Below are 122,599 nucleotides of genomic sequence, written 5' to 3' on the forward strand. Positions count from 1 at the left end.
GAAAGGATTATATTAAAGGTAAATATCCCAAATAAGAATGGAATATGACAATGGTGTATTGATTGAGTAACATGTGCATATGTACAAATGAGGAACGGGTAAATGTTTATTCCATGCTGAACGGAACAGAAAAGAAACACAAAGTTTCAGCTGTGGAGCCTTCTTTAGGTGTGAGTTGTGTACACAACTGAAGAAGGCTCCACAGCCGAAACATTGTGTTTCTTTTCCTTTTAGAATGGAATAAACCTTAACCTCTTTTTTTGCAGCCTATGCATGCTTCTTACTCAAACTCCATATTTACAAATAGCTGACTTTGGTGTAAGCCCGGAGTCATATTTCTCTTATACTGAAGTTTACTAAAGCAACGTTGTGGATTCTTACTGCTGCCACAGTACTAATTTAAAAACCTGTGCATTTACACACTGTAATTTAGCTCAGATTCAGGCAGAGTATTTAGGAACATATATAGGAAATTTGGAATTTACTATAGGCCTGAATTTGAAGACAAAGTGGAGCACTGTGCAGAAGGTTGTGTGAACTGCAGCAAATCCAGAATTGTATTTTTTTATCGAGCATAGAGCACTCTGCAAAGAGCTGGAAATAATATACAGTATATATTTCTTACATTAAAACACTTTAATTATCAAACTCAAACAGCTCCATGGGATTAAAGTAAAGAAGAAAACACAAAATATGTTTTCAGACTTTTTCAACTGTTAATATAATACAGAAGGAGAAACTGTAGCGCACGTAGAAAATATTTAACTGCTGAAAAAAAAGCTTTTATTTTTTGTATTAATAAAATATGAAAATACAGCCTTTTCCAGGATCATGTTCTTATTACATTAAATAGTATTGTAATATGATACAATCTAGTGTTGCATATGTTTTTGTAGCTTTGAATGCATTTTGAATTACCCAGCCTTCCCTGAAAAGTAAACACTAACTGACCACAAGATTAAATCACCATTTCGGACAAAAATAATAATAATGCATATTACGGAAAACTGGTCTAATTCAAGTAACATTAAGATAGTTTCTTTAGTAACAAAAGGAGTCATTAAAAGCTGAGGTGCAGTCACACCAGACCTCCGGGGTAAGAACTGAAGATCAGTGGTGTCACCATTCAAGGACAAAATACGTAGAGAAACGTCTGGTTCTCAAGGAAAAGTTCTTTTTCTTGGGAACTGTTTTCGTAAAGCTCTCTTTATCTCCTTGTTTCTGAAACTGTAAACAATAGGATTAACTAGAGGAGTCAGGAAACAGTTGACAATAGAGATTACCATTATGGCTCTTTGAGGAACATTTTGAAACTTTGCACTAATGTAAACACAGGAATGAGCTAGGTAGAAGGTAAGAACAACAATGAGGTGGGAAGAACAGGTGGAAAAGGCTTTAAGATGCCCATCAGAAGATCCAATTCTGAAAACTGACAAAATAATTTTGCTGTATGACCAAACTATGACTGTGAATGGGAAGTAGATTATTACAAGAGCAAGTCCAAGAGCTAGATCTAATAAAAATGTGGTGTCCATACAGGCCAGTCTCACCACAGGTGGGTAGTCACAAAACCAAAAAAACACTTGGTTGTTGCAGAAAGGTAACTGTGTTGCAAGAATCACGGCAACTGAAGCTCCACAAAATCCTAAAATCCAAGCTGTAACTGCCAGGAGAGCACACACCCCATTGGTAACAATAGTGCTATAGTGCAGAGGCTTGCATATAGCAACATAACGATCATAAGCCATGACAGTTAGAAGAAAGCTTTCAACTGACTGTAATGACAAATAGAAGTACATTTGTAAAAAACATCCTGAAATGGAAATGGCCATGTCATTCTTTATGCACACAGATATCATTTTGGGTATCACAGTAGTTGTGATGACTATGTCTATGAAAGATAAATTACTGAGCAAAATGTACATTGGTGTGTGTAGCCTGTGATCAGATACCACTAAAGTTAAAATTGTCAGGTTTCCCATGAGAACCAGCAAGTACACCACCAGCAGGATGATGGAGAGTTCTGTGTAGAACTCATTACGACCCAGCTCTCCTCCTAGGAGTAAAAACTCTGTGAGCTGGGAGACAGTTGTGTTTGAGTCTGCAAGCTGAGTCACATCTGGAGGAAGAACAAATAAACTCATATAAACAGTTGTCACCAAAATAATTTTCCATGTTCCAGAACTCAGATGTTTGCTTATGCATTGCTTATATATTGACATTAAATCTAACTAAAATAAGTTTTAACCTTATGAAGTACAGATTGAAATAATGATTAAAATTCAACAGAAAGTAATGGCATTTCATTGCCTATATATTGAAATTGAATCTAACTAAAATAGATTTAATGGGATGAAGTACAGATTGAAAAAATGACTATAACTTGTCAGACAAGACAGGCAAGGTCTAACCTTTTGCAGTGCCATTACTTTTTACCTATTTGTTAGAACATCTACTATTGTTTCTATTTCAGAAAACACTTCAATTTTAGAAAGGGGAAAATGTGTTCAATTTCAGTCAATTGTATCACATATATCATTAATGAAACATGTTATCGTGTTGGTAGCACTATATATTATCAAAACTACTTTAAAGCACATAAATTACATTACCTCAAAAGTCAAAATATTCAGGTTGAGATACAGTAGGAACAGATTTTAATTTTTTAAAATTAAAATAGCAACTATGAAATATAGAACAAAACAAAGAAGTCACTGTAAATTCGGAATGTGCCATTTCTTTGGTATAGAAAGAAAAACAATAATTACAAAATAATTGATAAGAATGAAACTATAGTAATTTGACTTGACTTACTTTGTATTTGGTCTAATGTGGTAGTGGGTGTTATCGCTGTCATGTTGTCTAAGTGAAACTTTCTCCTGCTGTTATTATAAATCACAACCCAGTAATTTGAATAATGCCTCCCATTGAAGCAGGTAATTGGGAGTTGTTAGGCAGCAAAGAAAGTAAGACTTTACTTTGGGGAGATTGAAAGCAGCTCATTATTGAAGACTCTGTCAGACTAATTATAAATCTTTCTGAAAGAAAAGATTGTTACTAAGTTCATGTTGATCTGACTTGTGAATTGTCAGATAACTAGGCCTCAGTCTAATGATGAATATTTCTAAGATGTTAGTACTTAAGAAGAAAATGAATCTTAAATGTATTCTGATATTGATTAGGGTTATTAGCACCACAGTTTACAAGTCCTATAAAATATAGAGGGCATTTTTTAATTGCATTGTTGCATATGCAGATACATTGGTATTAAACATTTAAGGTCCTTTCTGGTGCAAATAAGAAAGAATGACCCCAGCACACAAAAAAGGAAAAAATAAATAGAATTTGTTGAAAAAGAATGGAATTTAACTTTTTGATTTATCTCTTTGAAAAAGTGTCTAGATTTCCAATCTAATAATCCACACAGACAAGTAGACTTTGACTTTCGCAGTACACACTCCTCTTCTTAGTGTAACGCCCTCTGCACCCAGAGGGCATTCCTTCTCTGTCCTGTCTCTCATTTCCAGTTCTTTGCTGTCCTTCCGGTGTTTCTCTCTCTCTGGGTCTATATATTTCCGGGTCTTTCAGTCTGCCTTGGCTCAGCATTGACGTTCGGATGTCCTGAGACCCACCTAGCACCAGGTCGCCCCACGTCCTCTACCCGAGGGCATTGGTTTCTATACAGCATTCCCTGAACAGCTGAGCCTGGACTAACCCCCGTCTCGCTGCTACGCATAGGGTCTTTGCGCTCTCCTGTCATTTCACGGTTCGTCCTTTCCGACATCCGTGACACTTTGTACATTTAACTGTGACAAATGCAAGATAGACCTTTCTATCCTCCCCGATTCTCCTGTAGTTGATACACATTAATAAACAGTAAACAGGGAACTAAGCCTGTAGTATGGAATCTGAATGATGAGCTATAAGTGAAGCTTAAAAGCTGTAATAGTATTATGTAGTACAAATATTGAACAGTATGTAGGTCGCATTTTGGTTCTATGATTTCTTGCTTCCTTTTGACCAGTGAATATATACTGTATAACACAACAAACAGAAAAACAGAAATTGGGGAATCTTTTTTAACAATTAAAAAAAACATACTTTAGGGAAAGTCTTACTCTTGAAAACTCCAAATGAATGATCAAGCAGTAAATACAAAGGAAAGGCTATTGAAGTAATAATAGGATATAGAAATATTGTTATGGAGTAATAATGCTCCATAACACTATGCACTCAGCAGAAAGTACACAGTTTTGTGCTGGTGAAGATGAATTGTGTAATTAGTTCATATTGATTAATTAGGAATTGTAGACAATCTAAAATGGCACAGAATATCATGTAGGCTACATTTTGGTTGTAGGATTTATCGCTTCCTTTTGACCAGTGAATATATACTGTATAACACAACAAACAGACACAGAAAAACAGAAAACACAATCTCCTCAGAGATATTAAATGGAACTGAAATGCTGGCTTCTATCAGGAGTCAAGAATTTCATAAAGGAAAAAAGTCAGCCAGCTCTGCAGCACTATAATTCCAAGAAGGATTCCCGCGAATAAGAAATTCCAGAAAAAGAGACTCCAGCTAATTACCTTGTACAGTATAAGCGAAACACTATTTCAAGAATTTACAGTTTATGTTATCTATTTACCAGTTATTCCATCCAAATAAACATGAAAGCTTTGAAACAACTTTGAAGGCCCTGTGTATGTTTCTGACCAGGTGGCTTAACCCTTTAACTGTTCACCTGGAAGGCAGAAACATGTTCACTACAGGATGTCAGTATTTTGAAAAAATGAATTAGAGAAGCAAGAGAAATCCTTATTTTCTTGACTTTTACTCATTGAAAGGTCAGCTAAAGAATTTTCATGTTTGTTCTCTAAATTTGATTTTCATCAACGGCAGGTGAAAACAAAATTAAAGACAGAATGAATCGATACACATGTATCAAAGAGGTTTGTTGAAAAAAACAACCAATTCATTTTTTTATATTTTGAAGATGAGACCTTTATATATATTTTTTTAGAGTTGCATATTCTATTACGCATAATTCACTATCACATTATTCAGCTCTCGGTCTGTAATCTAGTTCTCTCTACATTCTCATGGAGTAACACAAGATGGAGCAGAAGTTAAAAAATATTCTATCTATCAGTCTCTCATGTGAAGAAGGCAAAGCGGACTTTAGATACCCTTACCTTCATCACGGCATGTGGCTCTGGGGAATAACAACTTCTAATTGGTTGAACAGTTTCACATGACCATGTGTAATAGACTTGTGTGTAAAGGAGTTTAATCACACTTGTAAAACACAACACAATAAATTTGTGATAAAGCATGCTAAATTTCTGACTGCCATATAAATTACAAAACCACCATTAAACAAGTAACTTTCTGCACATTTCTATAATTTTGGAGATGAAACTATTTAGAACTGGTACGGTTTGGGACCTTTCCAGTGAAGACTGTAGCCCATCCCAGAGAAGAAAGTCAGTGCACCAGCAGCAGATAATCCATCATTAGAAAGACATTTATTCCTATCAAGGTTCACAGCAATGCAGAGCCTACCCCAAGGTGACAGGTGACCTACATCCTAGAGGAGATACCATTCTGTCACAGGACACACACAAGCACACAGGGACAATTTAGACACATCTGTTAATCTAGCCAGCTTGGAAGGGGGTAGGAAAGTGGCTTTCCTACCAAAACCCTCTCAAAAAATTGCAGGCCTTAAAAAAATCTTTTTCAAATCAATGCAAAAATCACTGTTTGAAAATCACTGTCCAAAAACGTACTGATAGGTTAATTGTCTTCTGGGAAAATTGGCTCTAGATGTGAGTGTGTGAAAATCTGTTTGTGTGTCTGCTCTGTGATGGACTGGTGTCCTGTCCAAGGTGTAGCCTGCCTTGTGCTCAATGCTTGCTGGGATAGGATCTTGCCTTCTTGCAACCCTGAATTGGAAGAAGCAGTTAGAAAATGGATAGATGGATCAAATAAATAATAAACATACACAAATGTTGTACAGATGTCAATAAAGATATTAAAATTGCTTAAATAAAAGCATGTTATTACATAAGAAGCATACGCTAAAATGTAATCTCTTGAAAAAACACTCCTCTTCTTTTTTATTTCTTTACCTAGTCACAATGTTTTGTTGAGATATGGCCTGCTAGAGTTTCTTCATTTGCAGATCTAATACTAATTAACTCCAGAGTGAATACAACTCGTTTGTTCTATACTCATTAAATGTCCTCTGACTAATTATAAGTGAACAAGATAATAGCTCAAAGCAATTAACTACAGGAGAGTTTTGTTGAAATACATGGCTCAGCAGCACTTAGGAGCCTGATGCAACCCAGGGTGTATGTCTGAATGTTACTATGTGCATGACTATCACCAGGCCAGCCCTTTAATGAAGAAACCCTAGATGAACAAAACATCTTTTGTAAAACATATCTGATAACCACAGTATCCTATGCTCACATTTGCACTTTATTTTCAATTTCCCTACAGTATTATCACATTTATGAATTTATTCAATTTACTTTTTAATGAGTTTTTTTTCACGGTATGTTTCTATGATTTACAATTGTTTAACTGTAGTCAATGGACTTTTACCTCGGTAGACTAATGTAAACATTTGATATATCACATGCATGGAGCTATACATTTGAAAACAGGGACTATCGGGAAATCATTAAATGCCATTTTAGTTGAGTGGCTTCCAGCATATCCTCATGAAGTCATGCGGTAGGTCTAATTTGATGAATGAATATGCTGTTAATAACTGACCTATCAAGAAGGCCTTTATCAGTTGTTACGGTTTGTATGAGACTGTACAGTATAAGAATAATAGACCACAAAGAACAATTTGTTTCATTTGGATCTATGTGTTCTGTATCAAGGTAAAACGACATTAAATGTTTTTCATGGTGCAATACCAATTCCAGAAGGCTCAACCATGAATTGACAGTTACTGTATCTGTCATGTCATATGTAGCAAAGACCTGTAGGTAGGACAGTCCCTTTCAGGCCTTTCAGACCCATGGGGAATCTGGTGGAATTCTGGTGGAAGGGCCACCATTTTTTCTCAACCATCCGACACTGGAGGTGGAGATGATGTGGTCAGCATCAGACTCAGACTCGCCTATTACCCCCGGAAGGATTAGCCCCCAGTGCTCATTTGGAAATCAGGTTTAGGGGACCTGAGAGCCGTCTGGAAGGAATTAGAGCAAGCTACTGTACATTGTTTAGCCCTACCTGGGATTGACCCCGGGACTTTCCAGTCAGGAGCTAGACGCCCCTGCTGTCTGAACTACTGTACCACAGCTCTGCAAAGACCTGTAGCTGAGGTTTATCACAAGATATCTAGAGAAGAAGCCACAGCTCCCCTATTTGTCTAGATCTGTGAAAATCCATGTTTGTTCATACTGTATATTGGAGCTCTTTTAGTTTATTTAACAGAATTATCCTGTTGTGCATTTACACACTAATAGGCTACAAAGTCTTATTTGGTGAAACAGTAGTGCTGAAAAGCCTAAATGTTCATCTGCGTGTAGGTAAAAAGTTAAAATCTTGGTTCAAGAACACACATCAAAGTCATTAAAAATCTGATGGCGATATTTCATTGGCATTTTACTGTAGAGTTGAGGATTCATGTGAGATGTCAGTGCTGCTATTTGGGTTCAGAAGCCTGATAACTATACAGCATCATTTTTATCCACCAAAAGCATTGGCTCGATTTGCTTTAGATTATGGTTTGGTAATGAATAATACTTATAAAACAGTCTAAAAGATACAAATTGATGATTTAGTTAATTTTAAACTGTGCAAAGTAAAACAGCCATTTGTGGAAAACCTGTAAGAGATAAACCAGATTTAATATATCTCCTGAAATTGTCTTTTTTTCTGTTCCTTTCCATGGCAGGCTTCTCAATGTACTGTACAGTGTATCCCTGAATCTGTAATCCAGATTGACTCAGAAATGTATGTCCAATTTATGGCTGCATAAATTACCCTGACTCCTAGGAGTGTTATCAGAATCTTTGAGGATGGCTGCAGAAGTAAATGTCACTTAATAATAATGATAATAATAATACATGAAATCCTTTAAAAATGTTTGTTAATAAAATATTGTATTGTATTAGATGCATCTAAAGAACTAAACACGTCTGCTTGTTGTTTTCTCAAATAGTTACATATGTTGTATACATTTATTCAAATGGGGGAAAAATCATGTTTTTTCTAATCTTCATAATGTTAATGTAGGATTTGCAGACTATGCAGTGGCTGATATTTTTTTCTGGTAGTGGAAACTTAACTCACTAGGGTTTTTCCATCTGGAGCTAATTGCACCATGATATCTTAATTGACACATCTTTTGGGATCCCGTAATGAAAATAAATATGTTTTGTTTAACTTTGTTTTGAGTCCATATCTGTCACCGACACTGCACAGGTAAGCATCGCCGGCAGAGAAACCATATGAATAATCTGAAATTTAGTTAATGTTTCTTTACGACATTAATTATAGTTCCTCTGTTTCTGTAATAGGTGAAATCAGGAGTAGGCTTGAGATAGATAATGTGTAACTATAAAAAGTAACCCTTCAAAATGTATGGACAAAAAAATCATAATTGTTGATAATATGAAAATAAGACAATAAGATACTTTATTTCGCAAACGTATGATGAACATCGAGTTAATGTATACAAATTCTAAAATAAAATGATTTTTAAACTTTTTTTTGTAGTAATTAATCAATAGAAAAAGTCGTATTATTTTAAAATCCCCTTGACATCCCAAACGTGTCGTATTCAGATACACAGAAAACACAGCAAGTATAAAGTATAGTATAGAAAATAAGACAAACATAAACCTTAATTTTCCACTGTTTGATCCACTGTTTCGTTTTGCAGCTGCAGACGGACCTGGCCGTGAAGATGATTATGTCCAATCAAACAGTTACGAACATCTCAGAGTTCATAGTGAATGGCTTTTCAGGCATCCAGGACCAGCGATCACAGAATATCCTCTTTGCGTTCTTCCTGATAACCTACGTTTTAACACTTTTTGGAAACGTGTCAATATTAATTGTAATTAAGTTCGATAAATCTCTTCATACACCAATGTACACTCTTATTGGCACTTTAGCTTTTTTAGACTTATGTATTCCTTCAGTTACTGTACCCAAAATATTAACCAATTTAATCTTCCGCACCAAAAGTATTGAATTCGGAGCCTGCTTCACCCAAATGGTTTTTTATCTGGGTGTAGGATCAGCTGAATCCTTTCTATTAATGGTAATGGCTTATGACCGTTATGTGGCTGTATGCGATCCACTACATTACTCAACAATAATGAGTAACAGACACTTAATCAAATTATACATATTATGTTGGGTAGGCGGTATGATGGTGCCGATGTTACCATTGTATTTGGCAGTAAGATTACCGTTTTGTGGACCAAATGTTGTATTACATGCCTTTTGTGACTACTCTGCTGTGGTCAGGCTAGCCTGTGCAAATGTCACTTTAAATGCCATAGTTTCTATGACTATAGCTATGTCAGTGTTGTTAATTCCTTTAGCTTTCATATTTTTTTCCTATATCAAAATCATTATTTCCGTCATAAAGGTGGCCAGTTCGGAAGGGAGGAAAAAAGCCTTCTCTACTTGCGCCTCTCACCTTTTAGTAATTCTCGTTTTCTACCTTGTTGCAGTTTTTGTCTTTATTACCTACAGAATCCAGGGCTTTTCTGACGATGTTCGTATTATGGCTGCAGTACTACAGAACGTGATACCCCCTTTGGTGAACCCGATTATCTACTGCCTTAAAACCAGGGACATCAGGAAAAGCGTTCTGAAATTTATTCGAAAACAGGTTTCTGTAGAAACACTTTGACTGGATTTTAAATAATATTGTGCCCCGGAGTAAAATATTCCATTTCACTTCCCGAATTTTTTTTTAGTTTAAAAGGGGAAAAAGAAAAAGATGTACAGTATGTGGAAAAGTTGTTTTTGTCACATGAGAAAAAATCCCTGAAGGTTTTCTGGAGTTATAAAAAAAACGTACATTTAACATTGAAGTAAAAAGCTTTAAATATCAACCAATTAATTTCTGTTCTGAGTGTAAAATTAACCAACGTGAAATAAAATTATTTCTCTTTTCTCTTCTATGTATTCTGTGGTTAATATACATTACCAATCTATGTTTTAAATAATTGTAGCCTCAATACAGTGTACGAAGTGATTTCATGTGGAATATTTCCCCATTTACAGTGGTTATTATTGTAAAAAGCAAACAAAAACTTTAATTTTATCGTTTTTTCACACAAGCGATATCTTTACAAAAAACTGTAGCCTGTACAGTAAAATGTGAACATCTGGATTTTGAAAACGCATTATAAAGTGTATTTCCAGATTACCTGGCGTGTTTCTGTTGCCTGCTATGGGTGTATTTTTTTAGTTCTTGAGTTAAATTATTCCTTTAGATTACCTTTAAAAAGCAAAGTCATATTGGGTCTAGCAAGCTACAAATTAACTTAACCTCTAGACACAGTAGAGGTGGAATATACGTAGACATCCTTACTACTTGCTATTGTTATACAGAAAATACTATGCCGCCTTTCTTATTATAACAGATAATTCAGAAACCAGTTTATCGTGGGTATTTTAAATATCGGCATGCACACTGTGCTTTAGACGTGTTGAAAGTAGCATGTTGCATTCAGTGTTTGTCTGCAGTTATCAGAATAAAATACTATTAGAATTCACACTAAACAAAACGTATTGCACAGAGATGCTTGTAAGAATTGATTGTTGAATTCTTAACTGATCCAAGCGTACTGATGAAAGTCACTATGTACTGTGTGCATGTACAGTACTTTACATATGTCTGTTCTTGATCTGGACACTACAACAAAGCAATTTTGACAGTCTCGTTAACTTAGTTTAATGTGAGACTGTTTTAATAAAATGTAAATAAAAATCTCGTGTTAATTATTGCTAAATCTGTGCTCGGGAAAGAAGCGCTACTGCCAGGCAATAGCTGCGGAAAGCCCACACACAATACCTCCGGCCACAACCACTTCCTCCCACGGACAAGTGAATTTATAACATCGGCAAGGTCGTTTATAGTTGCTCCCTTTTTATTCTGTATAACCTTTATGCTTTACTGATTTATTTTGCTTAGCATTTTTCGTTATGTTCAAAGGGTCTTTACTAAATTCACAAATCTGGTCCAGTTTAGCATTACGAATGAAAAGCGATAAGAAAGAATAAAATGATTGCAAAACATACATATGTTTCAGCTCTTTATTCATGCTTTCAATTTTACCATTACACATATAAATATAAGTCACAACTCTTGAGTTTGGACTCTTCTCTCTTATTTAACAAAGATAAAACGTTATTTGCTATACTGACACTGGTGGTATAAGCTACTTTAGATTTAGAATGAAAATACAAAATGTAATTTGTATACTGACAGAATCATGATTGTTTGTGGGCTACAGTTTCTTTTTTCAGAACACCTACAGATTGACTCCACAGGATATTAGATATGACCCTTGTAATTAATAAGGACATAATGTTTTCTACTTCGAATCCTGCAGAACCCCAAACCATTAACAATGTGCCATTGTGTTCTTAAAATGTTTGTCAATGTATGATATTAGTTTGTCTCGTCCAGCAAAGTTCTTTCAATAATATCAAACAAAATCTAGCAGAGGCTCCTGTCGTTTATTTGTTTCTTTATATTTAAAAAAATATTAAAATGTATGGGGTAATACAATGTTTTTGTACACACCTCTGGTTGCCAGTATACTGTACCTCTATCCCAGGCAAGGAGAGAGTGCAGTGTCATATACACTCTGAAAGGGGCCCATATTGAAGGAATTTAGCTCATGTGACATAAACAGGACGTTCTGTTGTCCTCCTGTTTTCATTTTCAACACTAAGAGCACTTTAAGTGACTGTGGAAATCCTCTGTATAATGTGACCAGCCTACCTTCTACTCTGTTAGGATAGAGACAGATTTGGTGTGTTCTTGATGGTTCTGTTAAAGGCTACAATAAAACTGACTCCATTGTTTCTGACTTAAAATGAGACTAAGCTCATTGTTGGTGATTGTAGTCAAAGCATCAGCCTTCCATTTTTCCTTTTTTCTCCATTATGAAAATGATCTTAATTTTAATTGTTTGATCTACCAAAGCCGTACCCCTTGGTCCCCCTTTACAGTATATTCAGTTTATACAGAACCTGATCTGTACTCTCCACATATCAGTATGTTGATCTGGTTTGTGAATTGTCAGGTAACTGCTGTAGGCCTTAGTCTAATGATGAGTTTTTCTAATACGTTAGTACATAAGAAGAAAATCAGTCTTCAATGTGTGTTGATATTGATTAGGGTTATTAGAACCACACTTTACAAGTCCAATAAAATATAGAGGGCATTTTTAAATTGCATTGTTTAAATGCAGATACTTTCACATGAAAAATTAAAGGTCCTTTCTAGAGTAAATAAGAATAAAGTATCTGATTATTGTAAATCACTTAAACCAGCGTGCTAAATCTTATTTGTAATGTGATGGCTGGCAGATCTTTAACACAAATACAAGTGACAACCATAGTAAAGGTACTTATGGCTACCATAAATAAGAAATGATAATGAAACACATTATAAATATAATGTTATACAAGCGAAGAAAAACAACAGACACTGGAGAATCTTTAACAATTAAAAAAACATACTTTAGGGAAAGTCTTACTCTTGAAAAGTCCAAATGAATTATCAAGCAGTAAATACAAAGGAAAGGCTATTGAAGTAATAATAGGATATACAGTAATAATGCTCCATAACACTATGCACTCAGCAGAAAGTAAACAGTTTCGTGCTGGTGAAGATGAATTGTGTAATTAGTTCATATTGATTAATTAGGAATTGTAGACAATCTAAAATGGCACAGAATATCATGTAGGCTACATTTTGGTTGTAGGATTTATCGCTTCCTTATGACCAGTGAATATATACTGTATAACACAACAAACAGACACAGAAAAACAGAAAACACATTGAAACACAATCTCCTCAGAGATATTAAATAGAACTGAAAAGCTGGCTTCTATCAGGAGTCAGGAATTTCCTAAAGGAAAAATTATTGATGTCCTTCCCAGGAGTAACACTCACGAACACATACTGTACCAAAAACAGGACAAAGAAATCAACTTGGGTCACATATTAAAGGAATAGGCAAACACCCACCAAAACATCATAAAACAGGACGAGCCAGCCCTCAAAGAGCAGCAGGCAACAAGAAAAAACTAACTCTGTTACATATCAAAGGAAAGGACAAGAAGTAATTATACTGAGTATCAAAGAACAGGACAAGCACTCAGATTGTGAAACAAACGTCTGTCTGAACTTACAGTATATAAGCGTTGGGAAACCCTTGCAGTTTGTTTGTTCTGCAGGGAGATCCCAGCGCGCATTGCTGTCCTTATTGATCTCAATTAAACCGAATCTGCACAAGACTGTGTCCTTGCTCCTCTGATAAACAATTTCCCACAACAAGAGCTTTATGGTGGTTTTTAGAGTTGCATATTGTATTACTCATATTTCACTAGCAAATTATTTAGCTCTCGGTCTGAAATCTAGTTCTCTCTGCATTCTCTTTAGAGTAACACAAGGTGGAGCAGAAGTTAAAAAACAAGATCAGTCTATCAGTCTCTCACAGGAAGAAGGCAAAGTGGTCTTGCTTTGCCATTCTGCAGTTTAGACACCATTACCTTCATCACGGCATATGGCTCTGGAAAATAAAAACTTCTGATTGGTTAAACAGTATCACATGACCATGTGTAAACAGAGTGTGTAATAGAGTTGTATGCAAAGGAACATAATCACACTTACAAAACTGCACAACTCGGCATACTAACTTTCTGACTGCCATATAAAACAACCATTAAACAAGTAACTTTCCATTATTTTGGAGATGAAACTCCTCAGAACTGGTACGATTCGGAACCTTTCCAGTGAAGACTGTAGCCCATCCCAGAGAAGAAAGTCAGTGCACCAGCAGCATATAATCCATTATTAGAAAGATATTTATTCCTATCAAGATTCATGGCAATGCAGAGCCTACCCCAAGGTGACAGGTGGAACTACATCCTAGAGGAGATACCATCCTGTCACAGGACACACACAAGCACACAGGGAGAATTTAGACACATCTGATAATCTAGCCAGCTTGGAAGGTGGTAAGAAAGCTTCCCTAACAAAGCCCTCTAAAAAAATTGCAGGCCTTAAAAAAATAATGGTCAGAAAAGCAGTCTGCTGAGCTAATGGACTCCTGCACCGTAAAGCAGATCCTGATTCCTCAAGTTATTGGAATACCATGAAGTGCAGGAGTGGGAGGATATTACATCCAGTGTGATATAGTGCTCTCACATGCTGCACATTCCCTTTTTCTACTAATTGATATTCATTTTTGTTTGCTACTGGAATGGTTTATTTACACAGTAAATAATATAATAAGACATAAAATAATGGGTGGCACAGTGGTGAAGTGGTTAGCATTGCTGTATTCAATCCTGGACCCTGGGTGCTATCTGTGTGGAGTTCGTATGTCCTCCTTGGTTTCCTCCAGGTGCCCTGGTTTCTTCCCAGTGTTCAAAAACATCAATTCAAGGTGCTTTATTAGCATGACCGATGGATACAATCAGTGTAGCCAAAGCAAATAAAAATAATGAAATTCATATGGAACAAAACAAAAAATAAAAGTAAAATAAAATCTTCAGACATATTACAGACATTTACAACAGAGATATATCATACAATATTTACATATACTGTAGACAGATGGAGCATTATTGGGAGAGAGACTCACTGTTCCTCAGGCTGTGACAAGAGATCACATACTGGGCTGCCAGTTCAATTGAGTTCCCTCCTCCCTCTCCCAGTAGGATTGGGACTCGTTGTTCAAAAACATACTGACAGGTTAATTGGCTTCTGGGAAATTTGGCTCTGGGTGTGAGTGTGTGCGTGTTTGTATTTAGTGTGTCTGCCCTATGATGGACTGGTGTCCCGTCCAGGGTGTACCCTGCCTTGTTTGCTGGGATAGGCTCTAATGGATGAATATGGATGAATAAAATAAATAATACACATACACAGATATTGCAAACTCATTTAGATGACTCATTGATAATGATACTAAAATAGATTTTACTACTTAAGTAGCGCATTCAGCTAAAATGATGTATCTTCAAGAGGACTCTTCTCCTTCTTATTTCTTTATCTAGTCACTATGTTTTGTATTGCCTCCTGGAGTTTCTTTATTGCAGATCTAATTATAATTAGCTCCAAAGTGAATAGAACTTGTTTGCTCGGTACTCCTTAAACGTCCTCTGACTAATTATAAGTGAACAAGATTATAGCTCAAAGCAATTAACTACAGGAGAGTTTTGTTGAAATAACTGGCTCAACAGCACTTAGGGCCCTGATGCAACCCAGGGTGTATGACTGAATATTACTGTGTGTTTGACTATCACCAGGCCAGCCTTATAATGAAGAAACCCTAGATGCAAAAAGCATCTTTTGTAAAACATCTTTTGTAAAACTGTATATTTATTGTAATCCATGCACAAATTTGCATGGTATTTTCAGTTTCCTTACAGTATTATCACATTTATCAATTTACTCAGTTTACGTTATTGTTATTGTGATTTTCCTTGATTTCTTACAGTTTTTTTTTTCACAGTATGTTTCTATGCTTTACAGTTGTTTCACTGTACTCAGTGGGCTTCAACCTCAGTAAAACACCGTAAATATTTGATATATCACATGTATTGAGCTGTACATTTGAAATCAGGGGCTAAATGACAGAGGAGTTTCCAGCATTACAAACGTTTTGAAAACAATATTGCAAGAGTATCATTATAAGTGACCCTTCTGCAGCTCTTAATTCTGCTAGCACTCCTTAGGGTCAGGATACTTCATGTAGCTGTGAAGTGGAGATTGCATGGTGACACAGATCATGTTAAATTTTATTTTTAAAAGCCCATTTATCTTAAACTATACCTGAGTTCATCCGGATTACAGATTCACTGATATGAGTTAAGAAGCCTGTCATGGAAGGGGACAGAATGAAATTTCAGGAAATATATACAACCTGAATTTTCTCTTTCAGGTTTTCCACAACATGTTACAGATGACTGTGTTTTACATTATGCAGTTTTTCACTTGCTAAAAACATCAATTTGTATCTTTTAGACTTTTATCAGTAGTATTCATTACCAAACCATAATCTAAAAAAACTCATCAACCAAATGGTTTTGATGGATAAGAATGATGCTCTTTTATGGCTTTCTGGCCTTAGAAACCAAACAGCAGCACTAACATCTCACAAGAACACTCAATTCTCCAGTAAAATGACAATGAAACATCACCATCAATTTTTTGATTACTGAGTGTAACGGAACCAAGATTAAACTTTTTACCTACAAGCAGATGAACATTTATGCTTTACAACACTTCCCATTCTCCAAATAAGACTTTTTAACCGAATAGGCAATTAATTTAAGTGTGTACACACACAACAAGATAATTCTGTTAGATAAATTAAAAGGGCTCCAATATATGAACAAACACAGACATTCACAGATCTATACAAATGGGGGAACTGTGGGCTTCTTCTCTAGATATTTTGTGATAAACCTCAGGTATACTGTAGGTCTTTACTAAATAACTCTTCTATATCTGTCATTTCATGTTGAGCCATCTGGAATTGGTATTGCACCATGAAAAAGCATTTACTGTTTTACCTGCATACAGAACACATAGATCCAATTGAAAAAAAATGTTCCTTGTGGTCTATTATTCTAATATCATCTCATACAAACAGTAAGAATTGTCTAAGGCCTTCTTGATAGGTCAGTTATTAACAGCATATTCATTCAGCAAATAAGACCTACAGCATGACTTCAGGAGGTTATTACAATGCTACCTTGTATAAGATGTAACCAAACAACTAAATACATTTCCTTGCTGATTTGGACATACAGTATACATTTATTCAAAGGGGGTTAAAAAAGGTTTTTCTAATCTTTACAATGTTAACAGGATTTGCAGTGGCTGACTTTTTTTCTGGTAGACAGAAACTGAACTCTCTTGGGATTTTGATCTGGAGCTAATTGCACCATGATATCTTAATTGACACATCTTTTGGGATCCCATAATGAAAATAAATATGTTTTGTTTAACTTTGTTTTTGAGTCCAAATCTGTCACCGACACTGCACAGGTAAGCATCGCTGGCAGAGAGACCATATGAATAATCTAATTTGTTTTCATGCTTGTTTGCGACATTAATGACAGTTTCTCGGTTTTTGTAATACGTGAAATCAGGAGTAGGTTTGAGATAGATCATGTGTAGCTATAAACAGTAACCCCTTAATATGTATAGACAAAAAATAAAAATTATTTGCCGGTAATATGAAAAGACACGAAGATACTTTTTCATAAATGCATGAGGAAAATCGGGTTAATTAATGAATTCGTTGATTTTTAAAGTTTTGTGTAGAGATTAATCAATAGAAAACGTCGTTTTGTTTTAAAGTTCCTTTAAAGTTCCACAGCAAGTTTAAAATACAGAATAGAAAATAAGAGGAACTGCATTACTGTGTGTTCATCCACTGTTTAATTGCAGGAAAAAATTCGCTTTGCAGCTGCACACCTGGCCGTGAAGATGATTATCTCCAATCAAACAGTTACGAACATCTCAGAGTTCATAGTGAATGGCTTTTCAGGCATCCAGGACCAGCGATCACAGAATATCCTCTTTGCGTTCTTCCTGATAACCTACGTTCTAACACTTTTTGGCAACGTGTCAATATTAATTGTAATTAAGTTCGATAAATCTCTTCATACACCAATGTACACTCTTATTGGAGCCTTAGCTTTTTTAGACTTGTGTATTCCTTCGGTTACAGTACCCAAAATATTAACCAATTTAATCTTTCGCACCAAAAGTATTGAATTCGGAGCCTGTTTCACCCAAATGGTTTTTTATCTGGGTGTAGGTTCAACTGAATCCTTTCTATTAATGGTAATGGCTTATGACCGTTATGTGGCTGTATGCGATCCACTACATTACTCAACAATAATGAGTAACAGACACTTAATCAAATTACACATATTATGCTGGGTAGGCGGTATGATAATGCCGTTATTACCTTTGTATTTGGCAGTAAGATTACCGTTTTGCGGACCAAATGTTGTATTACACGCCTTTTGTGACTACTCTGCTGTGGTCAGGCTAGCCTGTGCAAATGTCACCTTAAATGCCATAGTTTCTATGACTTTGGCTATGTCAGTGTTGTTAATTCCTTTAGCTTTCATATTTTTTTCCTATATCAAAATAATTATTTCCGTCATAAAGGTGGCCAGTTCCGAAAGGAGGAAAAAAGCCTTCTCTACTTGCGCCTCTCACCTTTTAGTAATTCTCGTCTTCTACCTTGTTGCAGTTTTTGTCTTTATTACCTACAGAATCCAGGGCTTTTCTGACGATGTTCGTATTATGGCTGCAGTACTACAGAACGTGATACCCCCTTTGGTGAACCCGATTATCTACTGCCTTAAAACCAGGGACATCAGGAAAAGCGTTCTGAAATTTATTCGAAAACAGGTTTCTGTAGAAACACTTTGACTAGATTTTAAGTGATGTTTTGCCCTGTGAAATATTCTATTTCGTTTCCCCAAAATTTGTAACAGTTTAAAGGGAAAAAAAAACAAAAAAGGTGTATGTGCGGCAAAGCTTTTTGTCCTTTCGTGAAGTAAATAAGCTTTAAATGGCAACCGATTAATTTATGTTCTGAATATAAAAACAACCAACTGAAATGTTAATGTTTTTTTTCTCTTCTGTGTATGCTGTGGTTAATATAGATGTACAATGTATTTAAATAATAGTAGTATCAATACTTTATAAATAATAGTTTGGTGTGTGAAGTGATTTCACGTACTGTATTTATTATCGTAAAAAGCAAACTTTCATTTTATCACTTTTCATACAAGTGATATCTGTACAAAAGCTGTAGCCTTGTACAGGAAAATATGAACATTTGGATTTTGATTACAATACGGATTACATATTGTATTTCCAGATTACCTGATATGTGTCTGATGTCCACTATGGGTATATGTTTTAGTTCTCGAGTTAAATTATTTCTCCTGTTTTCAAGCACGAATCCCTTTAGATTACCTTTATAAAGCAAAGCCAGATTGGGTCTAGCAAGCTGGAAATTAACTTAACCTCTAGACACAGTATAACTGGAATATAGACATCTTCACTGCTTCCTATAATTCATAATACAGAATATACTATGTCATTCTCATTGTAAGAGATAATTTAGAAACCATTTTCTCGTGGGTATTTTAAATATCGGCATGCACACTGTGCATTAGATGTGTTAAAAGTACTGTAGCATATTGCTTTTCAAGCCCTCGCATTCAGTGTTTCTCTGCAAATTATCCGAATAAAATACCATTAGAATTCACACAAAACAAAACGTATTGCACAGATGCTTGTAAGAAATGATTGTTAAATTCTTAACTGATCCAAGTTTACTGATGTAAAAGTAAGATTCTCCGATAGTCTAAATACAAAATCATGCAAACACGCAGTAAAAATGTCGCCCAAGAAAAAAAAAACCCAGATACATCCAATCCATTTTTAACCGCTTCCTCCAGTTCGGGGTCGCAGGGGAGCCGGATCCTATCTCGGCAAGCAAAAGGCACAAGGCAGGGGACACTGTAGGTCCAGCTTTCACTGAAGCCAATTAACCAATCAGTATGTTTCTGGCCTGTGGGAAGAAACCCACACGAACAGGGGGTAACACATAAATTCCGCACAGACAGCACCCAGGTCTGGAATTAAACTCAGGGCTCTAGCGCTGCGAGGCAGCAAGAATCACCGTGCTACGATCTCGTACGACAAAGAAATGGATGTCTAAAATTGTAACTTTTATGTATGTTTTCAATAACTAAAAGTAAATTGAGTACTTCATGTGAAGGGAATCAAAATGATATAGATGTTTTTAACACTATTCGTGCTTTCTAAATAATTCAAGATCTATATTATTTTATTAAAGGAGGCCTTAAACATTTTTATGTAATATTTATAACTTTCTTATAATAAAGTTTTGTATGTTATTGTACCCTTTGAGTATAAAATCAAGCATAAACGTAGTTTAGAAATTAACAGAATATTACAGTATGTAACTAATTTTTACTTGTCCCAGGCGAACAGATGTGTTTCAGAGTTTTTTCCACAGATTATTGTGCTACTGATTTTTCTAATAGTTAACTGATTGTCAAAGATTATCCAGCAACAATAGTTGTCATATCAGTGTTAAATCAATTAAACCTGTCTTCGATTGTATGCTGAGAAAAATGGGATCAAATTATCAGGCGGGGCAGTTTTTAAGATTCGTTTTATTAGATTTATTTTATTTTAGGATAATAATATATTCATTTTCCAATGTCGTCATAATGTAAAACAATTGTCAGATATGAACTTTAACAAACTTTCAGTAAATCCAATTATAAACTATGTACTGTACGTATATACTGTATATATGTCTGTTTTTGGTCTGTACACTAAAGGAAAGCAATTTTGACACTTAAATAAATTATGAGAGCGTCTCGTTATCATAGTTTAATGTAAGGCTGTTTTTAATAAAATGTCCTGTAAATAAAAATCTCGAGTTAATTATTGCTAAATCTGCAGAAAGTCCACACACAATACCTCTGACCACAACTACTCCCTCCCACGGACAAGTAAATTTATAACATCGGCAAGATCGTTTATAGTTCATAGGTTTATTTTGATTTGCATTTCTCGTTATTTTAGCCTGCTTAGCAAATTCACAAATCTGGCCAAGTTTAGCGTTACGAACATTTTATTTTAACATATACAATGTACATATACAGAAGTGTTGAATCTTGTCTCTTTTTTTATCAAATATAAAACGTTATTTGGTACACTGACACTATGGTGGTATATACTACTTTAGATTTAGAATGAAAATACAATATGTAATTTGTATACTAAGAGAGTCATGATTTTTTATAGGCTACTTTATCGTTTTTAAGAACATCTACAGATTGACCCCGCGGGACATTAGAAGTGATAAAATGATTTCTAGTTAGAACACTTGCAAAAACATTTATTTCCGCCATTAAAAATGTTATTACGTTCCTAAAATGTTCGTCAAATGTAACATTTTGTCTCATCCAGCAAACATTTTGATTTTCTTTCAATAATACAAAACAAAATCCAACACAGGCTCCTGTCTTTTATTTGTTTCTTTAGATTAAAAAAAAGTATTTTAAACATTAAACGTATGGGATAATACTAACTTTTTAGCTGTATTTTAACTGTAAATGAAGTATTTGTAGAGCACATTTGAACAGAGCTGTGTAATCGAGTTGGAGATTGTTTCAATGAGATTTTTATGCATATAAATTTCCAATCTAATTAAAATCCTTTGTATTATAATACAAAATATTTGGATTCTGTGATATTTATTATGTCAAACCACTGGCTGTTGTAAATGCAGTTTTGTTTTTATACAAACGAGCAGTACCTGTGTGTTGCATACATGCAGGAGATTTGTTACCACTTCAACTACAGTTTTTTCAACTATAGTTTTAATTCTCTAAGTGTTAAAGGAACCTCTTGTTGCCAGCATGCCTCTTTCACCTCCACTCAAAGTGCTTTACAGGTAATAGGGACTCCCCTCCACCACCACCAATGTGCAGCATTGATGCAACTGCAGCCATAGTGCACCAGAATGCTATTAGTTATTAGTGGAGAGGAGAACAGAGTAATGAAGCCAAGTCATAGATGGGGATTATTAGGAGGCCACGATTGGGAAGGGCCAATGGAAACTTTGGCCAGGATACTGGGGTTACACCCCTACTCTTTTCGAGAAATTTTAATGGATGGTACCTTTTTAAAGCATAGTATCCCCATCACTGAGGCTTTAGGACTCACATAGACCGCAGGGTGAGCGCCCACTACCGGCCTCACTAACACCTCTTCAAGAAGCAACCTTAGTTTTTCCCAGGAGTCTACCATCCAGGTACTGGCCAGGCTCACACCTGCTTAGCTTCAGTGGGCTGCCAGTTGGGAATTGCAGGGTGATATGGCTGCTGGCTGGATATGATAAACATTTATAGTTCGGAAAGGGAGAATAAGCCATGTAAGGAATCTTGGGATATTTTATTGTAAATCCAATTAAAATAAAAGCCAGCAGCCATATCACCCTGCAACTCACAACAGGAAACCCACTGAAGCTAAGCAGGTGTGAGCCTGGTCAGTACCTGGATGGGAGACCTCCTGGGTAAAACTAAGGTTGCTGCTGGAAGAGGTGTTAGTGGGGTCAGCAGGGGGCGCTCACCCTGCGGTCCATGTGGGTCCTAATGCCCCTTGAATAGTGACGGGGACACTATACTGTAAAAAGGCGATGTCCTTTGGATGAGATGTAAAACTGAGGTCCTGACTCTCTGTTGACATTAAAAATCACAAGGTGTTTCTTGAAAAGAGTAGGGGTGTAACCCCAGTATCCTGGCCAAATTTCCCATTGGCCCTTACCAATCATGGCCTCCTAATAATCCCCATCTATGAATTGGCTTCATTACTGTGCTCTCCTCCCAACTAATAGCTGATGTGTGGTGAGTGTTCTGGCGCACTATGGCTGCCGTCACATCATCCAGGTGGATGCTGCACATTGGTGGTGGTGGGGAGTCCCCATTACCTGTAAAGCGCTTTGAGTGGTGTGTCCAGAAAAGCGCTATATAAGTGGAAGCAATTATTATTATTATAAATGTAGTGCATACTGTAGTTTATTGCTGAAGTGAAAACTACACTCTCCTACAGTTATAGTATATTCATAAAGTGTATATATTGTACAACCTAGGACAGCTAGTAAAATAAGCTGTATTTGGCTATGATGTAAACTTTGAACGATAAATCAGGAATATAATAATCCTGTCTATACGCATATGCTACGAACATTTAAGAGTTAAAAAATGTTATATAAAGAGCCTTAATGAATTAAAAGAAATGTTAGGCTGTTTAAGTTCAGACGGAGATATACAATTGTTCCCCTTGAGACTTGAGAAGTTACACTCTTTAATTGCAACAGAAAATAAATAAGCCCCTTTGGTAATTTCTTGAAGAGAAACAGCAATTACTGTATACTGATTGCATTCAAATTATGTACAAAAGGTGTATTTAAGACGTTTGTCTTCAATGTAGCCGGTTAATGAAATTCATCTTCCCACGCTGGTAAGAGCACCTCAGATTATTTTTTGTATAGGAATAGGAATAGAACCCAGCTTTAACTCTTTTTCGTTATTTTAACAATTATTAGAGCACTCTTTAAGAAAAGTATACAGATGTAAAACTAAAAATCATTTGCCCGTGGAGTACTTCGAATTGTAATTTTTGCTAATGATTTTCGATTAAGTTAAAAAATACAAATATAAGGAAATAAGTTAAGGCTTCTCAAAGTTTTAACTTAGCAAATAATTTTAGTTTTTTCGTTATTTATATGCAAAGATTCAGAAAATTTTAAATACTACATCGATGGTACATATTTTATGTATTTTGCAGAGTGAAATGTTATTTAACTACGAAAACAGAAAAGTAAGTCAAAACGGATATGTTTGACGTTCTTCGTGCAAATGTTTGCTCAATTAAGAATATTGTCAACAAGGATACCTTTTCGCTCTTGTATTTATTTTTTCAGTCAGAATTTGCTTTACTAAAGAAAATAACGCTTTGATGACATTATTCAATATTCAATATTGCTTTCTTGCTATTGATCTGGATAAAACTGAATACTTCAAATGAAATTATTTATTTTCCAAATTTAAATTTGAAAGATGTTGAACAAGAGTTGTTGTTTATGCGAAGTATAACGTATTTTCAACAACTGTTATCCTTAACTCGTTATCTACAGATTTTACAATATTTTTATAACCATTAACTCAATTGCCTTTATAAAGAAAGGGTGAAAAAAAAACAGGTTTTATAGATAAAACAACTTTATAAAATAGCTTTTTATACAGTAATCAGTGTGAATGTTGCTCTTGTTTAGAGAACACAAATTGTACCGTAAGGTTTTGTTATATATGCGTGGCTCAAATGAATTTCTAGTATTATGAAATATGGTTTATCAGATATTCTAACTTGTATTTCTTGTCTTTGTACAGGTGATGTTTTAATACCCAGCCATGAATTCTTCATTTATTCCTGTGTCCGAGTTTGTATTAGTTGGGATGCAAAGTCTACAAGACAAGCGAGTCATACTTTTTGTGGTGTTTCTTTTCGCATATGTAATCATTCTGATTGGGAACTTTATGATAATATTACTCGTGATCCGAGAACCCAAACTAAACACACCAATGTATTTTTTTATTCACAACCTATCGCTTGTGGACGTGGTGTATACAACCGTCACAATCCCAAACATGCTGTCCGGGTTTTTAACCGACTCCAAAAGCATTTCTGTGACGGCCTGTTACATCCAAATGTATTTTTTTCTTTCCATGTCTTCGACAGGACGCGGTTTACTGACTGTAATGGCATTCGACCGATATGTTGCCATCTGCAATCCTTTGAGGTACACAGCTATTATGACTGGTTCCTTTCGTGTCCTTCTCATTATTGCTGCTTGGTGTTTTGGGGCAACATTAACACTGCCATCAGTGATACTGGCTACAAGGCTGCCATTTTGTGGACCCAATAAAATATACCACTGCTTTTGTGACCATTCATCAGTAATAAAACTTGCCTGCACAGACACGCAGTTGAACAGCGTTATTGGTTTATCTGGCGCATTGTTCGTTTTGATTTCGACTTTTTTTCTCATTGCATTATCCTACATCAAGATCGTTATATCAGTTATGAAAATTGCGTCTCCAGAAGGTCGGCGGAAGGCTTTCTCAACTTGTTCTGCGCACCTCACGGTCGTCTGCATATCTTATATTTCTGCCGCTTTTGTCTACATTTCTTACCGTGTAGGAAACATTTCTCCTGAAGTGCGAATCATGGTGTCCGTTCTCTACTCGGTATTGACCCCTCTGCTTAATCCCATGATTTACAGTTTAAGAAATAAAGAGTTGAGAGATGCAATAAAAAGAGGTTTTCGAAAACGCAGGGTTATTTTGTCCGGAGAGAAAGACATAATACACGCCCTTACATGAAACTGCTCTCGGAATTCCTTTATACAATCGGTACTGTTTGTATTCACATCCTAACTGAACTGGAGCTGGTGGCTGTATTGTTCTAATAAGAAATAACTCACTCAATTTATTATTTTTTGTCAGACACATTTTAGTCTGGCGTTGCCGCTGAAGTCTTATGTACCTTTGTATGATTTTCTATTTGTATCTTTTTGGTTGAGTGGGGGTTCATGTCTATTAATTACCCTGAATTGAAAATGGTATGTTACTACAATAAAGTGTTCAAATACAACTGTCTAATTTTATTTTCGTTGTACCATTTTTATTCAGAAATAATCAACAATGATACAACAGAACCGCTCCATTGGTACAATTAAGAAAGTGATGATTTAATGATAATTTTATATTGGTGGACTATTAGGTGGAACTAGTGGTGTGGAGCACCCAGCCCTACAGAAGATGGCCTGAAGGCCAATGGATTTAATTGCACCCCCGATTTCGATCAATTTACTTTAATAATTATTTGGATACAAAGTTAAGTGATATCACTCATGTTTTCAGTCTTAATCAGTTTCTGGTTGAAAACACCTGCAAGTAACTGGTTGAAAAATGGCTGTTGGGGATAAAGAGCTGTCGACCTCTGTGTGGAACTCTTTCCACTGCAATGGACATTTTTAACCAGTGCTCCTGTATGGCGACAGGGAACACTGTGTTTTGGGAGGTAGTCTGCACTTCAGGGCTACCCAGTGCTAGTCCTCATGTACTTTAAAATGTGTAAGACGTTTATATAATGAAATGTCTAGTAATTTAAAAGCTGAAAACAAGAAACATATTCAAATTAAATGAAAGAGCTCAGCTACATTAATAATCAGCAGACAGTGGGTTCATTTTGATCATTTTGCAAAGATATCATATTTTCATTAATCCTTCATTTAAAAACGAGAACAAAGTTTAATTTATGTTGATGACCTGAAGAGTTCCCATTTAGGCACCAGGATATTTAGTGGATTAATTTGAGTGAAGGACTTTGCTCAGAGGTTTAACAATGGAATTCCACAGGGGTATTAAACCAGTGGTCTAGAATCCCTGCATTGTGCAACTCATCATTATTTAGCTGATCAACACTGAAATGCAAATATTGATATATGTTTTGACTAGCCTGGTAACAGTTCTGATGATTATACTGAATTTCATAAAACAGAGCACAGTGTAGTTTTGTAAGAATCTAAATAACTGGGATGACTGTGCAGATACTTTGGGTGATGTAAACAGTAATAACTGGGTAAAAGCACAAACTCAATTACTTATTTTAGTTGGAAATCATTATTTTTGAATGCTCTTTCAAATGTAAAATATCACCCTCATAACAAAATAGAGATGGGTAGTCTGGATTCTTACAGAAATCATTAGCAGAAAGGTTGTAAGAGGAATAATTTTAACACCTGGATGCATCATTGTTTTGCAACAATTTTATCTTTAACTTCAGCATCATTCTTTATAATCACCTTTATCACATTTTAAGTAATATCTGCTCCACAGCTCTGTGCTCATAATGTATTGGTTATTCTCATTACACTTGGGTTAATATTCTGTCATTCTCCTCACAAACTCTGCATTTATTTTTTCATGCTCTTATGATTCCAGTAAAATATGTTTACCATATTCTTATATAAACATATAAATAAGATAAACAGCCATTGGAATAACAGTTCTACAAGTTAAAAAAGTTTCAAATTGTAACATTTAATGGGTGTTGTTAACGTACTATATTCTAGTTAAAATTCTAGTTAAAACTAACAATTCTACAAAATGTAGAACATGCCTTCGGTCCCTCATTTTTTACCATTAGCCGAAGAATGTAAGAATGCAATATTTCCACTTTCAGTAAAAAGATGGTTGAAAGGAGATTTGTCTGAGGTTTTACATTTTTAAAGAGATAAATGAGACAGACATTTTAAAATAGGTTTGGAAGGTGGAATGTGAAGACAGAACTGCAAACTTGAGGAATGTCAGTTTTGCTGATTCTACAACTAAAACACACATAATAAACACCATTATGTCACCCTGCTAAAGTAAATAGTCTTAACCGTGCAGGTGTATATAATAGTTAATTGTTTACCTCTATTATTGTCCTTTGATGTATAACCACCCTGAAGTTGCGTACGTGTCCCTGTTTACCCCCTAGTGTACTGTATGTGTTAACCTTTTGTTGATTCTGTCTCTGTTGCCTATTGTGCGACCCCCCTGGGACTAACCCCCCAGATCAAGAACCTCAGATTTAGAGTACAGAAAAAAAGAAGCACTCAAAAGGGTGAAATTGTCTTTCATAACAGCAGATTCTTGTGTTTTTAAGGCCAAATACTTAATCCAAGCATTTCAAGAAGGCACCATTTCCAAAACCTTGCCAAATTAGTCTATTTTCTAACTGCTTCATCCTAGTTAGGGTCATGTGGATGCCGGAGCCTATTTCGGCAAGCAATGGGCGCAAAGCTAGGTACACCAGTCCATCGCAGGGCATACTGTATATAGAGATCGTTACCAGCACAGACCGCAATCAACACAGTTTACATACATGCATACTGGTAAATAAGTCACTTCTTAAAGGTAAAACGTGGTCATTACTTACCAAACTTTAAAAGTCTTACATAAACTTTGTGGGTGCTCACGCAAGGTAAAGCAAAGTCGTTTACAAACCTTAAAAATAATATACCTCTACAAACATGGTGGACTTTCTGGGAACTGCCCACAAACAAATATTTTTCTTTGCACTTGTGTACTTTAGTGGCTGTTATGGTTTTTCCCACAACTTACCCATAACTCCCCACACACTCCTTAGCAACGTGGGTGTGACCCACGGACTCACACAAGGTCCATTTTTCCCAAGTGACAGCTTTATGTGTTTTTGACTGTAGGAGGAAACCGAAGCACGGGGAGAACATACTGTATAAGCTCTTTGCAGCTTTGCAGCAGCAATGCTAACTACTGCGCCACTGTGCCACCATGCTAAATTCATTCACTTTGATTTTAATAGTGTTAAGGAGAACCCAGTTACAAAGAACCTAAATACAGAATGATATTGTAAGAAAGCAGTACACACTTCTGTCTGTTTAATACATGAAGAAGGCACGCTGAGGTTTCGATTGACCACATTCTGCCTGGAATTTTGCATCTAAAAAGCAATAGGAAATGTATCATACCAGAGTGATCTTGAATTTTCCAATTTATTTTTTAATAAGGGTTAACACAAATGGTGCATTTTTTACATTTGATTTATTATTCATATATGCAACACCTTTCAAAGGAATATTTGCACCAGTTTGTTTCTTAATTCATTAGAATTCAGGCCATAAGCAATGGGATTCACATTTGCTGGAACAACAACAAATAAAATATATGACAGTTTTCTGAAATCCGGGTAAAGAGGAAAACGATGCAGTATAACAGTTAGAAATCCAGAGCACAGCATGACCAGGTACAGAACTAAGTGAGTGGCACATGTTTGAAGTGCTTTGCTGTTGAGCTTCTTGTTTTTTGTATTGAAACAAACGAAAAGTATGTTGCAATAGGTGATGGAGATGCTTCCCATTGAGGATACATGCAATAAAACTGTGATGAATAATCCATAGATGTTATTGACTGTAATATCTTCACAAGACAACTTGAACAAGGATGCATTGTCACAATAAGCATTGTAAATAACTGATCTGCACCTGGACAGCTTCAGGGTCAGGGCAAACAGCACTATTATTAGACTCAGAGACACTCCCCAAGCACATGCAGATAACTTTGCCACTGTACTAGTGGTCATAATAGAATTGTACCTCAAGGGATGGCATATAGCCACATACCTGTCGAAAGCCATAACTATTAGTATCATGTGTGAAGCAGATCCAAAAATATGACTGCAAAAAGCTTGAACAACACATTCAATGTAAGAAATGTATCTTTTAGATGACAGAATGTCCAACATGAGCCTGGGCATCAGGGCAGTGGTTCCGATCAGATCATTCACAGGCAAGTTACAGAACAAGAGATACATAGGCTGGTGCAAACTTCTCTCAGTGGTGATGAGCACTAAGATCCCAATATTGAAAATAAGGATGAGAAGATAGTTGAATAATAGAAGAAGGAAAAGAGGGTACATGGATTGGTCAGTGACATTGAAGCCTTCCATTTCCAGGAGACACTGGCTGTTTGATGATACATTTTCCATTGTTTCTGTTATGGGACTGATAGCAAAAACAGAAGAGACAACATAGAGCAATCATGGTTGTATGCAGACTTAGTATTTTACAGGGATTTTAACCACACTTCCCTTTTTAGCAGCAGATCATTGAACATGAAAAATACAGGAAACTTAAACAACTCATATGCTTTTTAGCAGATTTTGTACATTCTAAAACAGAGGGACTCAATGTCAAAAACAATTGGTATAACTGGAAGGTATTATAGAATTAACACTACTACTCTAAATGTGGACAGTAAGACATCCAAGTTAACCATTAATCTTTAATTAATTAAGTTTTATCTTAACATTTTAGGTTTGTCAGGTTAGACTAGAACGTTTTATTCACGATAAGTGATACAGTTTAGAACTCTTTATTTATACAATGTAATCTTTTTGAAGTTGTTCGCATTAATATTTTATTTGTATGTGATCAAGATTTACTTTTGGAGAAATAATGAAATGAGTAAATGATGACCAAAATAATCTGTAAACACATATAGTATACATTTAAGAAATTCATGTGGTATCACTTTTACTATAGTTATCTATGCTTGGGCAAGAAATATTTTTGTTTTTGATTGATAAAATATGCACCTAACCATATCTGAACATACTGCACATTAAATTAAATGCACTACATTAATTACAGTACTGCTAAATACCCTGTATGTATATTTACACTGTATTTAATAGATTCTTAATGAGTCTACAAGTATGTATAGGAGAATAGATGTATAATGCATATGACTTAAAAATACAATTAAAAAAATTAAATCAGTTAAGATACTGTAGCTTTGATTGCCTTCAATTTCAAGATTTGTGGCTTTTGAGATTTAGAGTTTCTGTTGTTTTAGTTCTTTAAGTTATTGTCATATAAATTATTTCTGTACATTTACAAAATTCATTATGAGGAAAAAAAAAACTGCTCAATGATTTTTTTAGTTGCCTCTTAATTGTTTATGTGTATAAATGAAATAATCAAATACAGTACTATATTGATAAGCTACAACATAATCAAAAACTACAGTTTTATATCAATAAGCTACTATACAGTCTTGCTAGAATTGTAAGCTGCACCCTGCCTCAAGGCCCCCTTATCACCATAGACACTGCTTTTGACTTTTAAATACCTGGGATACACTATAGGTCCTGGAAAAGAAATCTCACACAACAAGAGAATAAAAGAGTTATTTTTAAAGTTAAAAATAATAGAAGTTATAGCTGCTTTGAGTTATGGATTATGGTTAACATCATAATATCACCTCCAATATCAAAATGTGCATCCTCCTAAAAGCAAAATTGAATGTAAAATTGTAGCACAATCATGCCTTACCTCCTCTGATTGAAAGGAAGCTCCTGCACACATTGGAACTGTGAAAACAGCGCTATCAGATGGCCTTTTTATTTTCCCCACCAAAATGACTGAAAAACTTGGGTCTGTGCCAGTAATGAGGTGAGTAAAAAAAAACATGTCTATTGAGAAATATTTAGACGGCTCTTTTCAAAACATTCAGTTGTCAAGGTTAAAGACAAGGCAACAGTTGCCATGATATGTGTGTTCATAAACAGAATTGGAATATTATTAGATGCTGGTGCTATAAAGGTATAGATGTGCAGCTAACTGTTGTCTGCCATTATTTTTTCTTTCCTAATCCTGCCAAGCAGCTCATGTTGTTGATGATTTTACTCATACCCCTTTAAACTCTGGATGCTGTTAAAAGCTGATTTAAAAAAATATATATACAGGTATATACTTATAAACGTTATACATACCATTGGAAAAAAATCAAACAATGCCTCTCAGTGCCAACGTCTAGTAACTATGACTACGCAATTGTAGTAGTCAATGGCTGTAAGACAACTGCCCATTGTCCGTGTTCAATTTGTCCCTGAACAATGTGGGAGTTTTTTCAGATACTGTACATTTACGACAAAAAAACCCCAACAGATTGTTTGGCAAAAATTATCTCATGATGTATTTTAGTTCACGTAGGTAGCTGCATCAGCCTGCATAGGCTGCAAAGGAACAGGTAACGTGTTGATTCCATGCTGAAAAGAAAAGAAAGGAAACACCTGAAGAAGGCCCCACAGCTGAAACGTTGTGTTTCCTTTCTTTTCTTTTCAGAATGGAATAAACCTGCTACCTGTTCCTTATTATCTAATGATAATTAAACACCCATAAAACAATGTCTGATGCTGTGAACACATCCAAGCTTTCATTGCTCTGCAAGCTTCAGGGCTAGAGATCTCCCTCTTCTGGGCAAGACCTGTCTGATAGCTATGCCATTTGCACTTGAGAAAAGAAGAAACATCCTCTAAAATTCCAATGATCCATCTAGAATCTTAACAACAATCTCAGCTAAGATCTATATAATTTTAATATCGTAAGTGTGTATAAACATATACTGTATAAACATTTTGTATCCATGCAGCTGGGGTCCATATCTAGTTATAAAGCCCTTGGACAGTGCAAGAATCTTAAAACCCCCTCTATTTTGCAAATTCAGTGACACTGGAGAAGTAACTGAAGATTTCTTTTTGAAAGAGCACAAATCAATATCAATATTAATTTTTAAATCTGTGACCAAAGGCTGTTGCACATACAGTATATGGTGCATGATTTTAGTTTTGGTTATTATTGTAAATCGATATAAGTGTACAAATTTATATCATAGTCTGAATGTGTGCTAGCAAGTCTACAAGTCAAACGGGTCATACTCTTTGTGCTGTTTCTTTTTAGCATACTGTATGTAACCCTGTGTTAAGGAGGGCCAGGTATAAAAATTGGTAAGATTGAGTTTCTATGCTGCATGGCTGTGCTGTCATCCAAGTATTGGAAACTTTACAGTTGATCATCTCTTGTCACCTCTTGCGCAGGAGGAGCTCACACAAAATTTCATTCTTAAAAGTTAATTTTCTAAAAAAAAAAAAAAAAACATGGAAGGGTTTCCAGGGATATTTACAGTACAAGTCAGTACTGCAAACTGGTAGCGATGATCTCTCTATCTGCATTGTAGATGTAGTACTGTATTCTGCAGTTTATAACCTTTAGGAAATTACAACTATAATACTACTATACTAAACACAACACAACATAATAACTTCTAATATTACTATTACAATACACTTAACAACAAACACACACTTTTGACCTAGCGTCTTACACATTTATCTGAAGGAGTTCTGAAAGATTGCAGCCTCCGAACACACTTTTTTATATCCTTAATGCAAATATAAACGCTTACACACTAACACACACTAAAGTATTTTTTTCTTCATGACTTGTAATTTGTAGACGTGGTGTACGCAGACATTCTGTCTGTTTTTAACAGATTCTAAAACCATTTCTGTGATAAGTTTTTACATCCAAAGGTATTTTTTCCCATGTCTTTGACAGGACGCGGTTTACTGACTAATGGCATTTGACCGATATGTCGCCATCTGCAACCCTTTGAGGTACACAGCTTTTATGACTGGTTCCATTCATGTCCTTCTCAGTATCGCTGCTTGGTGTTTTGGGGCAACATTAACACTGCCTTCAGATATATTGGCTACACCATTGCTTCTGTGACTCATCACTATTCCTAGCTACTATCCCATGCTGTGTGTATAATGCCATGGTATGCTGTGGATTACTGACAGGTGGGAATCTAAATGCTGGGACCAGTGAACTTTAACAGTTGTGGGAGACAGCCGAAGTAAGGGGAGCTAGAGGCTCATCAAAGACAGCTGTAGATGAATGAAGATGGTGTTAAGCTGGTGGATGGGAGTCAGGCACCGATGAAGGCGATACTGCAGATGGGTGGACGATTCATGGGGAAGATACCACTGGAGTGGTGCTGATCTGGAGTTTGGAGATCTAGGAATCTTCGGGGATCATGTTGTCAGGATTCAGATTTACAGTTCTAGACCCCGGTTTCAGGTTTTGGACCGATGCATCTCCCAGGTCAGTGCTGAATGTTGCATTACCGTGAGTATCACAATGTCAGAACACCTTTCTAGTGACATATCTGGATTTAAATAGGGATTATAATTTGGATGATTAATTGGAAGATTGAATGGAAGAAGGGGGCACTGCTAAAAGACCCAAACATGTCCTTATGTCGCTAGGATGAATCTGTTTACTTGTAAGAATGTCAAGGGTTCTCGGGGTAACTGAGGACAGTGAGCTCTCATCCGCCCAGACTTGACAATGTCCTCCTATTAACTGGTGCTCTTCAGGTGCCGGACGGGGTCCTCTGGGGTACCAGGTGAGGAGTAAGTGGACCATCTGAGGTGCATGGAGGTCTCTAACCTTGCTGGGGTCAATTCACAGGCCCGAGGAGGAGGGGTTGTGTCCCAAGAAGGTCACCTTTGACTGCTGGGTCACACTTGTACTGTTTTACCACTTTCACATAGAAATGGTGCTCCCTGAGACACAGAAAGACCTGGCAGGTGTGTCTGATGTTCTCCTGGAAGCTGTGAGAATAGATCAGAATGTTTTCCAGGTACGCCACCATGAATTTGTTCAAGAAGTCCTGGAAGATGTCTTTAATTAAAATTCTGGAAGAAAGCCGGGTCATTGCAGAGACCAAAGGGCATCACCAGGTATTCATAGTGCCACACATAGGTGTTCAACACTGCCTTTCATTTGTCATCCTCACTGATGTGGATTTGATTGTAGGCTCTCCTTAAATCTGTCTTTGAGAAAATGGCTGCCTGACTCTCTAGTAGCAATGGGATCAGGGACTGCAGGTACTGGTTCTTCTTTGTGATCTTTCTAGAAGCCCCGTCTATCTTGCGTATGAAGAAGTATCTGGGCCCAGCTGGACACAAGGATGGGTAGATGAAACCTATCTGGAAGTTATTCTCAATGTAATCCCTCATCACTCTGTTCTCTTGTGCTGAGAGGGCGAACAGGCATCCCCTGGGAGGTGTGGTTCCAGGCTAGAGGTCAATTGGACAATCACATTTGCAGTGTACATTTTTGATAGCTGTAGCACAATATGAAAAATGCGGCCCAGCTGTTTTTGTGGCTTGCCAATCACCTTCCCTGTAATGGTCACTATTCTAAGAAAGCTTGTTTCTACACTACATACTCAGGCGCTCGTACCATACAACACTTTCTACCAGGCAGTTATATGCCACCTCAAGGATGTGCTGGTGTAGCAAAGCGGGAGTTGGAAACATGGGTGAATCCCCAAGGGATGGGGTCATCTAATTTAGGAGAGCCACAGACTCTACCTCCCTATAAAAGCATTTCCTGATGCAGTCAGAGGTTGTCTTTTCACAGATCCTCACTGTTTAATAAGACAGTGAGTATTTGAAAGATGATTTGGAGGTAAAGGTTTTCGTTAGGCACAACAAATCAGAGAAGGCTTACAACGGGAATATATTGGTAGGAGCCTCAGTCGTTTTCCGGGTCAGGACGCCGGTAAATAAGAAGACAGTTGATGAGTGGACCTGGCCAACTGGACTCGACCGAAAGAGGTTCTTGGCACTGCTATCTGGGGAAGATACAGTTACTGTTCGTGTGGAAACCCCTTGCCACATTATGAGAAAGGGGGGGTCTTTCACAGCTGGTTAATGCCAAATAATTCTAATCACTTAAGAAAAACAAGTGAATATTCTTAGTGGTATACTCACAGTTTCTATTAAAAGTAAATCCCTTATCAAGAATTGTTCCTAAATATTTCATATATTCCACTCTGTCCACTTTTCTGAGTATTAATTGTGACAGGGTGGAATTTGCATTTTTCTTCTAGATTTAGTTGTAAAATAAGTTGTTTCAGTCACATTAATTTCAACTTCGAATTCAAATAATGATAGGGATACAAAGTGAAGTTATATCACTCATGTTTTAGGTCTTTATCAGTTTCTGGTTGAAAACCACCTGCAAGTTACTGGTTGAAAAGTGGCTGCTGAGGATAAAGAGCTGCCAACCACTGTGTGGAACTCTTTCCACTGCAATGGACATTTTTAACCAGTGCTCCTGTATGGCGACAGGGAACACTGTTTTGGGAGGTAGTCTGCACTTCACGGCTACCCAGTGGTAATCCTCACGTATTTTAAAATGTGTAAGACATTTCGATAATGAAATGTCTAGCAATTTAAGATCTGACAACGGGAAACTTCTTCTAATCAATCAGATTAAATGAATGAATTCAGCTTCATTAATAATCAGCAGACAGTGGGGTCGTCTTGATGATTTTACAAGGTTATCATATTTACTAATCCTTTATTTAAAAATGAGAACAAAGTTTCATTTACAGTGATGATCTGGAGAATTCCCATTTACACACCAGGATATTTAGTGGAGTAATTTGAGAGAAGGATTTTGCGTGTGAGGTGTAACAGCAGTATTGCACAGGGGTGTTAAACCAGTAGACTATGCCTACCATTACCCAACACTACAACCATTGTGCAACTCATATATTGATATATGTTTTGAGTAGATTGGTAACGGTTGTGATGGTTTTATTGAATTTCAATAAACTGTGCAGTGTAGATGCTGTATTCTGTATAAGAATCTAAATAATGGAGATGACTGTGCAGGCACCTTGGGCTAGGTATAATAACTGGGTAAAAACACAAACACGATCACTTATTTTAATTGGCAATCTTTATTTATAAGCTCCATCATAACAAAAAGATATGGTTAGTTTGCATTCTTAACTTTAAAAGCCGTACATAAACTTTGTAGGTATACAAGCAAGGTAAAGCAAAGTATACCCAACCCGACCCTGTCTCGCAGGGGTGCAAGCGTGTACCGTGTATCAGGAGTAGACCATTGCGCGTTCATGTTTTATGAAAAGTTCAACGCTATTCATGAAAGGAACAGCTTACTTATGTTTATTTTTAACCAACTAAGGAATAGTATTTCTACTAAATGTATGGAGATTATTATAATGTAAAATGTATATTTTTATACTATAAAAATAATCTTATTGTAAAGTCAGGCAGTCCTGGGGGACAGGCTAAAACAGTTTAAAGCTCCTTCACAAAGTCACTCATTTAGATAACTTTTTGTGCTGAATGGAGTGTGTGTGTCATCTGAGAAAGCAGGACAGGCTACCTGTCCAGTATTTGTGTGTGTGTGTGTTCCTAAGTAGGAAACAACTACTGAGTGGAAATATGTTTTACTGCTCCACTTTCTGGTTACTGTCCCCAAACAAATCTTTTTCTTTGCACTTGTGTACTTTAGTGGCTGTGTTTTCATTTTCCCCCACAACTTATCTACTAAATGCATCCTCAAACACCCCAAGCAAAGTGGGTGTGACACACAAGGGCCATTTTTCCCAGAAGCCAATTAACTTACAGTATGTCTTTTTGACTGTAGGAGGAAACCGAAACACGGGGAGAATATATCAGCTCTCTGTGGCTTTGAGGCAGCAGTGCCAACCACTGCACCACCAAGGCAAGTGCTACATTAATTCACTTTGATTTTAATGGTGTTCAGGAGAACTCAATTACAAAGTACCCAACTTTGGGGGTGCTCAAGCTAGGTAAAGCAAAGTTGTTTACAAAACTTAAAACAAATACACCTCTACAAACATGGTGGACTTTCTAGGAACTGCCCACAAACAAATATTTTTCTTTGCACTTGTGTACTTTAGTGGCTGTTATGGTTTTTCCCACAGCTTACCCATAGTTCCCCACACACTCCTTAGCAACGTGGGTGTGACCCACGGACTCACACAAGGTCCATTTTTCCCAAGTGACAGCTTTATGTGTTTTTGACTGTAGGAGGAAAACGAAGCACGGGGAGAACATACTGTATAAGTTCTTTGCAGCTTTGCAGCAGCAATGCTAACTACTGCGCCACTGTACCACCCTGCTAAATTCATTCACTTTGATTTTGTGTTAAGGAGAACCCAGTTACAAAGAACCTAAATACAGAATGATATTGTAAGAAAGCAGTACACATTTCTGTCTGTTTAATAGATGAAGAAGGCACGCTGAGGTATCGACTGACCACATTCTGCCTGGAATTGTGCATCTAAAAGAGCAATAGGAAATGTATCATACCAGAGTGATCTTGAATTTTCCAATTTATTTTTTAATAAGGGTTAACACAAATGGTGCATTTTTTACATTTGATTTATTATTCATATATGCAACACCTTTCAAAGGAATATTTGCACCAGTTTGTTTCTTAATTCATTAGAATTCAGGCCATAAACAATGGGATTCACATTTGCTGGAACAACATGAAATAATATGCCTGTCAGCTTCCTGAAATCTGGGTTAGCAGGATAACGATGCAGTATAACAGTTAGAAATCCAGAGCACAGCATGACCAGGTACAGAACTAAGTGAGTGGCACACGTTTGAAGTGCTTTGCTGTTGATCTTCTTGTTTTTTGTAGTGAAACAAACAAAAAGTATGTTGCAATAGGTGATGGAGATGCTTCCCATTGAGGATACATGCAATAAAACTGTGATGAATAATCCATAGATGTTATTGACTGTAATATCTTCACAAGACAACTTGAACAAGGATGCATTGTCACAGTAAGCATTGTAAATAACTGATCTGCACCTGGACAGCCTCAGGGTCAGGGCAAACAGCACTGTTATTATACTCAGAGACACTCCCCAAGCAAATGCAGATAACTTTGCCACTGTACTAGTGGTCATAATAGAATTGTACCTCAAGGGATGGCATATAGCCACATACCTGTCGAGAGCCATAACTATTAGTATCATGTGTGAAGCAGATCCAAAAATATGACTGCAAAAAGCTTGAACAACACATTCAATGTAAGAAATGTATCTTTTAGATGACAGAATGTCCAACATGAGCCTGGGCATCAGGGCAGTGGTTCCGATCAGATCATTCACAGGCAAGTTACAGAACAAGAGATACATAGGCTGGTGCAAACTTCTCTCAGTGGTGATGAGCACTAAGATCCCAATATTGAAAATAAGGATGAGAAGATAGTTGAATAATAGAAGAAAGAAAAGAGGGTACATGGATTGGTCAGTGACATTGAAGCCTTCCATTTCCAGGAGACACTGGCTGTTCGATGATACATTTTCCATTGTTTCTGTTATGGGACTGATAGCAAAAACAGAAGAGACAACATAGAGCAATCATGGTTATATGCAGACTTAGTATTTTACAGGGATTTTAACCACACTTCCCTTTTTAGCAGCAGATCATTGAACATGAAAACTACAGGAAACCTAAACAACTCATATGCTTTTTAGCAGATTTTATACATTCTAAAACAGAGGGACTCAATGTCAGAAACAATTGGTATAACTGGAAGGTATTATAGAATTAACACTACTACTCTAAATGTGGACAGTAAGACATCCAAGTTAACCATTAATCTTTAATTAATTAAGTTTTATCTTAACATTTTAGGTTTGTCAGGTTAGACTAGAACGTTTTATTCACGATAAGTGATACAGTTTAGAACTCTTTATTTCTACAATGTAATCTTTTTGAAGTTGTTCGCATTAATATTTTATTTGTATGTGATCAAGATTTACTTTTGGAGAAATAATGAAATGATTAAATGATGACCAAAATAATCTGTAAACACATATAGTATACATTTAAGAAATTCATATGGTATCACTTTTACTATAGTTATCTATGCTTGGGCAAGAAATATTTTTGATTGCTAACCAACAGTGCATAAAATATGCACTTAACCATATCTGAACATACTGCACATTAAATTAAATGCACTACATTAATTACAGTACTGCTAAATACCCTGTATGTATATTTACACTGTATTTAATAGATTCTTAATGAGTCTACAAGTATGTATAGAAGAATAGATGTATAATGCATATGACTTAAAAATACAATTAGAAAAATTAAACCAGTTAAGATACTGTAGTTTTGATTGCCTTCAATTTCAAGATTTGTGGCTTTTGAGATTTAGAGTTTCTGTTGTTTTAGTTCTTTAAGTTATTGTCATACATAAATTATTTCTGTATATTTACAAAATTCAATATGAGGAAAAAATAAAACTGCTCAATGATTTTTTTAGTTACCGCTTAATTGTTTATGTGTATAAATGAAATAACCAAATACAGTACTATATTGATAAGCTACAACATAATCAAAAACTACAGTTTTATATCAATAAGCTACTATACAGTCTTGCTAGAATTGTTAGCTGCACCCTGCTTTAAGGCCCCCTTATCACCATAGACACTGCTTTTGACTTTTAAATACCTGGGATACACTATAGGTCCTGGAAAATAAATCTCACACAACAAGAGAATAAAAGAGTTATTATTAAAAATAATAGAAGTTATAGCTGCTTTGAGTTATGGATTATGGTTAACATCATAATATCACCTCCAATATCAAAATGTGCATCCTCCTAAAAGCAAAATTGAATGTAAAATTGTAGCACAATCATGCCTTACCTCCTCTGATCGAAAGGAAGCTCCTGCACACATTGGAACTGTGAAAACAGCGCTATCAGATGGCCTTTTTATTTTCCCCACCAAAATGACTGAAAAACTTGGGTCTGTGCCAGTAATGAGGTGAGTAAAAAAAAACATGTCTATTGAGAAATATTTAGACGGCTCTTTTCAAAACATTCAGTTGTCAAGGTTAAAGACAAGGCAACAGTTGCCATGATATGTGTGTTCATAAACAGAATTGGAATATTATTAGATGCTGGTGCTATAAAGGTATAGATGTGCAGCTAACTGTTGTCTGCCATTATTTTTTCTTTCCTAATCCTGCCAAGCAGCTCACGTTGTTGATGATTTTACTCATACCCTTTTAAACTCTGGATGCTGTTAAAAGCTGATTTAAAAAAAAATATATATATACAGGTATATACTTATAAACGTTATACATACCATTGGAAAAAAATCAAACAATGCCTCTCAGTGCCAACGTCTAGTAACTATGACTACGCAATTGTAGTAGTCAATGGCTGTAAGACAACTGCCCATTGTCCGTGTTCAATTTGTCCCTGAACAATGTGGGAGTTTTTTCAGATACTGTACATTTACGACAAAAAAAAAACCCAACAGATTGTTTGGCAAAAATTATCTCATGATGTATTTTAGTTCACGTAGGTAGCTGCATCAGCCTGCATAGGCTGCAAAGGAACAGGTAACGTGTTGATTCCATGCTGAAAAGAAAAGAAAGGAAACACCTGAAGAAGGCCCCACAGCTGAAACGTTGTGTTTCCTTTCTTTTCTTTTCAGAATGGAATAAACTTGCTACCTGTTCCTTATTATCTAATGATAATTAAACACCCATAAAACAATGTCTGATGCTCTGAACACATCCAAGCTTTCATTGCTCTGCAGGCTTCAGGGCTAGAGATCTCCCTCTTCTGGGCAAGACCTGTCTGATAACTATGCCATTTGCACTTGAGAAAAGAAGAAACATCCTCTAAAATTCCAATGATCCATCTAGAATCTTACCAACAATCTCAGCTAAGATCTATACAATTTTAATATCGTAAGTGTGTATTAACATATACTGTATAAACATTTTGTATCCAAGCAGCTGGGGTCCATATCTAGTTAGAAAGCCCTTGGACAGTGCAAGAATCTTAAAACCCCCTCTATCTTGCAAATTCAGTGACACTGGAGAAGTAACTGAAGATTTCTTTTTGAAATAGCACACATCAATATCAATATTAATTTTTAAATCTGTGACCAAAGGCTGTTGCACATACAGTATATGGTGCATGATTTTCGTTTTGGTTATTCCTGTAAATCGATATAAGTGTACAAATTTATATCATAGTCTGAATGTGTGCTAGCAAGTCTACAAGTCAAACGGGTCATACTCTTTGTGCTGTTTCTTTTTAGCATACTGTATGTAACCCTGTGTTAAGGAGGGCCGGGTACAAAAATTGGTAAGATTGAGTTTCTATGCTGCATGGCTGTGCTGTCATCCAAGTATTGGCAACTTTACAGTTGATCATCTCTTGTCACCTACGTGCGCAGGAGGAGCTCACACGAAATTTCATTCTTAAAAGTTAATTTTCTAAAAAATTAAAAAAAAAAACATGGAAGGGTTTCCAGGGATATTTACAGTACAAGTCAGTACTGCAAACTGGTAGCGATGATCTCTCTATCTGCATTGTAGATGTAGTACTGTATTCTGCAGTTTATAACCTTTAGGAAATTACAACTATAATACTACTATACTAAACACAACACAACATAATAACTTCTAATATTACTATTACAATACACTTAACAACAAACACACACTTTTGACCTAGCGTCTTACACATTTATCTGAAGGAGTTCTGAAAGATTGCAGCCTCCGAACACACTTTTTTATATCCTTAATGCAAATATAAACGCTTACACACTAACACACACTAAAGTATTTTTTTCTTCATGACTTGTAATTTGTAGACGTGGTGTACGCAGACATTCTGTCTGTTTTTAACAGATTCTAAAACCATTTCTGTGATAAGTTTTTACATCCAAAGGTATTTTTTCCCATGTCTTTGACAGGACGCGGTTTACTGACTAATGGCATTTGACCGATATGTCGCCATCTGCAACCCTTTGAGGTACACAGCTTTTATGACTGGTTCCATTCATGTCCTTCTCAGTATCGCTGCTTGGTGTTTTGGGGCAACATTAACACTGCCTTCAGATATATTGGCTACACCATTGCTTCTGTGACTCATCACTATTCCTAGCTACTATCCCATGCTGTGTGTATAATGCCATGGTATGCTGTGGATTACTGACAGGTGGGAATCTAAATGCTGGGACCAGTGAACTTTAACAGCTGTTGGAGACAGCCGAAGTAAGGGGAGCTAGAGGCTCATCAAAGACAGCTGTAGATGAATGAAGATGGTGTTAAGCTGGTGGATGGGAGTCAGGCACCGATGAAGGCGATACTGCAGATGGGTGGACGATTCATGGGGAAGATACCACTGGAGTGGTGCTGATCTGGAGTTTGGAGATCTAGGAATCTTCGGGGATCATGTTGTCAGGATTCAGATTTACAGTTCTAGACCCCGGTTTCAGGTTTTGGACCGATGCATCTCCCACGTCAGTGCTGAATGTTGCATTACCGTGAGTATCACAATGTTAGAACACCTTTCTAGTGACATATCTGGATTTAAATAGGGATTATAATTTGGATGATTAATTGGAAGATTGAATGGAAGAAGGGGGCACTGCTAAAAGACCCAAACATGTCCTTATGTCGCTAGGATGAATCTGTTTACTTGTAAGAATGTCAAGGGTTCTCGGGGTAACTGAGGACAGTGAGCTCTCATCCGCCCAGACTTGACAATGTCCTCCTATTAACTGGTGCTCTTCAGGTGCCGGACGGGGTCCTCTGGGGTACCAGGTGAGGAGTAAGTGGACCATCTGAGGTGCATGGAGGTCTCTAACCTTGCTGGGGTCAATTCACAGGCCCGAGGAGGAGGGGTTGTGTCCCAAGAAGGTCACCTTTGGCTGCTGGGTCACACTTGTACTGTTTTACCACTTTCACATAGAAATGGTGCTCCCTGAGACACAGAAAGACCTGGCAGGTGTGTCTGATGTTCTCCTGGAAGCTGTGAGAATAGATCAGAATGTTTTCCAGGTACGCTACCATGAATTTGTTCAAGAAGTCCTGGAACATGTCTTTAATTAAAATTCTGGAAGAAAGCTGGGCCATTGCAGAGACCAAAGGGCATCACCAGGTATTCATAATGCCTCACATAGGTGTTCAACACTGCCTTTCATTTGTCATCCTCACTGATGTGGATTTGATTGTAGGCTCCCCTTAAATCTGTCTTCAAGAAAATGGCTGCCTGACTCTCTAGTAGCAATGGGATCAGGGACTGTAGGTACTGGTTCTTCTTTGTGATCTTTGTAGAAGCCCCTTGTAGTTGATTACAGAGACCCGTCTATCTTGCATATGAAGAAGTATCTGGGCTCAGCTGGACACAAGGATGGGTAGATGAAACCTATCTGGAAGTTATTCTCAATGTAATCCCTCATCACTCTGTTCTCTTGTGCTGAGAGGGCGAACAGGCATCCCCTTGGAGGTGTGGTTCCAGGCTAGAGGTCAATTGGACAATCACACTTGCAGTGTACATTTTTGATAGCTGCAGCACACTATGAAAAATGCGGCCCAGCTGTTTTTGTGGCTTGCCAATCACCTTCCCTGTAATGGTCACTATTCTAAGAAAGCTTGTTTCTACACTACATACTCAGGCGCTCGTACCATACAACACTTTCTACCAGGCAGTTATATGCCACCTCAAGGATGTGCTGGTGTAGCAAAGCAGGAGTTGGAAACATGGGTGAATCCCCAAGGGATGGGGTCATCTAATTTAGGAGAGCCACAGACTCTACCTCCCTATAAAAGCATTTCCTGATGCAGTCAGAGGTTGTCTTTTCACAGACCCTCACTGTTTAATAAGACACTGAGTATTTGAAAGATGATTTGGAGGTAAAGGTTTTCGTTAGGCACAACAAATCAGAGAAGGCTTACAACGGGAATATATTGGTAGGAGCCTCAGTCGTTTTCCGGGTCAGGACGCCGGTAAATAAGAAGACAGTTGATGAGTGGACCTGGCCAACTGGACTCGACCGAAAGAGGTTCTGGCACTGCTATCCGGGGAAGATACAGTTACTGTTCGTGTGGAAAGCCCTTGCCACACTATGAGAAAGGGGGGGTCTTTCACAGCTGGTTAATGCCAAATAATTCTAATCACTTAAGAAAAACAAGTGAATATTCTTAGTGTTATACTCACAGTTTCTATTAAAAGTAAATCCCTTATCAAGAATTGTTCCTAAATATTTCATATATTCCACTCTGTCCACTTTTCTGAGTATTAATTGTGACAGGGTGGAATTTGCATTTTTCTTCTAGATTTAGTTGTAAAATAAGTTGTTTCAGTCACATTAATTTCAACTTCGAATTCAAATAATGATAGGGATACAAAGTGAAGTTATATCACTCATGTTTTAGGTCTTTATCAGTTTCTGGTTGAAAACCACCTGCAAGTTACTGGTTGAAAAGTGGCTGCTGAGGATAAAGAGCTGCCGACCTCTGTGTGGAACTCTTTCCACTGCAATGGACATTTTTAACCAGTGCTCCTGTATGGCGACAGGGAACACTGTTTTGGGAGGTAGTCTGCACTTCACGGCTACCCAGTGGTAATCCTCACGTATTTTAAAATGTGTAAGACATTTCGATAATGAAATGTCTAGCAATTTAAGATCTGACAACAGGAAACTTCTTCTAATCAATCAAATTAAATGAATGAATTCAGCTTCATTAATAATCAGCAGACAGTGGGGTCGTCATATTTACTACCTTTCAAAGGAATATTTGCACCAGTTTGTTTCTTAATTCATTAGAATTCAGGCCATAAACAATGGGATTCACATTTGCTGGACCAACAACAAATAAAATATATGACAGTTTTCTGAAATCCGGGTAAAGAGGAAAACGATGTTATATAATGGGTAGTAATCCAGAGCACAGCATGACCAGGTACAGAACTAAGGGAGTGGCACATGTTTGAAGTGCTTTGTTGTTGAGTTGCTTGTTTTTTGTACTGAAACAAATGAAAAGTATGTTGCAATAGGTGATAGAGATGCTTCCCATTGAGGATACATGCAATAAAACTGTGCTGAATAATCCATAGATGTTATTGACTGTAATATCTTCACAAGACAACTTGAATAATGATGCATTGTCACAATAAGGATTGTAAATAACTGATCTGCACCTGGACAGCCTCAGGGTCAGGGTAAACAGCACTATTATTAGACTCAGAGACACTCCCCAAGCACATGCAGATAACTTTGCCACTGTACTAGTGGTCATAATAGAATTGTACCTCAAGGGATGGCATATAGCCACATACCTGTCGAGAGCCATAACTATTAGTATCATGTGTGAAGCAAAGCCAAAAGTATGACTACAAAAAGCTTGAACAACACATTCAATGTAAGAAATGTATCTTTAAGATGACAGAATGTCCAACATGAGCCTGGGCATCAGGGCAGTGGTTCCGATCAGATCATTCACAGACAAGTTACATACCAAGAGATACATAGGCTGGTGCAAACTTCTCTCAGTGGTGATGAGCAGTAAGACCCCAGTATTGAAAATAAGGATGAGAAGATAATTGAATAATAGAATAAGGAAAAGAGGGTACATGGATTGGTTAGTAACATTGAAGCCTTCCATTTTCAGGAGCCACTGGCTGTTCAATGATACATTTTCCATTGTTTCTGTTATGGACCTGATAGCAAAAACAGAAGAGACAACATACAGTATACATTCATGTACTGTATACAGGCTTAGTCTTTTTCGCAGAATGTTAACCACAGTTCCCTTTTTAGCAGCAGGTCATTGAGCGTGAAAATACAGGAAGTGTAAACTGTTCATACTCTTTTCAGCAGATCTTAGACATTAGAAAACAGAGGGACATAATTTCGAGAAAGAATTGCAAATATGCTCATGTCAATATAAAGTTCTGATCTGTTCTTCTATATATCCCAGTATTGTCTGGCTACAAATAATCTAAATCACTGTCTCACTTTAATCTGCATTATACATCTTTTGGAGGCGTTTGTAGAATACTGCAGCATATTTGGAACTAAAGGAATATGACAAGAAAATGATCCTGAAACTTTATTTCTAAAATTGAAAATATATCTTGTATTTGGAAAGTATTATGGATAAGAGTATATGGAGAGATTGAGTCAGTGAGGTAATGCCTAAAATAAAATATCCTAACCTTGTTAATTATGATATAGATTTAGATTAACCTTTTAGTTTTGTTTGTCAAATAACACTGGAAATGTTGTCACTATAAATTATATATTTGGAACCAATTATTTCTGCAATATAATCTTCACTTTTGTTGCGTATAAACGATTTGCTTTTGGCAAAATACTGAAAAGAGTCAAATCAAAAGAATCTGTAAATACATTCTAAATACAATTCAGGAATTATTTTAAATACAGCTTACAGGTCGCCCTTTTTAATGAGGAAACTAGGATTCTTATAGTATAGTAATCTTTGCTTGGGCAAAAAAATGTTTTGCTTTTAATTGCTGACACAGTATAGTGCATAAAATATACATGTAACCCTATCTGCACATACTGTATATTGAATACAGTCCCTTTATTTGGCAGATTCTTAAGTGTCTACAAGTGCTAAAAGATAAGAGATGTAATGTATACTGTATGACTTAAAAAATATCACTTCAGGTAGCTTTGATATGTTTAGTTTCCAAATTCTTGGCTTTTAAGTTTTTTGGATTCTTGAAATTATTCTCTTCTTTAAGTCATTGTTGTATGAATTATTTCTGTAGAAACGTTTTTACACAATGTGGAAGAAAATAAAATGCCTCAGTGTTTAGTTAAGTTCTAGATTAATTGCTTATGAGTGTAAATTACATTTTACCAAATTCGGTATTATATTGATACACTACTAAACAATCTTGTCAGAGCTGTCAGGTCAGCTGCTGCCCTGCCTCATGGCCACAGCGGCAGTGACACTGCTGTTGAGTTTTAGATATGAAACACTGTAGTTCCTGGAAAATAAATCTCACACGACAAGAGAATAAAATTTCAAGTTATTTGAACAGTGCTCTGCGTTTGCAAAAACTATTTGTTGAATATTGTTATTTTGCATTGACTTATGATTAACCTTCAATATCAAACTGTGCTGCCTCCTCAAAGCCAAATGTAATGCAAGGCTGTAGCATAATCAAGCCTTACCTCCTCTGCTTGTATGGGTGTTCCTCCACGCATTAGGACTGTCAAATCAGTGTAATCAGATGCCTTATATTTTCTCCATCAAAATTCCTCTTTTCATATCCTTTGGATGTCAGCGTCATAAACAAGGCAGCAGTTGCCATGACACTTGTGTTCATAAATAGCTTTAGAATATTATAACCCCCTCATGATGCAAAGGCATAACTGTGGTGCTAATTGTTTTCTGCTTTTTTTTTACCCGTCATACTGCGGAATTACTAATTTTTGCTCAACAATCTTTAAACACTGAAAGTATTAAAAATACACATATATAAAAATTACACATAGGAAAACAAAAATTAACATTGTACTCCAATTGTCAATGGACTATGACACCACAATAGGAGCAGCCCATTGTCCTTGTTTGTTGATGTCCCTGACAATTGTGGGATTTTATTTCAGATCCTGCAAACCTATCAAAAACCAACAGAAAGTTTGGTGAAAACATATCTTATGACAATTAAAATCTGCTCCCACAAAACAATAACTGATAATGTGACTCAAAAGTCCCTTCTCTGAGCTGAAGAGATCCATGTGCAAAAATATCAACACCCCTTCTATCTGTTCAAGTCGGTAGCTGCGTCAGGTTTATTTCATGCTGAAAAGAAAGGAGACACAATGTTTCGACTGAGGAGCCTCCTTCAGGTCTTACACCTTCTCCTCTCTTTTCAGCATGGAATAAACGTATACCTGTTCCTTTGGACCCCTTCTATCTGGCAACTTCAGCAACGCTGATGGGTGGTGTGGGGGGGTGAGATTTCTTCTTCAGTGGGCACAAATCAATGTCAATATTCATTTTTAAAAACTGTGATAAACGGCTGTTGCACACTCTTGTCTCATGACCTCAGGGAACTATAATTGCAAAGGACAGGATATCTGTGTATTTGTGATTTGGCTATTATTCTAAATAAATATTTGATTATTACTGTAAATCAATATGAGAATTCACATTTATTCCTGTGTATGATTGATGCCAAGTCTACAAGTCAAGCAGGTCATACTCTTTTTGTGTTTTTTTTGAATGCTCAATCATTAAGACTGTTATTTTATGACAATAGTACTCATGAGGAAAGACCCCAAACTGCACAGAGCAATTTTTTTTTTCTTCAAAATCTGTCATTGTTTACGTGGTGTACACAACTGTCACAGTCCCAAACATGCTGTCTGGGTTTTTTTTTATTTCAAAACTATTTCTGTGACAGGCTGTTACATAGAAATATATTTTTTTCTTTCCATGTCTTTCATAGGATGATGCAGCTATTATGACTGGTTACATTCATGTCCTTCTCATTTTTGCTGCTTGGTATTTTGGAGCAGCATTAACACTGCCATCTTGTACTGACTACAAGGCTGCCCAATAAATATACCCAATAAATATACCTCTGCTTCTGAGACCATTCATTAGTAATACTGTATAACTTGGCTGCACAGACATGCAGGTGAGCAGTATTATGGCTTTATCAGGCACATTGTTTGCTTTGACTTTGACCTTTTTTCCTCGTTGCATTATTCTACATCAAGTATGAAAATAGCGTCGCCAAATGTTTGGTGGAAAGCTTTCTCAACCTTTCCTGGTGTGTGAGGAAATTTTACAATTACAATTTTCTGCAAAATTGGTAAATTTGCAGCATGCAAACTTTGAATATAGGACATTTCCTTTATTCTATGTCATCAGAAAAATTATCTTTGATAATGACACTTGCATGTGATACTGTGTAAAACGATGACAAAATATGTTGTTTATCACGTTATAAGCTTAGCTTGAGTGTGTTGAAACCCTGGACTGACACTGGTGTCTTGAACTTTTATTAAGGGGTTAAGAGTTGTGACAGTGGAAAGGATTTCCCCCTGTTCACCACTAGAGTACCCCTAACACCACCAAGGCAGCCCTCTAAACTGTACTCTCTCCCTAACTACCATGTGAGAATGTATATCAGCACCATGATTTATATGTAACGAAACCATATATTACATTCTTACGTGATTCCTCTGTGTTCATCCAAGAACCATGCCACCGGCTCTAAAGCTACCAAATAAACCCTTTAACTCTAAAAACTCTTCAGAGAAAATTCTATAATTGTCCAGAACGCAACCACTCGTCCTAGCTCTGGGAGTGGAGAACCCTACTTTGAGTGATTATGCACTGGCTCTCTACCTCCTCTCAAGGTATCGTCCGGAAGTGAAAAGCTGCCATGGAGTCAGCTCTAAACCCCGGATGGCCATCCTTTTTTTGAGATGGGGCTCTGGGGAAGCACAGAGTCCTCCCAGTCCTTTTAAGATGTGCCATGGAGGGACATGAGGCAGACCAATGCCTCTCCGAAGACATGAGAATGGACCGTAACATCGTCCATGCCTCCCTAAAAGAACAACTCAGAGGCTGTCTTCTAATTGATCTCACCTGTCTATTAGAGTCGGTACTCCTGAATGGGGGAACCTTCTAGCCCTAGTGGACTCCGGGAGTGAGTTGTGTCTTGTGTCCCCTGAAGTCATCCAGCCTAACCAGGTCACGGAACACAGACACATCACTGTTGGCTATATCCATGGGGAGCTGAGGAGTCATCATGAAGTGTGCATGCGCAGTGGGAAAGGGGTCGCATCTCCGACCAGCTCTAATGCTGAAGCCTCTTCCTCCTCTTCCCCTCCTAGATCTAGGAAATTGGAGACTCCTTTATCCCGCACAGACTCCCTCGACAGCTGGAAAATGGGGATTCTAAAAGCTGAATTCTACCGAAACCAAGTTGAAGATCCTACCCTCCCCTACGCCAGAGCCCAGGTAGTAGAATTGAATGGGTAACCTGTCGAAGGCCGCCAGAAGCATTCAAATTCTTTTATCATCAAGAACGACCACCTATATCAATGTAACAGGCCAAACCAGGATAGGCTTCTAGTTCCCATGAAGCACCAACAGTTCATACTCCAGCTGGCTCATCGACATCTGCTGGGAGGACATCTTGGGGTAGACAAGATGCACAAGAGGGTCTTAAAAAGGTCCTTTTGGCCAGGCATATATGCTAGAGTCAGCCAAAATTGCCCTGACTGTCAGCTCAATTTGCCAAAGCCCCACTTATGCTCACCATTGCAGGACCTCCCTTTTGATTGAAGCGACTGAAGAGCCCTCCGTCCATATTGCCATGGATCTCTTAGGTCCCCTATCTAAAACAGCCCGGGGGCATGAATACATATTAGCCGTCGTTGACTACGCCTCCCGGTATCCAGAGGCTATACCCCGGGCTGCCAGCAAAATATTGCTAGGGAGATTGTAAATTTGTTCACTAGATTCAGACTTCCTAAAGAAACCCTAACTGACCAGGGAACACCATTTGCTTTCTGTTTGAGTTAATTTAGGGAAGACAGCCCAGAGGAATCCTCAACATTGCCCAAGGATCATGAGAGACTCAAGATCTGACTTCCAATAACATCCTGGATTCTGTAAATAAATTCCAGGAGAGGTTGTGTCAGTTAAAACCGCTAGTGGATCAAAATCTCAGAGAGGCACATGACAGACAGCAAAAATATTATAATAACACCACTCAACTTTGGACCCATCAGCCCAGAGCTGTAATGCTACCACTGCCTGCTCCAGAGTGCAAGGTTTATGCCAGATGGCAGGGGCTCTATGAAGATCAGGAACGGATGGATCCTGCAACTTGAATTAAATCTGTCACCCTGACCATAGAAAGAAGGAGAAAATATATCACATAAACCTCTTAAAACCGTGGCATGAGTATAACACTGACAAGGGCGCTCCTTCCTTAATGTCCTGTGCCTGTAACTCTTCAGCCGGTAACGCTGTGACTCTCTCTCCACACCCCTCCCGAGGCCAAACTGAGGATGCCACTGCTCTATTGTGTGGGAACCAAAACCTCTTCTCCGACCTGCTGGGGTGAGCAAAACCTTGTCCGCCATCACATCGAGATGCCACCTGGGGTCCTTGTGAGAGTTCTGCCCTACCACATTCCAGAAGCAAAATGCAAGGAAATCTATAAGGAGGTTCAGAAGATGCTGGAGCTGTATATGATTGAGGATAGCAAAAGCCCCTAATCCAGCCCCATCGATCTGAGTCCCAAACCCAATGAATCCTGGTGTTTTTGCAATGATTTCAAAAAGTTAAATGAAGTGTCTTGATTTGATGCATACTGTATCCTATGCCCCAGATTGATGAGCTCATGGAGAAATTAGGGAAGGCTACTGTAAGTACATTACAACACTACATCTCCCTAAGTGGTACTGGCACATACCTCTTACTGCCATAACAAAACCTAAGAATGTGTTTTCAACACCCTCAGGTCTATATCAATGTAAGGTGCTTCCTTTTGGTCTCCATGGGGCTTCGGCTACCTTTCAGCATCTCTTGGATTGGCTACTGAGGCCTCACCTTCAGTATGCAGCTGCCTACCTGGACGACCTGGTAATATTTAGTGAAGACGGGGCTTCACATCTCAAACATTGTCAGACCCTCTTCTCTTCTCCAGCTGAGGCAGGACTGCATATCAAACCCAAAAGGAGTCGATTTGAGTTTGCATCAGTACAATCTCTGGGTAATGTGGTGGGTGAGGATCAAATACAGCCTCAACTCGACAACAGAGATGGGCCAGTTCCCAAAACGAGGAAGCAGGTGAAGTCATTTCTGGGACTACTGTCAGGAGCCCATCCTCAAAGTGCCGGATTTTAGAAAACGGTTCCTTCTACAGACCGACGCATCGAAGAAAGGGTTAGGTGCTATTCTTTCTCAGGAATTTGATGGAGTGGAAAATCCTGTTATGTTCCTAAGCAGGAAATTGCTTCCGAGAGAACAGAAATACGCTATGGTTGAAAAGGAGTGTCTGAGCATGAAGTGGGCAGTTGAATTGCTACGGTATTATCTGCTGGGCAGGGAATTCACTCTGACTATGCTCCACTCACCTGGATGAAGGCCAACAAGGAGAAAAATGCTCTAAAAACTCTTTAAAGAAAATTCACTTACGTTTGTAGCATGCATTCCTATACAATGGTATAGAATTACATAGTAGTTCCTGTGTCCGCTCAAGTATTAGCGTGTGCTGTAGGCTGCGTATTTGACACATAAACTAATTTCATTATATGTATCAAATAGAAAATCTGAAAACCCGTACCAATTTTTCAGTGCACACAACAAATTTTCCACGGTCCTATAGCGTACCACCTGGGGGCGTACCATAGTTTGAGAACCACGGGACTAGAACACCACCACTCGTCCTAGCTCCCGGGAGTGAAAAACCCTACAATGAATGACTACCCACCAGCTCTCTATCTCCTCTCGAGCTATCGACCCTCCAGTCCACTAAAAGGAAGCCTGGAAAACCCACACTGTTACAGAGGGTATTTAATGAAGTAGTGGATTAAAGCACAGCTGAATCCCATAGGACTGTTAATCCTATGACTCTTTGGTTTGTGGTCTAGAATCCTGACCACTCCCATACTGTGTGTCTTTCACCGTGTGCGTGCTGAAGCTGACAGCCACAGGTTACTGAGAGGTGGGAATCCAAATGCAGGGATTTGGTGACCTTTGGTGGTTGGTGGATAAAGCTGAAGTTGGATAAACTTGGGAATGGAGGGAGACAGCCAAAGATCAACAGATTTGGTGTTGAGTTATAACGGATGGGAGTCAGGCTGTGAGGAAGGAGAGAACTGCAGACTGGTGTACGGTTGATGGGGAAGATGCCCCTGGAGTGGCCCTGATTTGAACTTCAGAGTTCTAGGGAATCTTCAGGGATCAGTTTGTCAGGTTTCAGGCTTCAGGTTAAAGAATTCAGGTACCAGGTTTTGGATTGAGGTGTCTTGTGGATCGGTACTGAATGTAGAACTACTGAAGCACCCGTGTGGTGTAACAGGATTTAAACATGGGAGAATCAATTGGATGATTAATTGGAGGATTGACTGTTTGATTGAGGGGGCAATGGGAGCACCGATGTATGGTTTAAGTGTGCCCTGATGACCCCAGGACAGATGTATTGTGGGTTTCCAGGGCAAAAGAGGACTGCGAGGTCCAATCAGCACAGGCCTGACAGTGTGCTATGTTTACCTATTCTGCAACTTCATAAGAATCTATATACTGGTGATGACAACAGTATGTGGTCAATTTGAGCCTTAAGCACCTGATAGGAAAAATAACTACTTAAAAACACACGATAACTTATTTTATTTGGCAATCAATATTTTTGCATGTATTTTTAATTCTCTCTCAAATCTAAAATATTGTTCTGAAGAGAAAAGTAAATAGAGATGGATAGTATGATTTTTATTTAAATCCTCATCTGTAAAGTTATGTGAGAAATACTTCTAACCCTAGGATGTAGCCTTTTTCACACCTGTTTTCTAACTTCAGATTTTTATTTTTTGTTAGCACCTTTATTAGATTTTGAGTACAATCTGCTCTGGAGCACTGCAACGATGCTTATAATGTATTGACTGTTCTCATTATACAGTACTTGTGTCAATATTATTTGATGCTTCTCACTTACAGTACAAATGCCACAAGTATTTTTTTCATGATGTTATAATTCCAGTGCCATCTTCTTGTATAAACATATTATTTAGCGGTCCAGACATAAACATTGCAATAATAGTGCTACAAGACTGACTTCAATAAAAAAAAATATCAAATTTTAGATTAACTAGTCAAAACTTACAATTCTATAAATATCTGTAATGCCTTCAGTCCCTCAGTTCGTATCTTAAGATGAAGAGGTATTAGGCCAAGTTAATGGAACATAATATTTTCAAAGTCAATAAAAAGGTAACAGAAGGTTTGACTGAGGTTCTATATTTTTAAAGGAGGTAAATAAGGCAGCTATTTCAAATGATGTCTGGCAAGCAGAAAGTGAAGTTAGAAATTTATACTTGAGAAATGTCAGTTTTGCCAATTCTACAACAAGACCACACTTTTTTGTTTTAAAAGACAAGACAAGCAATGCATGTGGCAGATCGACAAGCCATGTTGTGATGACAGAGATGCTCAGAATACTCAAAGCTTGGCACTGTATTAGAATCTTTTATTGTACAGAGAAATTGAGAGCTCAGATGAGTGGCATGGTCTCTTTTAACAGCAGATTCTTACGTTCTTAATCCAAGGATTTCAAGAATGCAGCACATTACAATTTTATCATATTAATTCACTTTGATTTTATTAGTGTTAAGAAGAATTTAAATACTAAGAACCCAAAAATCGACTGATGGAATACATATGTAGTCATAAAAATGCAAATGGACATGCTGGCTTACTTACTGAATAGTTACTATAGTAATAGGAAATGTATCAAGCTCAAGAGAGTTTGATTATTTTGTTTATTCTTTTAATAAAGGTTAACTCAAATGATGTATTTTGAATATTTTATTATTCATATAGTATGTGACACCTTTCAAAAGAATATTTGGACAATTTTGTTTCTTAAATCATTAGAATTCAGGGCATAAACAATGGGATTCACATTTGCTGGAACAACATGAAATAATATGGCTGTCAGTTTCCTGAAATCTGGGTTAGCAGGAAAACGATGCAGTATAACAGTTAGAAATCCAGAGCACAGCATGACCAAGTACAGAACTAAGTGAGTGGCACACGTTTGAAGTGCTTTGCTGTTGAGCTGCTTGTTTTTTGCGGTGAAACAAACGAAAAGTATGTTGCAATAGGTGATGGAGATGCTTCCCATTGAGGATACATGCAATACAACTGTGCTGAATAATCCATAGATGTTATTGACTGTAATATCTTCACAAGACAACTTGAACAAGGATGCATTGTCACAATAAGCATTGTAAATAACTGATCTGCACCTGGACAGCCTCAGGGTCAGGGTAAACAGCACTATTATTAGACTCAGAGACAATCCCCAAGCACATGCAGATAACTTTGCCACTGTACTAGTGGTCATAATAGAATTGTACCTCAAGGGATGGCATATAGCCACATACCTGTCGAGAGCCATAACTATTAGTATCATGTGTGAAGCAGACCCAAAAATATGACTGCAAAAAGCTTGAACAACACATTCAATGTAAGAAATGTATCTTTTAGATGACAGTATGTCCAACATGAGCCTGGGCATCAGGGCAGTGGTTCCGATCAGATCATTCACAGACAAGTTACATACCAAGAGATACATAGGCTGGTGCAAACTTCTCTCAGTGGTGATGAGCAGTAAGACCCCAATATTGGAAATAAGGATGAGAAGATAGTTGAATAATAGAAGAAGGAAAAGAGGGTACATGGATTGGTCAGTGACATTGAAGCCTTCCATTTCCAGGAGCCAATGGCTGTTAAAGGATACATTTTCCATTGTTTCTCTTATTGAACGCAGAGCTAAAACAGAAGAGACAACACAGAGCAATCATGTATTGAATCCTGGATTTAGTCTTTTACAAGGCATTTTAGCCACACTTCCCTTTTTAGCAGCACAACATGGAACATGAAGAAATCTGAGAAACTTAAACCATTCATACTCTTTTTAGTAGATTATAGACATTGTAAAACAGAGGGTCACAGTGTTAAGGGAGATTTACAAATATGTACACATCAATATACTGTAAATCAGTATATATCAGTTTTCAGTATATACTGTATCAGTTCAGAATCAGTTTTATATGCCAGTACGGTCAGGCTAAAAACAACTTTAATATTGTCTCACCTTAATTTACATTCTAAATCCTTTAGAGTTGCTTGTACATGCTCCCCCCTTTGCTTGCAAGAAAGAGACATTATGGGGAAGAAAATAAAACTTCTCAATGCTTAGTTAAGTTATAGATTAATTGCTTATGAGTATAAATGAAGTTTGATCAAATACAGTATTATATTGATAAATTGTCAAGTTTTCATGTCAGGGGCTGCCCTGCCTCAATGCTGCGAGGGTGTACAGGTATGTATAGAAGATACGTTTTATGACGCATATGACTTAAAAATCTATTTTATTTAAATGACTGTTTAAATCATTTTAGGTACAGTAGCTTTTGTCACCTTGATTTCCAAATTTAAGGCCTTTGAGATTTTTTTTGGTTAAGTCATTGTCATATGAATTATTTCAGTCAAAATGTTGTTTTAACAAAGAGTCATTTTTACACATTATATGGAAGAAAATAACAATTTTTTTAATATTGCTGTTATGCATTTAGTTATTATTATTATATGACATAACACCTGAGATATCAAAATGTACTCCTTCCTAAAAGCTCAATTTAATGCTAAGTTGTAGCACAGTCATGCCTTACCTCCTCTGATCGTATGGAGGCTCCTGCACACTTTGGGACTGTCAAAGCAGTGCTATCAGACATCCTTTTTATTTTCCCCAGCAAAATGACATTAAAACTTGGGTCTGTGCCAATAATGAGGTAAGCGAAAACAAACCTGTCTGCTGCAAGATGTTTCAACGACACTTTTCATAACATTTAGTTGTTAAAGTCATAGACAAGGCAACGGTTGTCATGACATTTGTGTTCACAAATTGCTTTAGAATATTATTACACTCTGGTGCTACAGGGGCATAGACATGCAATAAAAGGTTATTTTTTTTCATAATCGAACCGTGCAACTCACGTTGTGAGTACTTTTACTCATCTCCCTTTAAGCACAGGATTTGTTTAAAAGTTAAGTATATTGAAAGAACGATACAAGTGTTACACATAGGAAAAAAACATGTCACCCAATTGCCATGCCTAAGAACTATGACACCACAATAGTAGCAGTCAGTGGCTGTAAAGAGTTCTGGTTATTGTCTTTGTTTGTCTATGTCCCTGGTTATTGTAGGACTTTTTCAAATGCTGCAAACTTATGACAAAAAATATTAAACGAAACAGAGAGCTGGTGAACAATTATGTAAAGTGAATTAAGTTGCACTCCCATGAAATAATGGCTGATGCTATGACTCTGGCACTTGAGAAAAGAAGAAAAATCCTCTAAATTTCTAATGATCCATCAGGAGCCTTAACCACAAACCTTCATACACTTTTATACAAACATACTGTATAAACTTCTGCTCTCTATGCAGCTGGAGTTCATTTACACATGTCAATATCCATCTGACATCTTCTGTCTTTTCCCCCATCTGATGACAACTGCCAGATGGGGGGAAAGCATATTCCTTTTTTCAGGGGGCACAAATAAATATCAAAAAGGGCTGTTTCACACCCTTGTCACATGATCCCAGAGAAATATATTTGCAAAGGACATAATATATTTGTCTTTATATTTTAATTATTATTGTAAATAAGCATTTTAAGTTTTTTATTTGACATACTGTTTATTTCTATTTATCTTGTTGCGTATCCCGAGTGTTGTCCTTGTCTCCTGCAGGATTCACCATTTTGTGTCAGGTTACAGACCTAGCAGGGATGTCGGAAGGGCAAGCCGTGGAATGACAAGGAGAGCAGTAGAGACCCTATGCGTAGTGGTAAAAGGGGCAACGCAACACAGGCATTAGCCCAGGCTCGGGGGGTCAGGCTCCACGACAAGACACACCGGAAAGACATGAATAATCACAGGGAACTAGGAAGAGGACAGAAGAAGAGCGCCCTCTAGGTGTACAGGGTGTGACAAGAACTTAATTCACTTTTGGTTTAAATGGAGGCTTTCTGTCCATCAAGAGTATCTGGGGTTGGAACTTAGGGGGTTTGTTCTGGCACTCATGGTGTAAAAATGAGTCTTAATTTTGGTCATGAATCTAGCACTGTCTGTGTGCTGTTGCAATACATAGGTTTATATTAAATAACCTCTTTGAAGGTGTTATTGAGAAATGAATTTGAAAAACACGTTTTATCTTTTTCTCTTCTGATGATATTTTTCCATCGCATTTACTTTTGTGCCCAGTCTATTTTTTGATACATCACGCACTTCATTAATCATTATAGCTTGTATACTGTAGGTAAGCCTCCTGCAAACATTTTTGGATTGATAGAGATTGTGAACCCAATACTATATGAATGTTCTTATGGTAACTGATGTTTGGGAAAGACAATCAAGCCATTTTCCTCCCATAGGTTTTGAATAGTAATCATTCACTGCATAATTTCTCAAAGCTTTATATCACATGCAAATCTTTTCAGATTTCATCTCAAGCATCCCTTATTTACTTAATCTCCACTTGTGCAGCTACATCTTAGCTCCTCACTCTACGTACATGGGGGTCCCAGCCTCATTGTCCCATGGTCAAATCTCCCTATACCTAAGTACTCCATTTATTAATATATAAACTTGTGCATATAAAAATACATAACAGTCTGCCTGGCTACAGATGGCAATTCTTATTGTGAGGGTTACCAAGATATAGAATATATAACAAATTATGAAGAGATACAAAACAAGAAATATGCATTTAGTATACCATTCGCTATACTGTCTCGTTAATCAATCTCATGAATACCAATTTTACATTATATACTCATAAGTAAATTATTACTCGTATGAAGTCAATTGTATCTCATCCTCAAATGCATCTAATTCCTTGTGAAACAGACCAAGGAGCTCTGATGTAGGATTTACTGTATGACATTTTAAAAGAACAGATCCATTTGTTAAATGTTAAGATGCTAAAGTTAAACTTGTCTCTTATAAGTAATGTGCATTAGATTACAGTATCCTAAATATAATCTTTAGCAAAGGAAACAAAGAAAAAAGTCAATCAAGTGTCACAATCTTAACCACGGAATCTTGAATTACTATTATGCATGACAGAAAAAAAACGATCTTACAAAACTTCGCATTAAACTGTACTGATTATTTCTGATGTTCATGGGGCTATTTTCTTGGGAAACATGCAAGGTAATAAATATATGATAAAGGAAGACAAGACTATTCATGCAAACAATAGAAAATTTTCTGACATTTTTTTACCCACAGATTTCACAGACCAAACAGTATTTTTAATGGCTTTGCTGAAATCTCAGAGCGCTGATATACATTTTGCAAGGCTTATATTTTACAAATTGTAAACTTTTACATTTTATAAAGTAATTATTTTATATACAGTATGTAGGTTCTGAGTACAAAACTAAAGAATAGAACATGGGGCAAAATGAACACATGCATCACTCAACCCACCATACTACCTCGAGTATTCCTGAAGCTCTTAAATCCATAAAAGTTTTAAAGTTTTACTGCTTTGCATTATAGTACACAAAATCTTAAAAACATTCCATGTACTGTTTAATTAATTATATTGAGGTTTAACACATTTGTTTGTAAATAAAACATGAAAATGAGAAATCTTTGGCATAGAATTATATACAAAACAAAGACCATTTGAGGTGACGAAGACAAATGACGACAACTTAAAAATATATTTTTTTTTCTGTTGAACAGAATGACATGCAAACACAAACAATAAAGCAATATGAGAGGCTGAAGATCGATAAAGACAAGTGAAAAAAATGATCCACCTGACAATCTTCATCTGTGTGACATCACTGCAGAACACACTGCTGTCCCACTAGACAAAACCTCAGAGACCAGTGCTGACTGGAGCTCATGCTGTAATGCCTCCAGCTATAAAGTCTCCAGCATCAGTTTGGAGCAGGATTGACTGGACACCTTTAATCCAGGTAAGAGTTTCCTTCAGAAGGGATGAGAAGGTTAGAGATACTTTTGCAATACATGCGGTCAATTTGTCTCAGATACTGCAGTTTTAATGCAGTTTTGGCCATACAAATGTGACTTGATTGAAAGGGACATCTCCAATTTCATATTTTTGCAATTTCTCCAGTTAATCTCATATTTTCCTATGGCTATGCATTTTCAATGTGGATTACACAATGATAGGCATTGTTTCAGTCCGCATGAAGCTTAATTCTTTATAGAAGAGGCATGCTCTTTAAAACTACTGTAAGTGTGATAAATTTAGTTATTAATCTGTAAGAGCCTGTTTTTGAACTTCTCAGATTAACTGTGCATTTTTGATTAACAGAAATTATGAATATTTGAAGTGATGAGCAAACAAATATGCTGTAAGAATGTTTTTTCTGATAGGAATTTGTACTTTAATGTGCTAGTCTGCATGTTGGTATGTATTACTGTGTACCATAATGTGTTTTATCTTTTACTTTTTTTACTTATCAGTGTGGAATTCACAACTTCATTTTTCTTTCTATGCATGCATCTACAGTATGTTTTGTTATAATGTGGATATGTGGTTTGTAGTTGCTGGTTAGCAAGTTGGTAGTTTAAAACTCTTGTAGTCTAGGTTTTAAGAACAAGGTGAGAATGACTCTGTGAATAAAAAAAAAACATCTGTACAAAGGGTGGAAGCAAAAAGTACAACAAAGGTAGCAGTATCAGGATATTAATAAAAGATGAACTGGAGAGCCATGGCATAAAGACAGAAGAGGATTCCTATTGAAATTTTAAGTCTTTTTAACATTTCCTTCTCCTTTCTTTCTCCAGGGTTGTGTTTCAGGCTGAGGAGAAAATGAATAGTTCCTCTTTAAAACAGCCCATCATTTTCACTTTACAGGGGTTTCTGCTACCCAAAGAGGTTACGTACCCTCTGTTTGTGCTGACATTGCTTATATACACCACCCTGGTGGCTGGGAATGGCATTGTGTTTGTCGTGATTCTGATTGAGAAGAAACTGCACGAGCCCATGTATATTATGGTGTGTAACCTGGTTGTTTGCGATTTCATTGGGGGCACAGCTGTCATGATCAGGTTCATGTCAGATTTCCTCTCAGAAGACAGGACAATCCATTATGCTGCCGCCATTGTCCAGGCCTTCTGTGTGCATACTTATGGAGCAGCTGCACAAACAATTCTGTCGATCATGGCGTACGATAGGTATGTTGCCATCTGTGAGCCTTTGAGGTATCACACTATTATGTCCACAGGTAAACTAATAGCACTCTGTTCAATAGCCTGGGGAACTGCAGTGATTCTGATTCTTATTCTTTTTATAATGAATGTGACAGTTCCACTGTGTGGTACTTTAATTTTGCACGTGTACTGTAGCAATGCATCAATATTAAGGTTAGCTTGTGTGGATATTACTGTGAACAATATCTATGGTTTGTGTATCACATGGATTTTAAGCACTGGATCTTTTCTAGTCATTGCTTTCTGTTATGTTAAAATACTCATTGCATGTTTGATAAAGAGGGATAACAACAGCAAGAGCAAAGCAATCCAGACATGTTCTTCTCACCTTATAATGTACGTTATCTTTGAAATTGCTAGTTTGATTTTAATTATCTCTCAGAGATTTGAAAAGGTCAGTCTAAATGTAAAAATGTTTTGTTCAATACTGTCTATGGTAGTTCCCCCATTCTTTAACCCAATTATATACGGCATCAACACAAAAGAGATTCGTAACCACATTGTCAAACAGTTAAAAAAAAAAGTTCTACCAATGGTGTAAATTAAAATGTGAAAGATCACCTGTTTTTAAATCAAAAGGTCCTTATTAAAATATCTTATTTTTATTGAATCCTACACTATATGTTAATTAACTGACTATAATGTATATGCAGGTATGAGATATAATGTTTACATATTTTCAAATACCAGAATAAAATAAAACAGGAAAGCAATCGACCTCCTCAACTGCTTATAGACAGTAAAACATTTTGCTCTTTAATGTCATTTGAACTGCTTTACTTTTTTCATTTAATATTTCACTGTTTTTGGCTGATCAAGATAATTCTAGATTTCTCTTTCCTCAGTTCCGATTTATAAAAATAGAAGTGTCCTAAGCTCATTTCTCTGTAATATGTATGTATCCTCTTGTATATCACTCCTGAAATCCTACTGAAAAATAAAGGCATACAACAAAATTGTGTAATTACCTCCCACTGTGAAATGTTGTTTGTTCTCCACTTTTCAAACCTATACACTGGCAGCTTTTAAAATAAATTGAATTTGAGATAATTGAGCTGTTGAAGTATAACTCAGATGTTGTGAAAGGTATCATGTTAGGGATGATATGAATAACAGCTAACAGAGATTAGATATTTTCTTTTTAACGTCATTTATCATATTCATTGCACTGAATTTCACAATTGCATTTTTGGCTTATTACTTAGCATAGCATTATAAATAATGTTGTAGTAAACAAACATGAGATCAAAAGGCAAGTTTTAAAGGGTTATTTGGTATATGCTATAGTTATGTCAAAGCGAAAGGAGAATTAAACAGTTAAATAAAACAATATTTAACCTTGCCCATTTTCTTGTACAAAAGAGATGGGCAGAGTTCCTGTAAAACCTGGGGACAAAGCAGGGAGCATACAGGACATAAAGTGTTTTTAAATAAGTAAGGCTATTTAGTGTTTATTTAAGACAAAGCAAACAGCACAATTGAAAAAGAGCACAGATGTTTCAGTTAGGAATGGACAACTATCTCTCAAGTTTGTGAACCACTGGATTTCTGCAGAATTATTGCAAACAATACTGATTCCCATTTAGGCATTCCCAGGAACTGTGAACTCCATATGATTTGGTCTTTAAACTAAATGACTCTGAAATAGAACTTTTCAGATGTTAATTAAGATGTTAGTTAATTAAACTAACAATGAAACCATATGAGATGCTGAAGATGAAGACAACTGGAAAAATAATCCACCTGACAGCCTTCACCTGTGTGACATCACCGCAGAACACACTGCTGTTCCACTAGCCAAAACCTCAGAGACCAGTGCTGACTGGAGCTCATGTTGTAATGCCTCCAGCTATAAAGTCTTCAGCATCAGCTTGGAGCAGGATAGACTGGAAACCTTTAATCCAGGTAAGAGTTTCCTTCAGATGGGATGAGGATAAGCATACTTTCACAATACTGTACATGCAGTCATTGAATCTCAGAAAGCATGAATGAAAGCATAGAAGCAAACCACTTTTATACTTATAATTAAAATAAAATTATCATGTTATTCTGTGCCTATAAACTGTATATTAACATGGATTGTCCAAATATGGCTTTTTATAGTTCTGACATTTGTCATTGATTAAAGAAATTGAAAACATGTTATTTTGCCTTTTTTTTTTGCTATTTAAAATACTATTTTTATTTATTTCAAGTCTGTCTTTCTTATTCTGCTCTAAGGCCTAAATCTGTTGAACCATAATGATGCTAAACATTTTGAAGTGATGTGTTACATATTTAGTTTCATGGAAATGTAATTTCAAAGGAATTTTAGAGTTTCACACATTCATGTAATTTCCAGTCTGTAATATATTGTATTATGCAGTTTAATGTTCTTGTAGATTGGGTGTTACAAATATAGTATGAATGAGTCTTGACTCTTTTTGAATAAAGGAATTAAACAGGAAACAAAAGAAAGGAAACACTACCAGGACAATAGGTTTAAATAGACAGCTTTCTAGGAAATATGTTCACCTAATGAGTTGTTTTTCAATTTGTGTTTAATATGTTAATAAAACTGAATTTGAGAAGCATAATATGAAGGCGACAGATGCCTGCTATTTACTGTATGTAGTAAGTCTTTATAATGTTTCTTTCTTCTTCTTTTATCCAGGATTGTGTTTCAGGTTGAGGAGGAGATGGATAATTCCTCATTAAAGCAGCCCATCATTTTCACTTTACAGGGGTTTCTTTTGCCCAAAGAGTTTACGTACCCTCTGTTTGTGCTGACATTGCTTATATATGTCACCCTGGTGGCTGGGAATGGGATTGTGTTTGTCGTGATTCTGATTGAGAAGAAACTGCATGAGCCCATGTATATTATGGTGTGTAACCTGGTTGTTTGCGATTTCATTGGGGGCACAGCTGTCATGATCAGGTTCATGTCAGATTTCCTCTCAGAAGACAGAACAATCCATTATGCTGCCGCCATTGTCCAGGCCTTCTGTGTGCATACTTATGGAGCAGCTGCACAAACAATTCTGTCGATCATGGCGTACGATAGGTATGTTGCCATCTGTGAGCCTTTGAGGTATCACACTATTATGTCCACAGGTAAACTAATAGCACTTTGTTCAATAGCCTGGGGAACTGCAGTGATTCTGATTCTTATTCTTTTTATAATGAATGTGACAGTTCCACTGTGTGGTACTTTAATTTTGCACGTGTACTGTAGCAATGCATCAATATTAAGGTTAGCATGTGTGGATATTACTGTGAACAATATCTATGGTTTGTGTATCACATGGATTTTAAGCACTGGATCATTTCTAGTCATTGCTTTCTGTTATGTTAAAATACTCATTGCATGTTTGATAAAGAGGGATAACAACAGCAAGAGCAAAGCAATCCAGACATGTTCTTCTCACCTTATAATGTACGTTATCTTTGAAATTGCTAGTTTGATATTAATTATCTCTCAGAGATTTGAAAAGGTCAGTCTAAATGTAAAAATGTTTTGTTCAATACTGTTTGTGGTAGTTCCCCCATTCTTTAACCCAATTATATACGGCATCAACACAAAAGAGATTCGTAAGCACATCGTCAAACAGTTAAAAAAAAAAGTTCTACCAATGGTGTAAATTAAAATGTGAAAGATCACCTGTTTTTAAATCAAAAGGTCCTTATTAAAATATCTTATTTTTATTGAATCCTACACTATATGTTAATTTACTGACTATAATGTATATGCAGGTATGAGATATAATGTTTACATATTTTCAAATACCAGAATAAAATAAAACAGGAAAGCAATCGACCTCCTCAACTGCTTATAGACAGTAAAACATTTTGCTCTTTAATGTCATTTGAACTGCTTTACTTTTTTCATTTAATATTTCACTGTTTTTGGCTGATCAAGATAATTCTAGATTTCTCTTTCCTCAGTTCCGATTTATAAAAATAGAAGTGTCCTAAGGTCATTTCTCTGTTAAATGTATGTATCCTCTTGTATATCACTCCTGAAATCCATCCTTGTGTTATTTTACACTGATGAGCTTCCTGTCTTCAACAAGAGCTGGTATCCAGTAAAAGGTGTGATCCAGTTGTGGATGTAAAAAGCAAGATGGAAATCCTACTGAAAAATAAAGGCATACAGCAAAATTGTGTAATTACCTCCCACTGTGAAATGTTGTTTGTTCTCCACTTTTCAAACCTATACACTGGCAGCTTTTAAAATAAATTGAATTTGAGATAATTGAGCTGTTGAAGTATAACTCAGATGTTGTGAAAGGTATCATGTTCAGGATGATATGAATAACAGCTAACAGAGATTAGATATTTTCTTTTTAACGTCATTTATCATATTCATTGCACTGAATTTCACAATTGCATTTTTGGCTTATTACTTAGCATAGCATTATAAATAATGTTGTAGTAAACAAACATGAGATCAAAAGGCAAGTTTTAAAGGGTTATTTGGTATATGCTATAGTTATGTCAAAGCGAAAGGAGAATTAAACAGTTAAATAAAACATTATTTAACCTTGCCCATTTTCTTGTACAAAAGAGATGGGCAGAGTTCCTGTAAAACCTGGGGACAAAGCAGGGAGCATACAGGACATAAAGTGTTTTTAAATAAGTAAGGCTATTTAGTGTTTTTTAAGACAAAGCAAACAGCACAATTGAAAACGTGCACGGATGTTTCAGTTAGGAATGGGCAACTATCTCTCAAGTTTGTGAACCACTGGATTTCTACAGAATTATTGCAAACAATATTGATTCTCATTTAGGCATTCCCAGGAACTGTGAACTCCATATGATTTGGTCTTTAAACTAAATGACTCTGAAATAGAATTTTTCAGATGTTAATTAAGATGTTAGTTAATTAAACTAACAATGAAACCATATGAGATGCTGAAGATGAAGACAACTGGAAAAATAATCCACCTGACAGCCTTCACCTGTGTGACATCACCGCAGAAAACACTGCTGTCCCACTAGCCAAAACCTCAGAGACCAGTGCTGACTGGAGCTCATGTTGTAATGGCTCCAGCTATAAAGTCTTCAGCATCAGCTTGGAGCAGGATAGACTGGAAACCTTTAATCCAGGTAAGAGTTTCCTTCAGATGGGATGAGGATAAGCATACTTTCACAATACTGTACATGCAGTCATTGAATCTCAGAAAGCATGAATGAAAGCATAGAAGCAAACCACTTTTATACTTATAGTTAAAATAAAATTCTCATGTTATTCTGTGCCTATAAACTGTATATTAACATGGATTGTCCAAATGTGGCTTTTTTAAGTTCTGACATTTGTCATTGATTAAAGAAATTGAAAACACGTTATTTTGCCTTTTTTTTGCTATTTAAAATACTATTTTTATTTCTTTCAAGTCTGTCTTGCTTATTCTGCTTTAAGGCCTAAATCTGTTGAACCATAATGATGCTAAACATTTTGAAGTGATGTGCTACATATTTAGTTTCATGGAAATTTAATTTCAAAGGAATTTTAGAGTTTCACACATTCATGTAATTTCCAGTCTGTAATATATTGTATTATGCAGTTTAATGTTCTTGTAGATTGGGTGTTACAAATATAGTATGAATGAGTCTTGACTCTTTTTGAATAAAGGATTTAAACAGGAAACAAAAGAAAGGAAACACTACCAGGACAATAGGTTTAAATGGACAGCTTTCTAGGAAATATGTTCACCTAATGAGTTGTTTTTCAATTTTTGTTTAATATGTTAATAAAACTGAATTTGAGAACCATAATATGAAGGCGACAGATGTTTCTTTCTTCTTCTTTTATCCAGGATTGTGTTTCAGGTTGAGGAGGAGATGGATAATTCCTCATTAAAGCAGCCCATCATTTTCACTTTACAGGGGTTTCTTTTGCCCAAAGAGTTTATGTACCCTCTGTTTGTGCTGACATTGCTTATATACGTCACCCTGGTGGCTGGGAATGGAATTGTATTTGTCGTGATTCTGATTGAGAAGAAACTGCATGAGCCAATGTATATTATGGTGTGTAACCTGGTTGTTTGCGATTTCATTGGGGGCACAGCTGTCATGATCAGGTTCATGTCAGATTTCCTCTCAGAAGACAGAACAATCCATTATGCTGCCGCCATTGTCCAGGCCTTCTGTGTGCATACTTATGGAGCAGCTGCACAAACAATTCTGTCGATCATGGCGTACGATAGGTATGTTGCCATCTGTGAGCCTTTGAGGTATCACACCATTATGTCCACAGGTAAACTAATAGCACTCTGTTCAATAGCCTGGGGAATTGCAGTGATTCTGATTCTTATTCTTTTTATAATGAATGTGACAGTTCCACTGTGTGGTACTTTAATTTTGCACGTGTACTGTAGCAATGCATCAATATTAAGGTTAGCGTGTGTAGATACCACTGTGAACAATATCTATGGTTTGTGTATCACATGGATTTTAAGCACTGGATCTTTTCTAGTCATTGCTTTCTGTTATGTTAAAATACTCATTGCATGTTTGATAAAGAGAGCTAACAACAGCAAGACCAAAGCGATCCAGACATGTTCTTCTCACCTCACAGTGTATGTTATTTTTGAAATTGCTATGCTGTTTTTAGTCATTTCTCAGCGATTTGAACAGGTCAGCCCAAATGTAAAAAAGTTTTGCTCAATACTGTATGTAGTATTTCCCCCCACCTTTAACCCAATTATGTATGGCATTAACACAAAAGAGATTCGTAAGCACATTGTCAAACAGTTTAAAAAAAGTTCTAGAAATGCAATAAATGATAAATTTAAATATAACCTGGAATAAAGAAATCAATCCAAATATATTTTTATTGAATTTTACATTGTTTTCATAACATTTAACTAAATATTTCAGTGATATAGAACTAATTAAAAGAAGAAAACAGCTAAACCGCATAACTAGTTGTTTTAAATTTTGAAGTAATGAATAGTTTAAGCGTACTGTACTACTAAGTGTCATTTTAACAGCTTATACGTTTGGTGTTTTATTATTAGTCTGTTCGGGTTAATTTCTACATTTTGCTTTCTTAAAATCTCTCTCTCTCTATATAAAAATCACTCTCCTAATTTTTTGTATCCGCAATTTTTGTTTGTCACATCTTAAATGGTACTGTTGAAACCCAACATTGTATGGCCAATTGCTCAAATGTTTCATGCCTTCAACAAGAACAGATGTCCAGTGAGAGGTGTAACCCAGATGTTACTTCTTACCAGATCTGGATGTAAGAAAGCAGGAAGGAAATGGTTCTATTGCATTTCTATTGCATTCCATTGCATGTTTGGTTTCTTTTTCAGTTCCATAGCCTGGCAATATTGAAAAGAATGTGTGCTTCATGGGCTGTTAAACTGCATCTTGGATATTTTTTAGCGTGTCAAGTTAGAGTGATGTGAATAGCAGGCTACAGAGATGAGATATTTTTCTGGGGATTGACATACACTCACTTCTCAATAACATTTTTGGTTTGTTTATTGTATTCACAAATTATACAGAAGACTAATTTACATGTTTTGAAAAAGGCAATTCAAATCTTGTCATTGTGTACATGGGTCAAAGATATAAAATACGGAGCACTGAAGTGTTCTATAGGCTTTGCTCCAAACTTGTTTGTGGTTTCATGGTTTGTAAAATTATTTGATCACACACTGTACAGTATAATGGCAACTTTTTAAGAGCTCAAAATTCAGTTTCATGAAGAGTAACTTTTAAAGCGTGAATTTAAAGCATACAACTCTGGCCTCGTCTCACGGCTCACGACTTCAGAGATGTCCATTTCCTACCAGAAACAGAATCCAGTGTATTTGTGTCTTTTTGTGTGCTTCCATCTGCACTTAAAGTATCTGTTAATCCACAACATTATATTTACAACAGGTGTCCCTTATACATAAATCTTCTAAAATCTGAATTACCTGCCTTTTTTCTGGTATTTTAAATCTTAAGTATTGCATATCCACTGTTGTTGTGTTCAAGTATATTTAATGTCTGTTTATCTCTGAAACATCTCTATAACTCCTTTGAAAGCTAAATACCAAACCTACAAAGTGTCTTAAAAACCCCCTCACCTTCAGGTATTGTACATGTTAGTCATTTGTCAAGGTATACATATTCTCCCTTAGTCCGTGGGGAGCAACATTTTGTGCTTTGATTTCATAAATGTGTCCTGCAATGTCCCCTCCTGTGAAGTGTTCATGTATTGCATATCTTCAATATGCATTTTCAGCAGGTGGATGGGTTTGCCTAGTACTGTACTGTATGTCCAAATTATATTCCTAGAGGAGAAGAATTTAATAGCTGAGACGGATGCTTTCCTTGAGTGGTGGTCAAGTGCTTTGTCTACCACTGGAAATGCAGAGAGGAAGCAAAGAACTTAAGGAGGTGATTGGCAGGAAGCCGCACAGTACAGCATTCTAGAAATCTTTGATTTGCTGCTGTGTCCACTTGGCATCTATCTGATACCCTACTTTAACAGAAACATCAACATACACCTGAAATGCAACAGGGAATTCCTCCTATAGCAGAAATAAATGTGTGAAACTCTGCTAAGTGGATTATAGCAGGAAACCTATCAGCAATTAACCTCAGTGCCAAGGTGACTGTGGTTTCATTCAGAACAGTGACCAATGTACTTGAGAGAAAACAAAGACAAACAGGATTTTAAAGCTCTGATATAGATAGATGAGCCACTTACTTTTTTGCCACCTCGTCACCATGGCACCAGTATTTAATTGTTCATAAGGCTCCACCCACACCTCTTGTGGTGCTGAGCAACTTCACAAACATCTTCCTAGGAAAAAAATGTATCCTGAGCAACCTTTGTAAATAACTGATTTTTGTCTGAAATAGGATGAATTTTGCCATTTTCGAAGAAGGAAAAAGAATATGAAGTGAGTTATTTAAATTAGTCAGGTTATTTCACCTCATTACACTCTGTTTGGAAGGCAGAGAGTGTTGGTGCTGAATATGATGAAGGGGCAGTTAGGATCCCTGCTCACACTGACATTGGCCTGGTGATTGATATCTGGTGAAGCCTGACCTTCACGTGTTAGGCCCTGCGAGACCCCAGCACAGATTTTCTCTCTCAGATGGATCAAACACACTTTGAATGTATAAGTATGGTTGCACACACATACACACACATATATCACGGAGTCCCCTGGGAATTCATTTGCATGTTCTTTCTAGTACCACTGCCTATAGAAATCAACTTTTAAAAGCATGTCTGCCCTCTAGTGGAAACAAAGAATAAATGCACAGAAGATCTTAAGTGTCATGTTTAGACTAGTTCAGGTGGGTATCTGTGTCAGCATGTGTAGGCTGCAAAGAAACAAGTAATAGGTTTATTCCATGATGAAAGGAGAAGAAAGCAAACATAAGCAATCTTATAATCAAAATCTCTCAAATGGTTGAGGAAACAGGCACAGGTAAATGACACAAACCCAGTCAATGTTCTCCAGCTTGTTCCCTGGGTTGTATTTGAATTAAAAATCTCTAGAAATGACAGTAAATATGTTTATTTCAATTGCAAAATTAGTTTGCAAAAAGTTGAACATGTCAAGATATATATGAGGAAATGTCAAGATGTTAATTATTCAGAAATTCTTAGGAAAGATTTTGCAATCAATATCTTTTATCATTACCTATATTATATTTTTTTGTAACATGGTGAGCAAAATGATACACAAAAATCTAAATGTGGCCTTACTAGTACATTTTACAGTTTTAAGAAATCATGCCTTGATTTAAATTATGTTTTTAATTCCATACTGTATCTTAGCTTTTGTTTGCTTTTTTATGGCTTCCCTAAATTGTCTAGAAGACACAAATGATGTGTCAAAATAAACAATGACCAGTCAGTGTTCCCCTTTTATATTTATAATTTATCCTTTATTATCTGTACGTACTGTAACACTCTCTTGCATACAGGTCTAGCAGTAAAGACCATGATCTTTTGATGGCCTAAACCTACATTGAAAGTCTTGGAAGTGCTCTTCATTCAAGTGGAAGTAAAAACATTCAGGATGGTTTTGCAATGATCTTTCCCGTGATGGATAGCAAGGCCTACTTGTCTAGTCTTACACAGGCATGCAACAGCAATGTCATAATGTCATGTTTACATTGTCAAGCCACAATTCCAGTGTGGCACTCTGGGTATTCCCCCTAAGGGTTCTGATGTTCCAAGACTGACAGATGATTCTGTGACTTTGTTGTTTAGGGCTGCAGTAAAGATCCACTTAGTTATGTTTATCTGGTTAGGAATAGGTAAGGTAGGTGCAGTTTAGGTGCACCTTTTCTTGTTATGGAAATGGTGTCCTTTCAGATGTAACTGGTGTATCTGTGCCAATAAACCTGACTATGCCTGCTCAAAAGCAATATTTACTGTTAATTCTTACGCACAGTGTGCCAGGCCTAACTACTGTCAAAACTATCCATTTTATGGGATTGGTTAGCAAATGAGACACTGTTGACATACGCTATATGTGGTAGTAGTCTTCTATATTTTATCTACAATTTTTCTTTTCCATTAGATCCTTATTAGCTGGTAGATTATATAATTTCTAAAGCTAATTTTTTGTTGGTCCTAGATGATGGACAAAGCCTTTTACCTAATAATCCCCTCAAACATTCCTGTGGTTCTTATGTGAGGCTGAAATTATTTTATCTCAGGGAGTCTGTAAGGTGGAGACTCCTCTCTGCAGAAAAGAAATTGCAAAACTGCCTTTATCATTACCAGGCCCATATTCACTAGCTAATTTTAACTAACGTTCATAGGATCTTGCTATGCAATTCAGTCATTATTTTAAATACTAATCACTATTAAAAGTAATTGTATTTCTTTGTACTTTACATGTTCTTAAAGTTCACAACTTTGCCTGCTTTAACATATTTTCTTTCTGATACTTCATATTGTACAATACATGGACATTGAAAATGGTGAGCAGCAATGCAGCAGTACAGTACACACCAACAGACAGACACCTAAATGGTTTCACTACTTTAACTCCGGAGGGGTGAGAGTGGAGTAATTGTTTTGTTTCTTCTATAAAGTTTATTTACTTATTAATAGACTGGTGCTAAGCATAACTGTCACGTTAGGGGACTTAGTTTGGCTTTAAGGAAAACTCCAGTCACTCAAACACACTGAGATAACAGGCAAAGTGTGTGCTCTATGTAAACAACCCACATACATTAACATACTGTATGCCAATTATCTCTCAATCCTGTGTTCCAAAAGGTCACAAGAGAAAAATCAATGACGAAACAGCACATAGGAATAATATTCATAATTAGAAGCTGTTAATGTAATTCCATATATCCTGAATATAACAAAAGGTCTTTAAACATGTAAAGTAGCAGATTCAAATCTCTATTAATATAATTCCTAAGACATGTTTAAGGAAATACAGTACAAATGTGTATCTATAATGAGCAAATCATCTGAAATTTTAAAAAATCTGAAAATAAAAATTATTTATTAAAATTAACCGTGCCTAAATTCAAGTGTTTTTAAAACACATCAACATTTATCAGGAACTCATCATGGGTTTCAATGTACTGTACATAGCAGTGGTATCTTCAGTTATCTTTTGTATACAGGGCCGGGCCTAGCATTTTGGGGCCCTAGGCAAGACCTTGGAAAAAGGCCCCCAAAGATCATAATTTGCACTGACACTACTATTATCAGCTCCCAACAGAATCTTATTTTACTTCTCAGAACAATAAAATAAATTCATTATATGACTAGAAAACTTTTATCAACCAACTCTGAAGAACACATTATGAATAATTTATAAACAAGAATACGAGGCACACATTTTACAAAAATGAAGTGTTTTAACATTGAAAGTTATAAAAGAAACATTTGCATCATTGATTTGTAGCCAGTTGACCTAAACGGTTTGTGTACAGTTGTGGAAAACGTGAATCTGTTAGCTTCTACTAAAAACACCGCAGACAGTCTACGCCTCTGGCTTGGAAATGTGACGTGCCTACTGTTCGATCTGACAAAATGAAATCCAAATTATGACGTTATTAAGCATATTGTGCATTATTACGATGACCTGACTTGGCATACGGTACCTCTGTTTTGAGATTGCTTACCTCTTCTTTTCTTCTCTTCAGAAACATTAAGCACTTGCTTATGATTGGTAATTTTTTGAGCGGGATTCTATGAGGATTATCCACAGCAGCAACAGCAAGAGCTGTTATAGGAAATTTGTTGCTCACATTTGAACATGCCGATTAAAAATATATTGTGTTGCACATTGAGGGGGCCCCCTAGTGGCCCCGGGGCCCTAGGAGGTTTCCGAGTTTGCCTATGCCTAGGGCCAGCCCTGTTTGTATATACAGTATACAGTATTTGCGGCAGATTATGACATTTTGGGCTTTTGCTGCACTGATTATAGTGGTTCTGATTCAAAGTTGTGAAATTAAAACTTGGAAATTGCATATTTTAATCTGTTCCTTTATGAGAGGACACTAGTGCTTTGCATTTCTAATAAAATAACAAGGGTACCGTAAGTAATGATAAAAAATAGTCAGTATAAACTATGTGGACACTTATCTATTGTTCAGTTGCTAAACACACAGGACTGACAATTATATTGGTAGCAGGTATAGGTTGGATGATTAGTATTGAGCATGCCCCTGTCATCACAAATGTTTATAGTACGATAGCATTCTAAAATGTTCAGGAAAGAACAATAAAATCATGATATAAACATGTCAGACTACAAAGATGTATTACAGGTTTTGATATACCATACAATATGGGCAACCATGGCAACATAGGACCAATGGACAAGTTGTATAAGCATGTCAAAAACATTATAAAACTGCAAAAAATACCATGGTTTTCCATAGTTAATGTTTACACAGCAGGAGCTGCCAGATGTTTTGAAGTCAGATGTATGTTACAGGATAATGTTTGATTCAAGCTAGTAGTGACTTACTTACTGTACTTCTGACTTACTTCAATGTTTGTGCAACATTTCCAAATCTTCAGAACCAGGAGTACTGCAAAACCAATGTGCGTGATTGGGCACTGACTTTACCTGATGAGCTGCCAGAATCTGCTACTTGAACCTTCACACCTTTGGCCTGAAATTGAAAATTGAGCTAGATCAAAGCAGGCCAGGATCACTTGCTGATGAATAGAACTACAGTGGTAAATAAACTGCTTGCATGGACTAATATCCACAGAGTATCTGACAGGCTAGAGAAGGAGGTCCTTAGAGAGAAGAACTGCTTACTCCATACTCCCACAGTTGACCAACACACTATTTAATTAAAGGAGCTAACAAACAGCCCAGTGTGCACCAACCAAGAGCTCAAGCAATTAGCCACCAATGTAATGTCCCTTTTGTAATTCCACAGGCCACTTTAATGTCTTTAATAGGTCTCTGGGTAGAAAGTGAACATAAAAACATGAGGCACAAATCCTGTGTTTGGACATTAGGGATACCTGTCTTTTGAAAGTTCTCTGTCCCTCTTACAAGAATTTAAGATTTAAGATTTGTTGTTCTTTAAGGTTGATAATTTGGCTACTTTACAGTTAAGTAAAATGATCATACCATTTTTTTTCTCTTTTACAGTGTCTGTCCTTTGCAACGTGTGTAAAAAATGAAAGCCATTTACAACAAAAGCCTGTTCAGGTGTTAAGGCCTGTTGAACTACAGCACCTTTAAATAAACCCAGACAGCCTTCATGGCTGCTCTTTCTTTGAAATCAGACAAAAACATATATGCTCTTTGTTCGAAGGTGAAGGAAAAGGAGATTCATTCATTAACCCTATTAATACATTATGCTCAATCCCTTTATACTGAATGCCTCACTAGGGGTATCAGAAATCTGATCAAGGAGCAGTAAGCAGAATTGTAGAGTAAAACACAGGGAAGCCAAGTCGACAGTCAATTTGTTTTTCTGTCTATGCCTCTTAATCACTTCCTCATATCAGGGCAGAACTCCAAAAAAAACCCAGCAAATAGCATAGTAAGCATCATCAACTCAATTTCATAATTTGATATTTAACAAAACAAAGAATTACATTTTTAACAATTCAAATACTGTGTGTGCATGTCTGTGTTTTTGTGAATATGTTCTTTAAGTTGAAACGTGGGGTTAATGATTAAAAAACAGCTACTAACAAATATAAATTTCCTCTGATTTTTCTTTTCATTCTGATATTTATACAGCATTTTTGAACAGCAAATATAATGACAGACATGATGAAAGTCTGACTTGTACTTAAAATAAGAATGAAATAAAAAATAATATTTTTGTATACGTTTAAATACGATTTTGATACACAAGGCCATGATGCAACACTAGAGGCTCTGAAGTCTCTAATACCTAGAGGCATCATTACAGATACACTTCATTAGTAAAGGGGGGAAACTAATAAACACTAATTGGCTTGGGTTTCCATGACCTCAAAGGATTAATTACTATCTGAAACTGTTATTCAGAAGTTGTTAAAAACAATCCACCGTGGAGCTCGTTAATATCAGCTTCTAGCAGGAAAAAAGGTGTAATGAAGAGTATTGATTCCCACAGCTCTGGATCAAGTCACCTTAGACTTGTTTTACAGAAACAGCCAACACATGTCAAGAAAATGTATACAAGCACAAAGGAAACAAGCTTTTCATTCAAGGAGTGGTTCTGTTCGTATGTTGTTTGGATATTGCCTAAATGTGCAAAGACACCAATACACAATGCATTTCAAGGGAATAAAATTCAAACCTGTTGAATAAATACTACATTCTGGGATTGCCTTACTGTGCAATGCCAGATGTTAATAAATCATTTATTATTTTCCCACCAAATGTAATCAAACCTGCACTTAAATGCTGACAATACTTGATTCCAAACCACACATCTGAAATACAATTTGTGCCATTCACCTTCAATGTAAAGGCATCTTCATACTGTAGTTTATGTAAAACACTGGCTTATATATATATACTGTACACTACTATCAATATAGGCGTAATAATGGAATCATTACAATCCTTACAATGGGACTGTGAACCTGCTGTTCATTGTCTTTATCTGTTAAACACTAGTCATTTATGCTTTTTTAAAATGAAAAGCTTTGAAAGACCTTTATAATCACTCAGTCTTTCTAGTCTTTCTCTAGATTGTCTAATTTGAAAAAGAAAGAATTAGTTAGGTTGAACTAGCTGTTTTCGTGAGGGCAATGTATAAATAAAAACAGTTATTGTTTTTTTCTAAAATGTATGCAAGAAAAGGAACACTAAAATAAGGATGCAGCCTGGGCTGTCACGCTTCTTTATAGGTACAGTAGTAACAATGGTGAAATGGTTTTCTTTGTTTTCCAAGGTTGATGAGTCAGCAGCCTACTTTGGTTTAACATACTGTACATGCTAATCATCTCTTTTTGTCTTCAGCACTGTTTACAGTCAGATTCATTCAATGAGATCAATGCTGAAGTGCCAGAATATTCAATCTACTGTACCTAATCTTTTCCTGTTTCTGCCAGTAACATACTGTCACTTAGAGCTCCCTGAATACAGGTAATAAGTTCTTTAGTCTGCTACGAACTCCTGGCTGACACGAGTCCTGTTCAGATCCAACCTTGTTCTGCAGTAACACAGGAGCAGGTACACAGGGGCTTGTTGATCCAGGTGGGGGTGAATGATAACATCTGATGGTCAACCTACTCCTCTGAGAAAGAAAAGTACCAGATTGGGGAACACATTTTTCTAATAAGGTCCATCTTGGTGGGCACTCGATGGCTGTCGATGAGGCTGGATTTGCTTGCCATAACAGATTAGATATAGGAGGCCCAACACTGCAGGTCACCTAATGTTGCCTCATCTAACCCTGAGCTTTAGGGCCTTGGCATCCTGGACTACACCCTCTATAGAGAGGAGAGTGGCTCTGCCTAACAACCAAAAAATAAACCTGACTATTAGAAGAAAAACTTTGATACAATTATCAATAGTTGGCGACTCTTCTCAGACTAGAGATCAGACATACTGTAAATTCAAATTTAAGTATAATTTCCCTAAATAGTGTGGCTATTAAAATTAAAAGAATAACTGAAAATCAACAGAGAAACTATTAGTGTCATCTGTACAGGCTCAATGTCTGAAACTGTTGATTTTACATTGTACAAGATATAACTTGAAAACATTTCCCTTTGTTTCTAGAGTCCCAGTGCCCTCCATGGAAATCCTTGCCCTAGGATTTTAACATTACTGAATGACCTTACATGCCAGATACCACAAACGTTTCAAAGTCATAAGAATGGGACTTGGTGTGAAAGGGATTCATTTCAAAATTACAATACAGCATTATTATTATTCATTTAAATTATTCCATTAATTAATTGCTTGAAGAAAAGGTTTGAGAATTTTCCTTTGTATATTTGAAGGTTCAATATTTTCAGTACATTAAATTCTTCTAGTGTTCTGCTGTTTTCACTTTCGAGTGATGGCCTTTTTACTGAATGCAGCAATTTTGCAAAGCTAGTGAGCCATCAAGTGGATTGTTGTAGTACTGTTTTGTCTGTAGGACTGAACAAGTAAAATATATAAATATATACCCAAGACCAATTGCAAAGTTTTTATTTTCATTCTACCTGAATTGAGCTTGAGCTGGATGACACCTCATACACTGAAAAATAAAAACCTGAAACCGAATGAAATCCAAATTAAAGACAAAAAAACAAACATACATATTGACTTTTCTGCAGGATGAAAATGATTGTCAAATGTATCATATTAAAATGCAAGTTTTGAAAACAAAAAAAACTACTATCCAAATACATGGAGTACAATCATTAAGGGTTAATTCTCCCAACCCTTAAGTTACAGCACAGTATGTCACTCTAAAGGACAATAAAATTAGTTTAGCTTGCAATACTAAACCAGCAACAAATATTTTTGTTTTTAGTGAAATGAGTCTTTAAAATTATCATTTAAATATAATTAAATACATTTTTAGTGTGTTAATTGTAATTGTGAAGCACTGTAAATGTTATAATGAAACCAATTTTAGTACTCAGCTCCTTTCTGAAACCATCTCTTGGGATTCTTTACATCCCAATAAACACCTACTCCTCATTTGACTGGCAGATATACAAATTACAGTAATTATGTTAATCAACATAATTCAGTCCCAAGGCAAACTTGCAAGCAGCAGAGCAAAAAAAAAAGCTATGCTTGTTTGCCATCATACATTGCAGCTGTATGACATACTGTATATTTTGGAGTGATGCTTCTGTAGGCACATGTGATGATGCTACAATACTGTATGTAATAACTAAAGAATCTAAGGAAGAATCAAGTTACTATGGTTAGAGTTACAACAGATGTAGAATTATTATGCTAGGTGGCCTAGTGATACTCTTTTTATAAGCACACTATCATACTTTCTTCAATTTTACAAAAGAACAATATATTTTTAGGTATTAAAATTCTGTAGCACAATTTTATCCCCTCCCTGCATCTGCCACCTACTCTGCATTCTTAAAGTGTTGTGGAATTACACAGCAAAATGAAAGGTTATCTATTATGAAAGGCAAGAATCTAGACAGATGTCATGAAATAGCTCAATAGTATACTTGTCTCTGATAAAAAAATAGTTAAAATGGGGCAAACTGGGACGTTAATGGAAGTAAAAACAAAATATACAGGTTATTAAAAAACACTTTACTCTATTTATGCATGCGTGTTTTTAGGAAACAAAGCATATGGGTTTTGAAAATCATTAAATGATTTTGGTCATTCAAACCTCTGATTTGAATGACAAGCAATATTGGCAGTATGACTGAGGAACTAGTTGCAAAATTTGCTAAGGCATTTTTAGGTTCATAATGAGAGGTGAATGAGTGTGGATATAAAAAATAGACACTGCTGGAGATAACAATAAATTGTATTTTAATACCTAATGAACAAAGAAATAGCTTGCATAAAGTAATTCAGATATATAAATGGGGACTTTTTACTATTCCAGTGAACCACTGTTCTAATAAGTTCTCTTGGAGATGAAATATAGGTACTGTAGGTACTTTATCAATCTCATGCGGGAAATTCAAAATTCAAAATTCAAATTCATATAGATAAACCATATAGGTCTTCAGGGCACAAAAAGTCAGTCATCTAAGAAAATATAATACCATTCCATTGCTCAAGAAACAATGGCTGTAAAATTTCTATGCTGCTGGGCCTGGAGAAGCATAGAAATTGTGGGTAACCTCACATAGAAGGAAGAATAGAAAGAGAGAAAGAGAGGATAAGGGAAGACGAAAACCACAGATACATATGGATGAAATGAAATACAACCAGAATAAATATAAAACCATGTATCCAATACATGATATTAGGAAAGCAGGATATGGAGGCAGAGGGACAGTTCTGGAAGAGTTGCCTGGCTGGGAGATAGGCTGAGCCTAGCTGTCAGGAATCCACTGGCTGCCTTAAGAAAGATGTGCAGGGAGGGTGGTGGAGCTAAATTCTGGTACTGTATATCTGTGAGCTGTCTGGGATAAGGAGAACTATGGATAAGACAGTGGGGCTGGTTGCTGGTGGCTCCATGGATCTACTACCATGTCTGGTTGAAGGGTGAGTTGCATTTTAAGCTGTAACTGTAACAGCCAGGGATCTTGTGAGAATATCCTCTAGGTGGGGTTGGGAAGAGGGAGGGAAAGGAGCTGACTGATGGGGATGACTACTTTGAAACACATGCCAGGGTCTGAGGCATCCTGACGGACTGTAGATGGACTGAGAATAAGACAGTGAAACTTCGATGGTATCTCTAAGCTTGAAAAAATTTCTAGCTGACTGCAGCATGTTTGTCTTGTTCCAGAGGCAAAACTGGAGTTAAGCCCATTTCATGATCTATCCTTCTGATCTGTTTGAAGCTATCTTTTTGTCAACTATTTTTTGTTATTTTTTTTACATTTTTGACTTCAATGGAAACACTCTTCAGTTGTTAATTTAGACCACACTACATGACTGCAAATAGCAGAGAATATAAAGCTCACACATAATTTTTGCATATTCCTTTCTACAAGGTACCTAAAAGCACCTACAGGATACCATGCACATTGCCTACAGGGCTAAAAGAGGAGTCGAAGATGCTACCCTCAAATTACTGAATCTCTTCTATTCACACCTTGAAGGTCTCAAGACACATGTCAGGCTTTTATTTATAGACTTCTAATCAGCCTCTAATACCATTCAATCTCACTTGTTAGTGGAGAGAAAATAATATAGACTTTATTATTGTAGGTTGAATCTTAAATGTTTAAACCAACAGATCACAAAGAGTGAGGATAAATGGTCTTATATCAGGGCAGCTTTGTTTTTCCACTGGGTCTCCTCAGGGCTGTGTGCTCTCCTCCATCCTATACATTCAGCATACAGACAGATATAGAGGCTCTTCTGAGGACAGACACATTGGATTTGCTGACATAAACCCGCTTATGGGCCTGTAGTGATTATTCTGTGGAGTGGTGTAAGACGTCTTCCTTCAACCTAATGTGTCAGAAACAAATGATAACTGATTATAAAAAGCAACCACCTGCCACAAAACCAAGTCATTGAGGAACAAGAAATTGAAATTGTCAAAAGGGACAAATATTTTTGCAAACTACAAACTAACCTTTGAGGAAATAACAGATGCCACATGTAAGAAGAGTCAACAGTGATTGACATTCAAGAAAACTCTGCTCTTTTTCTATTAAGGTTACCAAACCAGGCTACCAAAGTGAATGTTAGGACAGATTCAATGAAAGTTTTAAAGATGCTAATTCGTAACCTAAATACACAAATGAAAACAAACTGAGCAGGATCTAAAAGGCAGCCAGCAAAATTATTGGTGCACAACAATTAAAGCTTTCAGACATCTATATCAAACAAATTGCATGGAAGGCCAATATAATCACTGAATGTCATGAGCACTGTTTACTGTCATGTTTGAGCCCCTTACATTTTGGTGTTGATTTAGACTATCTAGATTTAAATGCATTATGGACTAAGTTATCTTTTATTCCCTATTAAACTTCTATTAACCTGCTTAATATGGGCAATTGATTGTATATTTTGCTTTATATATGCTGTATGTTTCTCATCATATAGTGGATGTATTTTTCTTATTTGTTAATGGGTTCATGTTATGTTAAATGTATTGTTTATTATGTATTTTTTCCTTCCTGGAAAACAAATTTCCTATCTGCGACAATAAAAGTCAGTCTACCCCCACCTCCCCTAGTACTTTGCAGTCCCAGTCGAAAATTCTAGAATGCTGAGCTCCAGAGTGGTCATGTCTATACAGTATATACTGGCATAGCTTACCTATTAAATAAACGGTCCAAACGTAGAAAGGTATTTTTTATGCCTTATATCTTTTTATATCTTTTATATAAAAGGTATTGTATAGTCTCTTTTTGCAGTTTTTTATCTCTAAAGCTGAATGCCAAAATATTGAGGATAGCAGCATGGCAAGGTTGCAAACCTAAGGTTAAAATACATGCGTAACGGCAATAATAGTTCAAGTGGGTAGCTGCGTCAGCATGCGTAGGCTGTAAAGGAACAAGTAATAGGTTTATTCCATGCTGAAAAAAAGAAGAAAGAAAACACAACGTTTCGGCCGTGGAGCCTTCTTCAGGTGTGAGAGGCAATTACTAATTGGTAAAGGCAATAATGAGACAAAACAAAACCTATAGGTGCTGGTTTTCATATATCCAAAACCGTTGAACCTCACCATATTTTCAGCTCTCCTCGCATAGCTTAGGGACAATTTTAACAGCAGTGATGTGCAAATGTTTTGAATTCACTCATTATTCTGACTACAAGCATTTCAGTCATGTTTGAGTTTTTTGGTGAAAAGTTGGCTTATGAATTAATGGGATTACAAGACTTCCTTGATGTAAATTTGTAATTGTTTTATTTTCCCCATAGATCTAAGAAGACATACAGTACTGTATAATAAGAAATTTAGAAGATAAAAAGTCCTGTGTAACACAGAACTGATACTATTCGTGATCACAACTCACTCAAAAAGGCCAGTTAACTAGCCAAGGTCATATTTAACTAGCCAAGTAAAATTAAATATGAGTGCAGTTTGTATTTTATTATTTTACACTCTTTTACTTACTAGACTAATTGATATTTTAGACTGTTAGTATCTTATAATTGGTCATTATGGCATACTATTCAATGCATAATGCAATGCAAGTCAGAGCCCTTGACAATTATATCCCTTTAGAAATGTGCCCCACTAGTGTATTTTTAAGCAGTAGAAAGGTCCAATTAAGTATTTCTGCAAAGAAATTAAATCCAGTTAAATGCTTGTACACTATTGCATTTATCATGCTAATTTGGAGTCTAAAGCCATTTTGTCCGAACAAATTAACTTGTAGCTTGAACAGTATTTACCTTACATTTACCTAAATTTACATTTAGGACTTTTTATTATATTTTGATGAATGTTTTTAAGACATGATATTCATCAAGCATAAAGACGAACATATTTAAAATATTTAAAATTAAAACTATGATAAAAAGATGATAAAAAACAAAACCTGAATGGATTTGCTATTTAATGTCATTACTATTTTCTTATTTCGACATACTGTAACTACTTATTTAACATTACAATTAACATTAAGGTTAATTAACCATAACTAATAATTCCTCATACCATTTTTACAGACCTATTGGAGACTAAGTGGTAGAAATCAGCTCAACACCTTATAGTTTTCTTTTACATTCTTTACATTCTTTTAAGTCCATTCACTATATCACCAGAAGGAAAATATCCCATTTTCATTTTAGGGATATCCATCTGCTTGTTTTATGCTTTCTGTAACCTGACTATTTTGGTTTTAAACTTCAAGAAGAACCTTCACAAGCCTATATACTGTATTTTACCCTCTTTTGCCTGACACTCAATGACTTGATAGGAATCACTGCTTTGCATCCTAAAGTACTTTCAGATATTTTGATAGAATCAAACACTATTACTTTTTCGGTATTCATAATTCACATGTACAGAGGTTGAATTCTATTCTGTTTAGCATCTGTTGCATTTGATTAGTACATTGCTATTTACAAGCCTTTAAGGTACTGTATAATGCAATCATGACAGATGGACCTTGGTAATGATTATTACACTTGTAAGGAGTCTAGATTTCATATTAATAGGTACACTGTTTTCCATTCAGGTTGTACTTTCAAGATGTTGAAATTATATCATGAATGTTTGTGAAAGTCCCTCACGCTTAATAATATTTATAGTCTATTTGTGTTATGCATCATGGAAATCTGTGCAGCTGTATTCCTATTTTAAAAATCTAATTGCATCTTTAGTCGCTCCTGCCCGTTCGTCCCTCAGCGCCTGGGCGCAAACCTGGGTTTCCGGCGTCACGCAACAGGGAACTTGCCGACTGAGCTAAAGGAGACCTCCCTCAGCCCAGCTGAGATCCCTGTTATACAGTATGCAGGGGTATATTCATTACATAAGCATGAAGCATTTCCTGTATTTTGTAATACTCAAAACCACATACAGTATGTTGAAAATGGGTGTAGAGACAGATGTTAATCAGGAGTAACATCTGACACTTAATCAAATGCATTTGACGGGTAAATTTGAGCAGAGTGGCATGGAAAATTATAGGGATGCTCATTATTATAATCCTTCTGTTTTTCAGTCCATAAATGCAAAAAAAATCTTATTAAAAGTTTTTAAGAGAAAAGTGTATTTTAAGTAACTTTCACTATAAATAAAATGTTTTATAAATGTTTGAGATTTTTTTTAAATAAACATAATCTGTAATTAATTGAGCAGGAGAGGGCGACTTCTTGAGGAATTTTTATTTTGTCTCACAATACTATTATAATGATTATTTTGATTAACTATGACTCATGAAGATGACATTGATATATTTCTCACAATTTACAGTAATACAAAATGTATTACTATAAAATTAAATTAACATTTTTTACCATCCAAGGGTAAAATGTACAGAGCAAGTGAATGATTTTCAATTGTACGGGACAGCCATGATTACATTAGACAGGGATGAATAAGGTCATTGGTTGAGAATGTTTCTTGCAGTTTCACTCTTTCACCACATTCCATTTCACCAGAGCACATCACAACTCTGGTGAGAAAATCACAAACTTGTTTTCTTCTCAAATGCATTAATGACTGTTACTGTATAATAGAAGAAAACACTACCAAAAGGCTCTAAATACTGCTTTAAAAATAAGGCCTGAAAAAATTGCTGATTCTCATAGTATATACAGTACATTATGACTTCTGACAGTGTCTAAAATGTCAAACACTTCTTTTATAGAAATGTATATATTGCATTGCCATGGTGTTGTGGTTTCTACTATGGACACACCCCTCATAGCCTACTGGGGAACTTCTTCACACTTTTTTTCACACTCTCTACTCAGAGAATTGTGATGACCACAACCCCCCCCCCCCACATCACCGGGGAAACAAGGACACGTGGTACACATATACTGTAGATTGAGATCTCTGATCTTGGGCCCAGGGATCATTTGCTCACATAACTGTCCTATTATGATCTCCCCCGAGATTATTATTAGGTCCCTCATATTGCAAAACCCTTTGCTCACTGAATCCCTGGCTTGACGAGATTCACCTCCAACTCTCGCACACTCTCTAGACCCTTTCAGCGAGTAGCAGTGGAAGGTCCTCAACTCAGTTGATCCCGTTTTCTGGACCCACTCTACTGCTTTCTTTACCTTACCAGAGGGGCCAACATGGCAATGACCTAGGCTGCCATGTTTCGAGGCATTCCCTGCACCTTGATGCACCTTCCAGCTCCCCATCATAGCCAGAGGCCCTCTCACAACCAGCCAGCTCTCAGACTTCTAGGTCCACCTCCTGCATCTGACATTATTAGGTTGAGTCCCACACTCACAATATCTCCAGTGCCTCTCTCTCGCATCCCAGCCTGTGTAGATGCAGCAGCCTGCACACCTTTCTCTGTGCCTGGCTACCGCTGCTAACTGTAGTTAGTCGTTTTTCCTAGGCCCTCCCAGGATTCAGACCACAAACGCAATTGATTTCGCAATCTCCCTTTAAGATCGTAGCTCATAACCTATTCCCCTTATCAGGGTTAACTAAGCTACAGGTGCTAGTCTGTTTTCTCTCTCTCCCTAACTCTCTCTCATAACACAGATGCTCACCTTAGACACTCACACCTGCTCCTAACTGGCAGATAAGTAGCAATTTGTTCCCTCTTTTTCTGCTTCAATCCAGTCACTTTCATTACCAAGCCTCAACTGTGTTAGGCAAGTGGAGATCTCCTGTCTGTTCTAGCCTGGCTTGGTCTCCTCTCAGGGAAGTAGTCAGGTTGCATTTAAATATGTGGCTCATTCAACAAGGCTCCGCCTCTCAAAGACACCAAATCCTGGGCAGCATTACAATATACAGTATATGAGTATCAAAGAGTGTAACTATAATTGAGTGCAGTTGACTGTAATTGGAATTATTGCTAAAGTTTCTGTTTATTGTAAGGTTCATTATTGCATATCTTGAATTTATTTTTATTCTTAAGTCTGAAGTGTCAAAGCACAGTCTTAGGTCTGTCTGTGTTGTCTCAGCATGCTGAAATCTCAGTAACAAAATAAATTCATTGATGGTACGGAAAGAAATTACAAATTTGGAATTACCAACAAAATTGTGAATTTTGTGAAAGTACTGGAAGTCACCACGTTGTTGCAAACCCCTGGTTTCCCCACGAGCAATACCGAGAGTTTGCATAAATTGTGATGTGAAGTGCCCCGTTCTGCTCACTAGTCACTGTAATGACTAATGTAATGAGATCTATGAGCAAATAAGTACAGGTTGTTTACAGAATTAACAAATAAGTAGTATTTGTCGGCAAAGTCGTCTCAAAGTCAAGAACAATATTTCCATTGGATTAAAAGAGATGTACTGTATTCACAAACCTGCTTTTACAATTTAATAGGGCTGCTTCACGCCACTGGAAGTTTTGTTGCCTCATTCTGAATCACAGAACATGGAGCTGTGCATACCTGGAAAATTAATCTATTTTGCGATACTTTTCACTTCTATTGTTTGAAATACACTCATCAATGCCAGTTCTTTCTAACCACGAAATAGAATATAATTCCCCTTTAAATCTATCATCCAAAACCAGAACTGGTATTGTTGCTTTGACGTATTAGGAGAAAAGGAATGGAGGGATTTTGTAAGAAAAAAAGATGAAAAATGAATGAAAAAAGACGAGAATTCAAAATAAAGCCTCTATAAATTTCTTTAATGGGGAATATTTTACTTTGCCTTGCACTGCCTTAGTCCATTTGTACCCATGGCATTGTGTCTTCAATGAGGAGGTTTAAACTTTTCTGCTTTGAATTTTCCTTACCAACATCCTTAAATAGGGCCATACTTGAATATGCATGTGTCTCCTAGTTTTCATTCCAACTAGGTTCTTGATGATAAATAAGGATAATTGACCTATATCTGATATAATTTTTGTCAGCTCATAGGGGAATGGCTGGGATTAGTAATTGCTATCAACCTGAACCAGTCTCTGGATTTTAAAGCTTCCCTTTAGGTTTGTAGAATGTAAGGAACTGAGCATCTGGGGAACAGAGCTTTAATGCTTTCAGTGGCTGTATTCTATAAAGTGCCATTCCCATCTGTTTCTGGTTACCATTAATTGGCCACCCGTTAAGGGCAATTTAAGGGTAAATGAGACAACAATGACTTAACGAGCAAGCTAGAATTGAGTTCACTAAATTTCTTTGCAACAACACAAATGCAACACAGTATTTTTGAACCAAGGACAGTGAACAGGAACAGGCTGAAAAGGTCATATTATCAAGAGAATTAATTAAACAGACCCATTAGCCTCAGTAATAAAGAGTCCAGCTGGAATGAAAACCACGAGATAGTTCTTCAGCGTTGAGAACAGCTGGTCTAATAGGAACTAATGACAATGGGTGTAGATTTTGGTTTTTGGAACCTTGTATCTTGTACTTTTTTGTTTTGTCTGACCATGGAACACATACATTTGAATTAAGAAATAAACAGCATAATTTATAATTTATTTTATTGTGTGTTGTTAATATATCTTGTGTAAATATAAAGTACACTTTTTTGCTAAGGATATTTACACAAACTTCAACTTTAATAGAAAGGCAGGCATTAAGGAATTCCTTGTCTCCCTGTCCATATTATTTATTATATACAGAGATAAATTACTGTACCACTAGAGTCTTACATACATCCTGTATGTAGAATCTCATGGGTATTTACAAGAGAAGATGCTATCTTATTGTTTATATATGGCCGCATGACAACACTTTGGTAGTTATTTTTCTCAGGAGTCCTTTTTTAGGTTATGTAAACTTTGAAAATTGCCATGTAATGCGCTTGTTCAGGTCCAAGCTGGTACACATGGGCTGTTATGCAAATTAGACCGTGGGAGGCAAATCCATATCTTCTTGTCCCATTACTGAAAGAAACACCAGTGAAAGTGACTCTCGGAGAAACACAAGCCAGAAGGCACAAGCAGAAATTCCGGGGAGGTGCATTTGAAACTGGGAACAAGAAGCTCCTTTTTGGACAAAGGATTGTAAGATTCTGGCACAAAAACTGCTCAGTGAACTTGTTGAAGCTAGTATTGTAGTTCTTTTAAAGAAACGGTTAGGTAAAATCCTCGGATCATTTAGATTAAAAAAAGAAACAAACAACTACAGCCCAAAACAAAGCTAGACGGGGCAAACTGTAGCACTCATTTGTAATCTATTCAACTGTTCAACAAAAGGTAGGTGTACACGGAGCTGTTTCACAAGCTTTACAGTAAACATAGTGAATTTAAAGGAGAATGAGTGGTACACAATGCAAAGAAATAAAATAGATCAGGATCAACACTGAAAAGGATACAAAAGAATCTCAAAACTATTCACTGCTTCTTTCTTATTTGTTATGAGTAAGTAGCATGTTTGCTTGAAACTAGCAGTAGTTTTAAAGACTAGATTAGATCATTACTGAAAACCTACACACATGTAACAAGTACAGGATTCTCCAGCATACTGTTTTTAATCTTCAGTACCAGTATTAATGAACAGCTGCTTTCAATGTCTAGCAAAATATTACCTTTTTTAGGTTTAACATTGATCAAGTTATGCCGCTTTGAGAAGACAATAACTGATTTATAATTAACGTCACACAATTAATCTTGCATTTCTACATTTCTAAATTGTTTCTTACAATTAATATTTCCTCATTTTGTAATATGGTCTTCAATAAGATTGACATTTATTGTTATAGAGAAAAGCTTTCACAGGCCCATGTATTTCATCCTGTCCTGCCGACTTGATTGGAATCACAGCTATTCTTCCTCAAGTGCTTTCAGATATTTTTCCAGAATCAAACACCATCTACAGTATTACCCTTTTTGTGCTCTTCTGGGGTTCTTGCTTCACATGCATTGGGCTGGAGTCCTCTTCATATTAGCTGCTGAATCTTTTAAAGCGCAGGCCAAGGCTATCTGTAAATCACAAAATGTCTGCATAGTGAATTAATCTTCATTTATACTTCTAAGAATAAAATACTACAACAATGTCTGAAAAAATAATTATTTTGCTTTTTATTTTACAGACTTGCAGAAGACACGACAAGATGGAGAACAATTCATTACAATCCAGCTTTATATTGACTTTGGATCCCTTTGTTATACCAATGGGAGGAAAGTACCCTATTTTCATTGTTGGATTAGGGATCTACTTGTTTTGTGTTTTCAGCAATCTGACAATATTGGCATTAATTGTTGCCGAGAAAAACCTTCACAAGCCCATGTATTTCATCCTCTTCAGCCTACCGCTTAATGATTTGATTGGAATCACAGCCATGCTTCCAAAGGTGCTTTCAGATATTTTAACAGAAACAAACACCATCTACTACTCTTTTTGTGTTCTTCAGGGGTTCTTTCTACACATATATGGAGGTGGAGTTCTCTTCATATTAGCAGCTATGGCATTTGATCGATATATTGCCATTTGCAAGCCTTTAAGGTACAACACTATCATGACCCCTTACAATATACTGATCATTATTATACTTGTTTGGGGTATTGATTTCATTTTAATAATCTCACTGTTTTCCATTCAGATAAGACTTAATAGGTGCAGGAATTCTGTCTTGAATGTGTTTTGTGACAACCCCTCTCTTCTTAAGCTTTCGTGTGCAGACACGAGCATTAATAACATATTGGGTTTATTTAATACAGCTGTCATACAAGTAATTAGTGTAACTGTGCAAATGTTATCCTATGTTAAAATTTTAATTGTGTGTTTAGCAACAAGAAAGTCTGAAGCAAAGAACAAAGCTATCAATACTTGCGTAGCCCAGTTGATTATATTTTGTGTTTTTGAATTTGTAGGTACTTTTACAATACTCTCACACCGGTTTAAAAATGTTTCAGAGAATTTACAAAAAATTATGGGGATGCTCATTTTTATAATCCCTCCATTATTCAATCCACTTGTGTATGGACTAAAATCCAAAGAAATAAAAAAATCCTTAATAAAGGTTTTTAATAAAACCATTTCATTTAAGTAACTAAAAGGTTAAATACAGTACAATTATTTAACGGGTCCGAAACGTTATTTTTGCGTAAACATTTAATATGAAATTTATTTTGCAAGAGACAGCACATTTTATTTTTTTCATAATACTATTGGTACTATTAAGCAACTTAATTATTCATGCAATGTTCACAGTTTGCGTCTCTATGATTTCCAAAATGAACACAAGGGTGACAAACTTAGCACATGTATTGAAAACACATTTTGTGTTATTCCCCTTGATTTGTGGAGATTTTCAGTTTTTAAATGTCTTCCATTTTTGTCATTACACTTTAACATAAATAAAAGATCTAAAATCTCTAAAATGTGATTGTGTTTGAACTATTATGCTTTACTTCTTACACTTGTTAATGTGAATACAAGATAAAAAACTATTTTCAAACTATTTTTCATTTACAAAAGACAGTATGGATTTAAATTATCTTAGAGTCATACAAAGGAGCGTACAGTAGTTTTCAATGTTCAAGTCGCCATTGGGCACTACTGTATGGAACATCTTACCATCTGAGGGTCTTAGATGCACTTAAACTGTTTTCAATGTTTGGTGTCCCACAAGGTTCCGTTTTTGGGCCCATTCTCTTTACCCTCTAACTACACCCATTAGCTGAAATCATCAGGAAGCATTGTATTAGTTTTCACTGCTAGGCTTTATGTAAGCATAGCTCTCTTAGAGTTTTGGTGTTTGTTTTGAGGAGGCTGGGGCTTAGATGACGTGTAATTTTCTAAAATTTAACAGTACAAAGCAAATATACTTTTGGTGGGCACCCTTCATGAGGTCCAGCATGCCAATATCTCTCATCTCACTATAGGCAGTCATAACGTTCAAGAAACTACTGTATCTCTGTCACTAACTTTGGTGTTGAATGGATCCGTCCTTTCCTTTGCATAATCACATTAAAATATTTGTAAAAATTTCCTTTTTTAACCTAAAAAATATTGCCAAGATCAGACCATTCAGAACTGCGCTTCCTTGATCCTGCTGAAGGTGTGAAATCTGGAACTTGTTACACCAGTGCTGATATCCCTACACTGGCTACCTGTTAGTTCTAGAATTGCCTTTAGGATTTTGCTGCTGATTGTTAAATGTGTTCATGGGACTGGCCCTTCTTGTCTTAATGGGCTGCTCCAGCTGCAGACTTCGTCTCTGAACTCCAGGTATACTTCCTAATTTAAACTTTGCATTTGAAGGACTAAGCTGTCTTCTATGGGAGACTGTTTTTTCTGTTCCATTTCTCCATGTCTCTGGAATAACATGCCTCATGATACTAAGACAGCCCAGTCCTTGATAACATTTAAATCAGGGGTAATAACATATTTGTTTAAGAAGGCCTTTAGTGCCTTTAGTTTACATGAGTTTGTATTATTCTCGCTCAACAGCCTTGCACACATTATGCGTCCCAGGAGACAAAGACATGCTGTCAGGTATGCTAGAAATAACAGGGAACAGCAAAGAGACTGACAATGGAGGAATTCATTTGGGATGCCAAGAATACAGTGTTTGAGAACACATTATTAGGGTTTCCTGCTCGAAGAAAAAAATCTGACAATCAACATTCCTTAAAATGAATAAAAAATATTAGAATGAGAGCAAGGATTGCATTTCAACAGAACACGCAGAAACACTCTCCCTCCCACTCCTGCAATCAATCTTTTGTAAAGTCATCCAAGTTCACAACAAAGAGACTCATGCTTTGTATAAGAGAAACCTGAGTATATAATTTCTGTACTCAGTTTTCTTTTCTTCTTAGACTTTAATTATGGCCTTTTTAATACCTAATGCATTAAGTAACCTCAGATATGAGACGAAGTATATATATTTTCTGAAAAAGCAATAAAATGGCCACTTTATGTTTGTAAATTAGGGTATCCCATAGCTTATGGCTTTTTGATTTTATATTGTATTTGAAGTCTATGAAAGAGAGGGCTAAAAGGGAACAAGTTACAGTTCTAGTATAAGCCTTGAATATGTTGCCTAGAAATAGAAAATTAAAATGGGATAAGCTGAAGCACTACAAATATTCAGGAGATAAAAGGCGACCAAATGGTGTTTATTAATTATGGATTTTCAGGTCTTCAGTAATTTAATATTGCATGAAATTAATTGAAAACACAGTTTTTGGTTTTTAAAGTTCAGAATTCTTATTCATTTAATATATTACTGTAACCATTAAATAGCATTGCTTAACTCTTTCAGGTTCTTGCACACAATGAAGACTGAAAGTCATAATGCTTAGGCTTAAACAATACTGCTCTAAAGTTCAACTGCCAGGCAGTGAAGAAGTGACCACTAAATTGCCCCCTCCTGTGTTTTAATCATCCTTGTCTACTATTCCCTACTTAACCAGTAAACATGCATGCTACAGTGTAATGATTGGGTGGATTCCTTTTGCCATTCCCACACTGCAACCCCAAAAACGGGACATCTCTCCCACTGTGCACCTCCAGCTCAGCTCCCCTTTCCTCTGCTTCAGGATTCTCTATGCCATTGCTTGAATTATTAAGGTTCTGAGAAGCTCAGTAGGGCATCAAACTTTCCTGGCGGAGAACCAGCTTGCAACCCTATACATCACCTCTTACAGTCTCTCCAACACTGTTCACGGACCCTCCCAGGAGGGATGGCGTGTGGGACATTACTTGTTCTTCTGCTGGAGCAGAACTGTCACACCCAATAGCCTAGGCCAAATAGGTGCCCTGGTGTCTTCAGATTGTAGTATCTCTTCTGACGGACACCAACAGTGGTCAAGGGTTCCCTGGTGACCATGTGGACGAAGGAAGTCCTACCTCCACTAAATAGTCTGACTTTACATTTAACAGGAGGTCCCTGCTGGGTGGCATGGTAAAGACCAGTTCGACATACTGTATGTCCAGAGGCCTATCCAAAACTGAGGGCTGCCAAGGTGCAGCTTGGGCCCTCTTCCGCAGCTGTTCGGTGAACCAGTAAGGCCAGGGAGAGCTGGTGGCGTATCATGAAGGTGGGTTCGTGGGTGTGGTTGATCCACTCCACTTAACCATCTGTGTGTTGATGCAGGGGGTTGCTCTGGTTCTTCCTAGTACCAAATCAATGGCACAGATCCTCAAAGACTTGGGACAGGGAATGTTCTGTCCCTGATAATTATGTTGGTCCTTACCACCATTCCATATAACCGTGTGTCTGGTACTGTGGAAGCACTCTACTGTGGTCTGGAAGCGCATGACTCTCCAGTCACTTCATGATGATATTTTTGCTCCATTGACACATTCACGCACAGCTGCTGCGGAGGGGCAAGGACTGAAGTACTAGACTCTTCTGTGCCACTTGTGTCACAAGAATTTGTGATAATTTGTGTGTGGTATCTCACACAGCCAAAACAAGTTGGATTTTAGTTGCTAAGGCAGCTTGTCGTGGACTTGGGTTTACATTATATCAATATAAATTCTAAGCGATAGTTTTTTTGGGGGGTTGAATTAATTTGAATGATATCACTTTTTTTTCCATTAGAGAAGACCTCCATGTTGTGGGAATCATATCATGAACAAAACAGTATCAGTAATACAGTATAAAACCCAATACTATACTTCTTTCTTTTAAATTTACATCTACCTTTCACTATACTGCCACATCAAATAAATGACAGGGATGCTAGTTTTCTGTTTCAACCTTTTTGAATCTGCATGTACTGTAAAAGGGGATAAAAAAACAAAGACATTAGAAAATGAAAGAAAAATCCTCCATATAGGCTTATACTACATAATAATACAATTTTAAATATATCAACTCTTATTTTCCTTGTTCATGTACTCCTTCCTTTCCCACACACACATCCCCATATCACATTTGGAATTGGAACAGATTGGAAATAAATAAATAAACTACTTCATAATTTTTGCAGTTAGGCCCCATCAACTGAAGGCAAAGTGTGACTTTTAGTCAAAGCACTGAAAGCTCCCACATGGCTAGGAAATCAAACAGATTATTAGATTACAAGAAAGCTGAGAAGAGCAAATCACTGCATCAGACTGTGTGTGTCTGCTTTGGGAGACAAGATCAGAGGACTCACTGTCAAGACTTACACAACAGGCCTTCTGAGCAGCCACGAGCAATGCTCCTATTTTATTCTGCTCAGCTGCTTGAGACCCTGTGATCATCTAATAATGTGCCTACATTTACATTTACATGTAGAAATATCATGTAGAAAAAACAATTTCGCAGAAACAAATCAATCATGCTCAAATTTACCTTTAAGTATGAACTCCCATAGTTTGCTGTGAATGAGGTTTAAAGCCATTATGAATGTTTTGAATAAATTGCATTTCTTATTTCTTATATTTGTGGGCTATTATATTGTCACAACGTTGGCATTTCATTTTTATTTACAAAATTACATCATAAAGGATATATTATAATGGCACCTGACTATACAGTATACAGTAAATTGTGTTAGATCACCAACAGTCAAGAATCAGTGGAATGAATACAAAATAAAAAAATAAATTGTGCAATGCTGTAAGGTTAAATACTATTTAAAAGGAGTGTTGAGTTTTTATATTTCTGAATAAAAGACCCCTTAAAGTGGAAAAGAAATGATGAAATTCATCTGAACTTGTATTGAACATACGGGATTAAAATCCCTTATGACATATTTACTTTGTTAGGAATTGGCTGTAATCCATCAGTGACAGACGGATGATTTATTCAAGAAATTGAATCCAAAAATATACAGAACAATTTCTCTGAATATACAGCTGTAGAAAATATTTTAGTTCTTTTAAAATAGAATTTTAAAATGTCATAATATCATAGATATTTCCTTTTTTATTGATACAATTAATACAGTACTAAACATTGTGATCTCCAGAGACTTTCTTTGCTCACATGAACTCTAAAAACAAATGCAGCAGATGGTAGGCAGCAATCAACAGAGGCAGCCACACAAACACATCAGTACATAAGAAAGTGTAAGAAAAAAGAGCCACTTGGACCTTTTACTTTTTAATTTATTTTTGCATAATACAGTACTGACACATTTAGACAGCAAATTAATACAAATATATTGCAGATACTTAAGGGAGAGGAATTGAAATAAAAAGGTGTTTTGAGTTAATACAGTAGGACACTATGTTACAGTGATTTTGTGTTTAACACACACAATTAAACCCCAGCGATCCTGCAGTAATCCTTAATTTCAGGATCTTGACTGTTATGCTGCAAGGAATGAAGAGCTTCTAGTATAAGTAACTAGTATTTTATGTTTAAAATATTTACAATTTGTTTACCATTTAAATGACTTAGGTAGATTTAGCTACACCCTAAGCATAATTACTTAAAGAAAGAATGGGAACTCAAAGTCTCACAGGCCTTTTAATCTAGGATGATCAAAGTGGCATGCAACTGTCTCTCAACACTGCCTTCTTATTAACTGTGATTAGAGGAGATGCATTAAAAATGGAAATCTACAACTTCTTCAGCTTCTACAAATGTGTGTAAAGATCACATTTTTCAATTTAATGCAGTTATTATTTGTGTCTTGCTGTCTGTCAACATCACTTTAAACCTGAACCTTAAACCTTCAAATATTGAAATGGCTGCAAATGAAAAATCATACTGTAACAAAAAGCCTCAGCCTATTCAATGTCATTCTAACAAGCAGATGGTTGGCCTCCAGGGTGGTTTGAGAAGCAGGTGCGCTCATTCACATCCAGTCATGGCTGGTTAGTGACCAAGGTTCACAAGATCCACACAAACCTGAATGAGTGCTGCGGGTTTTGGCACAGTCACTGCCAGGCTTGCACTTTAACTGTGCCCCTGTGGTTTACCAGGTGTCCACTGGTTCACATTTGATCAGTTTCTATTCTCCGTTTGGAGGAAGCCATGGGTAAGTCTTCATTCCAACAATTATTGACTGAACTTGAAATCCCGAAGGGGTTGACCTGCAGTTAATCTCCATTCTGAGCTGCTACAATCACACCAGACAGAATGTGAGAGAGGATACTGGGCAAGTCCCTCTTTAGAAAGGACCGAATTAAAAGAAAAATCCCAAATCCATTTCATGGTTTGTAACTCTAGAGGCAACATTGACAATCTAGTAATTTGACAGCTAGTTTCATGAAAAGTGAAAGAGGAATATTTAAAGGCATTTGGATTTTTAAAGAAAACATTGCTGTATAACCTCTTAAAAATCATCTGAATCTTAATACACATGGTACAACACAATGGAATTTTGTGGATTAATTGAAAGGACAATTGATGCAATTGCCCTTGGAATAATATCTTGAAGACACATCTAATCACTTTTACTCAAGCTCTTGCATTTATGTAGCCTATAAAACTAAGCTGCTACTCAAGAGTGCTTATAAATATGTGTACAAAAACATCTCTACATCTGCCTATTTTGCATTAATCATGTGAGATGAAGATACAGGATTTTTCAACATATTTGATTGGATGATTGGGGACCAGGGGCAATATCTCCAAAGAAACAATTATTTCCTTGTTTTTAGGATCTCTATTGAGCTGACATATGGCTTTTGCCAGGTCAAACAAAGAAGCTGAAAGGAATCAATCACTTTTGCGGAGCAACCTGGACTCTTAACAGTGACCAAGAACTCAAAGCAAGTTATACACATGGAATTGTTCTATGAAAAATGAATATGACTTGTAAAGAGAAGGAAACACAATTTCCTTAGGGAATTAGGGAAATGTAGAAACCCTCAATATGTAAATTAATGGTAATATTGTAAATAAATTAGTTGATCATTGCTCAGGCGAGTTTAGGTGATTTTTGGCTTCCAGTAAAAAAAAATCTTTGGATACTTGTTAAAGAATTAAGGTCAGTGTAATCGTGATGTGTAATTGTAATCAATATTGTAACATTCTGCACTCTTGTTTACATTTGTTATGACTCCAAGTGTCTAGGGGTAAAGGTGTGTAACATTTAGGATGGTTTTGGATGCAGGTGGGTTTCTGGTGAGGGACTTAGGAAGCATGACAACAAGTATTGGTGCAAAGGGATTTATTTTAAAGTGAATAAAGTAACTTGTACTTGTAACTTGTAATTAGGACACAATAACACACAAGAAAGGGAACTAGAGTGGTGCCAGAGAAAAGAAAATAACAAACAAAATGAAGCTGGCTAATAAAGTGAGGGAAAGCTGACCTAACTACCAAAACAAAACCCAAAGCACTCGGTCTTCGGCGTCTTCTAACACCCTGGCTAACCTTCACTAACTACCCAAAAACCATACAAGAAAAAAAGGCACTCACCCATCTTAAACTAGTGTTACTAATAGAGAGACCAACTACATGTGCCTAATGTACCCAACAACCTAAACTAACCCTTTACACAAAAGTTCACACAAATACACAAGTGAACTACAAATTCAAATAAGGAAAAAACTAGAGTAGACACAAGGAACAGGGTACAAAAGAACACAGAGGTTGATATAACACGTTTGGGCAAGGTAATGGTGAAATAAAGGATAAACACAAACCAACAAAGCTGAAGCAAAACAAAGCGAAATCAAAGCCGAGCCGAGCACAACCAAAGTCAAGCAAAAGGGCACTTCATTCCGACAACCTTATATACTGAACAATCTGAGTTCTGATTGGTCGAGAGTTAATTGAAGATGACGTAATACGGAAACAAAGGTGTAATGATAGACCAATGGGGGAGGGAGAACAATCAAAGTCAGGAAGTGTGGAACATAGCAACAAAAACACACATGGACCACACACTGGGACGAAACAACATTAAACATCATCTGCTAATTATTTGCCCAGTCTTAAATTATGCCTAGATCTTTTAAAATGTTTTTTGCATCTTTTACAGTGATTGCTATTTATCCTAATCTGGTTACATTGAATATAATCTAACATCTTTTTTTCCCCTCATGCAACAGCTTCCATGGTACAAATAAAATGGTTTCCAGTGCCACTGATGTCATTTCAGTTTTAACTCTGAATAGCTTGGATTTGCCACCCGGAAGCAATATCCAGCATTTATCTTTGGACTGCTAATTTACAGCTTCATTATTTCCTGTAATTCTGTTATCCTTTAGACAATTGCTCTAAAGAAATGTCTTCATAAACCAATATACTTGCTGCTTTTCAATCTACCAATTAGTGATCTAATGGATGCAACAGCTTTTTATCCCTAAATTAATTATAGATATTTTGTCAGGGACGAGATCAATAACTTATCCAGCCTGTGTCATACAAGCTTTGCTCATGTATCTCTATGGAGGAGGATCATTGCTTATACTGACTGCCATGTGATAGGTATATTGCAATCTGCTGCCCTTAAAGGTACAATACAATCATGACAAACAGTAACCCAATCAAATGATTGTTCTGCAACAATCCATCTCTTATGGGATTAGTTTGTGAGAACAGAATCATAAATAATTATTCTGGGATGTTTGTGACAGCTGTATTACAAGGAATGTCATTGCTTGTAGTTATGTTTACATTAATTCAAATCCTTGCAACGTGCGATGAACACGCACTCTGGTGCAAAGAGTAGGGCCATTTAGACTTGTGCTACTCATTTGGTAGTCTTTATAGTTTTAGAACTCACATCTCTTATCACTATACTTTCATATACAATAGGTTTAAGAACGCCTTGATCCGTCTAAGAAAAACAATCGGAGTGGTCATTTTTGTGTTTCCCCCTATACTGTACATAACCCTGTCCTATATGGTCTCAAAACTAAAGAAACAATAATCATTAATCTATTCAATAAAAAAGTATCCTCATTTTATGAAATTGGAATTTGTCTAGAATAGAGTGTGATTCAATTGTTGATATAAATGTTTAAACTACAATAAAATGCTTTCTGGTGATGACACTGTGTCTAAACTAATTGTGCTTCCTCAGTGCTTTCTGCACGATTTCTGCTTTACACTTCACATTGTCAAACAAAACCTTGCAAGCTATCCTCTGTTCCTCTGAATCACACTATTTGATGATTTTCCTGACATGAGACAATCCATTTGTAATTTTGTTTTATTGGAGCTGTATTATAATATACAATATTCTAAATATATACGTCTCTAACAATATACCACTAGTAAGCATGACATAGATTTTACTGTAAATAAGCTAAAGGAATATAATTGTAATTTTATGGCTGATTGGAAACGTACATCAAGCCTGTCACTCTTTCGGCTCCACAATAACATTCAAGGGGTCAGTGTCAGGAACATTATTTTCACTGAGGTCACTGCAGGAAGGTTACTGACAAAATCCAGGCTCACATTAACGGTGTCTGAACTTTAGAGCTCACTTTGAACTTGAAGTGACTTTTCTGAAAGCATCAGTCGGGAGCTTTTGGGTAAAGAGAAAAAAAACTTGCTTGGTCAATACTACCAGTGTAGTGTAATACTAAATGGAAATGTTCTGGTACGAATCTGAAACTAGGGATTTCAAAAACTCCCTAAATATTTTACCTGGGATTTTATGTATATATAGATAGATTTTGTGAAATCCCCAGCTTCATCGTTTACAGTATCTTCAACATAAGGTCTATAGTCTGGCCATTTACAGAAATCCACTTTCCTTCAGGTTTTTTTTATACACATAGGGATAGGGTTATGGAAGTCTGGAACAAATTCTGCAATCACACTGTTGAATTTGATAGTCCTGATTCTTTTAAGAAATTATTGGATGAAATTTAGTTTGCTTCTAAAAAACTCATTGGTCAGAATTAATTCCTCCAGCTATCAGCTATCAGAATGAATTCCTCACAAAAAAAAACGCAGTCAGTAGCCATACCACCTTGCAACTCACAACTGGCAACCCACTGAAGCTAAGCAGGTGTGAACCTAGTCAGTACCTGGATGGAAGACCTCTGGGGAAAAACTATGGTAGCCCTACAGTTCACAATAATTCTTTACACTTATACAGTATAGTGTTTTTCTGGACACTCCAACCAAAGCTCTTTACTGGTAATGGGGACTCCCCTCCACCACCACCTATGAGGTCTCCCATTTAGGCACTGGCCAGGCTCACACCTGCGTAGCTTCTGTGGCTGCCAGTTGTGAGTTACAGGGTGATACAGCTACTGGTATTTGTTAATGTATGGATATCGGTATATATTACTTCACAGAACGTCAGAAATAGTCTTTATATGTGCTGTTAAATAAAATTAGATGGTGAATTATATTCCTTTTTTATTTATCAGTTCAGATTTGCTGATGGTTAATCGAAATAGTTAAGCAAAGCTAACCAGGTGCTACACAAAAAACTTTCTCTTCCATATTCAGAATAACAGCACGTGTACAGAAAATGTCTCATGAGTGTTTGTGAACCATGTTATTGGTGCACCTCCTTCATGGATATTTATAAATTGCTGTCATTGTCATTTTCATGGTCTGTACGAACAATAACAATTGCTCACAACAGGACGTCAGTAAATTAATTTAAGGATGCATTTACTTCTGGAACTGAATTAAGGACAAAAACAAAGAAGTAAGCAACATGGCTAGATCTATATACTTTTGTAAGGATAGAGTATAATTGTCTATTACTTTTTTAACTTATAGTCTATATGGACATCAAATAATGATGGAATAGCATTTTGTTAGTAAAAAATAAAAAAAACATCTTGTTCTGTTTTTAAGTGTACACTCATTCTGTGCAATAGAAATTTAGTAGCCAAATACATGCTACAATGAATAATTAGTGCGTTTTAGTTCTGTGTGCACTGCATTCAAAAACGTTATTTAGAGGCTTGGCTAGTAAAAATGGATGAATGGATTTCCTTGCATTTTTAAGGCTGTGCTTGTTATCAGAGAAAATAAATATGTTGCAATTAACAAAACCAATGTAATTAAAGTACAGCAATTAACAAAATGTGGTAATTCCTGTTTTAAAGGCCAGTAGCACTTGTTTTTATCAAGGTCTGGAACAAAGCTGGGGACAACAGTGTCAATCAAGGTAAGTTCTTGCTATTCTAAAGGAACACATCTGTGTCTGAGCTAAGACTATAACGATACAAAAAATCAGCTATACATCTTTTACAAAATACTTTATTTGTTATATTTACATGGAACCAATTTAGAGTATTATTTCATTTTTTCATTATAAGACAATTACAAAACTGGAAACTTGTAACTTTCTGTGGAAAGACTTGAAAACTGCTGTCCCTCAGTGACTGTCCATCTTGAGAGAGCTTAAACAAGTACGCTTATCGTACCCTGAGAAGTCTTCTTTCTGAACATTCGGGTTTTTTAATGAAATGTTCATTTAAAAAAAAGTGTATGCATCATTAATTTTACTACCTAAAAGACACCACAGGAAGGGACAGAAAATGTGATATTAGTACTAAGAAATAAGAATTGAACATGAACGATTGTTTTAATGTTTTGGGAGTTCAGTTTTTCCAACTGTACTGTTAGAAACCCTAGATTTTTTCAAAATAGCCGTCTCCTGATTTTCTTGCTTTAATGTAAAATATGTTTTAATTCTTCCATCTGACCTTTCTTTTCCAGCTTCTTGAAGAACACATTTGAAAGGGGGTAGATACTCATGGATAACATCTCTTACAACAGCTCATCTATGTTACTCCTGGAAAGATTAAATATACCTCCAACTAGTGTCTATCTAGTATTTTTTCTGGGAATGTTAATTTATGGCATCATTGTTTTCTGTAATTCCATTGTCCTTTTCACAATTGCTCTGCAGAAGCATCTATATCAACCCATGTATCTGCTGCTTTTCAATCTACCCATTAATGATTTAATTGGGGCCACTGCCTTTCTTCCTCAATTAATGAAAGAAATTTTGCTTGATTCCAGATCAATAAGTTACCCGGCCTGTGTCACCCAGGCTTTCTTTGTACACCTTTATGGTGTAGGCTCTCTGCTGATACCTACAGCAATGGCATATGATAGGTATGTTGCTATATGCTGCCCTTTAAGGTACAGTTCAATCATGACAAATACCCATTTAATGAAAATCATTGCACTGCTCTGGGTAGTGAATTTCATTTTGATAGTTGTGCTTTTGTCCTTGGTTGTGCGGTTGCCTCGATGTCGATTACTCATATCTAATATTTACTGTGATAATCCCTCTCTTGTGGCACTTGTGTGCTCTGACACCAGCATAAATAACATCTATGGGCTGTTTTTGACAGCTGTGGTGCAAGCTCTGGCTTTAGGCTCAGTTCTCTACACATACATGCAGATACTTTATACATGTCTGAGGAACAAGCACTCGGATGCAAGGAGCAAAGCTGTTCAAACTTGCACACCACATTTAGTTTCATTCATCACTTTAGAAATTACATCTTTTTACAGAATACTTTCCTATCGTTTTGAGAAGACACCCTCATATATATCGAAAGTTGTTGGGGTCTTAGTTGTAACATTTCCCCCAACACTGAACCCAATTATATATGGTCTTAAAATAAAAGAGATCAGGACAAGAATACCATTGATTTTTAGACGAAAGGTGGCACACATCTAAAAAAAGTGCTGGATTGAACAATAATCTAAAAAACTTTGGAGACTTAGGAAACATGTTTGTTTTATCCTTTCTCGGACATCAGCTCAAATGCATTTTGAAACACTATTCAAAACCTCTCAGATTGCGCTTGGTTGCATTCATTTGCAGACACAGTTCTTACAGAAGGAAATGATGCTCGGTTGAATTTAGCTGATTATATAACTGAGACAGTATAAAACCTTCTTTTACATTTCTTCTTTTGTACTTGTAAATGCATTTGATTCCATGATTTCCTGTATTTATACTGTATATTTATCAATAACATCTTTGTACAAGATAGCACTAAGTTGCAAATATTTAAATTTTGAATTTTTAAAGCCCATTGGTGATATTTCAGTACATAAAAGTCTTTAAATTCAAGTCTTTGAAGCTCAATATAATAATAGATTTTTAGGAGACACCATGGAAGAGCTATTTTTTTTTATTTTCAGTTTAAAACATAGACCACCGTGTAACAACATGTTGTTGTAACAAACAAATAAGTTCTGGACCCCGAGATGAAGTTGAACACGTGAGTGTTATTGCATTCATGGAATAATATATTCTGAATTGTTCTGAGAATTTTTGTAAAGCTCCTGTTTATATAACAAACTTCAGCCGTTTCTGACCCAATTGTTACCATGGTAATGGAGGGAGGTCACCTGTGTTCGGACATTCTCCAGACCTTGAACACTTTGAATGGCTGATCTCATTTTCCCATAGTTAGTCTCTAGCTGGACTTGGAATCTCTTATCAGTTAACCCTCTTCCCTGCCATAACTCAAAAGTGCTGAACCATGGAATGTTTTGTACCAGAAGAAGTCTTTGTACAGAAAGAAATCAGTTAACCCTTTTTACACATCTTATATCTTTCTTCAATGTGAAGCAGATTTGTGGGTTGTACAGTACAATGATATGGAAGATTTCACTTGTATTTTAAGTTAAATCATTTTGTCATAATTTTATTGTTACTTATTAACTAACAATAAAAATGCTTTCATGCACTGCAATCTTTTACTTTGTAAATTATTTTAAATACAGGCTGAATAGTAAAGGATAAATAAAAACATTTTTCCTTTCTTTTATTCATTTGGTGGTTTTCATTACATGGAGGAATCTAGCCCAGGCAATATGAAATTTTTGAAAATGTTACACAGTATTCAACAGATTTGTCCTATGAAAATTCACTGGGTGAAAAAGAAATGCCTCTTTAATCCTAAAACATTTTAAAATATTTTTGAAAATATAATTGCAACAGAATCACAATAGACTATAATCCCTTGAAAGAGCTGTAGAGGTTGTAGTGTGCCATAAAGCTTAATGAGTCAATGTTTGGGTAGCTCAGAAGAGAATGTCTGCTACTACTCATTCTTCCCAATGCAGAGCAGCAGTAGCTGCTGTGAGGTGACATGCAATGAAACCATTAGTGATTCTCAATTCAGAGAGTATAGAATTACAAATGCAAATAATTGTTTAAAATGTTCTAATCATCTTTATACACGTTTTCTCTAGGTGCTGTGGTTTCCTCCCAGCTTCCAAAGGCATATTGGACAGGTTAATTAGTATCTTTAATTTGTCCCCGTGTGCTTGAATGTGTGTGTGTAACCTGTGAAGCACTAATTTACTGTACAGGGTGTTGTTCCAGTGTACCCTGTATGTTTGTGTGGTGGGTTCCAGTTTGCCAGGACCCACACCAGGAGAAAGAACAGTACTGTATCTGACCTGGAGTGAGCACCTTTCAACCACTCAGTTATATGGGGCAAAATTATTATTAAATGCAAATGCTGTCTGTATGGTATAATGAGAAAATGAACCAGGGATCTCACAAAATCCCTAAATATTTAAGCAGGAATTTAGTGTATTTAGCAAAATATTGAGGGATTTGGTGAAGTTCTTGAGTTTCATATTCTCACTTTAAGATATGAAGTCTCTACACTTTCAGAGTGTACTTCTACTTTTTTCCACAAATGGTTATGGGAGTCTGGAAAAGGCTACCAAAGGATATTCGCTGAATGTGATGCTCTGTCATCTTTCAAAAATGGCTGGATGAAATCCTCAGATTGATTTGATATTAAAACTAAATGAAGAATATGGAACTAGCATCCCATGTTCTCATGGTTTTGGAAAGACTGATAAAAATAGGCCTTATGAAATCTTTAATTCCTGATCAAGCAGGGAAGGTGAGAAACACACATAAAACATTATATGCTACAGCACTTCATCTCCATTGGTGTTAAAGGAGTTGGTATTGGTTCAGTTCATGCTTGTGGCATTGTCAGTCCTAACTTTGTATTCAGAGCTTTACAAGCATCACATAATACAGCATCATGAGTGAATTAAAAATGTTTGATCTTGGCCTAAATGTAAACCATGGCTTGCTTTGTGAAAGTTTGTTGGGTTCAGTAAAAAAAAAAATTCCAGTCCAAATTTAATATTACAAACATTTTAAACTATTTAAAAAATGTGTGTGAAATATGTATATTTTGGAATAAAATGAATGATTGAAGGGAAAAAGAGAGCTTCATATAAAAAATAAATATATTATTTGAATCTAAGGTGTAGAAAAAATATATACTGTAGCAACTGCTGTTTCCTTGCCTGACATTTGGCAGGGAGTCACCTTGGGGGTCAGGCTGTACTATCTTCAGGAGGGGGTCTGGGAGACCTGAACATTGTCTAAGGCAACCAAGTTACGCTGAAGGAAATGTAGTAAACTACATGGGTTCATGCCAGAACTGATCAGCAGCTAAAAAGACTGTCCTGTGCACCTTTTCTTTGTTTTTAAGTTAATGGTTTGGTTTGGGAATGTTCCTTTCTGTACAGAGCCTAAAGGCAGATTGCAAGCTTTTTGAAGCCAGAGGGAGAGGTCTCGCTGTCGTTTCCATGAGTCTGAAGCACCTTCACCGAGAGGTGCAGCTGCCCAAGTATGAAGGCTCAATGTCCTCTAAGGTGTTCAGCTGAGCTCAGCTGTCGGAGTAGACAGGGTAGTGAGAGTGATCTGGATCTCCTGAGTGTAAATGAAGCATAAAACACCATTGGGCAGAGAGCACAGAGCAATTGAGCGAGACCGAAGGGGTGCTGCATTTGCTAATAGGAAAGAAAGTGTGTGTGCTAACAGTGCTGTGGGGGAGAAATTGACAAAAGACTGCCTTTGTGTCTGGGAGAGGGCACTGTAACCCTTCTGGGGGTGGGCAGTCCAGTCCCCCCCCCCTCAAGACAGAGGGAGCATCCACATGCTGATGCCAACAGATAGGAGGGAATACGTCTCAGTCAGGGGGGATTTCACGGTTACTGAGAAGGCCATGGAAAATCTTTGGTGATGCTGGCGGTCAGGCCCCAGTTGAGGATAGCAGTGGCAAGTTAAAGAGTTTCTGTGTGGTTTGCAACTAGGAGTGAGGACTGATGTCATACCAGCCTGGTGCAACACCATATTGACACAGGGACTGCTGTACCCATCTGCCTACCCCTCCAACATTTACTGATTGCCAAGTGGCAGGCTGCAGAAGATATACTGTAATCAACAACATGGCATTGAGAAACCCGCAAACAGCCCGTGATTCTTCAGTGCATTGCTCCAGGTTCTTTGTGGACTACTGGGACTTTAATCAGGCGACTAGGAAGGATTCTAGACAGACCTACCCAATTCCTAGAATTGATGAGGTCAGACCACATTGGGGGATCCCACTGGTTCAGTTCTTTGGACCTCCGCAGTGCACTTGCTGTTAGCCAGTGGAGCTGACTCTGGAGGACCAGCCAAAGACTGGGTTCTCCCAGGGGAGGGGGCTGCCAGTTCTGGGTCATACTCGTTGGTCTCGACAAAGCCCTAGCAAGCCTGTGGCTGGTGTTCAGGTGTAGCCGGGAGGCTGAAGCTGAATCCAAAGAAGTTTAGCCTCCTGCAGACTGAGACTCTATTTCTGGAACATATAGATGCAGCCATTCAAAGTGCGCGGTACAGACACGTACCGGAGGTAATTGGCTACGGCGTCGCGCATTGTGACGCAAGATGACGCGCGGTACCGCGGTACGTGCTTGGTTGACCGACAGGGGCACTCGTGGTCCGTTGGTCTGTCGTAGAAAGACTTACAGTAAACGTCTTTACTGTGCCCGTTGTAGATATTGAATTTTACCACTGAAGGGAAATCTTAGTAGCTGAGCATAAAAAGAATAGGAGCATACTGTAATGTGTGTGAAGGCCATAAACGATATTAATTTTGGAACATAAACATACAGTATATGGCTGGTCTTGGTACTTTAAAGAAAAAATACACACCAGTATTCCATTTCTCCCTAAACATTTTAAGCATCGAAGTCTTTAACTAAAGAGATACCGGAGTCAACAAGCATACTTTTAGAATTTGATTAAAAGGGAATATAAATCTAAAGAAATTAATAACGATATAATTATATTCATGTACCACAACACAAGAATAGTACATGCTGTACATTGTCTGTCGATAATGTTTCTGTAGTGCTTTTTCAGCACTCTGCATGTGACCTTGCCGGTGGCGCTGTGGGTTAGGTTCCTGATTCCCATATCACATGGGCTGTGATCAAATCCCACTGGAGCCATGCCTTTTTTTTTAACAAACATTTCTTTGAAAAAATGAAACGTTTCCCTTGGTCAGAGATTAAATAAAACCTCACTCGCACCAAACAAATTTATATTTCTAAATATCACAACATGATCGGATTTAAGTCTTTTTAATAACAATGAATAGTCACCTATGCGTTACAAAATAAACATTTATATTGATTTGAATCGCGTTTTGATTTAAATCATAAACACGTGTTTAAATATATGTGTTTAAAGGCGATATATAAAAGCGCTGATTCTTATGGAATGTGTTCCGCTGGGGATTCAAAAAATGTATTTTTTTAAGGAAAATCTGATCATGTTTCTCTATAACAATAATAAAAAACTTTATTTTACATATCACCTTTAAAAGTGGCATCTCAAAACAATACAGTAGATGTAAACCACAGATTACAAAGTAAATACCCAGACAAACTCAAACGCGTTTTTAATAAAATGCTTTCATTCATTCAACAGAGATAGAGCGTAAAACCTGGGTGTAACAGCTGTTCCTTTTTCTGATCACTCGCTCTCTGGATAAACGCCTCGCCTGTCCTGTTCTTTGTTTTCAATTCAATTCAATTCAATTCAACTTTATTGTCATTAAACTTACACAGGTGCATAGTATAATGAAAAGTGTTTCTCATTAGTCACTCAGGTGCAGTATATAAATAGGACAAAAGATAAGACAATAGACAGTTACACAATACCAATAATAGTAACGTAATAACATAACATAAATAACATGTAATCAAGTAATCAAAACTGTGCAAAAATTCCGCAAACAGAGAAAATTTAACAGGACAAAAACAGTGCAAGGTAATTCTTGGAACAGTGCAAAAAAATAGTGTGGTTAAAAGTAGTATGGTTAATTAATAAATATTAAATATTATTATGCCTGTTACAATTTTACTGGGCTATCGAGGGGACAGTACAATTTTGGCTTACATGTGTGTGTGGTGGTGTAGGAGTACAGTGGTTGTGGGTACAGGAGGATGTTAGGAGAGATCATAATAAGGTGGAAGGGAGTGGGGGTGTCACTAACTTGACAGCTCTGGGGAAGAAGCTATTTTGGAGTCTAGTTGTGTGCGACTGGAGTGACCGGAACCTTCTGCCAGATGGTAGGGGAACAAACAAGTTATGACCGGGGTGAGTGGGGTCAGACATAATTTTGGTGGCTTTTTTCAGACTCCTGGTGTTGTATATTTCCTGGATGGATGGTAAGGCACTGCCGATGATGTGTTGGGCAGTTTTGACCACCCGCTGTAGTGCCTTATGGTCGGATGCGGTGCAGTTGCCGTACCAGACTGTGATGCAGCTGGTCAGTATGCTCTCCACCGTACATCTGTAGAAGTTGGTGAGGATCAGTGGGTGTAGGTGTATTTTCTTCAGCCTTCTCAGGAAGTACAGCCGCTGTTGTGCCTTCTTGATGAGACTGGAGGTGTTCAGTGTCCATGTAAGGTCCTTAGAGATGTGAACGCCTAGGAATTTGAAGTTATTCACCATCTCCACCGCAGACCCTTCTATGTAGATGGGGGAGTGAACTTTTCCTTGTCTTCTGAAGTCAACAATCAGCTCTTTGGTTTTGCTGATGTTGAGACATAGGTTGTTGGTTCGGCACCAGTCTGCGAGTTGTTTTATCTCCTCCCTGTAGGCAATCTCATCGTTGTCAGTGATCAGGCCCACGACTGTGGTATCGTCAGCATACTTGGTGATGGTGTTTGTGCTGAACTTAGCAGTACAGTCGTGGGGGAACATTTCCTAATTTGCCGATTATGCCTGCTGCGATCCACTCCTACCCTCACACCTAAAGAAGACTATTTGCGCATCCTTAAGGTGATATCACATAAAGGTGATATGTAAAATAATGTTTTTTTATTATTGTTATAGAGAAACATGATCAGATTTTCCCTGGTTCAGAAAAAAAGAACTAAAGTGCTACAGATGCAGCCATTCAAAATGGGTGAGGTATTTCACGGCATACCGCAACACGCCAACCGGGGTATCACGCGGTATCACGTGTGTCACGTGACTAGCTATCCGGCGTCGCCTTGTAAAACCGCCAGGGGGAGCTTAACCTCTCATGTACAGCATTCGAGCCTTTAATTTTGAACTGTGTATTACAGCATGTTAATCATCAGTCATTCAAATGTTGGTATATTTTATGAAAGCAAGATTGCTCAGTTGGACAAAAGTACACAACCTACCTTTATCAGAAATATTTATGCATCAAAGCCTTTACTGAAGATATTACTAATAGTATTAATAATGGATGACTTTGGACAAGCTGTATACTCAAAGTATAATTTCTTTAGCACATTTGTACAAGCACTTGGAATCTGTCCAAGCCATACTTTGTCAGGCATTTTGTTTTACTTCAACGGGCATAAAAACTTCCTTGCTTTTAACAGGGCGTTTCATAATGTCTAACTACGAAAATGATTTAAAATGCGACACCTATCATGAAAAGAAAAAAATACACACCAGTATTCCATTTCTCCCTAAACATTGTAAGCTTCGAAGTCTTTAACTAACGTGATACCGGAGTCAACAAGCATACTTTTAGAATTTGATTTAAAGGGAATATAATATGGAATCGCGTATCTCAAGAATTTAATAACGGTATGATTATATCCGTGTACTGCGGGAGGGCTGTTTCGCCTGCCTGCTTATGCGAGCTGTCTTGTAGCCTACTGGTCTAGGTGCATGACTACCAACTGGCAGGTTGTGTGTTCGAATCTAGCTGGTGCTGGACCTTTCAGTTTTATTTATTTATTTTTTAATCGCGTAACATAAACATATTACCGTATGCAAACTGTACTGTATACAATATGTATATGTATATTTAATGTCTTAACTGTGCCCGTTTAAGTATTGAATATTCATATCTAATTTTACCACTGAAGGGAAATCTTAACATAAACATACAGTATATGGCTGGTCTCGGTACTTTAAAGAAAAAAATACACACCAGTATTCCATTTCTCCCTAAACATTGTAAGCTTCGAATGAAACCACTAAATAAAGACATAAATATAGAAATCTTAAGATTTGTTTTATTTAATGTTGGTAGCAGGATGAACTGTCAGAGTGTATATTTTGTCGCAAAGTTGCTACAAGATGTTAACAGTGAAAAAGGTATTTAGAAATGAGTTATTTCAAGATGAAAAAGAAAACATACACGAAACATGGTTTCATTACGACCAGAATCGGTCTTGAGATATTTTTAACTTGATTTACAGCATTTGAGAGGTATGTCTTAACACCGATACTACAGTGCTTAAGTACTGCTCACGTACAGTATATGTTTCTAGGTTTATATTATGCATTTCATACGGTCAAATTACTTTTGAGCAACTAATAAGAAGCGCTAAACGGTATGCGTTTTAGTTTCGTTTTGTGCTGGAACCCGTGGATTGATTAGAGATTTTAAGTACATACAAGTCATTTTTTAAATGTTGTAGTTCGTCTTGAAAAAATGTTACGAGTACATCATCTATCAACAATTACACAGGTTCTGTTTCCATATTGCGGATTTTGGTTAGGTACAGTATTATCAAATCCAGTGGCGCTGTGTGTTACTTTACTGAGTCCCAATCTGTGATTGAAACCTGTAAAACCGGTTTAATTCGTCACAGCCAGCACTCTTCAGGTGTGAGGGTCTTCTGCTCAGAATGAAACGCTAAAATGTTTGTGTATATTCTAATGGTAGTGGGGGCAGGGTGTGTGGGAACAGGTTTGTTCTTCACACCTGAAACATTTTCTCTGAAAGGATTTTCTTCGGAGTTTAACCGATCTTGTTACAGCATGTTACAGTTTACTATTATTAACCATATTAATTTTAAGTGCTTAATGTAAAATCTTGTAAAAATATATTTTCATTGTTCAAATATACATTAATATACATTAAGTCTGACTATCATATAATAAGTTAAATACAAAACTAAAGAAAAAATAGGGTTAAATATAATTCAAAATATTTTGCTAACAATGTTAACTGTTTATGAATAATAAAATGTATTAACTAAGGAGTAGGATGGCACAGTTGTTAGTATGTTTTTTGTTTTGTTTCTTTTTCATAAATACAACAGTAGTACCTGATGTCTCAGTGGCTTTCAAAATTAAATTATGCATGCAAACCTGTGAACTAGAAAGATAACTAAGATTTTAATACTAATTAAATGACCGCGGGCACTTCCCACCCCCTCTACATTCTCAGAGTAGAACAGACTAACCTTCTAATGAAAGACGGTCCACCCCCCACGGACAGGAAAAGTGCCCACAGGCACTTAAACTTAATATGGTCAGTAACGGTAAACAGTAACATGGTAAGAAGGAGCACGTACAAACGTTTTCGAAATAACCACATGTAAGACTCTGATCCTAAAAATGTTTAGGGAGAAAGTCGAATACTGGTGTGTATTTTTTTTTAAACTACCAATACCAGCCATATACAGTCTGTAACGTAGGGATTTCTATATGTCTTTATTTAGTGTTTACATTAGTGACAAAGGCTAAACTTTTAGCTTCAGTAACGTGTACATATCTCCCCTTTTTATAAAACGACTTGGTTGAAAACTGTTCCAGAGCCACTGTTGTTTCATCAGTGAAAAGTACATCATGAAATGCCTCTCCCTGTTCAATCCACTGGAAAAAAGAAAAGGAGCATAAAGCTTCTGATGGTCATAAACGATATTCATTTAGGAGCAGCATCAGAGGTATGTTTTTAACTGCACTGCATTGGAGAGAATACCATAGTGTGTTTTTTTTTTTTACTCCCTGGCGGAAACTGGCTTCCAGAAAAATCAGTATGGCTCAGAGATTAAATAAAACTTCACAGACATTAACGAAGAGCATAACGCTTGTACTGTATACACTGCAAGTACAACCCAACTCTCTGCAGGAGTGCTGGCTGTGACGAATTGAACCGGTTTCACGGGTATTTTCAAAGTAGGAGGCGAGATTTCCAGCGAAAGACACCCCCCCTCAAAAACCCAGTAAATACAGTACTTACTAGTTAAAGGCTAGGCTCCCGACTACGGCGAAAGGAACCCTTCTTTCATTAGAAGACAATGAACATATTTTAGCCCTGAATGAATTAATAGCAAACATGGTTTACATAAAAGACATTTTTCCAAGAAAGTTTAGCCTTTGTCACTAATGAAACCACTAAATAAAGACATATATAGAAAAATCTTAAGATTTTTAAAATACATGACTTTGCTAAAATTTATTTGAAAATAAAAACAATTACAACCGCCAGGGGAGAGAGAGAACAGGGGAGGGATGTTGGTTTTGCATACGGGGCGGGGCTATGGAAAGTAGGTATGTTTGGGAATGTGTAGTTACATGTTCTGGCTGTTTGTGAATTATCGTTGTTGAGTATGGAGTGTTGAGGTATTGATTTTGTGTAATGCTTTATGTTGAAAATTGAGGTGGATTTTGTTTATGATAAACAGGATAAACTGGGATGGGAGGAAGGTTTGGTTTTGCATAAGGGGCGGGATTATGATAATTGGAGGACTTTGCGAGTGTAAAATGGTTTGATTATTTGATTTTGTATTGTGGTTGTTATCTATGTTTTTGGTTGGTATTATGTTTATATGGTTGTTTTTGTTGGTTGGTTGTTATTATGGTTATTAATAATACGATCTATAGTTGAAATCTGAGCCTAAATAAAAAGAAAAAGCAAGTGATTAGGTTTATGAGCAATCTAATTACTTATTCGTTTAAAAAGCTATATAAAATAAAGTTTATTATTAATTTGCTGGACAGAGCGGTGAACATTATTATGCATAAGACAAAGATAACGATCCTGATCAGTTTAGAAATCTGTGTACGCTGTAAGGTTTTTACTTCTTAAACTTTTAAAATACACGTTTTGAATAGAAAGAAATCCTCTTCCTGGTATAGCAAACCAGCACGTCTTTTTTCTCCAATCAGAGGGGTGTCAGATGGTGTCAGCCAATCACCATTCTGCGTTGGGTAGCAACGGGTGACTGTTCTCAGGCGGAAGATGTAAACAGCTTAATGTTCGTGTTAAATATTTTTTTTTAATTAAAATTCATTCTATACAGCAATCGCATATTTGGGTACCATTTCATAAAACTTTCATGCTTAAAATGTTTAGGGAGAAATGGAAGACTGGTGTGTATTTTTTCTTTAAACTACCAAGACCAGCCATACACAGTACAGTTTACATACATACAGTAATGTTTTAAATTAATATCGTTTATGACCTTCAGATGCGTTATGCTCCTCTTCTTTTTATGCTCAGCTACTAAAATTTCCCTTAGTGGTAAAATCCATATAAATATTCAAAACTAAGCGGATTAAAATGTGCACAGTAAAGACCATAAATGATTAAATCTTTGCACTACCAACCAATGCACCACGAGTGCCCCTGTCGGTCATTTTGGCCAGCCAATCACTTGCCCTGCGGTACCCTCCGGTGCCCCGCGGTGGCTTGTGGGTAGGTTACCGTACCGCGGGTTTTTACCGCGCATTTTGAATGGCTGCATCTGTACACCTAACTTTCTTAATTCGATGTATTTAAAGCAGTGAACTACTGTAGGTGTAACATAACATTCAGAAATACAATCGAGAATAGTTTTGTAGTGTTTGTTTAGATGAAACGTTCCTAAAACGTATAACGTAACAAAATTAAAGACGATTAAAATCTGTAATCTTTCCACTTGTACTGTATGTCATCGGAAAGTTTCTGCTTTGTGTAAGGATGGTATCAAAAAGTAATCTTAAGTGGTGAGAAAGCTGTGCTCAATGTATTTAAGGGACTTAAAAGTAAAAGGAGATGCTTCATATTGCTTGACTAATTTTAAAAACTAAGTTATAAATGCAGACACTCCCTCTAAATGGGTAGAAAGCTATGCTGAAAGTTTATTAAGATACTTAGAAGACAAAGATACTGTATCAATTTATGTTGCATTAGTCTGATTATGATTAAAAAAACATATATAATTAAACACGCGTTTGCGATTTAAATCAAAACACGATTTAAATCAATATAAATTTTTATATTGTAAAGCATACTGTCCAGCCTCCATTTCTCTATAAAAAATGACTCTATTACACACACACAGTAGAAGCAGGAAGCAGAAGCAGGGACCGTTGTCAGAAGGGAAGAAGGTGACTATTCATTGTTATCAAAAATGACTTAGAATCGATCATGTTGTGATATTTTGAAATATAAAAGTCAATTGATTGTCCATAATATTGCTATTCTATTTTTTCGAAGAAATGTTTGTTCAAAGAAAAGTCCAGCACCAGCTGGATTTGAACACACAACCCGTGAGTTGGTTATCAAGCACGTAGACCAGTGGGCTACAAGGGAAGTCGCATAAAGAGAGAGACGAAACAGGCCTACACAGCCCTGTTGCAGTACACGAATATAATCATATCGTTATTAAATTCTTTAGATACGCGATTCCATATTATATTAGCAGAAAAGCTTAAAACTACCACTTTTTCACACGCTATTTCACATGTTAGTTAAAAACTTCGATGCTTAAAATGTTTAGGGAGAAATGGAATACTGGTGTGTATTTTTCCTTTAAAGTACCGATTCCTGGAATCTGACTGGCTGACACCCTTCTGAAGTGGTTCCATAATATCTGGTATACGGAAAAGAAAGCGTTGATAAAAAAGCCTGGATTCTCATGTATCTCATACAAGTATCTTTTAATACAGTCTTTGCTGTGCTCTTGAGGATCCTTGTGATATTTTGAGCTCTAGTTGAATGATAAGTGTCGCATTTTAAATCATTTTCGTAGTTAGAAATTATGAAACGCCCTGTTAAAAGCAAGGGAGTTTTTATGCCCGTTGAAGTGAAAGAAAATGCCTGACAAAGTAGGGCTTGGACAGATTCCAAGTGCTTGTACAAATGTGCTAAAGAAATTATACTTTGAGTATACAGCTTGTCCAAAGTCATTCATTATTAATACTATTAGTAATATCTTCGGTAAAGGCTTTGATGCATAAATATTTCTGATAAAGGTAGGTTGTGTACTTTTGTCCAACTGAGCAATCTTGTTTTCATAAAATATACCAACTTTTTAATGACTGTTGATTAACATGCTGTAATACACAGTTCAAATTTAAAAGCTCAAATGCTGTACATGAGAGGTTAAACTCCCCCTGGCGGTTTTACAAGGTGATGCCGGATACTTTCCGGCATGACGTCAAATGACGCGATTAACCGCGTGATACTGCGTGATACTGTGTTATACCGCGACACGCCCACCGGGGTATGCCGCGAAATACCCCACCCATTTTGAATGGCTGCAAATTCAAAATTTTCAGCCAATTTTCACAAGATCAGAAGACTCACTGTCAAGACTTACACTACAGGCCTTCTGAGCAGCCACGAGCAATGCTCCTATTTTATTCTGCTCAGCTGCTTGAGACCCTGTGATCATCTAATAATGTGCCTACATTTAAGTACTACATGTAGAAATATCATGTAGAAAAAACAATTTCGCAGAAACAAATCAATCATGCTCAAATTTACCTTTAAGTATGAACTCCCATAGTTTGCTGTGAATGAGGTTTAAAGCCATTATGAATGTTTTGAATAAATTGTATTTCTTATATTTGTGGGCTATTATATTGTCACAACGTTGGCATTTCATTTTTATTTACAAAATTACATCATAAAGGATATATTATAATGGCACCTGACTATACAGTATACAGTACATTGTGTTAGATCAGCAACAGTCAAGAATCAGTGGAATGAATACAAAATAAAAAAATAAATTGTGCAATGCTGTAAGGTTAAATACTATTTAAAAAGAGTGTTGAGTTTTTATGTTTCTGAATAAAAGTCCCCTTAAAGTGGAAAAGAAATGATGAAATTCATCTGAACTTGTATTGAACATATGGGATTAAAATCCCTTATGACATATTTACTTTGTTAGGAATTGGCTGTAATCCATCAGTAACAGACGGATGATTTATTCAAGAAATTGAATCCAAAAATATACAGAACAATTTCTCGGAATATACAGCTGTAGAAAATATTTTAGTTCTTTTAAAATATATTTTAAAATGTCGTAATATCATGGATATTTTCTTTTTTTAATTGATACAATTAATACAGTACTAAACATTGTGATCTCCAGAGACTTTCTTTGCTCACATGAACTCTAAAAACAAATGCAGCAGATGGTAGGCAGCAATCAACAGAGGCAGCCACACAAACACATCAGTACATAAGAAAGTGTAAGAAAAAAGAGCCACTTGGACCTTTTACTTTTTATTTTTGCATAATACAGTACTGACACATTTAGACAGCCAATTAATAGAAATATATTGCAGATACTTAAGGGAGAGGAATTGAAATAAAAATGTGTTTTGAGTTAATACAGTAGGACACTATGTTACAGTGATTTTGTGTTTAACACACACAATTAAACCCCAGCAATCCTGCAGTAATCCTTAATTTCAGGATCTTGACTGTTATGCTGCAAGGAATGAAGAGCTTCTAGTATAAATAACTAGTATTCAATGTTTAACATATTTACAATTTGTTTACAATTTAAATGACTTAGGTAGATTTAGCTACACCCTAAGCATAATTACTTAAAGAAAGAATGGGAACTCAAAGTCTCACAGGCCTTTTAATCTAGGATGATCAAAGTGGCATGCAACTGTCTCTCAACACTGCCTTCTTATTAACTGTGATTAGAGGAGATGCATTAAAAATGGAAATCTACAACTTCTTCAGCTTCTACAAATGTGTGTAAAGATCACATTTTTCAATTTAATGCAGTTATTATTTGTGTCTTGCTGTCTGTCAACATCACTTTAAACCTGAACTGTAAACCTTCAAATATTGAAATGGCTGCAAATGAAAAATCATACTGTAACAAAAAGCCTCAGCCTATTCAATGTCATTCTAACAAGCAGATGGTAGGCCTTCAGGGTGGTTTGAGAAGCAGGTGCGCTCATTTACATCCAGTCATGGCTGGTTAGTGACCAAGGTTCACAAGATCCACACAAACCTGAATGAGTGCTGCGGGTTTTGGCACAGTCACTGCCAGGCTTGCACTTTAACTGTGCCCCTGTGGTTTACCAGGTGTCCACTGGTTCACATTTGATCAGTTTCTATTCTCCGTTTGGAGGAAGCCATGGGTAAGTCTTCATTCCAACAATTATTGACTGAGCTTGAAATCCCGAAGGGGTTGACCTGCAGTTAATCTCCATTCTGAGCTGCTACAATCACACCAGACAGAATGTGAGAGAGGATACTGGGCAAGTCCCTCTTTAAAAAGGACCGAATTAAAAGAAAAATCCCAAATCCAATTCATGGTTTGTAACTCTAGAGGAAACATTGACAATCTAGTAATTTGACAGCTAGTTCCATGAAAAGTGAAAGAGGAATATTTAAAGGCATTTGGATTTTTAAAGAAAACATTGCTGTATAACCTCTTAAAAATCATCTGACTCTTAATACACATGGTACAACACAATGGAATTTTGTGGATTAATTGAAAGGACAATTGATGCAATTGCCCTTGGAATAATTTCTTGAAGACACATCTAATCACTTTTACTCAAGCTCTTGCATTTATATAGCCTATAAAACTAAGCTGCTACTCAAGAGTGCTTATAAATATGTGTACAAAAACATCTCTACATCTGCCTATTTTGCATTAATCATGTGAGATGAAGATACAGGATTTTTCAACATATTTGATTGGATGATTGGGGAACAGGGGCAATATCTCCAAAGAAACAATTATTTCCTTGTTTTTAGGATCTCTATTGAGCTGACATATGGCTTTTGCCAGGTCAAACAAAGAAGCTGAAAGGAATCAATCACTTTTGCGGAGCAACCTGGACTCTTAACAGTGACCAAGAACTCAAAGCAAGTAATACACATGGAATTGTTCTATGAAAAATGAATATGACTTGTAAAGAGAAGGAAGCACAATTTCCTTAGGGAATTAGGGAAATGTAGAAACCCTCAATATGTAAATTAATGGTAATATTGTAAATAAATTAGTTGATCATTGCTCAGGCGAGTTTAGGTGATTTTTGGCTTCCAGTAAAAAAAATCTTTGGATACTTGTTAAAGAATTAAGGTCAGTGTAATCGTGATGTGTAATTGTAATCAATATTGTAACATTCTGCACTCTTATTTACATTTGTTATGACTCCAAGTGTCTAGGGGTAAAGGTGTGTAACATTTAGGATGGTTTTGGATGCAGGTGGGTTTCTGGTGAGGGACTTAGGAAGCATGACAACAAGTATTAGTGCAAAGGGATTTATTTTAAAGTGAATAAAGTAACTTGTACTTGTAACTTGTAATTAGGACACAATAACACACAAGAAAGGGAACTAGAGTGGTGCCAAAGAAAAGAAAATAACAAACAAAATGAAGCTGGCTAATAAAGTGAGGGAAAGCTGACCTAACTACCAAAACAAAACCCAAAGCACTCGGTCTTCGGCGTCTTCTAACACCCTGGCTAACCTTCACTAACTACCCAAAAACCATACAAGAAAAAAAGGCACTCACCCATCTTAAACTAGTGTTACTAATAGAGAGACCAACTACATGTGCCTAATGTACCCAACAACCAACAGATGCAGCCATTCAAAGTGCGCGGTACAGACACGTACCGGAGGTAATTGGCTACGGCGTCGCGCATCGTGACGCAAGATGACGCGGGGTACCGCGGTACGCGATTGGTTGACCGACAGGGGCACTCGTGGTCCGTTGGTCTGTTGTAGAAAGATTTACAGTAAACGTCTTTACTGTTCCCGTTGTAGTATTTAATATGTATATGGAATTTTATCACTGAAGGGAAATCTTAGTGCCTGAGCATAAAAAGAATAGGAGCATACTGCAATGTGTGTGAAGGCCATAAACGATATTAATTTTGGAACTTAAACATACAGTATATGGCTGGTCATGGTACTTTAAAGTAAAAAATACACACCAGTATTCCATTTCTCCCTAAACATTTTAAGCATCGAAGTCTTTAACTAAAGAGATACCGGAGTCAACAAGCATACTTTTAGAATTTGATTAATAGGGAATATAATATGGAATCGCGTATCTAAAGAATTTAATAACGATATGATTAAATTCGTGTACTGCGACAGGGCTGTGTAGGGCTGTTTCGCCTCCCTCTTCATGTGACTTCCCTTGTAGCCTACTGGTCTACATGCCTGACTACCAACTCACGGGTTGTGTGTTCAAATCCATAACAAACATTTCTTTGAAAAAATAGAATAGCGATATTACGGACAATCAATTGACTTTTATATTTCAAAATATCACATGATCGATTCTAAGTCATTTTTGATAACAATCAACAAACAAACATTTCTTTGAAAAAATGAGACGTTTCCCTTGGTCAGAGATATAAATATATAATATATAAATAAATTAAATTTAACTAACATGAAATAGCGTGTGAAAAAGTGGTAGTTTTAAGCTTTTCTGCTTATATAATATGGAATCTATAGATCCTAAGAATATCTAAAGAATTTAATAACGATATGATTATATTCATGTACTGCGACAGGGCTGTGTAGGGCTGTTTTGCCTCTCTCTTCATGCGACTGTACCAGGAAGAGGATTTCTTTCTATTTTAAAAGTGTATTTTAAAAGTTTAGAAGTAAAAACCTTACAGCGTACACAGATTTCTAAACTGATCAGGATCGTTATCTTTGACTTATGCATAATAATGTTCACCGCTCTGTCCAGCAAATTAATAATAAACTTTATTTTATATAGCGTTTTTAACGAATAAGTAATTAGATTGCTCATAAACCTAATCACTTGCTTTTTCTTTTTATTTAGGCTCAGATTTCAACTATAGATCATATGATTAATAACCATAATAACAACCAACCAACAAAAACAACCATATAAACATAATACCAACCAAAAACATAGATAACGACCACAATACAAAATCAAATATATCAAACCATTATACTCTCGCAAATTCCTCCAATTATCATAATCCCGCCCCTTATGCAAAACTAAACCCTCCTCCCATCCCAGTTTATCCTCTTTATCATAAACAAAATCCACCTCAATTTTCAACATAAAGCATTACTGCTTACTGGGTTTTGTGGGGGGGGGGAGGTGTCTTTCGCTGGAAATCTCGCCGGCTTCTACTTTACGAGTACAACCCCCTCTCTGCTGGAGTGCTGGCTGTGACGAATTAAACCGGTTTCACAGGTATTTTTAAAGTAGGAAGTACAGTGTTAACTGGTAGCTGGGCACCTAAATGAAATCGCTTTAACATGCTAATGCGTTGGTGTAACAGTCCGGGAGTGGCAAGCTTCCAATGTCAACTTGACTCGATTGGAAGACAATGAACGTATTTTAGCCCTAAATGAATTAATAGCAAACATCGTTTACATAAAATACATTTTTCCAAGAAAGTTTATAATAATACGATCTATAGTTGAAATCTGAGCCTAAATATAAAGGAAAAGCATTTTCAGAGAGCAATCACGCTGTGTTTATGTAGAAAAAGCGATTAGGTTTATGAGCAATCTAATTACCTATTCGCTTAAAACGCTATATAAAATAAAGTTTATTTAGAGATGAATGATCAGTGTCGCAGTTTAAATAATTTTCGTAGGAGGGCTTGGACAGATTCCAAGTGCATTTTTGCAATTTACGTTGCATTGTCCAATGTGCTGTTGTAATACAGTTTAGAATACAGTTAGTCTTAGCTTTATCAGCTTTATTTATGGGTTGCAATTTAGAAAAAGTCAAAAACCGCACTCAAAATGCAATTTAGAGCTTTCTGGCAAGAGGAGACACCCAAATTATAATGTAACATGCCACTGTTTGTGCATGAACAAAGTTATACTGCAATTTTCCTTAGATACGCGATTACAAAAAATAAATTTTTTGCATCCCCGGCAGAACACACTCCATAAGAATCAACGCTTTTATACAGTATATCGCCTTTAAACACATATATTTATACACGCGTTTACGATTTAAATCAAAACGCGATTCAAATCAATATAAATGTTTATTTTGTAACGCATAGGTGACTATTCATTGTTATTAAAAAGACTTAAATTCGATCATGTTGTGATATTTAGAAATATAAATTTGTTTGGTGCGAGTGAGGTTTTATTTAATCTCTGACCAAGGGAAACGTTTAATTTTTTCAAAGAAATGTTTGTTAAAAAATAAAGTCATAGTTCCATGGGATTCAATCACAGACCATGTGACATGGGAGTCAGGAAACTAACACACAGCGCCACCAGATTTGATAACGCTATAAAAACACTATAAAATAATGTGATGTGACTAGGCACAGAACAAGTTTACAGCACAGTACAATAATAAATGCTAATAATAAATAAGACCATGACTTTAGAAGCATAAATTTCCTTACACTCAATTTAAACACAAGCTGTCTTTAGCCCTCTAAGCCGGTTCATAAAGAAATGTAGAGATCCAGGCTCAGAACACACAGCTTCATTAGTGAATACATATGCAGGACAACTAGAGAAGACGTTTTACAGAGGATGGATTTTTAGAAACATCCCATCAGTGACATCACTGAAGTCAACTCCTAGGTACTGTAACTGTCGTGTGGATAGTTTCACAAGAATCAGACAAAGGTTTAAGCATCACTTGTTCTAGATAAAACTGCAAAAAAAAAAAACAACAACCCATAATGTACTTCTTTGCGGCTCTGTTTGCCCAAATCATATATTCACAATGTGAAATTTAGAAAATAATATTACGTAACCAAAATCCGCAATATGGAAACAGAACCTGTGTAATTGTTGATAGATGATGTACTCGTAACATTTTTACAAGACGAACTACAACATTTAAAAAATGACTTGTATGTACTTGATATCTCTAATCAATCCACGGCGACATTGTTAAAGCAGAGTCCCAGCACAAAACGAAACTAAAACGCCCTGGGCATACCGTTTCGTGCTTCTTATTAGTTGCTCAAAAGTAATTTGACCGTATGAAATGCATAATATAAACCTAGAAACATATACGTGAGCAGTATTTACGTACTGTAGTATCGGTGTTAAGACATACCTCTCAAATACTGTAAATCAAGTTAAGAATATCTCAAGACCGATTCTGGTCATAATGAAACCATGTTTCGTGTATGTTTTCTTTAAAGTACAGTGCCTTGCGAAAGTATTCGGCCCCCTTGAACTTTTCAACCTTTTGCCACATTTCAGGCTTCAAACATAAAGATATAAAATTTTTATTTTATGTGAAGAATCACCAACAAGTGGGACACAATTGTGAAGTGGAACGAAATCTATTGGATTTTTGAAACTTTTTTAACTAATAAAAAAATGAAAAGTGGGGCGTGCAAAATTATTCGGCCCCTTTACTTTCAGTGCAGCAAACTCACTCCAGAAGTTCAGCGAGGATCTCTGAATGATCCAATGTTGTCCTAAATGACTGATGGTGATAAATAGAATCCACCTGTGTGTAATCAAGTCTCTGTATAAATGCACCTGCTCTGTGATAGTCTCAAGGTTCTGTTGAAAGCGCAGAGAGCATCATGAAGACCAAGGAACACACCAGGCAGGTCCGTAATACTGTTGTGGAGAAGTTTAAAGCCGGATTTGGATACAAAAAGATTTCCCAAGCTTCAAACATCCCAAGGAGCACTGTGCAAGCGATCATCTTGAAATGGAAGGAGTATCAGACCACTGCAAATCTACCAAGACCTGGCCGTCCCTCTAAACTTTCAGCTCAGACAAGGAGAAGACTGATCAGAGATGCAGCCAAGAGGCCCATGATCACTCTGGATGAACTGCAGAGAACTACAGCTGAGGTGGGAGAGTCTGTCCATAGGACAACAATCAGTCTTACACTGCACAAATCTGGCCTTTATGGAAGAGTGGCAAGAAGAAAGCCATTTCTCAAAGATATCCATAAAAA

The 122,599-nt window shown here is 36.5% G+C and overlaps 12 protein-coding genes and 3 pseudogenes across 12 annotated transcripts; 10 read left to right on the plus strand and 5 right to left on the minus strand.

Moving 5' to 3' along the window:
* Positions 1 to 1,119: 1,119 nt before the first annotated feature.
* On the minus strand, positions 1,120 to 2,857 carry LOC148658237 (olfactory receptor 6N1-like). Its single transcript, XM_088639697.1, has 3 exons — positions 2,815 to 2,857; positions 1,491 to 2,119; positions 1,120 to 1,227 (listed from the first exon to the last, which is right to left on the minus strand). Exons 1-3 carry the CDS (start codon positions 2,855 to 2,857, stop codon positions 1,120 to 1,122), a joined length of 780 nt encoding a protein of 259 aa, XP_088495823.1.
* A 6,053-nt stretch (positions 2,858 to 8,910) lies between these two features.
* LOC148658238 (olfactory receptor 1E5-like) lies at positions 8,911 to 10,134 on the plus strand. The gene has a single exon (XM_088641906.1). The coding sequence runs from the start codon at positions 8,943 to 8,945 to the stop codon at positions 9,900 to 9,902; it is 960 nt and encodes a 319-aa protein (XP_088498032.1). The 5' UTR covers positions 8,911 to 8,942; the 3' UTR covers positions 9,903 to 10,134.
* Positions 10,135 to 17,657: 7,523 nt separating this feature from the next.
* On the plus strand, positions 17,658 to 18,870 carry LOC148658239 (olfactory receptor 6N1-like). Its single transcript, XM_088641907.1, has one exon. The coding sequence runs from the start codon at positions 17,739 to 17,741 to the stop codon at positions 18,696 to 18,698; it is 960 nt and encodes a 319-aa protein (XP_088498033.1). The 5' UTR covers positions 17,658 to 17,738; the 3' UTR covers positions 18,699 to 18,870.
* Positions 18,871 to 24,174: 5,304 nt separating this feature from the next.
* Positions 24,175 to 25,264, plus strand: LOC148658240 (olfactory receptor-like protein OLF3). Its single transcript, XM_088641908.1, has one exon. The coding sequence runs from the start codon at positions 24,293 to 24,295 to the stop codon at positions 25,262 to 25,264; it is 972 nt and encodes a 323-aa protein (XP_088498034.1). The 5' UTR covers positions 24,175 to 24,292.
* A 3,181-nt stretch (positions 25,265 to 28,445) lies between these two features.
* Positions 28,446 to 31,034, minus strand: LOC148658241 (olfactory receptor 52N5-like). Its single transcript, XM_088639368.1, has 2 exons — positions 30,805 to 31,034; positions 28,446 to 29,472 (listed from the first exon to the last, which is right to left on the minus strand). The coding sequence occupies exon 2, from the start codon at positions 29,454 to 29,456 to the stop codon at positions 28,539 to 28,541; it is 918 nt and encodes a 305-aa protein (XP_088495494.1). The 5' UTR covers positions 29,457 to 29,472; positions 30,805 to 31,034; the 3' UTR covers positions 28,446 to 28,538.
* A 6,449-nt stretch (positions 31,035 to 37,483) lies between these two features.
* Positions 37,484 to 40,045, minus strand: LOC148658242 (olfactory receptor 52E4-like). Its single transcript, XM_088639369.1, has 2 exons — positions 39,848 to 40,045; positions 37,484 to 38,510 (listed from the first exon to the last, which is right to left on the minus strand). Exon 2 carries the CDS (start codon positions 38,492 to 38,494, stop codon positions 37,577 to 37,579), a length of 918 nt encoding a protein of 305 aa, XP_088495495.1. The 5' UTR covers positions 38,495 to 38,510; positions 39,848 to 40,045; the 3' UTR covers positions 37,484 to 37,576.
* A 4,693-nt stretch (positions 40,046 to 44,738) lies between these two features.
* Positions 44,739 to 45,656, minus strand: LOC148658243 (olfactory receptor 52N4-like; annotated as a pseudogene).
* Positions 45,657 to 54,549: 8,893 nt separating this feature from the next.
* LOC148658244 (olfactory receptor 52N5-like) lies at positions 54,550 to 55,488 on the minus strand. Its single transcript, XM_088641910.1, has one exon. The coding sequence runs from the start codon at positions 55,486 to 55,488 to the stop codon at positions 54,571 to 54,573; it is 918 nt and encodes a 305-aa protein (XP_088498036.1). The 3' UTR covers positions 54,550 to 54,570.
* Positions 55,489 to 60,587: 5,099 nt separating this feature from the next.
* Positions 60,588 to 61,573, plus strand: LOC148658245 (olfactory receptor 52B2-like). Its single transcript, XM_088641911.1, has one exon. The coding sequence runs from the start codon at positions 60,601 to 60,603 to the stop codon at positions 61,540 to 61,542; it is 942 nt and encodes a 313-aa protein (XP_088498037.1). The 5' UTR covers positions 60,588 to 60,600; the 3' UTR covers positions 61,543 to 61,573.
* Positions 61,574 to 63,679: 2,106 nt separating this feature from the next.
* Positions 63,680 to 65,126, plus strand: LOC148658246 (olfactory receptor 52B2-like). The gene has a single exon (XM_088641912.1). It carries the CDS (start codon positions 63,680 to 63,682, stop codon positions 64,619 to 64,621), a length of 942 nt encoding a protein of 313 aa, XP_088498038.1. The 3' UTR covers positions 64,622 to 65,126.
* A 1,675-nt stretch (positions 65,127 to 66,801) lies between these two features.
* On the plus strand, positions 66,802 to 67,793 carry LOC148658247 (olfactory receptor 52B2-like). Its single transcript, XM_088639699.1, has one exon. It carries the CDS (start codon positions 66,825 to 66,827, stop codon positions 67,791 to 67,793), a length of 969 nt encoding a protein of 322 aa, XP_088495825.1. The 5' UTR covers positions 66,802 to 66,824.
* Positions 67,794 to 79,526: 11,733 nt separating this feature from the next.
* On the plus strand, positions 79,527 to 83,422 carry LOC148658248 (olfactory receptor 4A8-like; annotated as a pseudogene).
* A 4,102-nt stretch (positions 83,423 to 87,524) lies between these two features.
* Positions 87,525 to 89,913, plus strand: LOC148658249 (olfactory receptor 8D1-like). The gene is made up of 2 exons (XM_088641913.1): positions 87,525 to 87,810; positions 88,647 to 89,913. The coding sequence occupies exon 2, from the start codon at positions 88,668 to 88,670 to the stop codon at positions 89,604 to 89,606; it is 939 nt and encodes a 312-aa protein (XP_088498039.1). The 5' UTR covers positions 87,525 to 87,810; positions 88,647 to 88,667; the 3' UTR covers positions 89,607 to 89,913.
* Positions 89,914 to 92,598: 2,685 nt separating this feature from the next.
* LOC148658250 (olfactory receptor 10H2-like) lies at positions 92,599 to 98,233 on the plus strand (annotated as a pseudogene).
* A 2,903-nt stretch (positions 98,234 to 101,136) lies between these two features.
* LOC148658251 (olfactory receptor 52B2-like) lies at positions 101,137 to 102,075 on the plus strand. The gene has a single exon (XM_088641914.1). The coding sequence runs from the start codon at positions 101,137 to 101,139 to the stop codon at positions 102,073 to 102,075; it is 939 nt and encodes a 312-aa protein (XP_088498040.1).
* The last annotated feature ends 20,524 nt before the right edge of the window (positions 102,076 to 122,599 follow it).

Source organism: Lepisosteus platostomus, chromosome 7 (assembly GCF_059453375.1).
Source record: "Lepisosteus platostomus isolate fLepPlt1 chromosome 7, fLepPlt1.hap1, whole genome shotgun sequence".
In the NCBI taxonomy this organism is placed as follows: Eukaryota; Metazoa; Chordata; class Actinopteri; order Semionotiformes; family Lepisosteidae; genus Lepisosteus; species Lepisosteus platostomus.

Bases quoted from the DNA above. Each gene is read 5' to 3' on its own strand.
- LOC148658251 (XM_088641914.1), top strand. From the start codon at position 101,137: ATGGATAACATCTCTTACAACAGCTCATCTATGTTACTCCTGGAAAGA.
- LOC148658239 (XM_088641907.1), top strand. From the start codon at position 17,739: ATGATTATCTCCAATCAAACAGTTACGAACATCTCAGAGTTCATAGTG.
- LOC148658245 (XM_088641911.1), top strand. From the start codon at position 60,601: ATGAATAGTTCCTCTTTAAAACAGCCCATCATTTTCACTTTACAGGGG.
- LOC148658244 (XM_088641910.1), bottom strand. From the start codon at position 55,488: ATGGAAAATGTATCCTTTAACAGCCATTGGCTCCTGGAAATGGAAGGC.
- LOC148658246 (XM_088641912.1), top strand. From the start codon at position 63,680: ATGGATAATTCCTCATTAAAGCAGCCCATCATTTTCACTTTACAGGGG.
- LOC148658247 (XM_088639699.1), top strand. From the start codon at position 66,825: ATGGATAATTCCTCATTAAAGCAGCCCATCATTTTCACTTTACAGGGG.
- LOC148658241 (XM_088639368.1), bottom strand. From the start codon at position 29,456: ATGGAAAATGTATCATCAAACAGCCAGTGTCTCCTGGAAATGGAAGGC.
- LOC148658249 (XM_088641913.1), top strand. From the start codon at position 88,668: ATGGAGAACAATTCATTACAATCCAGCTTTATATTGACTTTGGATCCC.
- LOC148658242 (XM_088639369.1), bottom strand. From the start codon at position 38,494: ATGGAAAATGTATCATCGAACAGCCAGTGTCTCCTGGAAATGGAAGGC.
- LOC148658238 (XM_088641906.1), top strand. From the start codon at position 8,943: ATGATTATGTCCAATCAAACAGTTACGAACATCTCAGAGTTCATAGTG.
- LOC148658240 (XM_088641908.1), top strand. From the start codon at position 24,293: ATGAATTCTTCATTTATTCCTGTGTCCGAGTTTGTATTAGTTGGGATG.
- LOC148658237 (XM_088639697.1), bottom strand. From the start codon at position 2,857: ATGACAGCGATAACACCCACTACCACATTAGACCAAATACAAA. The intron at 2,120-2,814 runs GTAAGTCAAGTC...TTCTTCCTCCAG, and splicing joins CACATTAGACCAAATACAAA to ATGTGACTCAGCTTGCAGAC. The intron at 1,228-1,490 runs GTAATAATCTAC...TATTGTTTACAG, and splicing joins TAGCTCTTGGACTTGCTCTT to TTTCAGAAACAAGGAGATAA.